Genomic DNA, 132,567 nt, shown 5'->3' with positions numbered 1-132,567 from the left:
TTTTCCGGCTCGGGTATCAGCCATAAAACAAGACTTGGCCGTTTTTTACGGCATGTAAAAAATCCTCACACATCATGTGTTTTTTTATTTGAAAAATCCTAGAGTAAAGCATGCCACACCACGTTGGTACAACAACTCTGTAGATTTTACCTTTTTTTTATTTAAAAAATCCTTGAGTATACCCCCCATCCCTTCCCACTGGGGGCCAACCTCATCATGGCTACACGACGCCTCATTCGCGTCAGGCTTTTTCCCTCTAGCCATGTTAAAGCCCTTTTATATTGATTTTGCCTTCTAAAAATCTTCGATGTGGGACTATTGGCTATCCCTAAAGCAAAGGGAGGTTTAAAACAATGGGCTTATCTTGTAGCGTGCACATATCTTTGATGTGAGACTATTCAATATAGGAATTTATTTTAAGTTGCTTTATCGATTATCCCACATTGCAAATATGAAATTTTTTATTTATTTTTTTAATTTTATTAAAATATGATTGCAAATTTATGTTACTAAATTCTATATTTCTATCAACACTAACTATTATACATTAGATTTATTTATTTGTGAGGGTTATACCTTTGTTTTTTGAATCATGTTTATTAAAATATTATAATTAATAATTATACTAATTACAATGATAAACAAATCTTATATTTTATTTATTAATTTATTTACATTATAAATTATACAATGTATTATTTTTTTTATAGTTGTAAATTAAAATTTTAAATTAGATGATATTATAAGACAAATTTCAAATTTATTCTTATTTGTATAGTAAAATGATGATAAAATAATAAAATACAAACCAATAATTCTAATTTCAATATATAATATTGTATTTAGTTAGGTTTTAATAAATGTTTGATGAGAATCTTCATACCTAGAAAGAACATCTCAATATTCATATATTGATGCAAAAAAATAGAACTTATTAATGTAGTACCCTCATTTCTTATTTGACTCCTAAAAAACAACATTTATAATGATTTTTAATAATTTTTTGAATTTTTTTAAGGCCGAATCCGGCCGATTTCCAATCCGAATGAATTTTTGGGGCGCTCGATCTATTTTTTAAACCACTATTATATACAAATACATTGATCACATCCACATCTTCTTATAAAGTGATAAAGGACCACTTCCATGTCTGCTTATGAAGTATAAAACAACGTCACAAAGAACAGAGAAAACCTCTGTTCTTTTTCCCTCTAATCTTTACATATAGCCCACTTCTTTTGTATACCCATCATCTCATGTTTCTTATCTATCCTAATATTTTCATAATCTCTAAGAACTTGCATTCAATAAGAGAAAACATAAATAAAAAACAAAGTTTTCTTCATGAGCATGGCTCACATTGATATTGTTGATTATGTACCTATTAGATTTAGAGAAGATGAAGAGCTCAGGAACAGTCTAGACCGAAACAATCTCGATCAATTCTTATTAACAAGGAATGAAACCCTAAAAGGGTTTATATACATATACAAATTGAGTATTGACCACAGTATCCGTACATAAATATACAATGACAATAAAGAACAACTAAAAATTCTATATTTTATTTTTATATACACAATATTACCCCCTTCAAGCTGATGCGGGCATGAGTAAAGCATTAGCTTGTCCACTAGAAAATCATGGTGGCTCCAAGTAATAGATTTGGTGAAAATAGCAACTATTTGCGCAGTAGAAGAAACATAAGAGAGACATAATATATCATCAAGATAACGATAATGAACATAATGACAATCTACATTAATATGTTTTGTTCGCTTATGAAAAACTGGATTAGATGTAATGTTAATTGCACTTTAGTTATCTGCATATAAATGTGTAGGATTTGAAATAGAGATACCAAACTCATTGAGAAGAGCACGAACCTAAACAATCTCACTAACAACATATGACATAGCACGATAATTAGCTTCAATGCTTGACTTGGAAACAATGTCATGTTTCTTGCTCTTCCATGATATTAATGATGACCCAAGAAACACACAATATCCTGTAGTAGAATGTCAAGTGTCTGGATCACCTGCCCAATCTGCATATGCATATGCACTGTGAGATCTAAAGAGGATGTGGAGTTAAAGAATATTTCACGAATGGAAGTACCTCGAACATAGCATAAAATTTGATGAACTGCTGATAGATGTGGTCGTCGAGGATCTGACATAAATTGGCTCGTAACATGGACAACATATACAATATATGGACGAGTCATAGTGAGATATATGAGGGAGCCGACGAGTTTGCGAGACATCGTAGGCTCAAGAAGAGGATCTCCAACATGTGCAGAAAGTTTAACATTGAGTTCCATGGGCGTATCAACCTTTGCATCATTCAATCGGACGCTGAAAACAAGATCAAGTACATACTTCTGTTGATGGATGTAAATACCACGTTTAGAGTGAACGATCTCAAGGCTAAGAAAATAAGATACTTCCCTAAGATCCTTTTATTTGAAATTCTTTTTGCAATCATAGCTTCACATCCTTAATGAAAGTGAAATCATTGCCAGAGATAAGAATATCATCAATATATAATAAAATAATACAAATTCCATGCTTTGTGGTACGAATAAACATTGAGTGATCATGTTTACTTTGAGTAAAGCCAGTTGCAAGAATGATAGCTCAAAAACGCTCAAACCACACACATGGAGCTTGTATGAGACCGTAAATTATTTTATGAAGTCGACAAACCAATGACTTATCTTGATAAACAAACTTAGGTGGTTGACACATATAAACATCCTCTGGAAGTTCACCATTCAGGAATGCATTTTTAACATCCATCTGTTATATGGGTCACTTACAAATAGATGCGAGTGCAATAAAAGTACGAATAGTTATCATCTTAACAATTGGAGTAAAAGTTTATTCATAATCGATGCTTTGGGTATCAACTAATCAGGCCTTGTGCCAATCATGAGTGTCATCAGCTCGTAACTTCACTTTATAAACTCATTTACCACCAATGACATACTTTTCTGGGAGCAATGAGACCAAATCCCAAGTGTGATTTGCCTCTAAAGCTGCAATTTCCTCATTCATAGGTATATGCCAGCATTGTAGGTTAGATGTATGAGAATAAGAAGATGGCTCATAAAACAATTGATTAATAATAGTTGCAGGAGAGCAAATATGGTATGGGCTGACCACTGGTAAGTTAAGACGATCATGTGGAATAATATTTCAAAGTGACTATCGAAGGTGAATAGGATTGGTAGAAGGATCAACAACTAGAGGTGATGCATGATCATCACTTGACAAAGACGGCTCATCAGAGTTAGTTACTGAATGTGATAATCCCTGATTTTCATGATAATAAGAATGAGGAATATTAAAACTAGGAAAAAAGGAAAACTTAGATCCATGTGTGGTTGAATTATAGTGTGGGCAGTGTTGGTGGAAAGGTATGTACTCGAAAAATGTAACGTGTCGGGATATTCTAATATGATTAATAGAATGATCAAAACAACGATATTCTTTTTGATTTGTTGGGTAACCTGCAAACATGTATTTGACAGACTTAGGTGAGAATTTATCACGGTTAGAAGGTGGTAAAAGCACAAAGCATATGCATGTGAATACACGTAAATGTGCGTAATCAGGGGTTTTTTGAAAAAGCTTTTGAAATGACGACATATTTTTCAAAATCGTTGTAGGAAGAAGATTAACAAGATAGACAGCAGTAGACATTGCTTCAGCCCAAATGTTCTTTCGGGAACGAGAGCTGATAAGAAGAGAACGAGTGGTTTCAAGAATATGATGATGTTTTTCTTCAACAACTTCATTATGTTCTGGGGTACGAGGACATGAACGTTGATAAATAATGGCATTTGTACGAAGATATGCTTGAAATTCATTGAATAGATACTCCCCCCCTCAGAATCAGACTTAAAAAATTTAATGTTTTTCTCAAATTGAATTTTTATCATATTATGGAAGTTTTTAAAAACGCTAAATACACTTGACTTGTGTTTGAGAAAATAAATCAAAGTATGTTTAGAAAAATAATCTATAAATATCACAAAATAAGAAAATCCATTAATTAAAGGAATAGAAGCAGGACCCCAAACATCAGAGTGCACTAAAGAGAAATGATGGATACTTTTATTATTGCTATGAAGAAAAGGTTAAGCTAAGTGTTTTGTCAACTTGCAACTCTCACAAACAATATTCTTATTAAATTTTCTATGAGAGAAGACAACAGGTAAAAATTCAAAGTTTAAAAGAGAATGCATTTTTTAAGAATGTAGGTGTCTAACCTACAATGCCAAAAATACCAAAGAGAATATGATTGATTATTTCATGAGGAGAAGGGGCAAGATGACAAACTGGCAAAGCTTGTGAAAGATGGGAATGAGATTCACTGAAACTAACTATGAAAAGCCGATCCTGCTTAGTTCCTTTCTCAATCACTTTCCCTATTATTAGATCTTGCACCACACAACCTTTATTAGAAAAAGAAACAATGCACTTGTTATCAATTAACTGCCCAACATATATTAAATTCAAAGGAAGGTTGGGAATATGATGAACATCTTTCAATGCTAAGAAGTTACCAAATGCACTAGGGACACTTGTATTATCAGAGTGGGTAACATGAAGTGAAGACCTATTAGCAGTAAAATAAGTCATATTTTCAGAATGAGGTTTTATCGAGGATAAATGCGAAAGTTGTCATGTGAAATGATTTGATGCTCGTGAGTCTATGATCCAAGTATTTGATAAATGATTTGAGTTACTTGAAAAACCCATGGTAGCTAAAACCTAAGCAAGTTGTTGGAGTGTAGTTGAGTCAATATAGTGAAGATCTAGCATGGATTCAGGGGTAACAGATGCGAAGGCAGAATGAGAGTGACTGGAAGTGGCATCGTCTTTACTGGTGGGACTATGAATAGAGGTGATTGCACCCTATTGAGTATGACTACGTACAGAAGGCTTCCCACGTATCTGAGGGTGTTTTCGACATTATTTATTACATACTTGAGTTCTTACAATAATTGCAAAAAATACGCTTTTTGCACTGATCGGCTATATGGTTTCTTTGTTTGCATATGTAACACTTCACTTGAACATGGTATCTTTGTTAGGGAAATTGGACGTGGCTAAGGTCACATCAGTGATATCTTGGGATGTGGATTTTTAAACCCCAAGAGAGCTTAAGCGATTTTCTTCAGCAATGAGATCTGAAAGGCAATCATCTATTGGTAGAGTGGGAGTATGATGAAGGATTGATGCTCTCATGCTTTCAAACTCCGATTGCAACCCCATAAGGAAGTGAAATAAGTGAGACCGATTTCGCGTTTTAGTAACAGCTTCAGTGGGTGCCTCTATCTCCATCGATTCCATCTCATTCTATATAACTTAAAGAGTATTAAAATAATCTTGAATTGATGAGTTCCCTTGTTGTGTCTTCATACTCTCCTGTTTAAGGGTATACAGACGGGCAATGTTTGCCTGAGAATAAATCTTTTGTAAATAATCCCACAGTGCTTTGGCACTAGATTGATACGCGAATAATCTTTTGTAAATAATTCCACAGTGCTTTGGCACTAGATTGATACGTGAGGTTGTGCCCAATTTTATGCTCAACTGAGTTCATAATCAGTAGCACAATAGAGATATCTATGGCAAGCCAATCACTACTCCCATTCTCATCCTTAGGTTGGAGAACATAAGGATTAATATAGCCCCATAACTTCCGACCCATGAGAAAACGTCTCATTTGGAAAGACCACAAGCAATAGTTTTTCCCAGTGTTTAAAAAAACGCCTAGTTGAACCGGACTCGCCTGGTTCAACTCGAAAATCGCCATAGACGGATCGAATCGGCGAAAAAAACGGGAATCGTCCGGTTCTAGAGAGAACCGGACGATTCTGTACAGTGACTCGCCGATTCACTGTACGGAATCGGAGAGTCCGTACAGTGAATCGGCGAGTCCCGTACGGAATTTTTTTTTTTTTTTTTTTATTTTTTTATTTTTTTTATGTAATCCATGATAGATTTTTTTGTAATACTTGATTGATTTTTTTGTAATCAATGATCGAATTTTTTGTTTTTTTTTTTTTGTTTTGTAACCCATGATAGAATTTTTTGTAATCCATGATTGAATTTTTTGTAATCCATGATCGAAATGTTTGTTTTTTTTTCTTGCAATCCATGATCGAATTTTTTGTTTTTTTTTTTTTTTTTGTAACCCATGATAGAATTTTTTGTAATCCATGATCGAATGTTTTGTAATACATGATCGAAATGTTTATTTTTTTTTGTAATCCATGATCGAAATGTTTGTTTTTTTTTTTGTAATCCATGATCGAATTTTTTGTTTTTTGCTTTTTTTGTAACCCATGATAGAGTTTTTGTAATCCATGATTGAATTTTTTGTAATCCATGATCGAATTGTTTTTTTCTTTTTTTGTAATCCATGATTGAATTTTTTGTTTTTTTTTGTTTGTTTTTTTTTGTAATCCATGATCGAATTTTATGTAATCCATGATCGAATTTTATGTAATCCATGATTGAATTTTTTGAAAATTTGTGATTTTTTTTTTTTAATCCATGATCGAATTTTTTTTTGTAATCCATGATAGAATTTTTTGAAAATTTGTGATTTTTTTTTTTTAATCCATGATCGAATTTTTTTTTGTAATCCATAATAGAATTTTTTGAAAATTTGTGATTTTTTTTTTTTAATCCATGATCGATTTTTTTGAAAATTTGTTTTTTTTTTTTTTTAATCCATATTATTCAAAGAGAAATGAAAGAGATGATGATTCTGAGGCCACCCTATCCCAGCCATATTATTCACATATCGAGTCCCAACAGCAACAGTGTAGGGATGAGCACGACAGTGCAGGTGAGTATGAAGGATGGACAATCTTCGGGGATTTTAGATTGGGAACACAACAAAACACTAACACTCAGGGATTTGAGAATAGTCAGATGCCTGCTAATATCGATGATTCGTTTTTAGATCGAATCAATGAATTGTTAAACGAATTCAATCAATGGCACCAGCGTGACCAAGAAGAACAATAACATTGTCTATCATTTTATTTTTAGATCATATGTTACTAATTTTATGCTTTATTGTAGTCCATGTATGTTGATATACTTATTCCATGATAATTATATGTTTATCCTTTTGTGTGATGTAAATTAAATGCTGAATGACGATTCATTCAGGGAAAGAACATATCAATATTCGCATATTCATTCAAAAACATGAAAATTCTTAATAGAGTACCCTCATTTCTTATTGAATTCCTAAAAAACAATATTTATAATGAATTTTAATAATTTTTTCGGATTTTTTTTAAGCTTTATTATGACCGATTCACCCGATTCCCGATCCGTATCGTCGATTCGTCAATCCGGAACGGTTTTTTGGAAACCCGATTTAGGTCACCAATCCATTTTTTAAACCATTGGTTTTTCCCATAAAGACGCATAGAAATAGTAGCACTCTCTGTATTATTTTTAAACTTCAAAAATGGGTTTTTTTTTTTTTTAGAAAGAAAGTTTCTCTTTAAAAATATTGGCAAAAGAAAAGCAATTATTTGGTGTAAACAATGGAATTAATTCGAGATACTACAAAGAAAAATTGGCTTTTTGACGAGATCTGCGTTGATGAGAACTTTTCTAGAGAGAGAAAATGTACTAATGGGATGGAAGATTGCTGCAAATTCCTAGGTTCAATGAAAGACTACTGTTGTGGAAGAGCTCAACAGCTTGCAAACATCAAATAAAAACTTGCAAGCACAAAGTGATTAATTGGGTAGAGTTGCAAACAGAGTTTGCAAGGCAAATTTTGCAAGCAACAGTTGTTAAAGAGATTTGCAAGGCAAAGCGTACTGGACAAATTTTGCAGCAGAGAGTTGTAATTTTTGTAGCGAAGGTTTATAAAGTTTGCAAGGCAAAGCTTTGCGGGACAACAACAGTTGTTAAAGAGATTTGCAAGGCAAAGCGTACTGGACAAATTTTGCAGCAGAGAGTTGTAATTTTTGTAGCGAAGGTTTATAAAGTTTGCAAGGCAAAGCTTTGCGGGACAAATTTTTGATGGAGACGAGCCAAACTTGGCGCTGTAAATTTCGACAAAGGATAGTGATTAAGATGTCCTCAAAGAAAATAAAATTTATCTGATTACTAATCTTTACAAAAGAAAAGGGCGATATGTGAGCAACAATAGAGAAGAGATGATCGGATCTTTTGTGGCTCTGGTACCATATTAGATTTAGAGAAGATAACGAGCTCAAGAACAGTCTAGAGAGAAACAATCTCGATCAACAAGAAATAAAACTTTAGAAGGGTTTATATACAAATATAAATTTAGCATTGACCATATTATCCCTACACAAATATACAACAATAACAACAATAATAAAAAACAACTGAAAATTATACATCTTATTTTTGTATACACAATATTAGTACCACCATTATTGTAATCAATGGTAGGCATGCCTGCAAATACATTCGGATGATCACTAAAACACATCCAACTTTATGTCGTTTGCCCCAAACTTGGAAACAATTTCTTCTTAAATTTATATATCCTGACTTGGATTTGAACCTTAATAATCAATGTTTTAAATTTCATCTTCTTAAATATGTACTTCTGATTAGGAATGGGAACTTGGGACATTATATTTGGTGCCACTACCCATTTTTACCAAATGTGGGTTTCCCAATCTTCCTTCTCCTAATATGGAGGCATGATGAGATTTGCAACCTCTCTCATGACTTGGGGGATGTGCTACTCTTGTTGAAGACGGAATATGCATTGTTAGAAATTGCCACAATGCTTGAAAATACGGCCAGGACAATCATGGAGATGCCGAGGATCCGATCTTTCCTTGTTGCAATGCCATGTGGATCCCTGCAAAATGTGGGGGAATCACTTTTAAGTGTTTGATCAAAAGTGAAATTCACAATAAAGGTTTGATGTCTACATGCATTCAGGCCCCAAAAAAAAAAAAAAAAAAAAAAAAAAAAAAAAAGAAGAGTAATAAAGTAAGAGAGAAGTATGATTGATACATAGAATAAAAGATGTGGTTTCTATAAGGTTGCAACCTTAAACAATCCCATTAAGGCGCACCTCCAAATTTTATTAATTTTGGTATAAAAAATTCTTAGGATTATCTAAAAATCTATTTTCATATCTAATTATAAAATTTTAAACTAAAAAAATGTTAAAATCAAGTAGATCTATCAATATATGAAAATCTTGAAAGTAGACTGTCTAGATAATGTGTTGCAAGACGTACTATTTCTAGGACTCAAAATATATATATTTTTTTTCATATTTATACATCTCGATGTCGAGATGATCAATTAGAGGGTTTCTCAACATTAAAACAACATTTTTTGATAGATTTTTGAGGTGCATCTGTAATTCTACATTTTAAGGTTGCAACCTTATTTAAACTTTTTCCTAGAATAAATAGTCTTTCTTTTTGCTCTCTCATTCTTCATTTCTTAGTTAATTAATCAACCTTAGCCTCTACTCCCCTTTTCTAAAAGCATTAAGAGGCATCTCCCTACCTTAGAGCAATGGAAGCTGGGAAGATAAATCCATTAGACACTGCAGTGGTAGCCCCCATGAATTGGAACATTATCCATATATTAGGTATGAAATTTGCTGCAAATTGGGCCGCACCTAACATTGCAATTGAGATCCCAATAAACCGCTTATTATCCAAGTCCAAAGGCCTAGAAGAAGGAAAGAGGAGGCCATCCACATTGATTCTCATAGCATGGAAGACCACAGGAAACACAAGCATGAGATGAAGAGCATAGCTCACTCTCACTGTATCATTAAGGAGTGAGCTAAAGGGGATTCCAAGGTTTGAATCGAAATTTGCTAAGATGTCATCCAAAGTGTTATCACCAAAGAGAAGGAAGCCAAAGAAGCTGGTGGCCACATAGACAGAAGAGCATAGAATGAGTGAGGTTCGAACAGTCGGTTGCATGTCTGAGGAGTCCTCGAGCTCGTTGTCGATGGAGTGAACTGCAACATGAACCCGTCAAGAGTATAAGAATGACATTCAAAGTCCATCTCTCTCTCTCTCTCTCTCTCTCTGTATCTGTTCGCATGTGTGTGTTGCAATTCCCATACCTGTGAAGTGACAGTTAAAGGCAGTAACAAGGACGGGGATGACTGTGAAGAGCTTCCAAATTGAGGCATGATCCGTCACATTTGGCAGCAACCTTGGCATCCCTACACTTCCTTCCAACAATTTCACAATGGCGATGCCCGCTGTTATGACCACAAATACTACAGCTAGTGCAACCGACATAGCCGATGTGAACCTCAAAGAATCTGCAAAAGCGAAAGAAGATAAAGGAAAAAGAAGTGATGCATCAGCATAAGAGATCAAAATTTACAAAATTGAGCAAAAATAAAAGAAGCAAAAATGCTGAGGTTCAACCAATTAAGTTAAATTGCAAATCAATTTTATGTGGTTTGAACCAGATTAGGCTGGTCCAATGTCTTGATCACATGACCAACAAGTCTAAAGTGAAATTGCCAACGCCAATTGAATAGGAGATATGGAGCAAATTTAGGCCCATAAAACCTAATCCAGGCCTTTGTTTTATGATCCTATATGAGCCTATTGGACCATTTTGAGGGTACAAACTTGCTAGGGTGAAACACAATTTTGGATCCCAGTGCAGCTTGGTCAGTCAATCCTAAGGCCTTACTGGGCTGAAGTTGATCCATTCTAAGAAAGTTGTTTCCTCTAATATTAGCAACTATAGTTTAACCATCACTTAAATGCAAGCCATGCAAAGTAGCGTCTAAGTTTCAAATACGAACTAACCTGAGTCAAAAATTAAATAAACATTATCAACACAAATCTAAGCCTCAAAATATTTATCAGAAGGATAAGTAAGGTCATCCACTCATATGTATCACAGATTTAGAAAATCTTACCTATGCGCTTGAATGATGCCAATGGAGCAAAGACAAGGATTGTCGTAGCCATGATAACAAAGGAGCGTCCGGTCCACCATTGTTGTCCAAACCACCCTTCTAGAATTCCAGGGTGATGAATCCCACTTGATGTTTTACCCGAAAGAACATCCCCTGTTAACATAAAATTTCCACATTAACCAAAAATTTCCATCTTGTTTATCACATAGAGTAACAAATAAGGTTTCTTAATGAGTTTGGTGGCTCAAGTGTAACATAGGAACCAACTAATCTCCTTAGCAATTCTCTCACTTTCAAGGTCCCTCTCTGTATCTTTTTTTCTTCAATGAGATTACTCAGGAGGTCACCCATCCTACTGCTACTCTTGCCCAAACATGCTTAACTTCAGGGTTCTGACTTCTTACAGCAATCAGGGCATAATCAATTGAAGGAGATCCCCACTAAGCCATAATAAGCCACCTTTATGAAAATAAACTTTTTGATGACAAACTACATGTCTCAAACTTCAAGAAAAATAAATAGAACAATTATCAGGCTATATGTCTCCCTGTCTTAGACAACACTTACCGACGATTATCGTGTACACAATCAACCCCTGAAAGTTGTTCAAGATGATGCAAATTTGTAGCATCATCCTCCCTGTCTTTCCAAAGGCATCTCCCATCACCCCACTATAAGAGAAGGCTTTTGCGGCTCGACTAAACCTCATCAACATCTCAATAGAGACCTCAGTCAAGAGAGCCATCATGAGAATCATAGCAACTCCTGGTCCTAGTCCCAAGACCTTCATAGTTGCTGGCAGGGACATGATTCCAGCTCCAACAACTGAGGTTGACAAGTTAAACACAGCTCCTGCAAATGAGGCTCCACAAATTCCATCGAACTCGGATTGATCGCTGCTGGAAGCCTTAGTAGGAAGTAAAGGGGTCTTTTCATTCACAACGCTATGGTTTTTCTTCCTAGAGTCCTTCTCCATGGTAGGAGACATGCTTCCAATGGTCATATTTGGATCAAACCCAACTTAGTTAAGAGACTGTAGGTGTAGTAGTAGTAAGAACTCACCTGCAAATTCATGTATATATAGATCAATGACATGAAAAGGATGGTAGAACTAGTGTAGGGTCTTTTTCTTTGGGTAGTTAATGCAGGGTCTTCTTTACATTGTTATTTTTATCAAGTGGAGAGAAACTAAAAGCCCCATACCAATTTTCCTGTTTTAATGCCCCATTAAACTTTTATGGTTTGTTTCATATAGAAATGGATTTCAGATCTCTCTCTCTCTCTCTCTCTCTCTCTCTCTCCATTGGGTTAGTTGGGATTCCAAAAACGAAAGTTGACATGGAGACACAGAGCTCCAAATTATTGTTTCTCTCTATCTCTTAACAGGGATCCCCTTTGGAGCAACTTACTTTCCAAGATATTCTAATGCGCCTTTTACTTGAGGGCTCCCATTAAGTATGGTGGGAAATAACAGTGTGCTCCACCCAACTCAAACACCACTTTTGTCACCCTTGAGGTGCAAGTGCATCTCAAAAAGATAAATTTAGCCCAATTTCTCTTTTGGGTCTAAGGTATTAAAAAACATCTGTTATTTTTATATATTTCATGCTCATGTCCTTTTTCCAGCCTTTTAATTTTTTTTCAATGTTCCCCTTTTTTGGAATCTTCAAGTTCCGATTGGGGATTTTTGTTATTTTTTCCCATATACTATATCCCGTATGAACTGGGAGCGGGTTCCCAATATATCAGGATCTAAATTTTTATTTAATGGGTACACATTCCATGTCAAATAGGATTGCGTTCTCATATTCATTAAGATCGTGCTTCCATCGACAACAGGATTGCACCGCCATCTAAGAATGACCACGTTCCTATTTAGTAAGAATCGAACTCTATTAAAGGAAGGATCGCATTCCGTCCATGATTTGTCCACATTCCCATCATAGAACTCCACTTGTATGAAAATTTGGCTTAAAATATAATTTATTTTATTTAAAAATTAATTTTATTTAAAAATTTTATTTTAGGAAGTTCCGAGAACGTAGGGATAAAGTTCCAGGAACGTAGGGATCTCGCTCCTAATATTCTGGGGGTGGGGATCTAATTTATTCAGGAAAGAGATTTACAATTTTAAAGAACGCGTTCCATGCGACAGTGGGATTGAGATACTTTGTGTATGGGATCGAGAATCCTATAAATAGACACCAGCTCTTTAAAAATTTAAAACGAGTTTCAGTCGAGATCCCGGTCATGGAACGCCAGAGCTGGGTTATGAAGCAAGAGTGACCACCCTAGGTGGTAGTTGTGACATCCTTGTACAAAAGATAAAAGGTGTGGTTTGTATAGAGCCTATCTTCAAATAGTGTCGAGAAATGTGGTTTCAATACTGAAAATCTTTGTGATAGCTTTCGATTGTATTTTCATCCTTATTTATAAAATTTACAGTAGATTAAGAGATCTATGAAAACTTGAAAATATTGAAAATTGACAGTCCAAAAATGCATTACAAAATACATTATTTCCAAAGTTGAAATCCATATTTTTTCTCATGTCCACGCATCTTGATGTCGAGATGATCAATTTGAAGATATTTCAGCATCAAAATACCTTCTTCTAATGAAAATTTTGAGGTAGGCTCTAATTTGATTGTTTAGAGCCTTGGCTCTATATAAACTTTTCCCAATGATAAGGGTAAATGGTCTTTTTATGGACAATCCCTTTTAAAATTTACTAAAAATAAATAAATTGTTTTTATCGGTTGATGGCATTAACCATGTTTTCTAAAGGATATAGGATCCAAAACACATCCAAAATAATATTTATTTCTAGTTCAGAATCATGAAATTGGAGTTACACGTAGTGAAGAATTGATGATCTTTCAAGTTTTGAAATGACTATTACAAAGATGCAAAGTATACAATGTTATTATTTATCTTTGGTACAAGGTAGTCACAATTAATCTTTACCATTAGATGTAAAATTAGATGGCTGCATTTATTCCATTGACCATGCTCAAACTTCAACTTAAATTTTCTTGAACTTTGTAATACATCCAAGCAATCAAATTTTACATCAGATAGTTGTAAGTAATTATGGCTTCATTGAACCAAAGGTAAATTATCTCATTGTATACAATCTCTTGAGAAAAATCTTACAACTAAACAACTTTGAATGCTCAAAATTCTATTTTGGATATAATTTTTATAGTCCCCAGATACATACGTAGAAATGCGAGCCCTCTTAAAAATCTATTTTCAAAATAAATTTTGACCGACTTTTAACGAATATACAATCACTAACATGGAGATCGTTACTGTATAATAAAAATAAAAATAAAAATACAAACTCAAATTGATATTTTTAGAAGGAAATTTTTGAGCCATTGATCTAACAAATTTTTTTTCTTGGGAGGCACCATCACTTAGCTTTAGATAGATGGTTTACACCTCGAGGGACAACGATGTAGAAATGCGTCCCTCGACGTATATACTGCTTTTCCTTGAATTTTTTAAGATTCATGGTCATGTTGATGAAGTTAATCGGCAAGTACAACCTTTTGATCCAAAATCTAATTTGAAGATGGGAGTTTGGAGGACTCTATTTATTAATAGGTATACTAGTCTAAACCCTACCCATTTATTAATAGCTCGTCTAAATACCTACCCCAAACTATAGGCCAACTTTGTTTTGGGGAGGCATTTTCCAAATGTCCACATGTATGATCGACTTTTGGGTGGGGATGGAGGGCACATGGATCTTTTTTTTTAACTTAAAAAGGGGGAATTTTTTTTTAGGAAAAAAAAAAAACGAAACTTACTTGGGTTATGGCGAGAAGTATAGGCACTCAAAATTTGAGTTTAATTTGATATATAAAAAAATATGAAATTAAAATGTTCGAAGCGGACTCTAAAACATGGGACATAAGTGTAAAATTTGAAATTTTTTAGATATTTTTAAATTTAATAGAATATATAAGGGATTATCTACAAAAAGACTGTCTATGTTTTATACATAAAAGTTATAATCATTTTCGCTCATTAAATGTCAAATTGGATGTCTTGTGGTGTCCTTTATATATGGTGGTTTACATAAGTTGACAACTTTAGTTGTAGAAATAAGGTTGCCCTAGATCTAACACTATGCTCTCTCAATAAAGTAGAATACATTTACTCCCTCAAGCAAAACCCTAACTCGGGAGATATTAGATTTTAAGTTCATAAACATCTACATCATTTCCTCAAAAATTTGGACATTTCTAGTGCAATCTTGGGATGAATTTTTTTAGGCAAATAGAGAGTGAGAATGGTTTTTTTTTTTTGTTTGAGCTCGCTCCGATTTTAGAGATAAGATCCTCAAATTTTGAGTTAGAAAGGATAAGAGTAAATTTTGTCCTAGGGAGTAAATGGGTAGTATACTCCCGTAAAATGCTAAAATCTTTTGGATCTTTTTATGTAGTGTCAAGTCTACATCGACAAATAAATGATTACCGCATCCGTATACAAACTTTTTTCCTTCATAAATGTCCCGGAAAAGAATTTCCGTGAAAAGGAAAAAGCCATCGAAGAAGACCCAAATTATTTGGTCTTCCCATCGTCAAGGAAAGGTTGAAATTAACCGCACATGGCTAATATTTCGGCTCATTTCCCCGAACTACCCAAATTTGTCCTTTACGACACGCTCCATGAAAGTGAGTAAAAAATTAGGAAGAAAATTCAGAAATTTGAATAAATATTTTGGATTTTCTTATCCTGTATTCCATGATTCGTGAAAAATTTCGCTGCCAACAAGCCGTCATAGTGGTGGCAACGGGTCGGGTCACAGAGATTTGGACTCAACCCAGCGGTCCAAGACTTGGTGGTGACAGCGGGTCGGGTTGGGATAAGGTCGGGTCAAGGAGATTTGGACTCTACCTAGACCCAGTTTGGGTCGACTGCCAGGTCCGCCCAACGCAATTGCCACTCCTACCAAGGGGAATTGTGCCAATGAAAGCAAAAAGAACTTGGGCCGAGTCCAATCGGACTCCGTCATAGTGGTGGCAACGGGTCGGGTCTAAGAGATTTGGACTCAACCCAGCAGTCCAAGACTTAGAGGTGACAGCGGGTCGGGGGTCAAGGAGTTTTGGACTCGACCTAGACCCAGTTTGGGTCGACTGCCAGGTCCGCCCAACCCAATTGCCACTCCTACCAAGGGGAAATGTGCCATTGAAAGCAAAAAGAAATTGGGCCGAGTCCATTCGGACTCTCTCGAAGTAACTCAGCTGAGTCCATTTAGACTCCTCTGAGTAAATCGGCCAATGCCGCAGCGAATTCTAGGGGCAATCATTCATGTGAAAAATGATTTAAAAGTCCTTATTTTTGCTAAAAAACCTTAACTAAATAATTTAGAAATACATTTTTACTACGCGCTCTAATTTTTTGTTCTATATTTTTTTGAATATTTCAAAGTACAATCAAATTGTGTAATAATCCATCTTTAATATATTTTTCTAGACTTTAATGGACTACTAATGATTCCTATAACTCATATTCCTTTTAACTGATCTTTCATTATTTTTAAATGGAATGGATTTGAAATCCGAATCAACTGAAACTTCTTTCTATCAGTTGAAATTTTGGGGAAATCCAAAATCTCAAATAAACGAACAAAAATGAGAAAGAACCAGGACTCAACTTCTTCAAAGATATCGATAAAAGAAGAAAATGCACCTCGGACTTGAAATCTAGAGAATGAGAGAGAGAAAGAGAGAGAGGGGTACCTGGAATTTGGACGGTTTTCCTTTTCAGCCTAGTAACCGATGTTCTCCAGCTAAGTCTTCAAACTTGAAGAGAGAGAAAGAGAGGGGAGTCTGTGAAGAGAGAGAGAGAGGGATTGAGAGAGAGCTTTGGTTTGCAGTTTCTTGCACCGACGGCTCTGTATATATAGACACATTTGAATCTGCACAGATCGGAAAAGTAAAAGGAGACCATGACTTAATCGGTCGTTTGTGTCCGCGATATGTGTCCGCGATATGTGGGTTTCCGTGAAGTTTCGGAGAAAGGGTGTTTCAGTAATTTTAGTTTTTTCTTGTTTTATGCTGCTCCTTCCCTTCTCTCTTATCCTCCTTGTTACTTACCCTCTTTTTGTCACAAGTTCCCATTACTTATCTATGGGTGAAGTTCGCATACGGATGCAGCATATATAGGTGTAGAGGTAAAGGTGCACCTTCAAATTTCATTATGGTATATAATTTTGATGTAAACTATTCTTAAGATTATCTCAAAATCTATTTTTATACCTAATTATAAAATTTTAAATTTTAAAAATGGTTAAAATCAAATAGATCTATAAACATATGAAAATCTTGAAAATGGATGGTGTAGATAATAATTTGTAAAATACATCATTTTTTAGATTTAAAATCTTTTTATTTTTTATGATCGTACATCTCGATGTTGAGATGATCAATCAAAGGGAATTTCACCATTAAAACTACATTTTCTGATGGATCTTTTAGGTCTATCCGTAGTTTTACATTATAAGGTTGCATCCTTATATAAACTTTTTCCTTTATCTGATATAGGATGAAGTTTATATAAGATTGCAACCTTCAAATGTAGAATCATATATGCACTTAAAAAGTCTACCGTAAATGTTGTTTTAATATTGAAAAGGCCCTCTAATCAATCATTTCGACATCGAGATCTATAAACACATTAATCTCGAAAATAGTGCATCTTGCAACACATTATCTAGACCATCCATTTTCAAGATTTTCATATATTTATAGATCTACTTGAGTTTTACCATTTTTGAAGTTTAAAATTTTCTAATTAGGTATGAAAATAGATTTTAAGATAATACTAAAAAAAATTTACAACAATTTTTTACAACAATATTCCATGTTATAATAAAATTTTAAGGTGCACCATAATCGGATTGTTTAAGGTTGCAACCTTATAGAAACCTCCCCCGTGTCTATATGCTTGGTGTTGTTCTACTATGACTCCCTTTCCTTATCTTTACTCTCTTTCTTATGTGCCATTGCATGCGTCAATAGCAGTGTTCGTAAAATCGGCCTAGTATTTTCAAGTCGCATGAGTTCTTTAGGCTCGGGCCTTTGTAGCCCAAGTTATCTGAGTTAAATGTCTAACTTGGGGATATTAAAAAATAATAATAATAATAATAAGGATACAAAAATTCTAAAAAAATAAGGGAATTATTTGGGATATTTTTTTTATGTTTTTTTATCATTTTGGCAAAGATTGAGAAATATCTTGGCCATAAATACTTATTTTTATATTTTATCTTTTTTTAGATATTTCAAAAATACCTACAGTCACAAGTTGATTTTTTAATATCTATTTTTGTTACTACTTTTTTAACAACATTTGGAAGTGTTTCACTTAATCTTACTTTAAACATACATTTTCTATATATTTTTTTGGATTTTTTTATATTGTAATAATTTTGTATGCTTTTTTTTGCTACTACAGTACTCAGCACTAATCGGCCAAGTTACTCGGACTCGGTCCGAGTAATTGGCTCAGGCCAAGACCGATCACTTGATCCAATTTGCACTTTCTAATCTTGATTGATTATTTGCCCCCTGGCTCCTAGTCCATTTGAGGAGACACCTGATATTTAATTAAGGTTGTTAATTCAAGTTCGAAAAAGTTTATATAATGCTACAAAAGAATTTCAAGTTTTAAAAATAATGCATCTCCGTCTATTTTCAAGATTTTGTAGTGATTATAGGTTTGTTCGTTCGGCACTATTTTAAAATTTTAAATTTCATAAATAGGATTTTGAGCATGGATTTTCACGGTACCCTAAGAATTCAGACACCGAAACTAAATCTTCTAACAAAATTTGTAAGTGTGCCTTACTTCATCCTTTCAAGTTTGTCTCCTTCCTTTAAAGAAAGACTGAGGTGACCTCATTCAAGCCCCTGACCTCATAGCAGTACAAGGTTGGCATCTTATACACTGTATATCTTTAACTTATTGTTCTAATTGTGTTAGAATAACAAGAATAATACCGTTCTCTTCTAATTTTTAAGATTTTGTAGTGTTTATAGGTTTATTCGATATGCACGATTTTAAATTTTTAAATTTCATAAATAGAATTGAGCATGGATTTTCAAGGTACCCTAAGAATTCAGACATTGAAACTAAATCTTCTAACAAAATTTGTGAGTGTGCCTTGCTTCATCCTTTCAAGTTTGTCTCCTTCCTTTAAAGAAAGACTGAGGTGACCTCATTCAAGCCACTGACCTCATAGCAGCCACAAGGTTGGCATCTTATGTACTGTATATCTGTAACTTATGGTTCTAATTGTGTTAGAATAATAAGAATAATACCTTTCACTTCTAATTTTCAAGATTTTGTAGTGTTTATAGGTTTGTTGATTTGCACCATTTTAAATTTTTAAATTTCATAAATAGAATTGAGCATGGATTTTCAAGCTACCCTAAGAATTCAGACACCAAAACTAAATCTTCTAACAAAATTTGTAAGTGTGCCTTACTTCATCCTTTCAAGTTTGCCTCCTTCCTTTAAAGAAAGACTGAGGTGACCACATTCAAGCCACTGACCATATAGCAGCTAGAAGGTTGGCATCTTATACACTGTATATCTGTAATTTATTGTTCTAATTGTGTTAGAATAATAATAACAATACCTTTCTCTCCTAATTTTCAAGAATTTGTAGTGTTTATAGGTTTGTTCGATTTGCACCATTTTAAATTTTTAAATTTCATAAATAGAATTGAGCATGGATTTTCAAGCTACCCTAAGAATTCAAACACCAAAACTAATTCTTCTAACAAAATTTGTAAGTGTGCCTTACTTCATCCTTTCAAGTTTGCCTCCTTCCTTTAAAGAAAGACTGAGGTGATCACATTCAAGCCACTGACCTCATAGCAGCCACAAGGTTGGCATCTTATACACTGTATATCTGTAATTTATTGTTCTAATTGTGTTAGAATAATAATAACAATATCTTTCTCTTCTAATTTCTTTCCTAATAATGTAGCATTTTTTTAGTATTTCTTTATTTCTTTGGAAAATAGCATTGGCCTCAATTATTACCAATAGTGGCCTTTGGTCCCGCACTGTGTTACTCTATTGTTTTTTCTTTGGAGGGTGGCTAAGAAATCAAACTTTAATGATTGTGAAGAATAAAAGAAGGCTACCTCTAGGGCATCTATTTAAATTTGTCCCAAATAAAAAATCATGTTGATACTAGATTGGGAATCCTAAATTTTATAAGCTGTTATCTTGATCATCATAATAATGAATTTGGATAGGCATTAGCATCTCAATCTCGATTTCAATTTGAATCGGCAATTTTTAAATTACACAAAAAGCATTTTATGGACTTTTGAAAAGACAATTTAATCCACAAACTTATGGGTTGCACGTCATGATTAGCTTCTAGTTCAAAGTGGTTTCACAATTTTATATAAGGGCCAAGGTGAAAATTATTATGCCCTCTATTGCTTACAATATTGATGTCAAATGTGAGATTCTAATAAAAGCTTGTCTTAATTCAATGTTTAACGATTGTATACTTATAGCAGGCATGTGCAGAGCAATGAAGGAAATAAGAATAGATATTGAAAAGTGAACGATGAGGCCGGTGGTCACAAGTAATATCGACCATAGGATGTAAAATTGAATGAGTGCATTTGTTCTATTGACCAAACTCAAATTTCAAAAGAAGTTTTTTTGAAGTTTGTGACACACCCAAGCTATCAAATTTCACATCCGATGGTTATAAGTACATATTCCCTCCTTGTAACAAAGGTATACAATCCCTAAAAAATATTACTTATTGTAGTGGTTTATATTTTGGAAAAAGTTTATATAAATACGATGTTTTAAACAAATTAGGGTACACCTCAAGAATTTTACTAGAAGAGGTTGTTTTGATGCCCAAATATCCTCAAATTGATCATCTTGGCTTCAAGATGTATAGACATGAGAAAAAAAAAAAAGATTTTAAGTTTTAGAAATAATTGGACCGTCAATTGTCAAGATTTTCAAGTTTTCATAGATCTGCTCGATCAGCATTATTTTTTAAGCTTTAAATTTTATAATTAGATATGAAACTATATTTTAAGGTTATCACAAAGATTTCATGTATTGAAACTATATTTCTCGATACTATTTGAAGGTGCACTTTACTTTGATCGTTTAGATCCTCGGCCTTATACAAACCGAACCATTGTATATTTATAACAGACACGTGCACAGAGCAAGGAAGGAAATAAGAACGTATTGGTTTTTACTTAATGCTAGGATATACTAAACACAAACCTTATAATTAGGTGTGTATGATGTAGTACCAAACCCTTTAGAAATAGGTGCCCTACATAGAGAACGATGATATAATATTATCGTACTTTTTTTTAATTAAACAAATAAAATAGCCAAACCCAAATAATTAGAATAAGGTGTGGATGATGATGAATTAATCAAATATCCTCAACTTGTACTTTTCTTTTTTCATTGGCCCTTGTGCTCTCAATTTTTTTTTTGGGCTTGCTTGAAGAGGAAGTGAGATAGTACAATATTTATAAAAAATTTCGTTACAATTGCCTTGAACATATGTTGTAAAATTGCGCACTTGTACACCTTAGTATAGCCGGGAAACAATTTTTTTTATTTTTTTTTAGAATGCACTAAATCTTTATTTTACCTTAAAGTTAAATTTTAAAAATTCTCGTGATAATACAGGGGGTTGGGGGGAGGGAATTTGTTTATGGGGGAAACTTTTGTATGGCATATGATACAAATTGGGGGCATCCTCGTTGGTTTTAATTGACCAATGGTTGAGAATAACTATGCCTTGGTAAATATGTGTATGGTAATTCTTCACCTTCCATGAAAATTAAGTGCGTACCTATGTATATGGTTTACCTTTTCATATTTTTGAAACATGAATAGTTCATGATTTTATATTATATATAATATATTGACCCCAACAAACGGAGTCTACATTCATTAGAAAGTTCATGATTTTAGTGGGGGAGTCGCATAAGGCGGCATTAAATAATGGAGAGAGAGAGCAAAAGTAGGAGAGATGATAGAAAAAAGCCAAAAGATATTATACTTTGATACGAGTATACTGGGGAGTATACTGTCTATTTACTCCCTCAGGTAAAATCCAATCTAAGAGTAACTTTAGGACCCCAAGTTTTTGGAAGTGCGACCTCTTTAACCTATAGATCAACCTCAATAGAAAATTCTTAGTTACATCCTCTATGCATTTGAGAAGTAAATGTCTCAATATTAAATAATGACTGCCCCAAGCTTTAGTAGGGCATTGTCCCTAAAAGGGCCACATCTTTATCTAACGAAATTTTTTAAAACATAATAATTAAAATTTGGATCGAGAATGCCATCTTCAGATCAAAAGGTAATTTTTTTCAAAATAAAAAAATGATTTGATGGACCTTTGTAATTTCTGCCGTTAAATCACTATTTATTTATTTATTTATTTATTCTGAATCACTGATTTAACCGATTATGATAAAAATCGGTGGCTAGACAGTGTATCCACCGATTCATTATGCAAAACACTGTGGGAAATAGATTCCAAATACAATGAATCGAAAACATCTACGAATGCAAAATCTGTTTACTCTCTCTCTCTCTCCATATTGTGTTCTTCTCTGGTTGGTTGGTTCTTGATTTAGTCTCTAGGACTTGAAATAAGATGTCAAAGGTTGGACCCCTAGATTCAAGACGCCTAATATAATTATTTAAAAAACAATCTATATTTCATAAGGGTCTCCCATGCCTCGATTCATTGTATTGTTGTTGTTTCCTCATTATTCAAACTATTTCAATCGAAACTCCACCTGCTCTGTTGATACAAAGAACATTCGGATCCCATTCCTTCAAGTTTCATAGGCCTCACGGGTCCTCATTTTTGCTTTGGGGAATCTTGTTAAGGAGTACACTAAATAAGGACACGGTCCTGAGTCCAAAAATCTATTTTTGAGATGAATTTTCGGACCCAATTTTTAAGGACAGGTAAACTTTAACATGGAGATCATGAATATGCAAAAAAAAAAAAAAAAAAAAAAAAAAATTAAAATAATAATTTTATGAAAAAAAATGTTTTGACCGTTAACTTCAACTGTTTTTAGATAGACTACCCATTTGCATCCATTTGAATAATGCAAAGGAAAAATGTAGAAATACGGAAGACGACACATGAGACAATTTTCTTTAAAATAACATGGGTCTAGAGTGACAACAAAAAGTTCGAAATTTTCAATAATACCATTGATTTTATTGAAGAATAAAAGACTATGCTAAATTTCACCAAAAATTATACTTAGGTTCACTTATCGTTTACCAGGATTAATGCTGTTTGATGCTTTGGTCTCCCTGCCAGGACTAGGGGTTGCAATGGGCTAGGATTGCCAGCCTCGCCTGGACGGCCTGGTCCTAAATAGCGAACGTCTGGGCCCGTAAATTTAGTCTAAGGGCTGGGCCTAGGCTTGAAATCTAGGCTCAAGTTTCAGGTTGGGTTGGGCCTAGGTTGGGTGGTCATAGCTTGGCTGTTCGAGCCCAACCCTCTTTTTATTTTTTCAGTATTGTTTGAAGAAAAATCTAATCTATGTTGGCCACCTACTTCCCCGGTCTAGCACGAACAATCAAAGGGGTCGATAGGTCGACTCGACCGGTTCAGGATAAGGACCAAGATTTGGACTCAATAGGTCGGTTTCGATCCATTTGACCTTATCCATATCCAGCTTCGATCTTGCCGGTTCAAATAGATATTAATAATATTAACTAGACAACATAAAATATATATTGTATTTCTTAATATTTTGTATTTGTAAACATGGACCCATTGCTATCTGGTATGTCAAGTCCAAGGTCCAATTGACTTGGACATGGCCCTGGTTTGGGCCAAGTTCAGGTCCAATCTATAACTGATAAGGCCTTGCTCCCAACCTGACCCCAGCTCATTCCCACCCCTAATGATCAACAAGGTTTGGCCGGTCCAGCTTGTCCAAGCAGCTAGGACTAGGACATACCACTGTAGGCCTAGTCCTAGCCATAGTGGGATCAGCCTTGGCTGGGACGGCAATCACCGTCGATGAGGGTGTTATGTTGAGGGGTCATGTATGACATCACACAATGGTACGTAGACAAAGCAATGGTACTATTATATATACTAGTCCAAGCCATGGTGGGACCAGCCTTGGCTCGGGTTGCTGCCACCCTCGATGAGGGTGTTATGTTGAGGGGTCATGTATGACAACACAATGGTACGTAGACAATGCAATTGTATCATAACATACAATGCAAATGGTACTTTTATATATATATATATATAATGGTATGAAGACAATGCAATTGTACTATAACATACAATGCAAAGGTATTACTATATATATATTTTTTATTTTTATTTTTTGGATAATTCAGTGGGAAAGATATGTTTCTATCCATTTTTTCAAATAGATTAGGGAGTCAATTTTTTTTTTAAAGATGTCATTAGGTGATGTCAACCCTATTGAAAACCACAGCGTAATAACTAGGTATGGGTTGCTAACCCGTTTCCTACTGCCATACATAGTGTAATAGTAAGGAATATGGATCACGCAAGAGCGATGTCTTGTGATGCTGATAACCGTGACACATGTTATTAAATTATAAGCTCATAAAAGTGAAGGGTGAAGTTGGCATACGGATGCATCCATAAGTGTAGAGATAAGGTGCAACTTCAAAGTTTATCATAGTATATAATTTTGATGTAAAATGTTCTTAGGATTATCTCAAAAGCTATTTTTATATTTAATTATAAAATTTTAAAATTTTAAAATAATTAAAATCAAGTAGATCTATAAACGTAAGAAAACCTTGAAAATAGACGGTGTAGATAATATATTGTAAAATATACTATTTATAAGACTTAAAATCTTTTTATTTTTTATGGTCATATATCTCGATATCGAGATGATCAATTAAAAAGTTTTTCAACATTAAAACTACATTTTTCGATGAAATTTTGAGGTGCATCCATACTTCTACACTATAAAGTTGCGTCCTTATATAAACTTTTTCCAAAAGTGAAAGATTGAATATGAGAGGAGATGAGGAAGCGTGAGGCATGAAATTTAAATGAGAAAGACATGAAAATGAAAGACAGGGGCAGGGGTATTCAAAAGCCTATTGATGATAATCAACTGAAAAAGGCCAAAAACACATGGCTAAACGTGAAAGAGGCCAAAAAAAAAGAAAAAGCACAAGGGTCATCTTGGGCCGAGGCGAGTTATTTGGGGGAGTTCAATTGACTTGTTCGGGTCTTATTATTCTTTGCCAAAAACATTCAAATTATTATAGAATATTTTTATATTTTTCAATATTTTTTAAATTTTTTAAATTTTTTATATACCTCGAGTTGTACACACAACTCGAGGATACCGAATTACTCGCCCGAGGTGGATTAAAGGGAAAGCTTTTTATGTTCTCCCTACAACATAGAAGTTCTATCCTCTCCCTATCATCCAGCCGTCCATTTTCTTATCAAGAGAGTCACTCACGGTTTGATCTTAGATCTCAAAGTATTTTATTTTTAGTTTTTTAATACAAATTTTTTGAATATGAAATTTGGTATGTGCCATCTTTTCATTGAGATGCACCAATAAGAAAATATTAACAATAATTTTTTGATAAAATATAATAACAAAAATACCTTTTGAAACTTTCAAAAGTATTTTGGTTATTTTATTTTATTAAAAATAGTTTTTTTATATTTTTCGTTAGTGGGAGTTTAATAGAAGAATGGACATCCAAAATTTGATGTAAAATAATTTATAAAAAAAAATTAAAAATAAAATAATACAGAAATGTGACATTGTGATTGGGACAATCTTAACCCTCCATTCATAAATGGACGGTTGGATTAAAAGGGGGATAAAACTAAAAAACATAGGGAGAACATAAAAAGTTTTCCGTGGACTAAAATACCCTACTGTTTTCCCGTGGACTAAAATACCTTACTTTTAAAACTATTTTTTCGGATAGTGACCTCCTCATAAAGAAAGGTGCCAAGCCCTTTAACATAACCCGTATCCATTTAAAATTGGGAGATGAGATAGAAAAGTGGTCGTGCACGTAAGTGTTGATGTCCACTAGGGGGATCACATGTGTTGGATGTAAAAATGACATAACTTTTTTGCACCTCAAATTCATGTCCACTAGGGGGATCACATGTGTTGGATGTAAAAATGACATAACTTTTTTGCACCTCAAATTCATGTCCACTACGGGGATTACATGTGTTGGATGTAAAAATGACATAACTTTTTTGCACCTCAAATTATCGAATAAAACAAAAAGCATATAAATGGCACAAAGATAGAAATACGCACATACAAGTAATGCATGTGATGATAAATCAGTGGACCAGGAAATAAAAATAAAAGAAAGGAACAAAGGAGTTAGGGATAAGGGTCAGATATGGCTGCTGGATTTCTTTGTCTCGGGTGGAGCAGCCACCAATAATGAAATAAATTGTCTAAAATTTACTTGCTGCCTTTGGAGTTTGTGTCGCATCTATTTTTTCTTGTTTGGACTTTGAAGAATTGTTTTTTTTTTTTTTGGTGAGTAATAGGAATTGAGTTTAAGATGCAGGTATTGTAGATCATTAAGTCCTAAGAATTGTTTCCCCACAAGCAAGGTTTAGAAAGCTCATGGAAAACCCCCAAGGCTACTTGGGCCTGGTGGATAGGGCTGGAAATAGGCTGGTTGACTTGATTAGCTTGGCCACAAGAAAAATCAAAGCTTAGTAACAAATATGGCCTTTGGGTCAGATTGGGCACCACTGCCCAAGTCCCGGACCAAGCCTAGGCTTATGCCACAGCAAGGTGCCTAATCCTTGTTTTTTCTTCTTTTTTTTTCTCAATGTCTATTAGGCCCACCTTGGCGTGGCCTCAATAGGGCCAGGCTGGGCTTGGGCCATGACCTCTTTGGCCTGATCTAGGCCCACCTTGGCGTGGCCTCAATAGGGCCAGGCTGGGCTTGGGCCATGACCTCTTTGCCCTGATCTAGGATCGCAAAACCTATTAAGTCTAGTGTAGGGGTAGCGCCAATTCAAGCCTAGCTCTTTTGATAGGGTTCAGGGCTGATTCACCTAGACTGGGGTGAGTCACCCATTATCATTCCCTTAGGTGGAAAAAATCTAAAAAAGAGTGTTTTAAGTCGTTTTTTTCGAGGTTTTTTGGGGTTAATAATTGATCCAATGCTGTTTAACTTCCAAATCGATCCCAAAACACCTTGTTTTTTTATCCAATCTAGTTTATTTAGATGAATTTGAGATTTTGACAATGTTTTTTGTCAAATTATTCAACCTTAAAAAGCTTGCGCCAATTTTTCATTGTATTTAGCAGGGTTTTAAAAATCAGATTGGGATTTTGAATCACCATTTTGAATGGAACCGAACCTACGCGGGTTAGATCATTTGGGTGCAGTACAATTTAATTTTAAAAAACAAGGGGAATTGGGTGATCCTCGGGTTCTCCAAACCGGAGTGGCTACCCACTAATTCTAATCCAATGTAGGCCATTCCGACTCGTCCCGGTGATTTTTAAAACCCTGGTGGGTGTTTAGTAAGTCCATAAGCATGACATAACACAATCCATTAGAGCATATACAAGCATTAAAACCCTGGTGGGTGTTTAGTAAGTCCATAAGCATGACATAACACAATCCATTAGAGCATATACAAGCATGTGACATTAAATTATCTATGCTTTAAAGGCACCTAAAAAGTATTGATAAGATAAATATTTACTCCGGCTAAAGAGGTTGCTTTAGGTGCTTTGCTTTGAATTGAAAGCCAAATGAAGAAAAAAATGAAGTGGTTTGGCCAGATTTGACTGAATGGTAAAGATTTGGCCAAGATGCCGGTATCATGTACATTTCATTATATTCCAAGGGCATTAAAAACATGAATAATATATTTTTAGTTTTTTTAAATTTTTTATAACTAAAAATTAAAATTAGCTAAAAAAATATAATCTATAAGAACCCAATATCATGCAAAATTCAAATAATTTGTCTCTTTTCCTCTCCATATCTCTCATTTTCTCTCTCTACTTGATATTCTCGTTTACCTAGGCGTCTCTTTTTACTTCAATAATTCGTAATTGTCGCTTTTTCTCTCCTTTCCATATCTCCCCCTTTTCTCTGTATTTGTTGGGATTCACCCCTCTTTCTCTCTCTATTTGTTGGGATTCTACCTTTTTTATCTCTCTATTTGTTGGGATTCTCCCCTCTTTCTCTCTCTATTTGTTGGGATTCTACCCTTTTTATCTCTCTATTTGTTGAGATTCTCTCCTCTTTCTCTCTCTATTTGTTGGGATTCTGCCCATTTTGGGTTTCTCTCTCTACCTTCAATATTCCTTCCCTCACTTCTCTCTTTTCTCGTCTCTCCTATCACGTTTCTCTTTCTAACTCTACTTATAATTTTGTTTATTTTTTATGTAATATAAAACATTGATTTTTATTTTTTAAAAATAAAAAATCAGAAGTCTGCCCCGTAGAAGCAGGTTCCGGTGCAAATATGAGACGATTGGATAAGATATCCAAATGACTCAGACGTTCTTTGGGATGTGCATGATAATATGGCTTTTCCGCCATATCCCATCTACTATGCTCTCGTAGGAGCATACTGTACATCGACTCCCTTTGGTAAAAACTATTTGAGATTAGTTTTCGAATCTAAAGTTTTGGGAACTGCCTAATGATTATTTTTAAAAGAAAAAATTTAAATTTTATATTTCTAACACTTAAATCTCACTCTCAAAAAATTGGATGGTCTTGATTCAGAACTGAGATTTTTTTTTTTCCCTCTCAATCACATACAAAGTGTGATTTGAATTTTTTTTTTTTTTTTGAGGTTAATCTAAGGGTTGACTGTGTATCAATGTTGGAAACCCCTTCTCAGGCCGAGTACTTTGCCCACGCCCAATCCGAGTACTCGGACCGAGTCCAAGTAACTCGGCCCATGTAGTGTTGACTACTGTAGAAAGAAAATGGGTAAAAATATTATAAAACTAAAAAGTCCAAAAACGAGAGGATATGTATGTTAAAATTAAGATTAAGCAAAACACATCAAAAAGAGGTTAAAAAAATACTAAAAAATAATAATTTAAAATCAACTTGTGACTAGTAACCCAAAAAAGATGAAAAAATATAAAAATAAGTATTATGATCAAAACACTATCCAATCTTTGCCAAAATGATAGAAACCATAAAAAAAAAAAGATCCCAAATAAATTCGTTGTTTTTTTGAATTTATTTTAAGAAAAATATCTCCATACCCCCTTATTTTAAGTTTTATATCTCAATTGATAAAAGGATTCAAAACATATCAAATTATAAGTTTTGTATCTTCTAACCCGTTAAGCCAACTTTATCCCTTTTAAACATTATTTTTTGCCTCAAATAAATATAATACATACATTCTAAACACTATCATTTCACTCTCTTCACGTGATTTTCCCTTAAATCTCTCTCCATGACTTTTCTCAAACCCTCTATCTCTCTCCGTATTTTTTTCCCACTCTTTCTCTTTATGGTTTATTTTTCTTTATATATTTGCTTGATTTCTGTAGATTTTTTCTAATGATTGGTTGGATATTATTCGCATGAATAATTAATTGTATGTAGATTGTGCCTATTTTTTGGAGCCCAAAATGAGAGATAGGGTTTCAGAAAACACGGGGTAGAGAGATAGCGAGAGACCTAGAGAGAGAAAGTTGGGGAAAATACACACAGAGAAAAGGGGTTTGGGAGAATCTCAAAAAAGATAGAGAAAGAGAGAAATTTGGGGGGAATATATCTCATAAAGAAATGAAGGGTTTAGAATGAGCATGTTTTTTTTATATTTGTTAAGGCTAAAAAAATAGTTAAAAGTGAGTAAAGTTAGTGAGGGGATTATGATACATATTTTAAATCTTTGGATCTATTGAGACATGAAAACAAAAAATAGAGGGTACAAAGATATTTCTCCTTTATTTTATCACCTCCGACTTGTCCCAAGTTGGACACCCAACTCGAGACAACTAGGGCGGAGCCTGAGTAGCTAGCCTAGTAAAAACTGCTCGGCGGATTTCACGAACATTGCTACATAAATCCCCAAATTTTGGGATTCTAAAATTGTTTATTGGTTTTACCCAAGAGAGTAAATGGACAATATGTTCTAGCTTTGGCTATTGCAAATAACTGTGTATCACTAATACAGAGTTTCCTCACCTTGGCCTCTATTTTTTTGGGTGGAGAGTAATAGAAACAAAATTCAAAAAACAAAAAGCTCAACGCTAGAATTCGACCAAAAATCTAATAGGTCGAGTTCTTCCTCTAAAAAAAATGTTTTGGGAGTTCAGAAAATTTGAACTTGATGTTTCTAACATTTGATAAGGCATGGTATATGGAAAACCAATATTTCAATCAATCATCTTTAATTGACCTTGTGATCAAGTTCAAATCAAAACTCCTATCCATAGCATCTTTTGTGTTCCACATCAAATTCTTGTGGACTGCCCTCTCAACAAAGTCAAATTCTTGTGGATTGATCAAATAGACAAATAAAGACGACTTAAAAATTTTAGGTGTCGAACATAATCTCTGGTTTGCCTGTGAGACCAAGTGTACAATTTGCTCCCATGAAGACCACCCAAACCATTTCCTTGCTCCATAGGCGTGTGGATGCAGGGGCATTTGACACGAATCCATGGAGTGGTCCAAGACCTTCATATTTTTTATGGGAGTCTAGGCGATGGACAATATCTCCTACAAAAATAAATTTTTTATGTGAGAAGTTATTTTAGAGCGCGTATATTATGGTCCCATGGGAGCATTAGTATACATCTACTTCATCGGATAGATAATTCATTTGAGAGAATTCTTTTGGTCTGAAATTTTGTTAACTGTCTGAGAATCACTATATAATTATTTTCAAAAGAAAATTCTGAAATTTGAAATTTTCAATACATAAATCTCACCTTCAAGACATGGACATCCTCAGCTCTATCTTGAGACATTATCTTTTTCAAGCCTATAGAGAGTGCGGTTCCAATTTTACTTATTTATTTATTTAAGATTAGCCTATCGGTTGAATAGGTTACATTCTCAAAATTTGAGATCCTAAAGTTAATGTAAGATCAAATTTTCCAGGAGGGAATAAATGGATAATATACTCCTGTAAAACCTGAAAAATGCATCCAAAGATTCTACTAAGGTAACCTTGGTTTTTTTTTTTTTTTTTTGAATGAGCAGATCTAGGTTTTTAAGATATCAAAATTTATTTTCTTTTAAAAAATACTCATCTGGTGTTTGTAAAGTGGATCCCAGCATATAAGAATAAAAATGTCCTCTTCCTCTTAAGCACGCATTTCATCCGAGGGAGCAAGTGCACGTTTTGCTCCCGCAAGAGCATAGTTGAGAGAGCTCATTATACATTGTAGAAACAAAGGTAAAACCAATTCTCAAAGAAAGGAAAATGAGCAAAGGTATCAAGCTCATTGCAACATTCGCTTATTTGCTTGCAAGCTAATTTGGCCTTAGGCCTAAAGCATTATTTGCTCTAAAAACGAGGTCTTATAAAGGGATGGTTACTTACAAACCGTATAAATTACTGAATTTACCCTGGGGTCCATAAGTTCAATAATTTTACCATTAGGTCCTTCTCCCCTTATTATTATTAATTTTTCCCCTAGTTCAATGTTTCAAATTTATTATTTTTAAATTTTTTAGCATTTGTTGGACTTTCGGATGTTCAATATATTCAAACCGCCCGATTTGCTACTGTTTCTTTTTATATTTTAGTTGCACGAGCTTCCGAACATCGGACTGTTTTGGAACTATTTTTTTTCCCTCTAAGTATCTAACATTCGATATTCGAAAGCTCGGACCACTAAATATAAAAGAACTATAAAAATGGAGGTCCAATGTTTGTAACATTAAACAACATGCCTATAAAGAAGGATGAACCAAAAATGTGTTGAAGTTATCAAATTGCCCTAGAAATGTTGTGGTTCGAATTTTAGACATCAGACTGCCGCATATATGTCCAAAAAAAAAAAAAAAACAGTTCGATGTTTGAAACATCGAACCAAGAGAAACATTTGAAAAAATAAATAAATAAAAATTAAACAATCAAGGGAGTTAGACCGTAAAATTGCCTTAAATTCGTTAAATTTTACCTTTCCCTACGTAAAAATCCCATATAAATTTTGTATATTTTGTAGTCAAAGTCTAGGAAGCTGGATAATTAGTATCATGGTATGCAAGAAAATATTATCAAGAAAAAAAAAAAGGTCATTTTCCACTATAAAGCGCATGTGAGGAAGAGAAAAGGAAAAGAAGCTAGTATACAAGAATAAGGAACTTATCACTGAAACCAATGGTTTAAAAAACGGATCGGTGATCCGGATAGGGTTTCTAAAAAATCGATTTGGATCGGCGAATCGACGATTCGGATCAGGAATCGAGTGAATCGGTCAGAATAAAGCTTAAAAAAAATTCGAAAAAATTATTAAAATTCATTATAAATATTGTTTTTTAGGAATTCAATAAAAAATGAGGGTACTCCATTAAGAATTTTCATGTTTTTGAATGAATATGCGAATATTGATATGTTCTTTCCCTGCATGAACCGCCATTCAGCATTTAATTTACATCACACAAAAGGATAAACATATAATTATCATGGAATAAGTATATCAACATACATGGACTACAATAAAGCATAAAATTAGTAACATATGATCTAAAAATAAAATGATAGACGACGTTATTGTTCTTCTTGGTCACGTTGGTGCCATTGATTGAATTCATTTAACAATTCATTGATTCGATCTAAAAACGAATCATCGATATTAGCAGGCGTCTGACTATTCTCAAATCCCTGAATGTTAGTGTTTTGTTGTGTTCCCAATCTAAAATCCCCGAAGATTGTCTATCCTTCATGCTCACATGCACTGTCGTGCTCAACCCTACACTGTTGCTGTTGGGACTCGATATGTGAATAATATGGCTGGGATAGGGTGGCCTCAGAATCATCATCTCTCTCATTTTCTCTTTGAATAATATGGATTAAAAAAAAAAAAAAAACAAATTTTCAAAAAAAAATCACAAATTTTCAAAAAATTCTATTATGGATTACAAAAAAAAATTTGATCATGGATTAAAAAAAAAAAATCACAAATTTTCCAAAAATTCTATCATGGATTACAAAAAAACATTCGATCATGGATTAAAAAAAAAAATCACAAATTTTCAAAAAATTCAATCATGGATTACAAAAAATTCGATCATGGATTACATAAAATTCGATCATGGATTACATAAAATTCGATCATGGATTACAAAAAAAACAAACAAAAAAAAACAAAAAATTCAATCGTGGATTACAAAAAAAGAAAAAAACAATTCGATCATGGATTACAAAAAATTCAATCATGGATTACAAAAAACTCTATCATGGGTTACAAAAAAAGCAAAAAACAAAAAATTCAATCATGGATTAAAAAAAACAAACATTTCGATCATGGATTACAAAAAAAAAACAAACATTTCGATCATGTATTACAAAACATTCAATCATGGATTACAAAAAATTCTATCATGGGTTACAAAAAAAAAAAAAAAAACAAAAAATTCGATCATGGATTACAAGAAAAAAAAGCAAACATTTCGATCATGGATTACAAAAAATTCGATCATGGATGACAAAAAATTCTATCATGGGTTACAAAAAAACAAAAAATTCGATCATGGATTACAAAAAAACAAAAACAATTTGATCATGGATTACAAAAAAATCGATCAAGTATTACAAAAAAATCTATCATGGATTACAACAAAAAAAAAAAAAAAATTTCCGTACGGGCCTCGCCGATTCACTGTTCGAACTCGTCGATTCCGTACAGTAAATCCGCGAGTCACTGTGCAGAATCGTCCGGTTCTCTCTAGAACCGGACGATTTCCGATTTTTAGCCGATACGATCCACTTTTTACGATTTCCGAGTCGAACCGGACAAGTCGGCGTTTTTTAAAACACTGACTGAAACATTTCGTTTACACCTTGGATTCATCAATGTACAATGACCAGAAAGAAAACGAAATGTCAAAGAAGCACGATAAGAATCACTCTAGATTCGCTGGTGGGTCCAAAAGTTGGACCCGGTAGGTTTGGTCTAGGTTCATATAGATCCAACCCGGTCCCAACCCGAAAATTAAATAATATGTTAATATATAATATTTAAGTAATATTTCAATAAATATAACTATATATTTTAGTTAAAATATTTAAATAATTCATGTATATATTTAACAAATTTATTAAATATGTTTAAATATATAGATATTCTGATTTTTTTGGGTCGGATCCAACTAGATCCGGTCGGGCCTAATCGGATCTGGGTCCCAATTATATTTTTAGGTCCAGGTCCTCCGGACCCGACCTGACCCTAGATGGCTGAAGCAGTGGTGAGCTTATTCTTGCAAAGATCGAGTCAATTGCTTGTTGAAGAAGGGACCCAGTCTACGATGCTGAGGATGTGATCATGTGATAGACACTTCCATCGTGCAAAATCAAGTTGGACAATTAATCCTCTATCAAGGTTCCCTTGCTTCAATCGACAACTAAGAGTTCACCAAAGGCCAGCAATGAGATTCAAAAGATCAGTAACAGACTTCATTAAATCACAGAGAGAATGTCAAGTTGACAGAAGACATCAGATTGCAACTACATTGTCAACATACAGCTTAGGGTGTGGCCAAGAAGAAGGGACCAGTCATGAAAGGCAAATGTTGAGAGAAAAGAGCAGGACTTTAGGTTTAGGTGGGGAAGATGATGTTGTGGGGATTGAAAAAGATGTGGTGGCTCTCTTAAGGTTGTTTTTGAAGGAAGAGGAGCGATGTTGCGCAGTTTTGGTGGTCGGGAATCGGATGCGTGATTTATGTCAGACTACTCTAGTCAAGAAGGTTTATAACAATGCTGGCTTAATGGGACAGTTTGATTACTGTGTATGGGTTTATGTATCTCAAAACTTATTCAACAAAAAGTCCCCTTCGCAAGATGATTGAAGTTTTGATGTCGCCTCTAAAGGTTATCGAGAACATAATCGAGCAGAGATTATAGGAGAACGTTTTTAATCATTTATCGAATAGAAGATACTCGATAGTCATGGATGATATATGGATGGAAGAAACTTCATGGATGGAAGAAACTTCATGGATGAACTCAAGCCATTGGGTTCTAGCAGACGAATCAAGTCGCGATCTTTCTTTAGAAATTGCCACAACGGAGAACTTTCTTGCTGTTTGTAGTGCCCCACGAAGGACACGGCGTAAAACCTTACATGGTAACTGTCATAGCTGTGTTCCATTGGTTTGTCAAGCTTCAGTGATCCGTCCATTGCTTGTTCTTGAGGCACATCCCCAAGGGGTCATCAGATGATAACAAGGAATTGGTTAGCTTTGTTCTTAAACTTAAACTTCTCTTGGTCGTGCATTGTCCTTGCATTGTTATTGTACCCTGGGGCACTTCGGCCATCTATGATATCTATGCTTGTGCTTGGTGGTCCATTGCCTAAATCTCTTCCAAATTTTAAGAACCCTGAAACGCTAGAGATAATCAGTCCAATCCCAAAATCGATACCAAATCGATCAGCACCAGGTGAAAAAGATGTGACTCTTCCTGATTCTGGTCAATCGGCCAAGGTTATAAGACGTCTGCAAAATTGAAGTTTATCGAATTTGAGTGATCTTCAAACACTTTCTGGTGTTGCTGGTGGAAGCTGGATACAAGTAGCCTTGGGCAACCCTACCCACCTCTCGAAGTTGGAAACGCAAAGGCTCAGAAGCAATGATAAAAATTGGTATGTGTTGTTCTTGATAAACTGAAATGGCTTCATTCTTTGCATTTAAAAACAGAGAACTACGGAAAACTCAACTTGGAACCGCTTCCTTCTACTCCAAAGCTTCTTGAGAAACTTCATCTAGAGGGGTACCTAGAGAAACCACCGAGTTGGTTTGGCAGCCTTCTTAATATCACCAAGCTGAAATTAATCAAAATCTCATTTACATCTTGAACTTTTCCCAACATTCGAGAAGTTAAAGAAATTGCCGTTTCTCATATTATAGAGTGATTCATACATGGGAAACAAATTATGTTGCTCGATTATTTTTCGGGGCTACAATCACATCGAGATGGCAGAGGAGGACAGGGAAAAGATGGCATTCACCACAACCTGTGGACCGTTCTGCTAGGTTGTCATGCCGTTCAGCTTGAAGAATGCTGGGGTATGGGTGACTTGAGGATGACATTGATGAGATCCTGGTTAATTGAAAGACTTCAGGGATAGCTTTCCATACATTGATAAGGGATGTATGGATTCTGGATTAGACCACCTGGATCCCACGAGTGAATAGAAAGCTGGATCTATATTGGATCTCACATGAATCGCCACTATCTTCTTGAGGAGAAGTTTGGTTTCAAACTCCGGCTTGAAGAGGAAGCAATGCCTTTGCTCTCTAGCCTAGGCATCATCTTTTGCAAGAGGTTAAGGATGATTCCTGAGGGTTTGAAGCACATCTCTAGCTTAAAAATGGTGAAGGTGGAGACAATGGTGAAAGATATTGGGAGTGTGATCAATATAAGGACCTTGAAAATGTTAAAAGCAGAGATATTAATTCATGGGATGCAAGTTCATCGCAACAGCACGGTCAATCCGTGCTTGAAGGAGTGTGGGCCGCAAAATAACTAGTCATCAATCCAATTTACAGGTCACTCTCGCTCCATTGCTATTGAACCCTTTGAATGGACGGCGGTCTCATCTCGTCATGCTGTTTATAATCACCATATGTATCATTTTATTTTTTTCCATAATTCCTTCTCACAAACTGGATTAATGTTTAGTACTTCCTTCAACTGGATTTGTTTGTAATGTAAGTTTTTGAGGATTGATGGCGACCACAATGTTAAAATGGAAGTTTCTTTATTGTGGTCATGCAATACTATATTGTAGATTTGTTTGTAATTAATATCTTTTTAGGTCAATTAGATTTATTAATCAATTTTTATGAGTTTATTATAAATATAAGTTATACTTTATAACATATAAAAAACAATTGAAATATTTATAAGTTATAAGTTACAAATATATATTTATAACTTATATATATATATATATATATATATATATATATATATATATATATATATATATATATATATATATATATATATATATATATATATATAGGAATACACTACGCAACGCCTATAGGCGAAAATGAACAGTGATTTCGCCTACCCTCATCACTGTCCAAAGTTCATCGCACGGTCACGATTGTCTGGTATTTTTTTTATTTTCATTTGTTTTTTACAAATTGGAATAGTCTGAAATTTGGAGCATGTATTCGTCAAAAATAGGGGAATCTTCGAAAAATATAAAAAAAGAATATTTTACATGAAATAAATTGACCAAAATACCCTCAAAAAGTTTCAGGGGTATTTTGATCAATTTTATTTTCCCAGATAGTTTTTTTATATTTTTATTAGATGCGCCTCAGTAAGATGTACATATCCTCCAAATTTTAGGTCTTTCTGATTTGTAAAATACAAATGGAAAATAAAACACTACCAGACAATCGTGACCGCACGATGAAATTAGACAGTGATAAGGGTGGGCGAAATCACTCTTCATTTTCGCCTATAGGCTTTGGGAAGGCTTTTCCATATATATATATATATATATATATATATATATATATATATATATATATATATATATATATATATATATATATATATATATATATATATATATATAACTTAAATATATATAAAAATCGATAAATAAATAACTGTATATATTATAATTTACAATAAAATAAATTTTAAATTGAATTATACATTTTTTGTTTTTAAGAACTTTTATTTTACAGTAAATAAAATTATAAAATTAATTAAGATATGAAACTTTTTTAAAAAATAATATACATTCCATAAATAAAAAGGATAGCCGAACTGCAACTTCTCCTATTTATCCTTCTTGGAGTCCATCTTTAACTTCATCGAAGTTCGGCTCATCCATGAAGTCTCATGTATTACAAAAAATAGGATCACCAACTTCATTTGGACAATCGTTAAAGATTGGTGGCGACTCCCCCAAGTACTATTTTAAACCAGGATTGGTAATCGATCGGGATTAAACTAATTTAACAGAGTTTCTATAGAATCGAGAATCATCAATTGTGCTTGGTGATTGATCAGGATTAAACCAGTTTAACAAAGTATATGTATAAGTTTTGTTCTGACTAAACCCCGCCTTCATACTTTTTGAGTTTTATTAATTTTACATAAACAATTACTTAGAGTAGTACAATGTGTGTTATTTTTATGGTGGCTCTATGGTGTGCTACCCACTCAACATGTATGAAATTTATTAAAGAATTATATGAATATAAATTTATTTGAATTGGATATATTATTTGATTATAAAATTTAGAGGGATATGTGCATTGGATTGCTTTGGAAGTTGAAAATAAAGTCTCTCCGAACCTTGCTATCTTTATTTTCCCTCTTTAAACCCATATTTCCCTTCTCTCTCTCTGAGTTTAAGTGAAATTAACTTTTACAGAATTTAGTGTAATTTCAATATTATTTTTCACAAAAGTTAGTATAATCTCAAGAGGATCTATTATTGACGTAATCTCTCTCTCTCTCATACAATGAGTGTGCATACACACGCATTTGCCAATATAATTGGAACTTAACAGATAAAAATATTAGTTCATAAAAAGTCAAATTAAATCTAAGTTTACATATAAAGTATATGCAATTAGTAAGATGATAAACAAAATTTGGTGAAAACCTCAACGTTATTGGAAGATTGTGATTTACCATCATATGAGGGTTCAAAGTTATATGATAATTAAGAGACTTGTAAGAATTCCTATCAGTCTGCGAGCTACAGTGTCTCAGGTCCTTGTAATCAAATTATTTCATGAATCATGTGGTTTAACACATAATGCTTTTTATATTTTATTTTGGGCTTACCTCCTAAATTGATCACCTAAAGTGATTGGTAGTAAATTGAAAACGTGCATGATTTTGTACATTTCTTTCAATTAAAAATAACTGTAAATTTAAATATAATTTATCAAATCACTCCTCATAGTTTATTTTAAAAATATTATTTTGAATAAATAAAATTTTTTTTCTAAAAAATAGTCTTAAAAGTTTAATATTAAATTTATAATTTAAATAAATTATAAATTTGAGCCGTTTTTTTAAATTAAGTTAGAATTGAAATTTTTTTAATAAGAAATTATAAATTTTAATGTTATTTTGTGTGAAATTTTAAATTGGAAAATTATAATTGATAAAAATAAAATTTAAATAAATTATTTATCACTATTTTTAAAAAATTTAGCTATGAAATTTACTTAATTTAAAATTTAAATATGGCTATAATGTGAATCACATATGATTGTTATATTTTTAAAAAAATTATAACATAATTTACAAATAATTGTTGAAATTTTTGTTTATAATTATGATATCAAAATAAATTAGATTTATAATAATTATTTAATTTTTTATTTATAAGTCTGATATTAAATAAATTAGATTTATTAATCAAATATTAAAGAACCTATTTTTTAAATTGTGCTCATAAAATGGAATTATTTAGTTAATAAATATTTTTCAAAAAGTTAACATTTTATATAAAAATTACAAATATTGAAATTTTTACTAAATATCTAAAAAGGATTTTGAAATATGTATACAATGTTTTTTATGGATATTGTTAAAACAATATATTTATTAAATGAGTAGTACGCAAAAAGAATATTTACTTTTAGTACAAAGAGGTTACAATCACTCTTGGTATGTGAAATCTTAAATCGAATGGTTGTAAGCATATCATTGACTAGACTCGAAGATCAAAAAAATTTTCGAACTTCGTGACACCTTCCAAGCCATCCAATTGAATATCTAATGAGTAGAAATGATTGAGACCTCGTTGTAACAATGTTAAATGGTCTCATAGTATACAATCTCTTTAATTGATGGGTGCAATTGGCATACAAATACATCCGTAGGTGTATAGGTGGTAAAGTGCACCTTCAAATTTTATCATGGTATATAATTTTGATATAAAATGTTCTTAGGAAAATCTATTTTCATATCTAATTATAAATTTTTAAAAGTTTAAAATTAAAAAATGGTTAAAATCAAGTAGATCTAAGAACATACGAAAATCTCGAAAATGGACGGTGTAGATAATATGTTGTAAAATGCACTATTTCTGAGGCTTAAAATCTTTTTATTTTTCATAGTCATACATCTCGATGTCGAGATGATCAATCAAAGGGTTTTTCAAAGTTAAAATTACCTTTTCCGATGGATTTTTTAGGGGCATCCGTAGTTCTACATTATAAGGTTGCATCATTATATAAACTTTTTCCTTAATTAATAGCCTACAAATATAATAAACTATAAAATTTAGGAAACATTTTATTATTCTAAAAGAAAAAGAATATCCATATTGGTAAAATTGAAAATTAAAAAGCAATAATTACATGTTTGAACATTTATTCTCCTTACATGTCCCCAGTGTTATGTGGCAAATGAGGGAAATGCCAAAAGTTAGTCTTGTGGCATACTCCCTCTTTGCTCCCTTGTTTAAAAGCTCTGAGAAGTATTTCTAAATTACAAATTAGGGGATCTACTTTAGAGTTATCACAGTCATCTTCATTCAAGCTTTATCCCAATTATTTGGGGCCAGTTACATGAATTATGTTTTTTGGTTTTTTTATAACATAGGCTCAGGATTCATTACAAGATGCGACAAAGTTTTACGCTGGCTGCCTACCTAATGCAACCCACTTCTTTTAATCATGCTTGGAACGTGTTAAGGGAAACTTTAAAGTCGTCACTCTTATTAGACCATAAATTTATTATAAAAATATAATGTTAGATTTGAGTTATAAATTATGGTGTTTATTGAAAGAGAATTACAAATTTTAATCTATTTTGACTTTTACTACCCCAAATAGTTGAGAAAAGGTTCTGATGATGATGAATCTATTTAAACTTTTAAGTAAAATTTCGAATTTCAAAATAGAATATAGTGAGAGAGAATTACAAATTATGAACTCTTTTAATTCTATTGAATAATTAATTTCATGCTATTATGAATATTTATATTATTATATAAAATTAATAATATAACATTAAAATGCCTATTTTATACAAAAATATTATGTATATCATATATTATTAAAGACAAGGATGATATTGTCTTTTACATCTTGGGCCCCTCCTAAACTCCACCCTACACATCTCAATTTGGAATTTTATTTATATTTAAATATTTGAGAAATTATCGCTAATATACTTTAATTTTAAGAAAATCACAAAAAAAAACCCCAACTTCCCAAAACCTCGCCCACACCTTTTTTCTCAATTTTCAGTATTTTTTGGACGAAAATACCCTTTACGATAGTCTTTCTTCCGTAATACATTGTGAACATTACGGTAATTAAAATACCGTAAAATACTGTTATAAATAGAGATAGAATTACGGTACTTTAATTACCATAATAACATAGAGTATTACGGTAATTAAAATACTGTAATACCTTAAAGTAGTATTACGGTAATTTAATTACCGTAATATTGCCAAAGCCTCATAACAAAAGATTTTCTACTATCTCGAGTCTACTATTTATTTACTCGACAAAATCCATGCTAGCTATATTTTTCAAATCTCAAATTTTTAGGATATAATCTCTACTTAATTTTTATATAGTTCTCAAAATTTTAGAATAAAAACACTCTTAAATAGGTGTTTTTAAGCGATGGAGTAGATCCACATCGTGCTCCCCTGAGAACATGGATTTTTTTAAAAGAAAGAGGGGTAGCCCTCACATTAGCTTTGATATGAAGCTTTTAAAGTTTTAGTATTAAGATTACCGTAAAGTCAAAAGTAATATGGTAATAAAAATTCCGTAAAGTTTGTACGGTATTCTTAATACAGTAATATTTTAAAAGCTTCAAACAAAATCTAATATCAAGATTACCACCCCAACTCCCTTTTCAAAAAATCCATGTTCACATGGGAGCACGATGTGTATCTACTCCCTCGTTTAAAAACACATATTTAACAGTGCTTTTGTTCGAAAATTTTGAGAACCATATAAAAATTAGATAGAGATTATATCCTAAAATTTTGAGATTTGAAAAATACAGCTATCATGGATTTTTGTCGATGGAGTAAATAAATAGTAGACTCGAAAGAGTAGAAAATATTGTTTTGAGTTGGGCAATATTATAGTAATAAAATTACCGTAATACTACTTTAAGGTATTACGGTATTTTAATTGCCGTAATACTCTATGTTATTACGGTATTTTAATTACCTTAATGATCGCAATGCATTACGGTAGAAAGACTACAGTAAAGGGTATTTTCGTCCAAAAAAAATGAAAAAATGGAAAAAAAGGTATAAGCAAGGTTTTAAGAAGTTGGTGATTTTTTTGTGATTTTCTTAAAATTAAAGTATATTAACGATAATTTCATATAGATTTTCCCATCCGCTCATCCAGGTTTTGAAACAGCAGAAAAATAGAAAAAACCATAAATCGGTCCATCTTTTCAAGATGACTTATTATTTACCATGAAAATGTTCACCAAAATTGTTGTGTGGGGTGCTGGGGTTGGAGTTGTGGAACAAATAGCGAGTGACTGTTTAATTTAGGGGGGGAGTGTAACACCGTAAAAAAGTGTTGAAGTTGGGCAATTTTCTCTACTCTCTCTCTACTGGAATATATATTTAGGGCGTGTTTGATTGATGGAATTTTGTGAGATTAGAAAACTCAAGTTCCATCAAATCAAAGCACTGTTATTTCTTTTTAAGATAAAAAAACTGGGTCGTGCTACCCAGCCCATTGCCAATCTTACTTTCTACTTCATGGAAAGAGAGAAAGTGGGAAAATGAGTAGTTATTTCTTTTCATGTATCTCATGTGATAGCCAAAATTGTGTGAGACGATCACAACATAATGCACGAGCTATTTGATGGTTTACATATAAAAGGTAAAACAATTTTATAATTTTAAACTTTTTTTAAAATTTTTTGAATATTTTTTATTTCCGAGTTGTGGATCCAACTCTAGGAAACTCAGCCTCACTATTGGCCGAAGCTGAGTTATTTGCCCGAGTCTGCATGAACTCAGGTGAGTTGCATTAGTTTATAGTATATAGTCAATAGGGGAATGATTTCATGCAGTCGTTGTATGGTAATATGGTGCAACAACGTTAAAAAACCATCTTATTGTCATTTGTTTGATCCAAATTTTAAAATATACATTCTTTTCATTCTAATGAATAATAACAAAAAAAGAAAAAATTGAAAACACAACCTAGAAAGTATTTTTTTAGCCCAATCAACATAGGCTATTCATTTTGGTGAGATGCTTAGATCTAGGCTTTAGAAAGATTTTTTCATTTTCAATTTTTTGGGACGGTACAATGTTAAAAAAGAAAGAAATGATTTTGAGTTTATAAAGCCTAAGATCTTAAAATTCACAAAATGAATGGTCTAGATTCGTTTCTTTGGGGCGGGGGGGGGGATTGATTATTGAGATGAAGAGAGTGTATATACAAAATTTAGAGACTACAAATACCACAACATGGTTTTCTAGAAGTGTCGTTGCCTTAAACTATGATACAACCATTTGCATTGGATCATTGCTCTAGTCAATATGGGAGTGATTTCAAGCAACGGTTGTATAGTAATATAATGCAACGACCTTCAAAAGTCATATTAAACCCATTTGTTTAACCCCAATTTTTAAATATATATTGTTTTCAATCTAATGAACAATAGCAAAAAAAGAAAAATTTGAAAATGCACCCCATAATATGTTTTTTGACCGCAACTAATATAGGCCGTCTATTTTAATGAGATGCTTAGATCAAGGCCTTAGAGTGATTTTTTTCTTTCTAAAATTTTTTAGATTGCTTTAGTATCATTAGATTAACAATTCTAAAAAATAAAAAATTGATTTTGAATTTGTAAAGGTGTAGATCTTGAAATTCACCAAATAGATGGTCGAGATTCATTATTGGAGGGCGCTCATTTTGACTATATCTAGGATGTAAATTGAATTTTATTTTTTTGGTATTGATTATTAAGATGAAGGGAGGGTGTGTGCAAAATTTGAGGCCATACAAAAGTATTAAATATGGTTTTCTAGAAGTATAACTGCATTATATTACTATAAAACCGTTGCATGAAATCATTTCCCTAGTCAATATTATTTATATGCATCTTAAACTAATATATGTCCGGTTAGGTTGGGTGGAGTTGACCCCGACTTGGACTAGACTCGATCAGGTAGGATCCAACCCGAACCCGACACGGGTCAAGTCAAGGTGAACTGGACCCAGACCCACCTTTTAGATCCATTATCTAAATCCACACCCAGACCCAGTTGAGTCGACACAATTGATCCATGAGTCGACTCAACTCATGCCTACCCCTTCAAATTAGTGCCGCTCTCATGTTTCTGAAAAGGGTGTGGTTTGTATGATACTAAGGCCCTAAACAACCAAAATAAGGCACATCTTTAAATAGTGTCGGAAAATGTTGTTTTAGTACTGGAAATCTTTGTGATGCCTAATAATTTATTTTCATCTCTAGTTATAAAAGTCAAATCTTAAAAAATAATATAGATGGAGCAGATCTATGAACACTTGAAAATCTAAAAAATTGACGGTCCAAAAACACAATAGAAGATGCACTATTTCCAAGACTTCAAATCCACTTTTTCTCACGTTTATACATCTTGATGTCAAGAAGATCGGTTTGAGGATTTTTGGCATTGAAACAACCTCTTCTAGTGGGTTTTTTTATGTGCGCCTTAATTTGCTTGTTCAGGGCCTCACCCTTACAAAAAAGATTTTTTTGAAACGACTTGACATTTTTAAAGTTAGAAGCAATGGTTTAAAAAATGGATCGGTGGCCCGGATCGGGCACCTCAAAAACCCATCTGGATCGGTGAATCGGTGATCCGGATCAAGAATCGGTTGAATCAGTCGGATTAAGATTTAAAAAAAATCTAAAAAAATTATTAAAATTCATTATAAATATTGTTTTTTAGGAATTCAATAAGAAATTGGGGTACTAAATTATTAATTTTTATTTTTTTCATTAATATGTGAATATTGAGATATTTTTTCTCTGTATGAACTTATTTTAACCATTAAATTACATCACATAAAATAAAAATCATGGAACTATCATGAATGAAGTATATAATCATACATGGACTACAATAAATAATGAATTTTTTATAAGAACCTTTTAGTTTTTTTTGACAAAAACCTTTAATTTTTTACAAGAAATGTTTGTTGTATTACATTTTTTTAGCAAGAACATTGTTTTGGACAAAAAATACTTCTTGTATTATTATTTTTTTATAAGATATTTTTTTTTTTGGCAATAATTTTTTATGACTTTTATACTTTTTGACAAAAACCTTTTATTTTTTTGACAACAAAAGAAATTTGACAAGAAAAATAATTGATAAGAACCTTTCATTTTTTTTTATAAGAAACTTCTAATTTATTGATAAGAAAAAAATTTAACAAAAAGAGAAATTGATAAAAAAAAACCTTTCATTTTTTTGATAAGAAAAAAATTTGACAAAAAAAAAGAAAAAAACAACACATTTCCTGTAGAGAGGGGATTCAAACCAACATCCTCTATACGAGAAAGGTATGTGATAACCGATATGGCACATGCAACTTAATGATATTAAAAGTGCAAACAAAATAATATAATTTATCAATGTTTCAAGCTAATACCTTTTCACATTATCCCACATCGAAGAAGTCCGTGTGGAAAAAATGGAAGTAAAATAAAGAGAAATTATCGCTAATATACCCATATTTTAAGGAAATTGGAAAAAAAAACTCCAACTTTCTAAAACCTCACCCACACCCTTTGTCACGAATTGTGGCTTTTTTTGGGCGAAACAACCATTTACGTTAGTCTTTGTACAAGAAAAAACATTACGGTATTAAGAATACCATAATGAGTATTATGGTATTAAGAATACCGTAATGAGTATTACGGTATTGTTAGTACCGTAATGCTCTTTAAATGCTTTACGGTTATAAGAAGACCGTAATGAAGGTGACTATCATTACGGTACTAAGAGTACCGACATGCTGTTTTTGGTGTGGAGATGTTCCATGACATCGCTGTTTGAAAGAAGTGCCCATGCGAAGGGTGTCTTTATAGAGGCATCGTAGAGAGAGAGAGTAGGGATGAGTCCTTTTGCACCAATAATTTTACATTTTCTCTACTAAACAATTGCCGCTTCGTTGCCCCAAGGTGCTGATTTCATCACTGGTCCGCAGCTAAATGTGATGGGGAGAGGAGGGAATCCCGGGAGATCGAGGCTTGCAAAGGTCGCATTAACAGCAATGGATGAGTCGGTGAAAATGGCCCAAGCTTCTGAACCTTTGTGGATTCCAAGCTTTGAAGGTGGGAGCGAGACCCTTAATTATGAGGAGTATCTGCAGGTCTTGCCCAGGTGCATTGGGCCGAGAGCTCTTGGTTTTGTGTCTGAGGTGATAAGGGAGATGGGCAATGTGATCATCAATAGCCTCGCTCTCGTCGAAACTCTCATGGATGTGGTGAGCCGGTTGAATTTGATTTTTACCCTCTTGAACTGTCTTATAATATCAGTGCCCGAGTGGGCAATGATTCCGGGAATTTGAAGAGAAAAGGTAGAATTGTGCAGTGTTTAATAGAGAAAAGGTAGAATTGTTGGTGCAAAAGGACCCATCCCTATTCTTTTTCTATGATGCCTCCATGAAGACACCCCTCGCATGGGCACTCTTTTCAAGCAGCGATATCATGGAACATCTCCACACCAAAAAGAGCATTACGGTATTAAAAGTACCGTAATGATGTTCAAATCCATTATGGTCTTTTTATGACCGCAAAGCATTTAGATACTAACAATACCGTAATGTTCATTACGGTACTCTTAATACTGTAATGCTCATTAAGGTACTAACAATACCGTAATGCTCATTACGGTACTCTTAATACCGTAATGCTTTTTACGGTATAAAGACTACCGTAAATGGTAGTTTCGTCCAAAAAAGATAAAAAATTGTGAAAAAGGGTGTGGGCGAGGTTTTGAAAAGTTGGAGTTTTTTTTTTCAATTTCCTAAAAATATGAGTATATTAGCAATAATTTCCCTAAAATAAAAAAAAAGCATACCGGTCAAAACCGTGTGGAAAAAATGGAAGAAAAATAAAGGGAAAGCATACCAAACAAATGCATTAAAAGTTCCTAGAAGACTACCATGAAGGTTCTTACAAATAAGACAATGTAGGTAGGTAGATAGATAGATAGATAAGAATTTAAAAGATTATTGGAATGGTCCAATCCCATTTAAGGTAAAAATAAATATTTTTAAGCATTCATTGAAAACCCGACTGAGTTTGAAACTCAGTTCTTTGCCGAGTTGAGTCCCTGCATAGAACTCGGGAAACCGATGGATCGAGTTTCCCGAGTCCAAACACAAATATCTAGGGTAGCAACGGGAAATACATGAGCAGAACCTTTCGTTGGAGATACAGACCCCGATCTTTTAGAAGCACATACTCCTTTGGGAGGGGCGATTGGGATGGGACATAAAGGTCTTTGTGACATAATCAATAATTATATTCATTGCAACATATAAAGAACTGGGAATCAATGCCTAAAAATAATATATGGTATTTAGATGTTTTTAATAATGATTTGTGTTCTTATCGTATGCCATATTTTTATATATATATTTTTTAGATTTTTCTGATATGTTTCCAACCTTAAATCTAACTTTTCTAAAGCCATGTTATATATTTCTCAATTTTATTGTATTTTATTTTATTTTTATTTTTTTTGATTTTTTTTATTTTTTAAGGGCCTTTTGGACCCTGTACACTATTCGTCCAAGCAATAGGCTCGGGCCAAGGCAGAGTCCGAGGCCAAAGCTGAGTTTAAAAATATCGCTTCTAAGTTTCTTTATACTTAGTTACTCTTTAGAAAATATATAAAAAATGTCTAACTAAAATATTTTAAAAATGAATTTATGGACCCTGAACATGGGTTTATAATCATTTTATTTTGCTAACCCTGAAAAATGTATCACCATTGCATTTTGGCTCAAGTCACTTAAGTGACCAGGTTTAAGGAGCTACCTGAAGCTTCAAAATTAACGCAACTTTGAATGGGATGATTTGATCACTTTAATAACTTTGTAAGATGTGTAACATTAAAAAATGGATTGTATGCTACAATACCATTCACTTTTAATACAAGGAAGTCACAATCATTTTCAACCATTAAATGACAAATCCAACAAATTAACGTGTTTTTTTATGACACATTTCAACAAATTAAAGTGCATCATAAAAGAAGGTCGTAAATTTGTACCCTGATGAACCACTCTATTTCATTTCTAATGGTCAATAATGATTGCCACCTCTTTATACCAAATATAAATAGTATTATTGTATATATCTCTTTTTAAAAAACACAAAAATCTTGAAGTGTTTTAAAATAGAAAACAAACATTACAAGAGAGATTGTGGTGAGGGGGTCACTGGAAATTCACACAAACGTTTAGTCCTGTGTGTCTGAGAGACAGAGAGAGAGAGAGAATGGCTGAGGCAGTCGTGAGCTTCTTCCTGCAGAAACTAGATGAACTGCTTATTCAAGAAGTGATTTCTCTCCATAGAGTGCGAAAACAAGTAGAAAGGTTCGAGTGCGAAAAACCGGGTCGAAGAAATACGAGAACTAGTTTACGATGCGGAGGACATACTGGATACTTTCCTCCTGCCAGTGAGGCAACAACATGGAGGTACGTTCATGACTTGTTTGTATGGTGATGGGTCCTTCAAGAAACAACTGTCCCTCCGCCATAAGGTATGCAAAGAGATAGAAGAAATCAATAACAAGCTTGAGGAGATTGCAAGCAGTCGGATTCGATATGATCTTAAAAGTAGTCGAGGAGCAGCAGAGCCAAGTGCCAAAAAATGAATGGTTGAGAGAGAAGAGGAGGACGTCACCTGTGGATGAGGAGGCTGATCTGGTGGGGATTGAGAAAGAGGCTGAATCACTTGAACGCTAATTGTCAGAAGGAGACGATCGACACACTGTGGTTTCTGTGGTGGGGATGGGGGGAGTAGGTAAGACTAACAAAGTTTATAATAGAAGTAATGTGATGGGCTCTTTTCGTCGTTGCGCCTGGGTTTATGTATCTCAAACTTATGAGGTACGAGATCTTCTACTGTTAATGGTTAAAGGTGTGATGGGAATGGAAACTGCACCTAATATGGAAAAGGAGGATGAGCAATCCTTAAGGCAACTTCTTTATGATTATTTGAGAACAAGGAGGTATTTGATCGTGTTGGATGATGTGTGGCAGATCCATTTGCCATGTGACATATGGGAGCTGCCAAGGTTGAGGCATCTGCGTCTTCTACGAGGGACGGTCGGTTGCAATGTCTTCAAAAGACATTCCTTTGGTAAAACTCCAAACACTGACTGGCATAAATGCTGGTATGTGGATAATTCAAATGTTGAGCAATTTGAGAGAGCTCAGAAAGCTACAAATAATGTACTTGGATGGGAGATAGCGTACAGTCCTTTGTGAGTCTATTGGAAGTATGAGGCACCTACGTTCTCTATGCCTGAGTTCTCACCACCTCATACTTCCGGATTTGGAAGGACTGGCATTTCCTCCTGAGCATCTCAAAAAACTTCGACTCCAGCGAGTTTTAGTGAAGTTACCGAGTTGGGTTTGTGGCCTCCAGAACCTCACCAAGCTGATTTTATCGCACTCTGAATTGAAGGAAGATGTGTTTCCAATGCTCGAACAGCTGCCGAAGCTGCGAGTTCTACATTTACTCTTTGATGCATATATTGGGAAAGAGTTAGCATGTGTTTCCATGGAAGGCTTTCCTCAACTCCAATCCTTGACACTTGACTCCCTCCCCAACTTGGAAGAATCGAAGGGGGTGGAACAGGGGGCCATGCCATGCCATGCCATGCCTCAGGAGTCTAACCATTAAATCATGTGACAAATTGAGGACTTCTCCCCAGGGCTTGCAACATATAACTACCCTCAGAGAGATGGATATACGGATCCATGCCCCATGATGTTTTTAATTTTTTAATTTCATTATTTTTTTAGGAAGTTTAAATTTGGATTTAGGGTATGTTGGGTTTTTAATTCTCTTTAAGTGAGTTCACCTATGTTCTTAGATGTAGAGAATTAAAGAGTGAGATTGTAAGTTTATTTTTTAAAAAATAAAATGTTAGGATTTGGTTAAGGTTTCTTGGAGAATGGGTTAGGCTTTATGTTGTTTTTCTTCGAGTATGTAACTATTAGATCTGATGAGAATAAGAGTTTATTTTGGATTTTATGAAGGTATTTTTTTTGAGATAGATTCCATTAAGAGGGAGTACAATAATCATCTATTTTTCTGATGGAAAAAGTTTATATAAAGATGCAACCTTATAATGTAGAACTACGGATGCACCTCAAAAATCCATTAGAAAATGTAGTTTTAATGTTGAAAAACCCTTTGATTGATCATCTCGACATCGAGATGTATGACCATTAAAAATAAAAAGATTTTAAGTCTAAAAAATAGTGTATTTTACAACATATTTTCTACACCATCCATTTTCAAGATTTTCATATTTTCATAAATCTACTTGATTTTAAGCAGTTTTAAAATTTATAATTTTATAATTAAATATAAAAATAGATTTTGAGATAATCCTAAAAACATTTTACATCAAAGTTATATAGCATGATAAAATTTGAAGGTGTACTTTACCTTTACAGCTAGGGATGCATCCGTATGCAAACTGCATCCTTTTTTGATTCATCGATTGTTTGTCCTTTCGCCTTGTATCACAAACCTCATTCCCGTAAAGGGATTTTTGTGGTGCCACTTTGAAGGGGGGCAACACATGGCTACCTTAATGACTATAGTAGGTTCTAGAGAGGCATCACTTGGTTTTTTATATTGATCTCATGACGATCAAGCTCACCACCACCACACTCTCCCCCTTCTACTTCTTCTTCCTCTCTCTCTCTCTCTCTCTCTCGTTAGAGAAGTGAAAAAAATTAGGAAGGGCTTGCCTTGGAAATTCATAGATTTTGATGGTGATGTAGAAAAACATTAATATGAATAGAGAATCACCGGTCGAGATCAAAAATCGACAGGGATTGATCACATTCCTAATCATGGGAACAAATGTGATTTTCATAGACTCAAGTGATTCTATTAGAGAACCTAGTGCGTCTCAAGGAACAAGACACCGAGATTGGCCAAATTAACAGGACATCGAGATTGGTTAAATTGCGGTTACCGACAATATTTTATTTTTTTTTTGTTTTTCAACTTTTTCATCATCATACTAATTTTTTCGCAATTAATTGGGCTCAGGCTATTTTTTCTACTTTATATTTTTTTAAGATTTTAAATATTATATAAAATTCTTTGGGATAGATTTCCCACAACAGAGAATCCGTCCAATCCCAGCCCAGTTCAACAATCCAGATTGGTCCAGTGGGTGACCAATCTTGCTTTGCGATCTAAATTTTGTGACAGTAGATTTTGATGAATCGCAGACCGGGGATGTTCCCAGAAGGGATAGGAAGACTGCACAACATCTACACGAGTATAATGCATATTATTTCCTCCCTCAAAACACCTATATAGAAAATTCTTTTATCAGAACCACTTTTCCTGGAAAAGGCCACACCAATCGTGTTTGGTTCCCTTAGAATTGCTATTTATATTGGAATTGAGATTTCTGTGGGATTTCTGAATGCTCATTTTGAGCTTAAATTTTAGAAATGTCAGTGGAGTTGAAATTTCATGAAAATAACCCATTTTTTCATAGATCCGTCACTGCCCTGCAATAAGTTAGATTGAATAAAACTTTTGATGTCGATATGCTTCTCCAAGCCTTGTGACTAAGGACCTTTCATTCTATAAATGAAAACAAAAACCTAATGGCATTAAGAACCTCTGGCATCTGCGGCTAAAGAACGAAAACATATTAAAATTTTAGTGAGGGAAACTATACTAAATTTTAGAGAGAGAAAAAATACATTAAAATTTTAAATAGAAAAACTATATCAAATTTTAAAGAGAGTACATGAAATTTTTTAGAAAGAAAAAATACATGAAATTTTTTAGATAGAGAAACTATCTCAAATTTAAAATTTCTTAAAATTCTAAAAAAGAAACTATCTCAAATTTTAAGTTTTAGAAAGAGAAAGTATCTTAAAATTTTAAAAAGAGAAACTATATCAAATTTTTTATCGAGGAACTACTTAAAAATTTTTAGAGAAAAAAATCTCAAAATTTTTAAAGTGAGAAACTATCTCAAATTTTAACTTTTACAGAGAGAAAATTATTAAAATTTTAAAGATAGGAACTTTATCAAATTTTAGATAGATAAACTACCTTAAAAATTTTAGAGAGAGAAAATCTCTCAAATTTTAAGTTTTAGATAGAGAATATATTATAACTTTAAAGAGAGAAACTATATTAATTTTAGTTAGAGAAAGTACCTGAAAATATTAGATAGAGAAACTATTTCAAAATTTTTAGATAGAGACACTATATCAAATTTTCAGTTTTAGAAAGAGAATGAATATTAAAATTTTAGAGAAAGAAACTATTTTAAAATTTTAGAGAGAGAAACTATCGAAAAATGTAAGTTTTAGAGAGAAAAAGCATTTTAGAATTTTAGAGAGAGTAACTATATCAAATTTTAAAGTGAGAAAGTACCTAAAATTTCTTAAAGAGAGAAACTATCTCAAAATTTTTAGAAAAAAACTCTCAAAATTTAAGTTTTAGATAAAGAAAGTACCTTAGAATTTTAGAGAGAGAAACTACATGAAATTTTCTAGAGAGAGAAACTATCTCAAATTTTTTATAAAGAGAAACTATCTCAAATTATAAGTTTTAGACAGAGAAAGTATCTCAAATTTTTAGAGAGAGAAACTATCTCAAAATTTTTAAAGAGAAACTATTTCAAATTTTAAGTTTTGGAAAGAGAAAGTGTCGTAAAATTTTAGAAAAAAACCATATCAAATTTTAGAGAGAAAATATCTCAACAATTTTTAGAGAGATTATCCCAACTTTTGGGCTTTAAAGAGAAAACGTATATCAAATTTTGTTACTAAACAATGGAAATGAAAATGATTGTAAAGAATCTATGAAGTTTGTACTGCATATCCATAGATTTTTTTGGATTTCAAATATCTAAAATTCCTAATTTCTTTCAAATATCTAAAATTCTTAATTTTTTCCTATCCAAACAGTCCTAACAGTTTTATCTCTCTTTGCTAAAGGGAATTATATTGTAACGAATTGAAATTGGGATTTCTAGTTCTAGCACTGCTTTTCTTTTTAAAACTTTTCTCTCTCTTTACTACAGATAAACTTGTCTTGCATCACTTGTTTTCGTTTCTTTCTTTGGATGGGTACTTGTTTCTCTCTCTTACGTGAATGGAGATTTGTTTTAGAAGGGAAGTGTTTTAAGAGTTGATAGTCATTTACAAATATTTGTGGATGTTATGATGGAGAGAGAGAGAGTTACGTATGTTGGTGTTATTATATATATATATATATATATATATAGAGAGAGAGAGTTTCTCTAGTTACTTTTGTTAGTGTTAATCTAGAGAGAGAAACACACAACTAGCTTTGGTGTTTGAAAAGGGAGGAAGACCCATTTCTTGACATTGCATGGAGGAAACAAGAGAGAGAATATACATTTCCAGGAAAAATAGGAACAAAAGAAAGACTCCGGAGCACCTAGAGCTCTTCTTCTCGAAAATATGGCAATTCTTAGCATTCCCCTTCGCCATAACAAAAAGATATTCTAGGAAATCCAAACAGTAAATTTACATTTTCCAATTTAAACCAGATGCAATTCAAACAAGATAGACCATATTCCAAGAAATGACAATTGTACTAAATACCAATTTCAGGATGTAGTTTTCCACAAGATTGAAAAACCGAAGGAACCAAACGGGCCTTAGTTTGAAATTTGGGGTACCATATAAAAATCACTAGATGAGTACTTTTAGAATAAAAAAAATAGAATTTGGACTTTTGTGGCACTTAGTTCTAGCCTTCGAAAATTGGATGGTTTCAATTCAATCTTGAGGTATTAGTTTCTTCAAGTATATAAAGAGTTTAGTTTGGAAATCTTTTTACTGATAATATTTAGTGGGTGGTAGAGATTACGTTCCCAAAATTTGAGAACCAAAATACATCTCTAGCATGTGTTTTGCCTAAGGGAGTAAATGAATAGTATATTACCTAGAGACTAGAAAATCTTTTGGCAAAAGAAGAAAAAGGCCGGGATGAGGTTTTCTTTTCTTTCCCGTAGTATGGGTTAAAAATTAGGAAAAATTACATACATATCCGTTACGGTTCGACCGAATAATTTATGTTATTACCACTTTGTGTCCGTTTTTTTATGTCAAAACGGAAATTAAAAAAAAAACGACTTTACCCTTTTTTCAGTTGATAGACAACTGAATTCAAAGTATTTTCAGTTGTTCACTGATTTTTGTTCTTGAACAAAAGAAAATTTAAAATTTTCACTTGTTGAAGAACCAAAATTTAAAAATTTTTGGTTCTTCAAGGACCGAAAAATGTTTTTTCTCCCTTATCGTGTATTTTCTCTACCTCTCTGAAGTCATAGTTATCCGATAAAATTAAAGGAGAACAATTAGTTTGAGCCCCTAAATTTAAGAGAAATCTTAGGGATTATGAGATTAGAAGATTATGAGAAATCTTGTCGTGTATTCTCTCTACGTTTTTTGAAGTCATGTTATCCGATAAAATCAGGGGGAACAACTAGTTTGAGCCCCTAGGTGAAATCTCATGGATTATAAACTTACCAAAAAAAAGACGTTGGGTGAAGGGAAGAGAGCTTCTATACTTCCCTTACAGGAAGAATTATGCTTCCCCTACCATCCAACAATCCAATTTTGATCATGAGAGTCGCTCACCGTTTGATCTTAGATCCGATGTCTCAAAGTATTTTATTTTTAGTTTTTTTTTATAAATATTATATGAATATGAAATTTGTACGTGCCATCTTCTCATTGGGGCACACCTAGAAAAAATATTAAAAATAATTTTTCGATAAAATATAATAACCAAAATACCCCTTGAAACTTTCAAGGGTATTTTGATCATTTTATTTAATTGAAAAAAAATTTATGCATTTTCGCTAGTGCGAATTTAATAGAGGATTGGATGTCCAAAATTTAGTATCAAAATAAGTTATAAAAAAAATTAAAAATAAAATAGTGTAGAGATGTGACATTGTAATTGGGGCAATCTTAGCCCTCCATTCAAAATAGAGGGTTGGATAAGGGGAAGTATATAAGTTTTATACTGTAGGGAAAGTATAGAAAGCTTGTCATTTTTACCCATATAATGTAGAGAGAGAGGTAAAGAGAGGATACAAAGACCCACAAGAGAGAAAAAAAAATCGGTTGTTGAAGAGCTGGAAATTTTAAATTTTGAGTTATTCAAAAACCGAAATTGGCAGTGTTTTCTATTATTGAACAACAAAAAATAATTTGAATTCGATTGTTCAACAATCGAAAAAGGGTAAAGTCATCTTTTTTTTAAATTTCCGTTCTGATATAAAAAAAACAGACATGATGGTAATAACAGAAATTATTTGGTAGAGTCGTAATAACATAAACTCTAATGGTTATGTATGTAATTTTCCCTAAAAATTATGTTGCATAGAAACATGAAGAGACACAGATGTGAGTGTTACAAATAATAACTCAAAGAAATATCATCTAGACACAACATGTCCATGCCATATATGGGTGTCTGCATGAATGCATATATCAATAAATACATATATTGAAATTTTTTTTAGAGTAATGATCCTATGAGACCCTCCCACACCCAGGTGTGTAGGACCCCAGAGGATCACCATTAAATTTGGCACAGATATCTAAAAAAGTCAAATCCCATACCCATATGATAACTTTTCTAGAGATCTGTACTAAATTTAATGGTGATCCTTTGGAGTTCTACATACATGGATGTGGGAGGGTCTCATAGGATCATTACTCTTTTTTTTATAGTTGACATCTGCATTTACATGTACATAATTCATATGTCATAACAATAATAAAGCACCAAAATTAAACTAGTTGTCCAAAATATGTTATTCTATGAATCATAAATTTATTTATCAATAATTTATTATAGTCCAAGTTGCATCATAACAACATGGAGAAAACCTAAAAACATATAGCTGATTATAATTTAAAGTACAATAACCTTTTGGCATGTTATTCAATGGCCCTAATATATTCATCCAAAATCATAGGATAACAATAGTCACACCCTGAGTAGATCTATATTTTTTAAAAGTGGTTCATCAAACACCATGTTCTTATTGACAATTTCAATAAGTATATCTGTATTGCCTTTATAGATGCCCGTGTGCTAATATCTGCATGGATTGAATTTATAAGAACCTTGTTTCCTTGTGAGCAATCTTAAATTGGATGAATAAATACAAGCCATAAAATAAATTCATATTAAAAACTTGCGACAATGGCAAGTACTGCACTTGTGAGCAAAAGTACTACAAATTTTAAAAACTATAAAATACAAGAATGGGCATCCAAAACTTCTAAAACTCGAGTGCTAAGACAATGCAAGTAGAATGATCTAAAGTACATTATTAAAAAACTAAGGTAGGATATGACATGCTATCCCTAAAAAAACACACTCAAAACACATTCAACAAAAAATATCTTACACGACAAAAATGAGAAGGGAAGAGGGAAACTTTGGAAAAGTGGTGAGATGAACACTCGCGGGTCCACGACTTGGAGAGGGGAAAACAAGGACTTGGAAAGGGAGAAAACCTAGAAGGTTTATTAGTAATTGAACTAAAAGCATCTCTTTATTTACAAGAATAGTGGCTTATATAAACTTTAGGTGATAAAATAAAATATGTTTTTAATTTTAAATTATATTTTAATTCCAAATACACTTTTTTTAAAGGGTGAGATTTGTATAAGGTGCACAAAATTGTATAAAGTCATACTTTATAGGAACGTTCACTTCTGATATTTAACCCCTTCAAGTAAGAAAGTAATTTGTTTAGGATAAAAATAACCTTCATACATAAAACATCATTCATTCCTATCCCTTTACTCTCTCCCAAGGCTTTCAAATTTTCAGCGTTTCTCTTTCTAAAAACTTGAAATTTGAGTTAGTTTCTCTCTAAAAGATTTAAGATAATTTCTTTATCTAAAACTTGAAATTTGAGATAGGTTTTCTCTCAAAAAATTTGAAAGAACTCTTCTCTCCAAAATTTTAAATTTCAAGATTTTAGAGAGAGAAATTCTATTGAATAACCAATGGGGTGGGCTTTAGGGAAATGATCGTCGTAAAAAATTACTTTGGTGTCATAGATGTAGAAATAAACGATATGGAGGTTAGTAGTGTGGTATCAAAAGTATTGAGCATGGCATGTCTATAAAGTGCGGTCACTTGTATGTTTTCACATTCTTTTGGAGGAACTTGCAGCGGTTTCTCTCTCTTGTTTTATGGAGATCTTGTAACACCATTGTTGCACTAAGTTGTCCTCAACAACAGCTCTAGTATGTCGACTACTACGAGAAAATCTTGTTCTAGAGATTGCTTAGTGGCAATTTTTTTTGTGATATTTCAAAAAGTTTATCTGTCGCAGGAAATTATTGGCTGAATATGTGTAATGTTAAAAATTATAATTAATTTTAAATTTATCAACTAACATTTGAAAGAAAAAGTTATTACTGGCGAACAGCCACACTATAATAGATTCATAGATTCATATCTGAGTCATGAGGCACAACATCCAAATTTATAAGGACTGCAAATTGCAATATGCATGAATTCAAATTAGATAAGAATAAAAATCCAATAGAAATGCATTTATATATATATATATATATATATATATATATATATATATATATAGGCAAACTCTTCCTAATGCGTATAGGCGAAAATGAACAGTGATTTCGTCTACCCTCATCACCATCCAAACTTCATCTCATGATTACAGTTGCTCGGTAGTGTTTCATTTTTTTATTTTTTTCTACAAATCTAAATTACTTAAAATTTGGAGCGTGCATACATCTTAGTGAGGCCCACCTAATAAAAATATGAAAAAAATAATTCGCTAAATCCACTGATTATGTATTAATGAAATTAACAAGAGACAAAGACGAGATATATTCCTAACTTTGATACAAACATATTCTGGTGACTGCTGAAACGGGCGGCACATTCTTGAAAATCCACTGATATTTCATGTAAATCTGACGTGACAGTTTTCCAATCAGTTTGGAGAAGATATTTAACATAGGAACTTCTCAGCATGTAGATGGTACTTACCTTTTAATCCCTTGAGGAGCCACTATTCTACTAGAACAAGGAGTATGCATCACTGTAAATAGCCAAGGCACTTGAGAAAATTGCGAGGACCACCATGAAGATGCCAAGTATGCTATCTTTCTTTGTCGCAATGCCATGTCGGTCCCTATAGATTATGATCAAATATGACAAAAAAAATGTTAGAAATTGATTCAGCGCAAATACCCTTCCCTCCTTTCCTTCTCTTATGTATTACAATGGTAGCATATACACACAACCATACATCGATCAACATATATTGTGAATATTTGCATACAAGAGTACAACGATATGCAGGTTATGAGCTTTAAGACAACAAAGGTTTTGTTTCAGCTCAAACCATGTGCCCATGGCATATGAAACTTTGATTAACTGAATTATAAGCATCATATAGATGCCTTAGTCGGATTTAATATTAACATATGTGCACCAGATCAGGAAAACTGAGTGGTTGTGTAATATGCCAACTATATTAAACAAAATAAAAGGGGGAGCAGAATTTTACAAGGACAGCAACATGCATATCGACTTTCAACATTGATACAAAGTGTCAGATGCTGCCCTTAAAAAATAGGAGTACCAGACTTGATGCATCTGCACAATTCCGGACAATACAAAGCTTATTTCTCTGAGTTCTAACAAAAGAGACGCACCTAACAGACACGGCGACACAAACGTCCTTAAAGATGAGCTTCTTTTGGTTAAAAATAGGAGTATCAGACTTACCATATCTTTAAATTTCAAAGATGTCTTTTTTCCGAGTTCTGACATAAGATGCACATCTAACAGTAAGACCTGCCGACACACGTCTTTAAAGATGCGCTTCATATGTTAAACAGTCCTCAGCTGCTTTTTATCAGTTTTATATACATATTGGTATATAGAAATTTTAATATTAGAAAAAATATGAAAAGAAGTAAAACTTGGAATATAAATTACTGATATTTAAAGGAAACTCATATTGTCTTGCTACATACGACAGCTGCTGGAGTGCCATCGAAGCCCGACCCACTCACATGGAATTTTTCTGGTAAGTGGGATGGATTTGTAAATTTGGGTTCAGAGAGTCCAATGTAACTGTGGGCGAGAATTGGAGGAAAGTGTGAGAAAGAGGATAGAGAGAGGCTGTATGAGATGGGGGAGAGGATGACAGAGGGAGAGAGGAAGAGGGAAGTGACCAAATGTTGATTACAAAACGGGTTTGAACATGGGGCGTCCAAACCTGCTCCTGTTTTGTATTTTTGTTTAGTGGGGGTGTTCTAACCCACTCACATGTGATTTTTCTAAATGAGAGAACTTCATGCATTTGGTATTTTTACCGACCCACATACAAATAAACAAATGTGGAGTGGTTTGGAGTTTGGATACCCAATGTCCAAATGTGTCTAACGCTTAACTTGGTAGTTCCACAACTAAATAAGCATCTCCAAGCAATATACCTCCCTAATCACTTCGAGCAGAAAAATAGTCCATGCAAATTAGGAACACATTTTTATAATGAAAGCACCCTAAAGCCATGAACCAAACAAAATCTTACTCACATATTTCTAGACTCTATGAACACACGACTGATGTTCAATTCCAACAAGTAATATTTAACATACTGATTCTTAATATATCTTCTCATCAGGGATAATTCATAATCCCATTCTATATAATTCAGAACGATAACGAAGCTTTTTAGCTACTGTTATGCTTTGTGCATGATGCTTTATATTCATGCTTTATATGCATTTCAAAAAAAATCATGGTTCCATAGCAAAGAGCACAAAAACTATTACTTTAGAGCAACTGCAGCAGGGAAGATTAACGCAATGGAAAGACCCGTAGTCGCCCCACCAAACTGAAAGACGTCCCATATGCTAGGAATGAAGGTTGCTCCAATAAAGATTAAGGCAATCAAGACCACTGTGAGGATGGTAAACCTCTTGTTATCTAAGACCAGAGGCTTAGCAGAGGGGAAGAGAAGCCCATCCAAATTCAGGCGCAACCCAAAAGCTATAATAGGAGCCACCAACATGATATGAATAGCATAGCATATTCGAACTACCTAAGTTAGGAATGAGGAATATGGCACTCATAAGTCCACATCAAAGTTGGCTAAGTCATCATCCAAAGTGGACTCCCCAAAAAGAAGGAAACAAAAGCAGCTGGTAGCGATGTACACAACCATACAAAGAACGAGAGAAGTACGCACGATAGAATGCATCTCCGATGTGTCCTGAAGTTCCTTGGTAATGCGATGAGCTGCACCAACTCAAAACCAATGGTTTTAGCATTATTATTAACTGAAGACTTGAAGACAAGTTTTAATCTCTTCCAATGATCTAAAGATGATACGTGGGCTACATATGATTGTGTCACCATGTCCTACTGATTGTGCACAAGTGACAATGCAAAACAGCTTAAATATCTAAACAAATCTCAGATCGAGAACTGAATATATGATGTCTAAGGACCAAGTATGACAAGGAAAGAGGATTTCACTGATATAACTATGACTAAAAAGTTTAAAATTTAGGCAGCTAAAAGAGAGCAGTATATTCTGAGCAAAAAACTTGAAAAGTCCATGCTGAAATAGTTCCATTAATGTAATGAAGATGCTTATGCCCACAGAAAGTGCTATTTTGTGTAACGAGGAGGAGAATGAGAATGGGAAGGGGAAGGAGATGAAAAAGGGAGGAAGAACACCCTTTCTTCTCCTTAACAACTGCTACAACATTTTCAGAATAAAGAGAAGATTGCTCAAAAACAGTCAACAAATGGCATATTTTTAAAAACGACTTAGTACCTTGTTTTTCCACAAGACCATTTTCAGAGAAAGGGACCAAATTAGCCTTGCTACATAGAGAGAGGTTTATGGTTGCATGCATGTGCATATGCACTATCAGGTAGAAAACTAGTGAGAAATTATGATTTTACACAAACCCAAAAAGAAATGTAGATAAGTAAAGCAATTTTCAGCTTTGCTCACCATTATAATGGCAAATGTAGGCCAAGAGGAGAACTGGTACAGCTGTGAAGTGCTTCAAGAATGATGTGACATCGGTCACATTTGGGAGCCATCTTGGCAATTCAACATTTCCATCAAATATTTTCATTGTAGCAATGCCTGCGGTGATGATATCAAACACTACAGCCAGAGCAACCGATAACGTCAATGTATATCTCATAGAGTCTGTGGAGATGACAGGAAAATTACTCTCTGCATTATGTACGAGTGTATTCTCCGCTGAAAACTCTCTCTCTCTCTCTAGACAAACAGACGCATGTAGCCACAGACACATACACATCGAATCTATGAAATCAAGAGTAGCCATGAAAAAACATAGTAGGCACATCAACCCAGGTGATCAAAAAACCTCAAAGCTCTGAAACATCGAGATAAAGCCAAAACCAAAAGATTTACATGAGCTCCAAAAATAAGATCATGTTAGGAAGAATATTCTACACAATAAAGGTATTATTAGATATAAATAAGGCACTGCATAATGCTATTTGACTGATTACAACTTAAGGGCCTAAGCATGTTTAATTGTCAATTTGGACCGACCAGCAAATGTGTTCAAATTACAATTCGGCCCCCCAATTCCATTGCTTTCTTATAAAGATCCAATTCCTCTCTCTCTCTCTCTCAATAAAACAGCTCTCTCTCTCTCTCTCTCTCTCTCTCTCTAAAACAGCCCTTTCACCACCACCGCGACGATTGCCACCACCTTGACCACCACCAACCACCCACATAGTAAAAACTTGCAATTCAAATTAGATCGACTAAAAATCCCTCTATACAGCCAACAATCACTGAATTGCAATTTGGTCAATTACAATTTCAAAAACATCATTTGATGAAAGTTGACAATCAAATAGTGCCTAATTGCAGCTTCCTTAATTCAAAGAATTATAGAATAGGGATGAGGCAAACTAACTTATCTATTCGTTTAAAAGATGCCAGTGGAGCTAATATAGCAAGTGATGTAACAAGTAGGACGAAAGTGCGCCCATTCCACCATTGTTCACCAAATAATCCTTCCAAAACACCAAAGTGATGTACCCCACCAGAAGATGTTCCAGAAAGCACATCGCCTAACAAAAAGGTCTCCATAAATATTCTTTTATAGGAAAAGTAAGCCTCATCAAATATTCATCTGGATAAAAGTTACAAAAAAGAAAATTCATAGCAGCATTTGATTCATTTACAGTGCAATTAGGCAGATGCAACCTTGATTCATTTAGAGAGCAATTAGGCAGATGCAATCTAACTACCATAAAGTGTTCACAAAAATCATTCCAATGCATCTTCATCACATGAGATAAAAGAACTAGTGATTTGGCAACTAAATAAAATACAAGTAAAATCCATTTACTAAAGAAATGGTTTATCCCAAAATGTACTGAACGAAATAGGATTTTTGTAAAAGGACTCAGTAACCATTTTTCAAAGAATCAAAGTGCATTCAGTTAAATGTGCATATAATTTCAAGATTAGGGTTTCTAAGATACACCACAAAAACTCAAGTACTTGTATTAGAAACTTCCTCAGTAGTTCCTAAAATTACATGAAGAAAACAGGATGCTATAAGTTTCTGGAAAATTTGAGAAACAGAAAAGATACATACCAAAAAAAGACAAATGTGCAAGTCCTAGCAGATAAGATGACTCTCATAAAAGATGATTCATCTCAGATGGACAACAGCCATTAAATCATAAATCAAGCTAGTATACTAACACATATTGCTTATGCCTATATGTATGAGTACGTGTCTGCAAGTGTGTTCTCTTTCTTGCAAGTGTGCATACGTATGCATATTTCTCTAACTGTGGATAGGCACTACTCATGCTGAAGAGTGAAGACTAGCATGTGAAGCAATAAAATGGACAAAACAACAAATATTCATCAAAATATTATTCAAAATGGGAGAAGAGAGCATACCAATAATGATCATAAATACAACAAGCGCTGCCAAATTATTAAAAACGATGCATATTTGCAAAAGCCCTCCAGTGCTTCCAAAAGAATCCTTCATCAAAGCACTGTAAGTAACTGCATTTGTAGGCTTGCTGAACTTTAACATAGTCCCTATTGTACATTCAGTTATAAAGCCCATGAATATTATCATTCCAATTCCAGGCCCGAGCCCCAAAATCTTCATTGTTGCAGCCAACCCCATGATTCCAGCTCCAACAATACTTGTTGAAAGATTGAATACCGCACCAGAAAAGGAAGCTCCATTGAACTCATCAAAGTCCACATCAACGGACTCACTATACGTTTGAGGAAGCAATGGGGCATTCTCAGCAATAATCTGCTTGTTTTTCACATTGGATTTCCTCTGCTCAACAGGAGACAAGCTTCCTACAGTCATGTTCTTCAACAAACAGTTGAAAATAATTGGATATTGGTGTGACTGTAGAATAACGTGAGCTACAATCAAATTCAATAAGCTATCCATTAGACGATGGAAAAGTATAATTCTGCATAAATGAAAACAAAAAGAAGAAGAAGGGGTCAGAAAAGAGAAAGAAGAAGAAAAGAATGAAGACCTGGATAACTTTTGAAGATGATCAACAACCTATTTTGGTTAATCTATATTTTGTCATGAAACAAATTAGAATGCTGGATGACCATAGATTCCAGATGCCAACACATCTTAAATTTTAATATTTGATTCAAATTTTTGAATCAATAAAATAAATAACAACCATCTAAATATGAGAAGGCCAAGTGACAAGTCAAGCATCAGTCTCAAGCCTATCAGGAGTACAGAGAAAGTGAAAAAAAGAAGAAAGAAGACTAACAACAAAATAAAGAATTAGGATAATTTCATGAAAAAGATCGTGCATACTGTTCAGTTCTTGTTGCTTACGAACTTGTTATTTGAATACTATGAAACGAAAATCTGTGTAAATAAAAACCATAAAGAAATGTTAGCAGTTCTCAAAAACAAAATAAAGACCATAAAGAAAGTCTATGAGACAAACCGTGAGACTACTTTGATCTGGAAACTCAAAAATCGTTCGAGCAAGTTTGAGGAGTATGAAATTGAAAGCTGAAACAGCGACCAAGTGCAATGACACAAGACAAGAAAAAATCAGGCTTTTACTGGTTTATCTTCAAAAAAAAAATAAACCTGTTCTAGAAGATGGGAAAATATCATTTAAGGGGGCCATGGTCCCTTACAAAACCATCAAGGAGGCAAAACATCCTAATTAACATTGGAGTAACATTAAAGTATTTACGTGTAATTTTCATTTCCCTCTACTGCTTCCTAAAAAAATGTCCTGAAAAAAGTCCAACGGCCTAGTTGAATGTTGGGAGCTTGAACAATAAGGGTTATTTTAGTAATTTGACCCAACTAAGATGCTTCAACCAAATGAGAGGGTACCCCTATGTGTTTTGGTGGGGTGAAATTACTAATACCCTCCCTTTAGAGGTGGAAATGGGTTAGCGGCCCAGCTCAGTCAGACTGGTCATGAATAGCCCGGATCCGTGCCACTAGGTTTAGCCTGACGACTGAACCCATGCTTGAGCTAGCCCAAACTTGATCTAGGTCGGGGCAAGATTAGCCCGGGGATCTTCGCCTGGCCTGGCATGGCCCACCTTTTTTTTGTTTTCTTTGGCACTTTATAGAAAATATTTAATATCTACTGGCCTAGCCCAACACCATTGAGGGTTGGGTCTGGGCACCTAGCAAAATAGTATGGCGTGGCCTGAGCTAAGGTTCCCTTGGCTCAGTCAAGGCCGGGCTAGGCCAGGTTCAGACCAGCTCTCTAGGGTAGCACCCTAGGTTTGGGCAAGCTATGACCTAGTCTATTATCACCCTTAATGTTTTTTGAGGAAGTGACTCACTGAACGAAAATTAAAAAGTAAACCGCTAAGGTGAAATGGGGTCTTTTTAACCACCTCCATAATTTTGCAGGGCTTTAACCCCTTAATAATCTTTCCCTTAGGAAAATCCATAAGTGGAGATCCCACCATCAGTAGTAGGTAGAATAGTCGAATCTAAAGTTCTCTGTCACATTTCCTAATCAACTAACAGAGTCAACAAATCGCTAACAAAAAGCCACAAGCATTTCATCACAAGAGTTCTGGAAAGAAAATCCAAAGTAAGATATTAAAAAAAAGACAAAAAACACCCCAAAATGGATACGTTCCAAAATTTTAAACATAAGATGGTTTAGCATCCACATGATGTGGAACGGTGCAAAAGCATCTCTCAATAGTTAATACTTTAGACAACCTAGTATCATCCAATAGCTCGAAAGAGTTTGGTATCTTATTTTTAAGTTTTAGTTTAAAAAAATGATCTTTATTTGAAATTTGGGATATAGATGTTGTTTTAGGGGATTTTGCTGAATATTTTTGTTGAAAATATATTTTACTATTTTTATTTGTTGTACTATTTAAAAATACATCCATATCTCAATATATTAAAAATAATAATAATTTTTAAATAAAAATAATATATAAACATGAAACTCTTTTGTGGCCGTTAAAATCAAAACAATGGGAAGGAGTTTGTGCACCCTTCCATAATGTGATTGGGAGACCTTTCCTTAAAACATTTGTAATACATTACAACATTAAAAGGAAAGAACACAACAAAAAGCAGCAGAATATTGAGCTGAAACCAATTGTGGTGGCCTTAAATTGGCTTGAATATCTCTTGCTTAACTAACAACAAACAGTTTGAAATTCAAGAACAGGTGAGCGACTGCTTATAAGTGAAGAACAAGTGTTTAAAAGGTAGACTAAGACTTTGTTAGGGACCGAGCCTGGTCCGTTTCAAACGAGTCTGAGTCGGACTAGGCAACTTTTTTTAAGAACAATTAAAGAAGTATGAGTTTTCAAGAGAATTGGGTGATTCCAAGGTTCTTTTGGCCCAGAATAACCCTGCTCCTGATTTGGGACAACTCAAGCTATTTCCGACTTGACCTGACCGGGAAAGAATATCGAGAGTATGAGATTCAAAGGGATATCAAGGAATCCATATAATAATTCTTTTTGACTATCAATGATAGAATCGACCTCTTTGATATATAAAAAATGATCGATTTGCAAATACGGTAAGAAATGAAATGTCCCACTATTTTTTAACACGGCCAAGTGATGGAAAATAAGTAATGTATTTCACATATCCTCCTGAGAGAGAGGGCGATTCCTTTCTCGTGATGAGTTGGCAATATCATTGCCGGGCTTTATTGCGTTAAGACCATGAGAGGTTTTTTTTTTTTTTTTTTTTGGCGTTTAGAGAGAGAGAGAGAGAGAGAGAGGAGAGAAACCCAAGGTTTGGTGAACCAACAGGCCATATCAAATAAAATAAAATAAAAAGGTGGACCTTGTAATTTATGTGAACCAACAGGCCATGTCAAAAAAAATTAAATGGTAATCAAGTCTTTCAAATTATGTCCATACATAAAGTGCATTAATTTTATATTATTTTTTTAAATCTCTTTTTTAAAGAGCAATGATCTAACACAACGGTTGTATTATAATATAATGCAACACTTCTAAAAAACCATGTGTGTGGTATTTGTATGATCTCAAATTTTACACACATTTTTTTCATCTCAATAATCAATCCCTCCCTCCCCCTTTTCTAAAAAAAATAAATTTCAAATTGAACTCTAGATATGGTCAAAATGAGTCCCCTTTAAAAATGAATCAAAACTATTCATTTTGTGAATTTTACAATATTAACCTTTATAAACTCAAAATCAATTTTTTCTTTTTTAACATTATCCATCTAATAAAAATAAACCCATTAAAAAAATTTCATCAAAAAACCTGTGCGTACCCTCTTTTCTCGCAAGGGGAAAGATGCTCTCACTAATCAGAGTACCCGACCATGTGGGCTTCCAGTGATGGCCCATGAATAAAGACATCGTGGGATGTGGGCCATAACATGATTGGAGTGATTTCAGACTCTCCTAGGTATATCGAGTCGGATGCCTGAAATTTCATCGAAAAACTCTACTCTTTTTCTCCCTGTTTTCGATCCAATTGGAGCACTACTGTTTGTGTATGTGTTTTCTGGCAAAAGGTAGTGATTCACGCCTGAAAACCGTAAATTCGCCAGAAATTAATATACTTCCTACACCAACAGCTCTGCAGGAATTCTAATTTTGCCGGCGAGATTCGTTACTTTGCCTGAATATGCCGGACCTTTCCCAAATAAACTTCCAATCCTCACGTGAGACACTTCAATTTTCACAGGAATTTTCACCGGATAAATCTCCCATGCTTGCAGGAAAAATGGTTATAAGCATTGCAACAGCTGGGAAATTAGTGATTCTCGCAGGAAAATGGCACAAAACACACCTAACAAATTTCACTACAAGAGCTTGTTTTGATGCCCAAATATCTTCATCTCGACATCAAGATTCATGGACAAAAAAAAAAAAAAAGATTTTAAGTTTTGAAAATAGCATATTTTATAATACATTTTTGGACCGTTAATTTTCAAAATTTTCAAATTTTTGTAGATTTGTCGATCTACACTATTTTTGAAATTTTAAAGTTCATAAATAAATATAAAAATATATTTTAAGGCTATCACAAAATCTCTTTAAACTTTATAAATAAATATTATAATATATTTTAAAGCTATTTCCAATATTGAAACCTCATTTCTCAGACACTATTTGAAGGTAGGCTATAATTTGATGGTTTAGAGCCTAGGCTCTATACAAACCGCACCCATAAAACAAAAATTCTTTATTCTTAACAAATTCAATCCATAAAACCCAGTTTTTTCAAACTGAAATTTTGGTAATCAATATTCTAAAAAATATTAAAATTTGAGTATAGCCTTCGAAAAATTAGACAATTTTTATTTAATCTTGAGACATTATTTTATTTCAGGTGTATAGAGGTGCAATTAAAAAATTTATTTTATTAAGTTTAATCTATGCATTAAAGAGATTATATCTCTAAAATTTAGGGTGCTAAAATTAATCTTAGGTGAGGTTTTCCGGAGGGAGAAAAATATCTTTTAGCTTCTACTATTCCAACAACTCAAAAATAATTTAGGTCCTAAAACTCCAAAAAAAAAAAAAAAAAAAAAGAGAAAAAAAGGAAGAAAAAAAAAAAAAAAAAAAAAAAAGGAAAAAACGATTATTGAAAGGGCCAAAACTTGAAGGCATGCTTTGTGAATTTTCCAGTCCCCCAAAATCACAAGGTCTCACCAGAATTCACCCCTTTTCCCGGGAAACAACTTTCCCAATACCCTCCCAATTTGGTAAAAGAATGGAGACAAATACATAATTGGGAAAGTGACAAAAAAGTAAGTAGTCAAGTTTGATGTGAGGACTCGGTTTTTATACGGCCAAGCCCGTATATATAAAGCTTTTTAATAAATCTATTTTTGAGATGAATTTTAAGATTTAATTTTTAAAAATAAGTAATCTCTAACATGGATATTATAATTATGAAAAAATAAATAAATTTAAAAAATTAAAAATAATAATTTTAATAAAAAAATATTTGAATCGCTAATTTCCATTATTTTTAGATGGAGAACCTTCTTGCCTCAATTTTTAAGATATATGCTTTACACTTTCTGTACTGCATGTATAGAAATGTGATTTAACCCGCGTAAAATAATTTTTTTTTTATTGAAAAATTCAAATAAAAAAGTATCATTCCAACTTCAATTAACGGAGAAAAAGCGTTTAGGACTCGATTGATTTGAAATATGAGGGGAATTTGCATACGGGTCCTACGTCATTGAAATTTATTGGTTTGATCATGAGGCCATACAATCTTGGTAGGAAAAGGTTTAATGCATTTATTGAAAAAGGTCGAGAAGACCGACCTTTTTCAATTAACCCTTTGATAACGCCACATTTCTCACTTGAGGAATTATGTTTGCCTTTGTTTTTAGCCATTGATATTTTCGCGCATCGCTCCTGCCCATTTTGGTTAATAATTTTTTAACCGTTTAACCGAGAATTTCAAAAAAAACATTTCTCATTTGATAATTTTAGCTAGAAAAAAGCTACCCTGTTCACAAGTTGGCCCGTTCTAGTAAGGAAAATTGTCAGGCACATTCAAGTCCGCACAAAATTGTGTGGTTCTAAATAATATAAAAAAAAATATCTTTTGAGCTTTCAAAATTTATTTATTATTATATATTAATAATCTCAGTATTAAATATTAGAAAAAATTATACATATATCCGTTATATTTTACGTTATTACGGATGTATGCAATAGTTTCCGTTATTAGATATCTGTCTGTTTTTTACCTTTCATAACGTGAATTTTAAAAAAAGATGGCTTTCGTGAATTTTAAAAAAAGATGGCTTTACTCTTTTTCGATTGTTGAACACCCGAAAATAGAATATTTTTGTATGTTGAACCACCGAAAATATCTTATTTAGGACTGCATATTCCAGCAAGCTTCCATAATATACAGTCATATTTTTGGTTGTTGAATAATCGAAAACAAGACATTTTCAGATGTTGAACAACTGAAAAATATAACTGCATATTCCAGCAAATCGAAAACAAGACATTTCGGTTATTCAACAACCGAAAATAAAAATGCAAATTCCAAACTTTTGCTTGTTTTTTGTTGTTCAAAAAACGAAAACGAGTAAAAAAAAGTCATTTTTTAAAAATTTTCGTTATGAAGTGAAAAAAAAGAAGATATTTCAGTAATAACAGAAATTATTTTGTATTTTGATAATAACGGAAACTATAACGAATATATACGTAATTTTCCTTGTGAAAACTATGAATATTTTAATATGTCCTTTTAAAAAATTAATAAATTGTTGAAAAAATATAAGAAAATGACACAATTAAAAACTCGTTGGGTATCATTTGTTTTTTGAACCACTTTTGGGACCTATTGAATGATACGCAACGAGTTTTAAAATATTGAACCATTTTTTTTAACACGAATTTTAAAATATTGAACCACTTTCTGGACCTAAGCCCATATTTAACACAAATTTTATATATTTTAAGAGAGGATTTAAATTAGTTTTTAAGCAGAGGGGGTAAGTATACATAATGATTTTGTGTCAGCATGTGCTTATTTAAAGGACTAATGAATACAAATAATTTGGCTATATCCAAACCTCCTTAGGCTATTCTTAAATAAGAAGAAAACACTAATTTGAATTTAATTTTAATTATTAAAATTAGTTAGTAATTTAGTAATAGTTTTTAGTTATTATTTTAAAGTCATATTGATTTACTAATTGAGCTTTTAACAATTTGGCCTTGTAAAAGAATGAGCACAAAGTGGCATTTTTCTATTTATCATTTCGCTTTACAAAAAGAAAAAATTTATATAAGGTTCCTTAAAATGTACAATTAAAGATGCACATAAAAAATCCATCGGAAAAATATTGTTTTAATGTTAAAAAGCCCTCTAATTGACTATCTCGACATCGAGATATAAGAAATGAAAAAGAAAAGAGATTTTGAGCCCCATAAATAGTGCATCATGCAGCATATTATCTAGACCATTCATTTTCATGATTTTCATATATTTATAGATTTACTTAATTTTAACCATTTTTGGAGTTTAAAATTTTATAATTGGATATGAAAATAGATTTTCAGATAATCCTAAGAATTTTTTAGATCAATATTACATGTTATGATAAAATTTGGAAGTGTGCCTTAATTGTATTTGTTTAAGGTTAACCACACCCTTTAAAAAATATATAAATTTAAATCTTTCAAGCCAAAAGATATTCTACTCCCTGGGGAGTAGGATGCGAATTTACTCCCTCGGGTAACATCTCATCTAGATTTAATTTTGGGATATAAACTCTTCAACTTACATACTTACTAAAAAAAAATTCTAAATGTATCCTATATGCACTTGGAAAAAATAATGTTTCAAGATTGAATAGAGGCCATCCAATTTTTAGATGGTGAGATCTATGTGTTAGAGACTCAAAATTCAAATTTTATTTTTAGAATAATCATCTAATGATTCTTAAGTGGTTCCTAAAATTCAAATTGGAAAAATCCTCCTAAGAAGGTCTATCAACCGAGGGAGTAGAAATAAACTATGCTCCCGAGGGATCATAGTATATGTACCCTTAAAACAAATATTGACAGCAAATAATGTAAAATTTCTTTTAAAAATAGATTTGTTTTGTTGTGAAATGCAAATTTATTTCAATAAGTTGCTTTCTTTATGAAATTATGAATATCAATTGGAATAACTAAGGAAAAAGTTTATATAAAGATGCAACCTTATAATGTAGAACTACGGATGCACCTAAAAAATCCATCGGTAAAGGTAGTTTTAATGTTCTTCCTTTCATTGAACATCTCGACAGCGAGATGTATGACTATGAAAAATAAAAAGATTTTAAGTCTAAAAAATAATGTATTTTACAACATATTTACACCGTCCATTTTCAAGTTTATCATATGTTTATAGATCTATTTGATTTAACCATTTTTTAAATTTAAAATTTTATAATTAGATATAAAAATAGATTTTGAGATAAACCTAAGAACATTTTACATCAAAATTATATACTATGATAAAATTTGAAAGTGCACCTTATCTGTACACCTTCGGATGCATCCGTATGCCAACTGCACCCAATAACTCATAATTCAAACGTCTTTTCGTATAAAAATTTAATCATTTTTAAAAAGAGATAAAAATATTGCCATCCTACACTATGTAAGTAGGGAAAATTTATTGTGTTTGATAATGAGAATTGAAAGATGGGAGAGCAACATCAGATGTGCTCATATGTGCGTACTTTTAGGTATTTACTTCTTCTTGTAAAAAGGTTAATTGAATTTTATTTTAATTGGGGATTACTTTAGAAAATACCAAATAAGTATAATCAACACAAAAAAGTAAATTTTTTAATGTTAAGAAAGGTTTTTACTATAAGGAGCTTAGACTTTGGAGGGAGCATAAACCCCAGGGAACATGAAAACCTAAAAGAGAAGAACCTTCCTTAAAAGCCTCGTGTGAAAAGTTAGATTGAAAAAGGTATCCCACCCGTATGATAGAAATCATATAAGTTTTTTTTGGGTTGGTTGAGAGGGAAGTCCAACATTTGATGTGCTCCTAAGGGAGTACCTTGCGCATCTATTTCATCTTATAAAATGCCTCAATTTTTTTTAAAAAAAAATCTAAAATTTTGAGATTTACTCTAACAAAACTTGTGATTAGTATCAAGAAAAAAAATACAATTAATCCGAATGAGCATATACCCTAGAGAACAATTTTTTTTTTTTTTTTTTAATGTCATTTGCCCCTTATCCAAACTTATTATCTGAACATATGAAGCAATTATTGAAAGATACTGTTGCATAGGTGGTGCATTATATATAATACATAGATAGATAGATACTATGATGCACCAATAGTGTAGCCACCTTGGACCCACTCAATATTCTAATTTTATTAACATCTAGATAAATTTTCCATGAAACTTCTCCTTTTTAATATATATGAAAAGACTTTGGCATCTTAATACTTATCTTTGTTTAATAGACCTGATGCTCCTTTCTTCCTTGAGACTTATGGTCTCACAAATGGTAAGGCTTTTAATTGAGCAGAAAGACGGATAAGGATTTATATGGCCGACTTTAATTGGAAAAATATTTTGATGATGATGATGAATGTAAAATCTAAATTGCCATATAATTGTGTACTTGTACGCTTTAATGTAGCTTGTAATTTGAGATTACACCATATTCATAGTACCCGAAAGTAAGTATATTGTGATAATGTAGGGGGAAAATTAGGTTCTGGACATTTTTTTGTATGGCATTTGGGGCATCACCTGTCACGCCCCAAGAATTCACGATACTGATATTCCTGATATGTGACAGTCAAAACATATATGCATCTCTTGATATGACAAATTTACAGTGGCGAATTCTTGCAAAGCAACAAAAAAAAGTTTAAGCACAACTACAATATCTACCAGAGTTGATCCTGACAAGCACTCAAAATAAAACCGCAGTTATCCTGAAAAAATGTTTACCATAATTTGATGAGTTTAGCTACTCAGTAAGTGATCATCATAATCCTAAAAATAATCATGGTTGAAAGATATCAATATTTTCAAAAAAGAGATCTATTAACAAAAATGCATCAACAGTTTCACTTTAAAAAATGCATAATTAAGTATAATTCGAATAATTGAAATGCGTAGAACATTTTAATGGCAATGCATAATTCAAAAGATTTCACAAAATACCCTATTGGCGTACCAAGTAGGTCACCTATATACCCCATCAGCGTCCTGATGGGTCCACTTAATCCCTATCGACGTTCCAGATAGGTCCACTTAATCCCTGCAGGTCCACTTATACCTCACCGGCGTACTAGATGAGTCCACTTAATCCCTACCAAAGTACCGAATAGGTCCACTTATACCTCACCGGCGAACCAGATGAGTCCACTTGCATACTTAAAGTATTTTTAAATCTCTTTAAACATTCAAAAGTAGCAATATCATGTACTTAGCATATCACTGAAATTATTAATATGAATTTCACTAAAACCATTAATAACAGTCAATTTCAATAACATCTCAAAAATAACTAGTCAAATATTTTGGGCTCAAATTTAGAAAGGTAGCAGTTCGTAAGAACATTTTAGCATAATTGTCAATCTAATATGTATAGAAAAACACTTATAGAAATTCAAGAATACGGAATTATCACAATTTATGAGATGTCAATTTGCAAATAAATATTTCACAGACAATGCTATAATTAATTACAAAAATATCAGTTTTCAAATAATAAGGCACATTACAATGTCTAAATATTCAAAAACAGTAGAAAGAAATCTCACAATTTTACTAAAAGCAGAAATATCACATTTATTTCTAATAATTTTACAGTATCTAAAATTTTTTAACAATAGACAAGAAAAATAAATAAATTTATATCTAAGAATTTACAGCATTTAAAATTTCTAATGTAGATAAAATATCACAATTTTACTAAAAAGATTATTTTTCAAAATAATAAGGTCGCTTGCGCATAAAATTTATCGCGCCTAAACTTCAAGACAATAAGCAGAAGTAATTATTTCATTTCATTTTTAAAAAGAACGGATTATTTTTCAAGATAATGAAGTCACTTACCTAAAATATTTGAGAGGGAGCTTCCGATAAAAATTCGGCTAGAGAGAGGAGCTCACTGTGTTTGTAAGAGGGAGAGTGAGAAAGGAGTTGTTAGGCAACGTCTTACTTTTCGTCCTATTTAATTTCTTTAAAACACCTTACTATATTATTTTATTAAGTTACACCTCATACATGAGGTGTAACAATTGTATTACACCTGAACGTTTAAAGCTCACGTCCACTAAAACACGTGGTAAAGAAAGGAAAGGTTAATCAAAAGTGGTGATGGTCCCTAAGGACCATCACTTATTAAAAGCTTTTTTTTTAAAAAATTTTTTTTAGGATTATTACATTCTTCCCCCCTTAAAGAAATTTAGTCCTCTAAATTTGTGTACCTGATTACTGAAAAAGATAGGGATATTTTTCTTTGATATCGTCTTCTCGTTCTCAAGTCGATTCCTCTCTTGAATGGTACTGCTATAATATACGAACAAAAGGAATCTCCTTGTTGCGCAACACTTGTACCCTTCTATCCAGTATAAAAAATGGCTGCTCAATGAAGGATAGGTCCTTCTTGATCAGTAAAGGTGCATATTTCAAGATATGGGATGGGTCGCGCTGATATTTTCGTAGTGATGATACATGGAAGATATTATGGACGTTTGCCAATTCGGGTGGTAAGGCTAGTCTATAAGCGACACCTTCGATTCTTTTCAGGATTTCAAATGGTCCGATGTAACGTGGGCTCAGCTTTCCTTTCTTGTCGAATCTCATAATGCCTTTTATTGGTGAGGTTTTTAGGAAAACTCAATCACCTTCATCAAATTCTAGATCTCTCCTGTGGTTATTGACATAACTCTTTTACTGACTCTGAGCTGTCTTGAGCCTTTCTCGAATTAATGCTATCTTATCTGTAGTTACCTGGACAATTTCTGGCCTCAAAAACTTTCTTTCACCAACCTCATCCCAACAGATAGGTGACCTACATTTCCTTCCATAGAGGGCTTCGTATGGTGCCATCTGAATACTAACTTGGAAGCTATTATTATAAGCAAACTCAATCAGGGGTAAATTGTCATCCCAGCTTACTGTAAAGTCAATGACACAGGCCCTCAACATATCTTCCAAGGTTTGGATGGTCATCTCTGATTGTCCATCAGTTTGGGGGTGAAAGGTAGTACTAAAGGTGAGTCTCGTCCCTATCGCTGACTGTAGCCTAGCCCAAAATTTAGAAGTAAACCGAGTATCCCTGTCCGATACAATATTGATCGGAACTCCACGCAACCGCACTATTTCTTTAATGTACAACTGAGTCAGTCGATCTAAAGTCTATGTCGTGCGAATCGACAGAAAGTGGGCAGCTTTAGTCAGCCGGTCCACAATGACCCAAATGCAATCATGTCATGAATTTGTTCTAGGCAAGCTAAAGACAAAATCCATAGAGATGTGCTCCCACTTCCACTCTAGCACGGGTAAAAGCTGCAACAACTCAGCGGGCCTTTGATGCTCAGCTTTTACTTGCTAGCATGTTAGGCACTTAGACACAACTAATGCTACCTCTTTTTTCATATTATTCCACCAAAAGATTTTCTTTAGGTCCTGATACATTTTAATACTTCCGGGATGTATTGTATAACGAGAGTGATGTGCTTCTTCCAAGATAGCTTTCCTCACACTACATATAGAGAATTCGTCTCTCTTTCTCAGCTTCACCTCTTCTACAATTGTTATAAGTTGAGGGTCTTTATTTTGTGCCGATTGAATCTGTTGGATTAATTGGGGTTCTGCCTTAATGTTGGCAATCATACTTACCACACCATTAATGGATGGAGTCGGATTCCAATCCACTATTTCCTCTAACAATCTCATTTCTTGGATCATTAGATGAGCTAAGACTCCCGTAGATTTCTACTTAGAGCGTCGGCTACAACGTTAGCTTTTCTTGAATGATAATAGAATGTACAATCATAATCTTTTAAAAAATCCGTCCATCTTATCTGCCGCATATTTAAATCTTTTTGAGAGAAGAGGTATTTCAAGCTCTTATGATCCGTGTATATTTTGAATTGCTCACCATATAGATAATGCCTCCACATTTTCAAAACGAATACTATTGCAGCCAGCTCTAAGTCATGAATTGGATATTTCTTATATTTTTTCAACTGTTTGGATGCATATGCCGCTACTTTTCCATATTGTATTAATACACAACCCAAGCTTTTATAAGAAGCATCACTATAAATCACAAATCCCCCACTCCCCTCAGGAATTGTTAAAATAAGTGTTGAAGTTAATCTAACTTTTACTTCTTGAAAACTATCCTCACATTCACTTGTCCATTCATATTTGATATTTTTCTGTGTCAATCGAGTTAATGGGGTTACGATTCGAGAAAATCCTTCTACAAATTTTTTGTAACATCTTGCCAATCCCAAAAAGCTTCGAATTTCAGTCACATTACTTAGTTGTTTCCAATTAACAACGGCTTCAACCTTTGAAGGATCAACTGATAGACCTTCCTTTGATAAGACATGTCCTAAAAATGTCACTTGTTCAAGCCAAAATTCACATTTACTAAGTTTGGCATACAATTTCTTTTCTCTAAATATTTGCAATACCATTCTTACATGCTGCTTATATTCCTTCCAATTCTTGGAATAAATTAAAATATTATCGATGAATACCATAATAAATTTATCCAAAAAGGGCTTAAAGACTCGATTCATCAAATCCATAAATGCAGTCGGTGCATTGGTTAATCCAAAAGGCATGACTAAAACTTCATAATGGTCATACCTTGTTCTGAAAGCTGTCTTGGGAATATCTTCACTTTTAATCTTAAGCTGATGGTATCCAGATCTAAGATCAATTTTTGAAAACACTAGTGATCCTTGTAATTGATCAAACAAACCATCAATTCTAGGTAATGGATACTTTTTTTTCACTGTCACTTGGTTCAACTGTCTATAATCGATATACAATCTCATGGTCCCATCTTTATTTTTAACAAACAGTACCGGAGCACCCTAAGGTGACATACTGGACCTGATAAAACCTTTATCTAATAATTCTTTCAATTGTTATTTAAGTTCTGCATGTGCCATTCTGTAAGGTGCCTTAGAAATTGGGGCTACCCCTGGCAATAATTCAATAGAGAATTCATTTTTCCTGTCAGGCGGTAATCTTGGCAATTCTTCAGGAAAAACGTCGGGAAATTCTCGGATAACCGGAGTGGTATCCAAATTTATCTCTTCCTTCATGTCTTATTTGATATAGGCAAGAGAGCCTTGACACTCATTTCGAATGAGGCGATTAGCTCGAATACAGGAGATTAAATATGATGGGGAGTCTTCTTTGATACCCTTGAAGTAAAATACTGGTTGATTCAGAATACTAAAGGTAACCATTTTCTTGTAATAATCAATACTTACATGATATGCAGAAAGTCAATTCATGCCTAAGATTACATCAAAATCTTGAATTTCTAGGAGTATTAAATCAACCAACAGTTCCTTTTCTTCTATCTTTATTACATAAGATTTGTACACTATATTGGTGTCACTTGAATTTCTCATCGGTATGGCTACCTCTAGAATGTATATAATTGTTTTGGTTTTACCTTTAAGTGGCATGAAAAGTGTGGTGACACAAATGAATGAGTAGATCCAGTATCAATCAAAACATGAGCTACCCTTTGGAAAATAATAAGAATACCTTGGATCACTGATTTTGAGGCCTGAACGTCTTGTTGGGTGATCGCAAATACTCTTCCCTTCATCTGAGGCTTTTGAGTTATCTCTCCCTGCTTTGGAAGCTGTTACATCTGTAAACTAGGATATTCTTTAATTTGGTGCCCCAATTTTCCACATTTAAAACATGCTTCAGTATTCCAATAACAAGGGCTCGATCCATGGTTTTTGCCACATTTTTTACAGGGTTCTATTGAGCTTTGAAATGGCAAGAACCTTGGCTTCTTGTTTGCCCTTTCAAGCTGTTGTCGATTAGATGGTGTGGGTCTAACCTGACTTTTTTGATTTTTTATCTTTTGGTAATCTTCGAAATCCTTTTCGACAATTTGGGCTTGATCCACTATTTCAGCATAAGTTCTCAATTTTAAGATTGATATTCTGCTTCTAATAGCTGGTCTGAGACCCCTTTCAAATTTTTTCACCTTTCTTGCCTCATTGTTAATCATATGTGGTGCAAACCTGGCCACTTCAGTAAACTTTACCTCGTACTGTGCTACTGTTCGGTTTCCTTGGATTAATTCCAGAAATTCCATTTCTTTTTTATCTCGAATAAAATCTGGGAAGTACTTTTCATTAAATGCCTCTAGAAATACTTCTCAAGTCAAAGGTTTATTTTCTATGACCAATACTCTTTTTGTCATTCGCCACCAATGTTGTGTTTCACCTTCTAACATAAAAACTGCCAAGGTCACCTTCCTATCATCAGGATATTCCATTACCTCGATTATTTTCTCCAATTGCATAATCCATCCCTCAGCTTCCAGTGGGTTTACAGCACCCTCAAAAGAAGGTGGGTTCAATTTCTTAAATTGTTCGATATTACTCCTACTATTTCTCGTAACTGACTGCCTGGGTGAATAGTTGTTTTCCATCTGATGTTGCATTAGAGTAACCATATTTTCCAAGGCTTTGTGAATTCCTTCCATATTAGCTTTAGCTATCCTGAATCTTGACTTCTTCCCGGTCTGTACACACAATAGATGTGATTTTAAGTATATTCTTTTTAAATTTTCTAAAAATCTTAAACCTATTGCTCTGATACCATAATTGTCACACCCCAAGAATTTACAATACTGATATTCCTGATATGTGACAGTCAAAACATATATACATCTCTTGATATGACAAATTTACAGTAGCGAATTCTTATAAAGTAACAAAAGAAAGTTTAAGCACAACTACAATATCTTCCAGAGTTGATCCTGATAAGCACTCAAAATGAAACCGCAGTTATTCTGAAAAAATATTTACCATAATTTGATGAGTTTGGCTACTCAGTAAGTGACCATAATAATCCTAAAAATAATCATGGTTGAAAGATATCAATATTTTCAAAAAGGAGATCTATTAACAAAAATGCATCAACAGTTTCACTTTAAAAAATACATAATTAAGTATAATTTGAATAATTGAAATGCATATAACATTTTACCGGCCGTGCATAATTCAAAAGATTTCACAAAATACCCTACTGGCATCTCAAGTAGGTCACCTATATACCCCATCAGCGTTTTGATGGGTCAACTTAATCCCTATCGACGTCCCAGATAGGTCCACTTAATCCTTACAGGTCCACTTATACCTCACCGGCATACCGGATGAGTCCACTTAATCCCTACCGGCCTACCGGATAGGTCCACTTATACCTCACCGGCGAACCGGATGAGTCCACTTGCATACTTAAAGTATTTTTAAATCTCTTTAAACATTCGAAAGCAGTAATATCATGTACTCAACATATCACTGAAATTATTAATATGAATTTCACTGAAACCATTAATAACAGTCTTTTTCAATAACATCTCAAAAATAACCAGTCAAATATTTTGGGCTCAAATTTAGAAAGGTAGCAGTTCGTAAAGATATTTTAGCATAATTGCCAATCTAATATGTATAGAAAAACTCTTATAGAAATTCAAGAATACGGAATTATCACAATTTATGAGATGTCAATTTGCAAATAAACATTTCACAGACAATGCTATAATTAATTACAAAAATATCAGTTTTCAAATAATAAGGCACATTACAATGTCTAAATATTCAAAAACAGTAGAAAGAAATCTCACAATTTTACTAAAAGCAGAAATATCACATTTATTTCTAATAATTTTACAGTATCTAAAACTTTCTAACAATAGACAAGAAAAATAAATAAATTTATATCTAAGAATTTACAGCATTTAAAATTTCTAATGTAGATAAAATATCACAATTTTACTAAAAAGATTATTTTTCAAAATAATAAGGTCGCTTGCGCATAAAATTTATCGCGCCTAAACTTCAAGACAATAAGCAGAAGTAATTATTTCATTTCATTTTTAAAAAGAACGGATTATTTTTCAAGATAATGAAGTCACTTACCTAAAATATTTGAGAGGGAGCTTCCGATAAAAATTCGGCTAGAGAGAAGAGCTCACTGTGTTTGTAAGAGGGAGAGTGAAAAAGGAGTTGTTAGGCAACGTCTTACCTTTCGTCCTATTTAATTTCTTTAAAACACCTTACTATATTATTTTATTAAGTTACAATTATATTACACCGGAAGCTCACGTCCACTAAAGGATATGGTAAAGAAAGGAAAGGTTAATCAAAAGTGGTGATGGTCCCTAAAGACCATCATGCTTATAAGGACCATCATACTTATATGGACCATCACTTTTTAAAAGTTTTTTTTTTTTTTTTGAAATTTTAGGATTATTATATCACCCCTTAGTTCTTAGTGACCAATGGCTGAGATTAGTTGTATCCCATGCATAGGGTTTATTTCACGTGATAACATTTTTTGCACGTGTGGGACGTATTAGTAGGAGATGGGCTTTAAAAACCTTACAAGTTCTCGTGAATTTTCTTTTTGAAATGAGTGAGGTTTGTATAAGTTGTCAACATTATACTATGCAAGTAAGGTGCATCTCAAAATTTTACTGAAAGATGCAGTTTTGATGCCAGAAAGCCTTGTCACCTCTAATAATGAAATATGTAGCTCCTAAAATGATGTAAATCGAGCAAATATCTAAATAATTAAAAGATTAGAAAATAGACGGTCAAGATAATGGTTTACAAGATGCATTATTTTATGATTTGAAAGCCATTTTTGTTTCATATCCATGCGTCTTAACGATAATATAATCAATTTGAGGATGTTTTAAGCATTGTAACGACCTTTTTTTGTTGAGGTGTGCCTTATTTTAACAGTAGAAGATTGACACCTTATATAAATTTTTTCCTTTTTGAATTTTACTAGAAAATACTTAATAATACCCTATAGAAAAAAGTTTATATAAGGTGAAACGCACCTCAAAAATCCTTTAGAAAAGGTTCTTCAGATGCTAGAAACCCTAAAATTGATCATCTAGACCACAAGATGTATGCATATGAAAAAAAAAAAAAAAAAGATTTCAATTAAAAATAGTGCACCTTGTAATGTATTATTTAGACCATCCATTTTAAAAAAAATTAATAATTTATAAATCTGCTAAACTTGCACCACTTTTAGAGCTTTACATTTCATAATTAGGGTGACAAAAAATTTCATGACATCACAAAGCTTTCTAGCACCAAAATTGTCTCTTATCACATAATTTTGAGGTGTGCCTTTTAAGGTTGCTGGTTATACAAATCTCACCCTTACCCAAAATCTCGCTTCTCCCTTCTTTTAAAATTGTATATAAATGATCGAAATCTCAAAACTAATCTTGATACCAGTATTTCTGATACTTTCAAATGCTCGCGCGTATAGGTGTCTGCACAACATAGAGGTGGGCATGTTTTACCATTCCTTATTTTTTAGAAAGTCTATTTTATTTGTGTAGGAGTTGTTTAAGGCGACAACGAATAATAAAGATCAAATGTAACAGTTACACCTATTAGTTCAAAATGGATAGTTGTGGTAGCTTAAGTCATAATATCATACCCTAACATACCTAGCATGGTCGATCTTATTTTTGTCTTTTAATAAATCATCTTGACTTCAAATATATTTAAGAAGGGCGCTAGGAGGTGGATGATTCTGGATGGAAATTTTGTTTCAAATTAATGCACACTAAAAAATTCACTAGAAAAGGTTGTTTCGATGCCCAAAATTTTCAAATCGATCAACTTGACCTCAAGATGTATGACCATGAGAAAAAATAAACTCCAGGTCTTGGAAATAGTACATATTGTAATACATTTTCTGGACCGTCAAGATTTTCAAGCGTTCATAGATCTACTCGATCTGCACTAATTTTGAATTTTAAAATTTCATAATTAGAGATAAAAATGAATTTTGAGGGTGTCACAAAGATTTCCAGTATTTTTTTTTACAATGTTATGTAATTTTACTAATCAAAGAAGATTACAAAGCGAGCAAATAAAAATAGAATCCGAAATAAGCAGCTCCGGTATCCCACTACCTTTATTGGCTAAGGCATCAGCTATCTCATTCCCATTTCTGTAAACATGTTGGAAGGTAACTGACATATCTTGGCTCAAATCCATAATCTCCAGCAATATTGATCTCAGCTTCCAAGGTGGTCTAGAAATCCCATTACGCCAATTCACCACATTCAACCACACAACATTCTTACAACCCCTGCTCTTTTAAAGATTTTCAAGCCTTAGACCACAGCCATTAACTCCGCTTCATTCACCATTTTGACACCATACGGACCTATAAAACATAAAATACACACCAAGATTGTTTTGCAACACACCCCCAACTCCTGCTGGTGCCGCGTTGCCTACCAAGCTACCGTCACAGGTTAGCTTAATGCTACCCAATACATGCACACTCCATCGCCCTTTATGTCACACCTTAGCCACCAATTGTGACATCAAACTCCTAACGTTAACCTACATATCCACCTTAGACACCCCAAATCTTTTCCTGGTAATAGAAAACCAACTCCATAATGTATGTTGTATTCTCTTCTTGACCCAGTCACCCTCCGTTACCGATCCCTCAAAAACTCGTCTAGGAAGTCCGTCAAAAGACATCTAATCTATGATGTTAGTATGATAAGTTCCAGTATTAAAACATCTTTTGATATTATTTGAAGGTACTCCTTGATCTATGATGTTAGTATGATAAGTTCTAGTATTAAAACATCTTTTGATATTATTTGAAGGTACTCCTTACTATGATTGTTGAGGGCCTCAGCTTTATACAAACCACACCCATTATAGAATAAGGAAATATTTTTTTTCCTTGCTATTACCATAGCTCCCATTTGTCGGCCTTTTTTATATTCAAAACAAACAGAAACAAATTATGTTAATAGCCCTGCATAAGCGAAGCAAGACAATAGCACGGATCCTGTTTAGTGGTCCATCCAAAGTGGCCCTTAAGTAGGATGTGGCTTCATTTAACATGCCACAAAACTACTATTTATACTAAGAAGAAACCAACCTTCTCATTGTATTTTATTTTTTGTTCTTTTTGGTGAGCAAGTGAGAAGAGGGTCCCTACTCTTGGTAGGCATTGAACTTAGGAAGTTGCCGTGCAAATCATCAAGCGCTAACCAATTAAGCCCAGGCTCTTTTTCTTAACCTCCCCATTTTAAAATGGAGTTGAATAATGACACAATCCTTGTAAGAAACGCAAATAATAGGACTATTTATCTTTTATATAAGAAGATCACAATCATCATTGGCCGTTAGATTTAAAATTAGATGGTTGAGGATGTGTCCAAAATAAAAGTTTTTGAATGTTGTGACATATTTTGATCTGTTGGATTTCACATCCAATGACTAAAATTGATGGTGACCTCATTATACCAAAAATAAATCTTCTCATAATTTAAAATACCTTCTTATAATATCCGTAAAAAAAAATAAAAAACCTATAGTATTAAAATAGATAAATAAATAAATAAATAAATATATATATATATATATATATATATATATATATATATATATATATATATATATATATATATATATATATATATATATATAAAAACGGAATGTTATTGGGTATGACAGAGGGAGAAGAAAAAAATCTCCACAATTTTCATATATTGGATGATCGAGGACTAAAAATTGTAAAGCTGTTATCATCTTGACCACTTGTACAAAGATTCTTAATAAAACACAACGGCAAAATAAGATTCATGTAACCGATCCCAAATGGTTGGAATAAGACTCGGATGATGATGAAGACGACAAACTCAACCTTTAACAGCCGTTTTTGCATAAATTTATAAATTGAATTTGAGTCCTTGGTCCTTTAAAATGATGTTGGCAAGAGCCACAAGCTAACACTTTTCTTTTACAAAATATGCACGGTTCTTCACATATGAAAATACATCATCATGGGGAATTATAAGTACAAACACTAAGCTGCACTACCGTTCAATCTGCCGTTGTGACAATGTTACTGGATTTCGAAAATATCAGTGGATTTCTGCAAGTTCTAAACCAACAGTTTGAAGGTAGCAGAGACGACAGGCTCGATGGCGGTTTTGTTAGGCAGATGCGAAAGACAGATAGAAGTGGAGGAACCAAGCTATGAAAATGGCAGCCGGAGCAACAGATGTGGCAGCGCCAGCGTCTGGAGGTGGGGCCTGTCCACCACCATTGTCAGAAGGTGGAGCCTCTGGGGATGGGGCGTCATGGTTGGCTGTCACTTGAACTCCCAATTTCATTCCCCCGGGGCAGTGCCCCTCGATGCTGCATACAAACCAATAGCCCCTTTCTTCCGATAGAGCAATCTGATCGGTGCCGGAGCGGTGTTGCTTCAAAACACCTGTGCTCATATTGCATGATCTGTAGGCGCCTTCGGTCACTTCCCAAGTGTTGTGCTGCCCCTTGACATAGTTGAAAACTAGAAAATCGAAAGAAAGGCATAAATTGAATTGAATCGAGTCGAAGCGAATTGAATTGAATCATAAAGAAGGGATCGGGGGAGATACCAAGAGTATCACCAACGCTGAAATTGTACTTCATAGACCATGACAAATAGTTGTAACCTGTGGTCCAACCATCTTCATCGCCCACGATGTAAACAGCCGCATCCAATTCGATTGCACGCTCGAGCAGCAGGAAAAGAAACAGCCATAGGAGCGACGAGGACGATGACGATGATGAGGATGAGAACTTCGGAATCCCAAATACCTTCCTCACATCCATCTTCTTCCCAAATGACTTTTGTGAGGTAGGTAGGTTTACTTTAATTGGTTTTGTGGGAACATAACCTACCCAAACATAAAATGCTCTAGGCCTTCCTCACAACCAAGTCAGAGGAAGTTGTTGTGTGAGGTCCTTGACCACGAATTTTTCTTGCCAACTTTTTTATTTTTTTATTTTTTATTTTGTGCCCACTAACCTTCAAGATTGTCAACGGTATTTTCCCATTGAACATTTCGAAGAGTGAATATTTTAACTTTGGATGAAGTTTCTATAAAGCCCATCTCATATAAAAATAAAATAAACTCTCACCTCAAATCTTTGTCTAGAAAGCCCTTTCGGTATAAGGGCCTTGTATAGCAAGTCTTAGCTTTGCTATGCCCCACTATAACATTTGAAGTGTATCATGCAAATATATCATTACATCATCTTCATGGGTATTGTGCTATGGCCCATCGTCTGCCATGCATAGAAAGGCTTGAAGTCCTCTTGGCACTATTACCCTGATATTACCTCCTACCCTCGGTGTTGGGGATCTTCCAAGTGTGTTAGCCCTTGCATCATGACTCAAAAATATACCCAATAATTGCCATGCATAGAAAGGCTTGATGTCTGCTTGGCACTATTAACCTGATATTACCTCCTACCCTTGATTGTGGGGACCTTCGAAGTGTGTTAGCCCTTGCATCATGACTCAAAAATATACCCAATAATTGATACATAGTTTGAGGTGGAGAAATATGAAAGCAAAGTGTTTATGAAAATCTCACAATGAACGTAAAAAAAAAAAAGAATAAAAAATATACTCAATGAAGGTCGGTAAAACGAATTTGGTGATTTTGCTATCAAAATGGAGATTGTTAGGTTTCGTGATAGTCAAATCACTACACCTATGTTTTCCTTAAAAGATTGAGGCTATTATGGTAAAAGGAAAAGGGACGTTCCTAAGGAGCGAGAAAGAAACCTATACAACGGAATCAAAAAAGACTTAATACTTGCCTCCTTTTGGGTCATCCCTTAGGGATCACGAGAAGGGATCTCCAAGAAGTAGATAGTGTCTCCAAGAGAGACATGGCCTTCTAAAGCATGAAAGATAAAGTTGATTGAACGTGGTGCTCGGTCAAGGGGTTTAGAAGGAAATATCAGTGAGATTTCTACTAATGTTTAGAGAGAGATATATCTCTCATAATCCAAAATTATCTTTATTGTGATATTGGATTTCTATTTGCTAAAGCTATAGAAATAGCACTTAGGGGTAAACCACATAAATCGTATGTAGTTGTGTAATTTTCGTATCTAACTTTATTTCTTACAATTGATTTGTGGATGAATTAATATGCTTCACATTTACTCAACTACATATATGATCTTGGGTGGGGATCCTAATATTTAGGTTTCCTAGTTCTGTGAGCAAGGGATTCCCGAGGACCCCACAAGGTAACGATACATGAGAGAGAGAGAGAGAGAGAGAGAGAGAGAGACACAGACGAGTTAGGAGAGTGAAACATGAAATCAAATAAGTACATGAACACGAAAATTTACATTTAAAACGAGAAAAATTCATCAAATGGGATTTTATGCAATAAGATCATGTACTTTTAGTAAAATCAAACTATAAGTACATGAACATGAAACTTTACATTTAAAATAAGAGAAATTCATCAAATGGGATTCTATATAATGAGATCATTTACTTTTAGTATAAGGAGGTCATCAGTACTTATAACTATCCGATGTGAAATTTAACAACTTCCGTGTGCCACAAAGTTTGACAAGAAAAAATTTAAACTTTAAGCTTGAAACCACCTAATTTCACATGTAATGTTGAGATTAATTGTGACCGTATTGTATCATAGGTGAATGGTCTCATTATATACTTATTTTTATCCAATATATTTATAATTTGAGCTATCTAACATTATACCCAAGGTATAATTTGATAAATTTTAAAATCCATTTTGATGTGTACTTTAATTCGCTATTTGAAATTTGAATAAAAGAATGATGGGCTATTTGTAATTAAAAAAACATGGGTAAGATGTTAAACAGTTCAAAACTTAAATGGGTTTGACAAAGTTCCAAAAAACGAAAGGTACATATGTTGAGGATCTTGTATTCTGAGGAAATAGATCTGCCAAGGTGGAGTCAAAAGGACGACTCCAGAAGGCCGTTAAAAGCCCGACGGCTCAAAAGGATTCGATATATATCTGTACATAAGGTGTTTTGGTAATTTGTATCTTCTATCTGAGACTCAATATATATATTGTTGTGATGGAAAGGTTTTTTTTAGGGTTAAAGAAAAAAAGCAGATCTCTTTGTAATCAGAGAGAACAGACAGGTGTGAGGAAGACAACTATTGTAACCCTATTCTCCATTGTCAGTAAAGAAGCTTTCATCTCCCCGTGGACATAGGCACGTTGCCGAACCATATATATCTTTGAGTTGTGGTTTGTTATCTTTTTCTTTTGTTTTTGTAACTTCTTGTTTTGGTGGATTGTTTTTCGTTTCTACATAATAAAGGTGAAAGATAAATTTGAGAGAAAGAGGAGGAAGGAAGCAAAAGCCGAGTTATAATCACCAAGAGAGAAGGTTACTATTGACAAGTACCCTAATAGATTCATATAAGAGTCCGAAGGCAAAAACTATGTACATTTTATAAGGAATGCACATCGTGGTGTACATGAATTCAAATTATATATGAATAAATATACATAACCGGTGTCACGCTTTCATGACCAGTAATGATGAATTTATTTAGGTATTGCGAGTGAACAAGTTCAGTGACAAAGGCCAGAGATATCCCAATTTTGATATGAACATGGACTGAAATGGGTGGCGCATTCTTGAAATCCACTGATATTGCATATAAAACTGACATATTTCTCCGATGAATTTTGCGGAGATAGTTACCATAGAAACTTCTGAGTATTTAGATGCTATTGACCTTTTAATCCCTCAAGGGCCACTGTTCTTCTTGAACAAGGCAGATGCTTCACTGTAAATAGCCAACACACTTGAGAAAATTGCAAGGACCACGATGAAGATGGCAAGTATCATATCTTTCTTTGTAGCAATGCCATGCCGATCCCTATAAAATATGATCAAATGTAACAGAAAATAAATTAGAAATTGATTCCCATCACAAATCATTTCCTCCCTCCCTCCCTCCCATCTCTCTATGTATTACAATGGTATTCAATATGTATCTTGCATATTTGCATAAGAGTACAACGATATGCAGGCTACGAGCTTTAAGACAATCAAAGGCCTTTCGTCAGCTCAAACCATGTGCCTATGGCATATGAAACTTTGATTTACAGTGTTATAAGCATCATATAGATGCCTTAATAGGTATCAGTATATTACTTATGTGCACAAGGACAGCAACAAGTGTGTCTACATTCAACTGGACACGAAGTGTCGGACACTGCCCTTTTAAAATAATAGTATCTGACTCGACATATCCATAAAATGACATACTATAAGATTCCCTGAACCATTTCAAGCTAAAATATGGTTCATGTCTACTAACAGACATGCTTTCATAAATGAAAGCATCCTGAAGCAGTTATCATTGACGTTCAATTCTAATCGGTAATTCATAATCTCATTCTATCTTTCGGAAATGTGACTAAACTTTCAATTGCCCTTATGTTTAGTGCAGACTGCCTTATATACATTTAAAAACAAAACTCATGGTTCCATAGCAAAGAGCACAAAGAATGTTACCTCAGAGCAACTGCTGCAGGGAAGATTAACCCAACACAAACACCAGCAGTGCCTCCACTAAACTGGAAGACGATCCAGATGCTAGGAATGAAGTTTGCTCCAATAAAAATGCAGACAATCATGACTGCTGTGAGGATGGTAAACCTCTTGTTATCTACGACCAAAGGCTTCGCGGAGGGGAAAAGAAACCCATCCAAATTTAGCCGTAATGCAAAGAAGATAATAGGAGCCACCAACATGACATGAATAGCATAGCAGACTCGAACCAGGTAAGTTAGGAATGAGGAATATGGGACTCCTAAGTCAACATCAAAGTTGGCTAACACATCATCCAAAATGGACTCCCCAAAAAGGAGGAAGCAAAAGAAGCTGGTAGCGATGTACACAACCATGCAAAGAATGAGAGAAGTACGCACAATAGAGGGCATCTCCGATTTGTCCTCAAGTTCCTTGGCTATAGGATGAACTGCAACAACCCAATATGAAGGTTTTAGCATCAAGAACTGAAGGCTTTAATAGAAGTTTTAATCTCTTCCAATGATTCAAAGATGATATGTGGGCCATTATAATTAATGTCACTATGTTCTACAATATTTACACAAGTGACTGCAAAACAGCTAAAATAACCAAACAAATCTAAGGGCAAGAACAACATAGAGCGTGTTAATGGAATGAGTATGGCAAGGAAATAGGATTGCACCGAAAGAACAAAAAGCATCCGAAGTTTATGCTGGGATGGTTCTGTTTCATATTAAGATCCTTATACAATGATCAATGTCATTCACACAGTTCATTAAAAAGGAGAGTAGGATGAACAACTTTGAAAATGTAAATGTTAGATTACAATCATGAATGTAACTTATTTTCAATGGAAAAGATACTCAAATGGAAAATGTTGTGATTCCAAAAATAAAGATCAGATTCTGGATATAATGAAAATATCTTTAAGAGATACCCAGAAACCGTTTGATAAATTTCCAGAAATTCCCAAATACTCCGGTTGTCGAGAATTAATTTATCTTATAACACGAATCCAGTGAACAATCCTAAATAGCACTTCTTGAGAAGCTTACTTATACCACTGCTCATTTCTCAAATATAATTGCAAAAGTAAATATTCAAGGAGAATGAGAAGGGTAAGAGGAAGGGGAAGGGAGGAAGAGTACCCTTGTTTCACCAAAACAGCCGCAAGACCATTTTGAGAACAAAAGAGAAGATTCACTCAAAAATGATTTTGTAGTGTTCTAAACAAACCCCAAAAGAAATTACAAAAAAAATTTGAGTAAAGATTTTTCCAGCTTGCTCACCATTATAATGGCAAATGTAGGCCAAGAGGACAACAGGTACAGCTGTGAAGAGCTGCAGGAATGATGCCGTATCAGTCACATTTGGTAGCCATCTTGGCATTTCAGTATTTCCATTAAATAATTTCACAGTGGCAATGCCTGCGGTGATGATAACAAACACTACAGCCAGAGCAACCGATAACGCTGATGTATATCTCAGAGAGTCTGCAAAGATGACAAGAAAATTATTCTCTACACAGGGTAAGACTTTGTATTCTTCGGTATCACTCTCTCTCTCTCTCTCTTGCATCTAATGCGCCACACAAACACACACATAAAGCAACACAAACATATATATTGATTCTATAAAATCAACCATAGCTATGAAAATATAGAATGTGCACACGACCAGGTGTTCATAAACTGTCAAAGGTGATAAAACCAAAAACCAAAGGGATTATATGACTTCCAAAAATAAGATCAGGTTGAGCAGAATATTCTACTTAAATAAAGGGATTACCAAAGATAAATGAGGCAATGTTATTTTCTAGTCACAATTGCAATTTGGACCAAAAGACAATTTGATGGACTACCATTTACAGGGGAATAAATAGCAATGGTGTCCAAATTATAATTCAGTCCCCCAGTTGCATTGGTAAAATTCAAACTCTCTCTCTCTCTCAAACAGCCCTCTCACCATCACCACCACCAATCCCACCATCTCTACCACCACAATCACACCGTCCCCACCAATTCCACCATCCATGCACACAATAAGTAATTGCAATTCAAATTAGAACGATCAAACACCCCTATACAGAAAATGACAGCACCAAAGTGCAATTTGGTCAATTACAAGTTTAGAAAAACATCATTTGATGAAATTTGACAATCAAAATGTGCTTAAATTGCAGCTTCCCTAAATTTAAGAGTAATAGACAAAGGCTGAAGCAAAATTAAATAATGTGCTTACCAACTCGTTTGAAAGATGCCAATGGAGCTAATATAGCAAGTGATGTAAAAAGTAGCACAAAAGTGCGCCCGTTCCACCAACGTTCACCAAATAGACCTTCCAAAACACCAGAGTGATGTACCCCACTTGAAGATGTTCCAGAAAGCACATCGCCTGACAAAAAGGTCCACAAATATTCACGTATAGGTAAGTAAGTCTAATAAAATATTCATCTGCATAAAAGTTACAAAAAGAAAAATGTTTAACATTTGAATCACTTAGAAGAAATTTCTGTTGATTTTTACGCAATTAGGCGGATGCATGCTAAATTGTGAACCATCTACCATAATGTGTTACAAAAATCATAGTCCAATGCATCTTTATCAAAATGAAGGAAAAAAATTGTAATTTGGCAGCTAAAATAAGCACGATAAAATCCATTTTACTAAAAAAATGAGGTTATCCCAAAATTTACTGAATGAAATGAGATAACCTTTTTTCAAGGAATCAAAGTGCGTTCAGTTCAATTTGCATACCATTCCGAAGATTTAGGTTTCTAACATAAGCCACAAAAACTCAAGTACTTGTATCAGGCATTTCCTCAGTTGAATCATAAAATTGATCAAGATAACATGATATAGGTATCTAAAAGGATTCAAAAACAGAGAGATGCATAACAAAAAGAAATCCTAGCAAATGAGTTGATTACCATAAAAGATGGTTCAGCTCAAATAGACATCAGCCATGAGTCACAAAGGCCTAAGCTAGTATACACACACAGTATGTCGTGCCCATATAAGTGTGCGTGCATATGTGTGTTCTCTTTCATGTAAGTATGGATTAGTATGTGTAATTCTCTAAGGGTGCACATACAACACACACTGAAGAGTGAAGATCAGCATTAGCATGTAAACAAAAAAGATGGACAAAACAACATCTATTCCTCAAATTATCAATGAAAATTGGAGAAGAGAGCATACCGATGATGATCATAAACACAAATAGAGACCCAAGGTTATTAATAATGATACATATATGCAGAACAATCCCTCCGGTCCTTCCAAAAGAATCCTTCAACAAACCACAGTAAGTAACTGAGTTTGAAGGCTTGCTGAACTTTAACATAGTCCCCACTGTAGATTTAGTTAAGAAACCCATGAATAATATCATTGCAATTCCTGGCCCGAGCCCCAAAATCTTCATTGCTGCAGGCAACCCCATGATTCCAGCTCCAACAATACTTGTTGAAAGATTGAATACTGCACCAGAAAAGGATGCTCCATTGAACTCACCAAGTTCCACATCCGAGTCACTATACTTTAGAGGAAGCAATGGGGCTTTCTCATCTATAATATGATTGCTTTTCCCATTGGGTCTGTTCTCCTTGACAGGAGAGAAGCTTGCCACAGTCATGTTCTTCAACAATCTGTTGAAAAATATTGGATATCAGTTTTGAGTGTAGATTAATTTGAGCTTAGAATCAAATTCAACAAAGTATCAAGGAAAAGTATAAATTATGAAAAAAAAAATGTAGAGAAGGAGATGTCATAAAGTGGAAAGAAGAAGAATAGAGTACAGACCTGACCAACTTTTGAAGATAATCAAGAATCTATTTTGCCTAAATGTAATTTGTCATGAAACTAATTAGTATGCAGGATTAGTGACGATTCCAAAAGCCAACTCAGCTTAATTTGAAAAGTTCATTCAAATTTTCAAAGGAAACGGTTTCTATGCGGCTAGCTCCCTTATTGTAGAATTGCAGGCTTGGCAATAAATACATGTTTAAAATATCATTTGATCTTAATTTTTACAGAACGTATAATCTTTAGCATGGAGATCATGAATATGAAAATAAAAAATTGAAAACTAAAAATAATAATTATATTAAAAAAACATTTGGAGCATTAGTTTTTAGAGGGACCACCTATTCGCATCCACTTTAAAATTGTTGTTTTATACCTCTGGACCTCAAATTGTAGAAATGTTGTACAGCCCGCATGAAACAATTTTCCATTTTTGAAGTCTATCGAATAATGGTGTATAGAGAAAGTGAAAAAAAAGAAGCTAAGGATAAATAAAATACTCAACCAAAAAAAAAAGAAGGGTGCACTTGGAAAGCTGTAGAGGTAAGGTGGGCCTTCAAATTTTATCATGGTATATAATTTTGATGCAAAATGTTATTAGGATTATCTCAAAATCTATTTTTATATCTAATTATAAAATTGTAAATTTAAAAAATGGTTAAAATCAAGTAGATGTATAAGCATATGAAAATCTTGAAAATGGATAGAGTAGATAATATGTCGTAAAATGCACCATTTATGAGACTTAAAATCTTTTAATTTTTCACGATCATACATCTCGACATCGAGATGATCAATCAAAGGGTTTTTTCAACATTAAAAGACCAGTAATGAACCGGGAAACCTAGAGTATTTTGATTACGGATATATATATATATATATATATATATATATATATATATATATATATATATAGAGAGAGAGAGAGAGAGAGAGAGAGAGAGAGAGAGAATTTGTTGGGTTCTGGGAAACAAATCCTTTTTGGGGCTGTAATTGGAAAGTGGAGATCTTATCAATGCGTTTTTCGGTGGCTTTCGCAAGGTCTCCAAGCGTTTTCCGGGGAAAGGTTTATATAGAGCCTAGGCTCTAAACGATGGAATTAGAGCCTACCTCAAAACCTTCACCAAAAGATGTTGTTTTGAGGCTCAAATATCTTCAAATTGATCACCTCGACCTCAAGATACCTCAACATCAAGATGTATGGACATGAGAAAAAGAATTGGATTTCAAATTTTGAGAATAATGCATCGTGATACATTTTTAGACCATCAATTTTCAAGATTTTCAAGTTTTCATTACTCGATTTATACTATTTTTTGAAGCTTTAAAAACTAGAACTAAAAATAAAAATATAATTTAAAGCTATCACAAAACTTTGGAATATTAAAACTATATTTCTCAACACTATTTGAAGGTGGGTTTGAATTTGATTGTTTAGAGACTCAACTCTATACAAACCATATCCTAACAAATTCTAATGATGCCTAAAAATATATTTTTCATGTTTATTATGAAAGTGAGAGCTCCCAAAAAAAATGGCGTAAATACAGCAAAGCTGTAAAGACTCCAAATCTTGAAAATAGACAATCTAGATAATGTGTTACAGGACATAATATTTTTAAAATTTAAATTTTTTTTCATTCTAATCCATTAAAAGGTTAAGTCACTAATAACCTTTTGAGATGTGCTTTACTTCTACACCTTACAGAAACTTTTTCCATCTATTTGGAAGGAACACCCAACTTTTTCATCTCTCTGATATAGATGTAAAAAGTTATTTTTTTTAATCACCTAGAAACGGTTTTGACTCCTTGTAGAAGGAGGGGGGGGGGTTAGGAGATGTACAACATGTGAGAAAATATATAAAACGGGGTTCGAAATGGGAGAGTCGATCAATTTTACATGGTTGATTCGCCAAGATGAACTAATAAAGCCACTGATGGGTTTTTGGTGTGCAGTCTCTTTTAAAAGCCACATTCGGAGAATATATTTGAGTGTATCCGGATGGTAGCACCACTTCTCCCTCAACTATGGGTTTTCATATTCATTTTTACCGATGCTAAAATTACTGACGGTCTCTTATCGTTCAAACAAAAATACATTCTCAAGAGCAGTCTCCTTTAGAAATCTATCTTAAAGATGGATATTAAATTCAAAATTTAAATTCAATAAGCAAAGAATCTCAGCTACAACTATTATGAACGCCAAAAGGAAAAAAAAAATTTAATTTTTAAAATAATTATAGCTTTTAGATTTTAAGTTCTTTTTTTTATCATATTCATGATCTTCAACTTTTCCGGCCTTATCCTTATTATTTTTTATAATAAAAAAAAAAAGAAAAAAAGAAAAATATAAGAACCTCAAGCTTGAGAAAACAAAATAAAATAAAAGGACCTGGTTTCTATACGGCCAAGCCCGCATATGTAGAAATGCGGGCCTCTCGATAGATCTGTTTTTTAGATGGATTTTAAGACTTAATTTTTAAGGACATGTAATCTCAAACATAGAGATCATGAATATGAAAAAATAAGTAAATTTTAAAAATTAAAAATAATAATTCTAGTAAAAAAATATTTGAACCGTTAGTTTCCATTGTTTTTAGATGGATCACCTACTTGCACATCTTTAAGATGGACGCTTTACACTTTCTAGACCGCATATATATAAATGCGGTCCAGCCCACATGAATTCCAAAATATAAAGCCATTTGTCAGAGCTCCGATAACTTGAAGTTTACCACGTAAACGAAGTTTCGAAGTAACCCTTGCAAGAATCAGCGCCCGAAATTTCGCTTCGGATTTCGTTTGTAGTACGTTAAGATTAAAATGTCACCGAAAGCGAAAATTTCAGGGGCGTTTCGGCTCAGCAATCCGTACTGGCAAGGACGCCCGACAATCAGCCGAAATATTGTCCTGTACTATCCGCTGTCCGAAAGTTAATAAAATTGAATTATCTTTTTCTTTTATTTGAGAAATTAGGGCTTTCACAAATTTTATACAGCCTCAAATACACACAGTTTTCTCACACAAAAAACCAAAATGTATGTTTATAGTGAGGACAAGGCTCAATTCTAGGGCCCGGTATACGGGTCCGCCGTGCTCGGGGCAAACAAGAGCATCAATTAGTGTGTTTGGGCTCGGCACACCGGCTTTGCCCGAGCCGAGTAACTTGGACTTGCTCGAATAATATTTGAAGTTCAAAAATAAAAAAGATAAAAAAATTTGTCGAAAAAATAAAAGTAATCAAATATAATAGAACATTAAGTAATCAAATATAATAAGAACACTAAGTAATCAAATATAAGAAGAACATTAAAGTCCTACAATGATGGAAAAAATATGTAAAGATGGAATTTGGAAAATGTGATTTACACTCAAACAATTCACAAATTTATCAAAAAGGTAAAAGAGAAAAATACAGTAAATGATAGAAAAACTCACAAAATATCATACAAATATTAAGATGATCTCTAAATATTTATGTATAATTTCGTAAAAAGCATAATATTTATTACTTTTTCTAATTTTTTACGTCACCAAATTTGTATCAAAGAATTCGACTCGGCAACGTCCGAGTAACTTTGGCCGACTCTGTCCCCCATGGCATGAAAAAGCCCAACGAAAATAAAAGGAAAGCATTCCGAAATTTGAAATTCGAAGCAAAATCTCGGCTCTGCTGAAGCTCAAAGTCTCTGAAATTGAGAGAAATACAAAATCTCTAGTAAAAACATAAAAACGAAGAAGAAGAAGAACAAAAATACAGGACCCAATACCGTCAGAGTCGTTAATGATAGAAGAAAATGCACCTCGGATTTTAAATTTTAGAGAGAGAGAGGGGGGTACCTGGAATTTGGGACACTTTCTGATCCGCACAACTATGAAAGCTTGAGGAATATTTGATTGATGTTTCGTACACGGACCTGTGTTTATAGCGCTCTGGATCAATGAGAGAGGAGAGAGAAAGATATTTAATAAACATAGCTTCGATAGTGAGAGATAGAGAGTGAAATGACTAAACTGACCCCAGTTTTTATTGGAAATAGCAGGAAGGCCATCTGTATTCGGTAGGGAGAGAGAGGACCAAGGTTTAAAAATACATATAAGTGACTCGGTGGAATCGGTGGATCGGATTGAAAGGATCGGCAGAATTAATAACTTCGTTTCAATTTTAAAAATAATAATAATTCAAGAACAAATTGTTCATCCTTTTTTTTCGCTTGACTCAATGATGAACTAGTGAAGAATTTGTCCGACTCGGTGAAGAATCGGCGGTTCTGCAAAAAAATCGGTGATTCTACTATTTAGAACCACCGAATCCCCTTTTTTGGCTTAATTCTGGATCGCCAAATTTCGGATTGGGTCACTGATTTTTTAAACCTTGGGCGGACAAAGAGTCCTTGACCGGTTCTTACTTTGTCTCTTCACTTTTTCCCCTCTCTCTCTGTTCTTATAAGAAAAAATTTATATAAAGTTACAACCTTGTACAGATGAAGTAAAATGCACTTCAAAAATCCTACACTAGAGAGCGTTTCGGCATCGGAGAACCATCCAATTGATCATCTCGGTTTTGAGATGAATATGAAGAAAAAAAAAAATTTTAAGTTCAAAAAATAGTGCATATTATAACAAATTATCTGAACCGTCTATTTTCAAGATTTTCAAGTGTTTTTTGATCAAATCGATCTATATTATTTTTAAACTTTAAAATTTTATAACTAGGATAAAAAGATATTGTAAAGCAATCATAAGGTTTTCGATGCTCAAACGACATATCTGATTAAATTTTATAGGTCTGCCTTACTTCTACTGAATAAAGAGTCAACCTTATACAAACCTCACATGCTGTTATTGTTAAAAAAACTAATTTTCATTTTCATTCCTTCTCTCTTCTTAATAGGCGGTTTACCTAAACCGACTCAGTGCTCTGTGAATTGAAGTTGATGCGGTCATTCCATAGCCAACCATGTGACAGGCATCGGTGAATTGAAGTTGATGTGGTCATTCCATAGCCAACCATGTGACAGGCCATATGTCCCATCGTAACCCATGTGGATGGGCCGTTAGTGTGAGTATTATATAGATAGAATGGGTGTGTTGGGCGTATGTGAAAACATAATGGTTGGTATGTTAGATGAAGTGTGTTGTTAAGATAGTGAGTTAGAAGAAAAAACAGATAATTGCAGTGAGGTCCTGCATATTAGATTCCTCTATTGTACTGCAATCTTGTTTTCTATTATAAAGCAATAGTGAAAGTTTCGATGATTCAATACAAGCTTCCTATCTTCTTTTTTTTGTGGCGGAGCTTTTTTATTCTATATTTTGAATTTTTTGTCGCAACAAATTTCTATAAGTTATATGGCCACTTGTGAAGTTTAGTCTCTCTCTTTCTAATGGTGTGTTTGTTTTTCTGAAAGTACTTTTCCAGATTTTGATAAAGTTCAGAAAATAATTTTTCAACAAGAGTTCTCATCCATTTGTTAAAAAACTTAAAGATTAAGTTCCAGAGAGGTAGGAACTTAATCTTTTTGAACTTTTTTTGTCGATCACTATTTATTATCTATAATATAAATACGTTATATTTATATTATATAATATAATATTATAAATATTATATAATATTTATATTAATATATTATATATTATATATTACATATAATATATTGGGTAATGATTTTATGCAACAGTTGTATCATACTATAATGCAACCACACTTTTAGAAAACCATATTTGTAGTATTTGTAACTCAAAATTTTGCATACATAGTCTCTTCAACTCAATAATCAATCTTAAAAAAGGAAAAAAAAAATTGCACTCTATATATAATCAAAATGAGTCCCCTCCACTAATGAATCTAGACCATCAATTTGATGAATTTCAAGATTTAAGCCTTTATGAATTCAAAATCAATTTATTATTTTTTAATATTGTTAATCTAATGATAATAAAATTATCTAAAAATTAGAAAAAAAAAAAAAAATTGTTCTAAAGCTTAGATCTAAAACATCTCACCAAAATGGACGACCTATGTTAATTGGGGGCTAAAAAAAGACTTTCTAGGTTTTTTCAAAATTTTCTTTTATGTGATTGTTGCATAAAAGAATGAAAATAGTGTATATTTTAAAATTTGGATCAACCAAATGGCCCTAACATGGTTTTTAATGTTGTTGCATCATATTACTATACAACTGTACATGAAATCACTGTCCTAATATATTATATATAATATTTAATATAATATAATATATATTTTATATATTATATAATATATATTATATTAAATAAAAATTATATATAATATAATAAATAATAATATAAATATTATATACATATATTATACTATATATTATATATAATATATAATATTACGTTGTAAATAATATATTTATTATATTAAATACATCTTATCTATAATATATAAATATCTTATCTTATATTATAATAAATATTATATGTTATATATAATACAAATATACATTAATAAAATATATTATATTATGTTATATATTTATATTTATATTTATATGGTTAATATGTATATGTTATTAAACACAGTACTTATAACTTTCTTAACAATTCAGCACGTTATCACAGTACCTAGAACTTATTTAAACATTCGAAAACAAAATATTCAACTTTTCAAAAGATTTAAAAATATTTAACTTTCTAGAAGATAAATTTCAAAAAAAAAAAATGTACCTTAAGAGAGAACACAAGCAAAAGGCTTGTTTGATAAGCGTGAAAATACTTTTCAAGTACACAAAAACTTGGGTATGGGAGTTCTTTTTCTTTTTCTTTTTTTTGGCCCCATGCATTTTTTTCACACCAATTCAAAGTGATTTGACATGAAAAAACTCTTATACCAAATTAGAGGGTTTTTTTTAGGTGAACATACAGAAGTATTTTTACATGTACCACATGGGTGAGGTTTGTGTAAGGTGTGAACCTTATACTATTGAGTGAAGGGGCACCTCAAAACTACGCTGAAAATACATTTTTGGTGACCCTTGTGATGATATAATAATCCATTGTTGCCTCCAATTATGAAATTTAAAGTTCCATAAATGGTGAAGATCAAGTAGATCTATAAAATTTTGAAAATATTTAAAATGGACAGTGTAGATAATGTATTAGAAGATTAACTATTTTGAAGACTAAAAATCCTCTTTTTTTCATATCTATAAATATTGAGATTGAGATGATCGATTTGAAGCTTTTCTAGAAAAAGAACAACTTAGTGAATTTCTTAAGGGCACCTTACTCATTCAGTATCACCTTATACAAAAGTTTTCCATACCAAACGTGTCCAAAACGTTTTACTAACCAAGCCGAGCTATGGGGTGTAACTTGGGTCATTTTAAAAAAAAAAAATATAAAACTAGATAAAAATTTAGAATCAATGCTTAAAAATCATAGATGTAATTCGGTTTTTTTGCACTGAGTTGTGAGTTTTTCTTGTCATATGGTGTATTTCTATATTATCATCTTTTTAGAATTTTTGTAAAATTACAAATCAATTTTTAAATTTTTTTGGACTTGATGTCGTTTCCTTTTTTATTTGAATTTCATAGTTTTTACTTTATTTTACACAATCTTTTTATTTTTATTTTTATTTTTATTTTTAGGACCTTTTGGGTCATGCACTCTACTCGGCCAAATCCATTAGAACTCATCTATCGCCTCTTTACCAAGGCCGAGTCCGAGGGTGAAGAGTTACTGGACTTGATAACCCAATTCGAGGTACCTTTATCGAAAGTTGGGGAATCAATCTAGAAGATTCTTCGAGGTGCTATTTTATGGGAAGTGTGGCTTGAGAGAAATCGTAGAACTTTTGAAAGAAAAGGCAATAACTTTGACAATGATCTAAACACCATCAAAATCTCCCTTTGGTCGTGGTTATCTAAAGGGGTTTATCAAAGACGATGTTATGATTAACCTTTCCAACCTATTCTTTGTGGATGTGCCTAAGTCTAGACCTTGCACCAGATGGAAGCCACCAGATTAGAGAATGATAAAGCTGAACTTTGATGGAAGTTCGTTAGGCAACCCAAACCTTGCGGGATACAGAGGAGCCATCCGCGACTGGTAAGGAAATGTTTTACTCGCTTATGCAGGTCCATGTGGAGTTTCTTCAGCAAATCATGCTGAGCTCTTTGTGATTCTTCATGGTTTGAAACTTTTAGTGACCAGAAATATTGTGGAAGGTGTGATTGTAGAGGGGGACTCACTGAATGTGATTAATTGGTGCAAGAACGAATAACGCTTTCCTGGAGACTCTTGATCGGATACAAATATTTGAGTTCATGTCTTCCTTAACCCTATTTTTGGCTCATATGTATAGAGAGACAAATGAATTGGCTGACACTCTGGCTAAAAGAGGCGTAGGTCTTGACAGGCCACTGCCTTCTAACAATATCCTCGCTATTCTGTAATCTCTTTTATAATTAAGAAATTCTGAACTTTGTCAAAAAAAAAAATTTAAATATACATGCCATCACATATATCTTGAATTATCTATCTTTTTTCTCGCACATATTCGTGACCTTCTGAAATTGATTATTTGCTCCTTTTGTTCTCTTGACTCCTGGTCCATGTGAGTGTCCTCTCGAGAGGTCCAAGTTTAAGTTTCATTTATTTATTTATTTTTGACAAAAGAAAATATTTACGTAATATTGGAATGAAATTCAAATTTCATCTTGTGACACCCGGTTACCCTGCCAATGTAATTTTCAATCTATTCGCAGGTAAACATGAGTTAAGCTACCCACTTTTAGTGATCAATTTAATTGGCTTCTTCATTTAAACTTCACATTGACGTTGTATCGACTTTTTAAAGTCAAGATAGTTTATTAAAAATTCATAATTAAAGGTCATTAAAAGTATATGAGACAAAAGTGGACCCATAGTGTCAAATTTTTTTCTCGACATTCTTGCTAATTTAGGGTAATAATACTAAAAACATTTATAGCATTCCAAAAGTATATATACAATATTTTATTGAGTGGAGGCCGTTGGGCTACTGTATATGTTATCATTGCAAAGTATATTCTCCTCATATATGATTTGCGGAAAAACGACAAGGAGGTCATTTCATATTTCCTTTTCTGGCAGCCGAGGCTCTAAACAATCAAAATAAAATACAACTTTAAAAGAGAAATATGATTTTAATATTAGAAATCTTTGTGATAATATTAGAATATATTTTCTTCTCCGATTAAAAAATATTGTAGATCGAGCAGATCTATGAAAACTTGAAAATCTTGAAAATTGACGGACTAAAAACGTATTACAGCATGCACTATTTTCAACACTTAAAATTCTTTTTTTTTTTTATGTTCATGTTTGATGTCGAGATGATCAATTTAAGGATATTTAAGATCAAAACAACCTCTTCTAGTGAAAATTTTCAGGTGTGCTCTATATTATTGTTTAGAGCATCACACTTTAATAAATTCTTTTCCTTTAGATAAAGTTCTTGCATATCTATTGTATTTTTTTTTTTTTCTCGAAATAATAAAAAGAAAGAAAGATTCGAAGTGACACTTGAGGCCAATGTAATTTTGTTAGATACTTTTCTTGTCATTGGCCTTCATTACCACTAATGATGGTGGCCTTAGTGGCAAGGCAAGCACTTTGTCACTTTTTTTACTTCTAAATATCATTGTTCCAATATGTGCCCTCATATGTTATTTTTTAAGGATAAGAAAAGAGAAGGATCGTAGTCCTTGGATGCACCTATTTTAGTGTGTCCAACTTTACAAATCAATTTTAGAGATGGATTAATGTTCTAAGACTTCACATATCTATATCTCTACACTCACCAAGATTCTCATCATCGCCAAAACTGTATTTTAATTAATTGGAGTCGGCTATAGTCGGGATCATGAATCTAAAAAGAAAAACTTGATTCGAGCCTTAAAAATGGTCCATCATGCAATTCTTTCTGGCCATTCATTTCAACTCTTAAAAAACCAATAGATTCACTATTTTTGGAGCTCCAAATTCGTGGATCTCGGGTGAAAATGGATTGGGGTGGTTAAAAATGAAATTTGGATCCTAAAAACCAACACGAGTCGGCGGATTCACCAAACCTCTCTCCATAAAAGAGATATATTTATTGGGTGGTAAAAAGGCAGAGGAACCATACACACTAGGGTACAACACATTATATTAATTATACTCATTTCCTTTTCAAAGGAAAACAAAGGCAGTCTAAACAGAAAGAGGGGTATGTGAGGGGTGTTAGAGATAGAGAACATTGGAATGAGGCAGATTAGGATATGATAAGGTGAAGATGAGTTGGATTGAAAGTGAAGGTTGAAAGAGAAAATTTAGGAGAGGAGTTCGCGTGTGTCAACATGAAAATGAATATTTTAGTACTAGCATTAAAAAAAGGGTGTAGTTTATATAGAGCCTAGGCTTGAAACAATCAAATTAGAGCCTACCTTCAAATATTGTCGAGAAATGTGGTTTCAATTCTGAAAATCTGTGATAGCCTTAAAAAATATTTTCATCTTTATTTATAAAGTTTAAAGCTTCAAAAATAGTGTAGATCGATAGATCTATGAAAACTTGAAAATTGACGGTCAAAAAAATGTGTTATAAAATACACTATTTTCAAAACTTGAAATCCATTTTTTTTCATGTCTATGATCAATTTGATGATATTTGGGCATCAAAACAACTTTTTCCAATAAAATTTTTGAGGTGGGCTCAAATTTAATTGTTTAGAGCCTCGGCTCTATATAAACTTTTTCCTTAAAAAAATGAAAAATGATCATGTAAGCCCTCCAACTTAGAATAATTCAAAGAATGAACACAAATGTGGCTTGTTATAATTATTTTCTCATAAAAAGTGGGAGTTCGAGAGACCCCAAGTGTTGATCCAAGTATAAATAAATAAATAAATAAATATACACTGGGAAAATATTTAGCATAATTAGTCTGTCGTTCTCAACGTCCAGATATTGCCCTCTCCTTCAATATGGACTGCTGGGAGTATAATATATTCTCTTGAGTGTAAACCCTTCGAATTACAAATTTTTTATCCAGAAATGTTATCATTTTAATTAGATTTCGCAGCATGGCAAGGAGAGACAAAAAAGAAATGGGGATGGGAATAAATTCAGGGGAGGTGTGTAGTGGAGACTATGAGAGATTCTACACTCTTTTTATTTTAATTTTTGGGAAATTTATCAAAATACACCTTCTTCTTTTTTTTATGAATTTTATCTCAGTATAGGCTTACCTGTATGATCAAAATACCAGTTAATTTTCCAGTATTTAACATTATGCCCTTTTTCCATTGCTCCAATCCAAATCATGTGTATTTTGTTGAATGTTTCAAAATTAGATCAAAACATAAAGGTCAAATATTAACAAGAAAAAGACATATACCTCCTCTCCAAAATTGTAATCGTGAGTAGCCCCAAGGCACTAAAAAAACGCCCTTGGAACCCCCAAGTTAAACAAAAAAAAAATATTTAACCCCTCTCTCCTTTCCATTTCTATTCACCAAATTACAGAATTTACCTATCTTTTTTCTTTAATCACCTTGTTATCTAGATCCTTAAGAAAGCTTTCCTTCTCTCTCTCTCTTTCTCACCTATGGATCTTTTCCTCTTTTGTTTTTTTTCTTTTTTGAGCGTTAATGGTCTTTTTCCTTCCTTTCTCTCTAGCAACCTTCCCTGAATACTTCTATCTCTCTCATCTTGTTAACCTTACATGAAGTTAAAAAGAGATATCGCAAATTTTATTTATATAACGAAGTTATTAGAAAAAATAAGAAAGGTGAATACAGAAATTTGGGCAATAGAAAAAAAGTAAAGAGGGGGTTAAACATTTTTTTCTCGTAAGTAAGTCAGGTAATTCATAGGCTTTTTATCGGACGGAAGGATTATTTGATATAATAATTTTAGACAGGGGTATACGTCTGTTTTCCAATGGCCAATATATTAAATACATTTTAAAAAAATTCTCTAAATCTTTAAATAAATAACCTATTCTCTCTCACACACAACTATGTTTTGAAACACGTTTCTTGTACGAGTCAGTTAATGAGGTTATACGCCACATCATGGCAGCACGCCATGCTTATTGCTTCTTGTTCAAAGTTGGGTTCACAATGTTTTTTAAAAAAGGCCCTTGGAGAAAATTATTCAATTTATTTGGCCCTCTAATGCTTATAAATTATAATATTGATGAAAACATGCCACTCTTTAAGAGGTTGTCCTAATTCATTGCTTGATTGTCATAGAACGCACATTTAAAACCCAGAAAAAAAAAAAAAAAAAAATATTATACTATGATGTACTAAATAATATACCACTCTTTGAGCTTGTCCTAATTCATTGTCATAGCACGCACATTTAAAACCCGAAAAATAAAAAAAATTATTCATTATACTATGATGTACGAAATAATATACCCACCTTGGACCCACCCCAATAAATATATTTTTTTTTTGGACATAGTCCAAACTTTTATTAGATAAATGTTCATATAGTGCTAACATCTAGATAAAGGTTCCATGGTATTTCCCCTTTTAATTTAGACACAAAAGAGCCTTCGAGTATTATATCTTCGGCAAATTCTTTGAGATAAAAGAGGTGAATTATTTAACATTTTATTTGTTTTTTATTTAATTTTAGGATGCCGTTTGCATAAGGTTGTGACCTTAAACGATCCAAAATAAGGTGCACTAATATATTTTACAATAAAAATTCTTTATATATTTTGTTTATTACCCTCATGCTCCTATCTTCCTGAATTATACAAAAAGATGCCGTCCCGTTGGATAGCATCAAATGGAGGGCCGAGATTTTGTCTCTTTATTCAAAAGAGATAAAAAAAGAGAGATAATCATGGACAATACTTGGAACTTGGAAAGTACTATTGAAGGGTAGTGATCTAATATAACGGTTGTATAATAATATGATGCAGTAACTTTCAAAAACTATGTTAAGGCCATTTGTTTGATCCAAAATTTAAAATGTACACTCTTTTTATTGTAACGAACAATCACAAAAAAATAAAATTTAAAAACGGAACCTAAAAAGTATTTTTTTAACCCAATTAACATAGGCCGTCCATTTTGATAATATGCTTCGATCTAGGACTTAGAAGGATTTTTTATTTTTAAATTTTTTAGATGGCTTTATTATTATTAGATGACCAATGTTAGGAAAGAAAAAAAATAATTTTGAATTTGTAAAGGCTAAGATCTAGAAATTCACCAAATGAATGGTCTAGATTCATTGTTGGACGGGACTCATTTTGACCATATCTAGGGTTCAAATTGATTGTTTTTTTTTTGGATTGATTATTAAGATGATACAACCATGAAATCACTACCCCTACTATTGAATTAAATAAAGAATTTTCTATGGGTGCGGTTTGTATAGAGGCTAGGGTCTAAACAATCAAATTAGAGCCTACCTTCAAATAGTGTGGAGAAATGAGGTTTCAATACTGAATTTTTTTTTGATAGCCTTAAAATATATTTTCATCTTTATTTATAAATTTTAAAGCTTCAAAAATAGTGTAGATCGAGAGATCTATGAAAACTTGAAAATCTTGAAAATTGACGGTCCAAAAATGTGTTACAAAATACACTATTTCTAAAACTTGAAATCCATTTTTTTCTCATGTCCATGTATCTTGATGTTGAGATATCAATTTGAGGATATTTGGGCATCAAACAACCTCTTCTAGTGAAATTTTTGAGGTAGGCTCTAATTTGATTGTTTAGAGCCTCGGCTCTATATAAACTTTTCCCTCTTAGATCTATTCCAGATACAGAAATTAAAAGTTGGTTATTTGTATTAGTCGTTATTTGTATTTGGGAAGTATGCAATGATTCACGGCCGTTATACCGTTACATAACCACCATTCTATAGTGTGTTATTGAATAAAACAAGCGTAATTTATTTGATGGACCTACACACCACACTGGACATCGTCATGCCAATACATGAAATAGTTACCATTAAGTTGATTAAAATCTGGTCAGTTTAGCCATTAAATAGATTTCTAGCATGTCATTCTCCAGTGGTTCTGAACCAGGAGGTGCACCAATTTCATATAAAAATTCATGGTTTTTGAACTTCGTATAAATAATGACCTGGTTTAACTTGAGAATCGTTCAATTCAGACCGGGAGAATTAAGAATCAGCCCCTATTAAGTTCGGGTAGGTTTAGGTTTCTTAAATACTGCTTCTAAAAGAAAAGGTTAACTAGAAGGGTAAATGCAGTCTCTTAGAGCTAGTTTGGATAGTCCGCGACATTCATCCCTCTAGTATTATAGAATGAGCATGTATGCTATGCTCCATGTGCTAACATGTCGTTACTTAGAAGCATAGTTTACTTATACTCACTCTGTCAGAAAACTTACTAGGGAGAATTATTATAAATAAATGAATTAAAAAACTTGAGTTTTTTAACACTTAAATTTCACCATCTAAAAATTAGATGACAGTCTCTATTCAAACTCTAAATATTAATTTTTCAAGTGCATAAAGGGTACAATTAGGATTTTTTTTTATTGAGGTTAATCGATAGGTTGAAAGGTTACATCCCCAAACTTTTGAGGTCTCTAGGTGGGGTTTCACCTGATGGAGTAAATAGGCATCTAAACCCATGGAAGTAGAATAAATTATTATATTTTGGAAAATTTATCAAAGTTCACCTAACTTTTCAACTATTTAACATTTAACACCTTTTTAACTATTCCATCTCATGATCATGTATATTTTATGGGTATTTTGAAAATTTTAGTAGTTTTTTAAGCGTACACATTCAGACGATGACACATCCTAAATTTCATATTCATATAATTTGTAGAAAAAAATTAAAATTAAAATGTTATGAGATATGGAATCAAAGATCAAACGATCCGTGACTCGTTTTGCTGCTTTGACTTCTCCATTACCCTATAGGTAGTGGGTGGACATTACCATTGCTCCATCGCTATAGAGTCTCTCTCTATTTAAAAAATAAAAAGGAAGACAATGATTAACATCAAAAAAACAAATGGACAGAATCTCCCACGACTCATTCCATTGCATAATTGAGGCAGCCAGAAAATTAATAATCATTTAAATCAATTATCTACTTGTTATGTTGATAAAAGAAACATTTGGACCCCATTTATTTAAGTAAAGTATCCCATCCACTTGATGTGGCCGGTGGAAGTGCGCACAAGCACCGTTCTAATTGTTGGGATCTCATATAGCCATATCCTACGGCCAAAAATTAGTCTTGTATTTTATTTTGGAATGTAGGTGTACATGTAACTAAATAAAAATGACTAAAATTTTTTAAATAAAAAATGACCAAAATACTTTTAAATTTATTTTGATTAGTATTTTTTATTCAAAATATTTTTTACTACTTTTATTCAATCTTATTTAAAAATTAAACATAAAATAAAAATTTCAGATTAATATAATTTTTTTTAAAAAAAAAAGAAAAAAAGGAGATTCAATATTGGCCCTTCGATGAGCATGGTTCAATCTGAACCATCAAAAGGTGCATGTGGACCTTTTGAGTGTCCACATGCTATGGACGCAATACCAACCCGATTGATATTCAATGTAATGGAATATTTATTAAAATTAAGATAAAATAATATGAGTTTAGAGTGGATAATCTTTTGGTAGCTTCTAAAAATATGGTTGATTTAAGAATATAATAATATATTACCCAAAAATGTAATCCATGTATGCCTTCATATTTCAAATATATCAGTTTGGGTGAGGAAGGTCAAGGTTCGAACTTCTTAGGCTTATTCCAAAATATCCAACAAGCTTAAAATATATTGGTTGAGGAAGGTCAAGGGTTAAAACTTCTGAGATATATTCCAATAAATCCAACATTCTTAAAATTCCTTTTTTGTGATCCGTTTTATTTTTTGTTGGCATTAATTTTTTAAAGATTAATGAGAGTATTTATTATTATTATTATTATTATTATAGAAATTCAGTAATTTTATTATAGAGAAACTAAAAAGAAATTACAGAATCAGGGACATCTGTTAAAAAAATACCACTTTTGATAAGAAAATCCACCAACACATTCGCCTCTCGATAAACATGACCAAAGGAGAAATTAAAAGCCCTAAATAAGTCCAAAATTTGCAACAGAAAGGGGAGCATGAAGATGGTTAGGCCTCTATCTTAGAGGAGGGGTCGCGTAAGGAAGCATGTGATAGTTATGGAGTACAACGCATAAAATGCAATTGAGAATGGACTAACATACGAGAGCCAAATACCATGACTGGATTAACATACGAGAGCCAAATACCATATTCACCTTAAGTTTCAAGAAGATTCAAATTCTCTCGAGTAACTTTTGAGCCATCTATCTCATTTTTTTTTGTTTTTTTTTTTTCGGTACTTTTGTTTTCTTTGAGACTCATAGTTAATGTGTCCCACAACCAAAATATTTTATGAGGAGGGGTTAATTGTCGATCCGTTAATGTGTCCCACAACCAAAATATTTTCTGGAGGAGGGGTTAATTGTTGATCCGGCAAAGGCTCAAGAGATGAGACAATAAAGGATAGCTTCTAAAAAAAAAGACTAGAGATGAGACAATGAAAGATAGCTTCCAAAACAAAAAGACTAGTCCAATCTATGATGTACATGAAAATACAACACATACCCATCGTATTATGAATCACGCAAGAGTGGTGTCATATGATGTTGATAACCATGCAAGAGCCGTGTCAATCCCAACTTCCATTTTTATTGTTCAATTATCCAAAAAAAAAATGACTCTAGCAAAGTGTTTGATTTTGGATATAAAATACATCCTAGAGTCACTATAGATAAAATTCCCCCTTATATTCATCTTTTCTCAACTCAAAAAATAGTGGGGAGGTGAAGTTAAGGAAAAAAGTTCTTATAAGGTTACGGCTTTGTCATACTTTAAAGCCAGGCATGACTTAAAAATCTACCAAAAAAGATTGTTTTGATATTCCGAAGCCTTCTAAATGCTCGTCTCGAACTTGAGATGCATGGAGAAAAGAAATAAAAGAAGGGGGTGGTTTCTACGAGGTTGCAACCTTAAACAATCCAATTAAGGTGCATCTTTAAATTTTATCATGACATGTAATTTTAATATAAAAAATTCTTAAAATTATCTGAAAATTTATTTTTATATCTTATTATAAAGTTTTAAATTTGAAAATTGGTTAAAATCAAGTAGATCTATAAACATATGAAAATCTTAAAAATAGACGGTTGTCTCAATGTTGAAATTAGACGGTTGTCTAGAGAGAGATATAGAGAGAGAGGAGTTAGGAAGAATGATGCGTAGGGCAGTTCGATGTTGCTAATGTGAAACTGGCTCAGATATACAACCGTTTGATTTTTGGTTTATCGTACCTCTAGAGGGCAAATAATAATAATAAATAATAGGACAAAAGTATACAATTGAGAAAATATAAATAATGTATAATTCTAGGTTTGTTTTCCAATCAAAACACCCATTTTCCTAAATTATGAGGTTCTCTAGGAAAATATCCCACAATAAACATTTTTAAGAAATTTAATTCACTCCACACTTTATTTTTGACTTTGACCCAAAAAATGTTTTTAAGAAATGAGAGAGTTTATATAAGGTTGCAACCTTCTACTATTAAAATAGGGTACACCTCGAAAATCCTCTAAACCAGAGTGTTCTGATTATGAAGAATCCTCCAATAGATCATCTTGACCTCGAGATTTGTGGTTATGAAGAAAAATAAGAATTTCAAGTCTTAAAACTAGTGTATCTTGTAACAAATTGTTTGAACCGCCTATTTTTAAGATTCAAATGTTAATAGTTCTGCTAGTTTTAAAAATTTTAATTTCATAAGCAACGATAAAAATATATTTTCAAATTATCATAAGATATCGATACCAAAACTATTTCTTCAAACAAATTTTAGAGGTGCATTTGGCTTCTACATACAAGGAGGAACCCTTATACATCACTCTTTAAGAAATTAGTTCCCTCAAACACTTTATTTTTACTTTGGCCCTGCACCTTTATAGGGGTTTTTTTTGGAGGGGCAATGGACCTATTTATCCCTTTAAAAAACAAATTATACAATAAGACCATTTATTTTTAGTTCAACTAGTTACATTATTTTAACTATTGGATGTGAAATTAGATGGTTGTATTTATTCTTTTGATCAAGCTCAAACTTCAAAAAAAAAAAAATTTAAAACTTTGCGACGCACCTAAGCGAAATTAGATGGTTGTAGTTAGTCCTTTTACCAAGTTCAAACTTCAAAAAAAAAATTCTTAAACTTTACCATAAGATAGTTGTAAGTAACTAGACCACATTGCATCAAATGGTCGCATTGTATACAATATATTTTTAAGGAGAATTGTTTCATGCGGGTTGGACCGCATTTCTATATATAACATATAGAAAGTGTAAAGCATCCATCTTAAAGATGGATGCAAGTAGGTGTTCCATCTACAAACACTAGAAACTAACGGTCCAAATTTTTTTTTACTAGAAATATTGTTTTTAGTTTTTAAAATTTATTTATTTTTTCACGATCTCCATGTTAGAAATTGTATGTCCTTAAAAATTAAGAAAAATTACTTGCATATCCGTTATACTTTGCGTTATTATGGATGTACCAAATAGTTTTCGTTGTTACATACATGTCTGTTTTTTACCATTTATAATGTAATTTTTTTAAAAAGATGATTTTACCCTTTTTCGAATGTTGAATGTCCAAAAATAGGCCGGAAGTGTTACATTCACATTCTCATTTTTGGGTGTTGAACATCCAAATTGAAGGGTTTTTTGGATGTTCAACATCTGAAAATAGCCCGAAAGTTAAACGTTCACATTCACATTTCGCAGTCACATTTTCGGATGTTTTCGAAAGTTGGACATCCGAAAATATCACATTTTAGGATGTTCAACACTTGAAAATGGGAATATGAAGTTTTGGCCTATTTTTGGATGTTCAACATCCGAAAAAGTACAAAAGGGTATGTATGTGATTTTCAGATGTTCAACATCTGAAAAAGGGTATATATGTAATTTTTGGATGGTCAACATCTAAAAAATAGTAAAGTTGTCTTTTTTAAAAATTAAGTTATAAAAAGTAAAAAACGGAGATACATATAACAACGAAAACTATTTGTTACATCCGTAATAACGTAAAATACAATGGATATATATGTAATTTTGCTTAAAATTAAATATTAAAATCCATAACAAATATAAATTTATCAAGAGGCCCGCATTTCTACGTAGAATAGATTTATCAAGAGGCCCGCATTTCTACGTATGCCGGTTTGGCGGCACAGAAACCGGATCCTATTTTTTAAAACAATTTCAAGGCTTTCTTTTCCCGGTCTCACATTTTTGGCCTGGTTTCTTATGCCACTTTCCTTTCTCTCTCTAAAAGTGAAGTTCTTCCTCCTCTTCATCTCGAAATCCACAAAGCGAGAAAGAGAGAGGAGAGAGATGGGGTAGTTTGTTGCTTAAACCATAAAACAGGGGAAATCATCGTGTTTCAGGCATCAAACAGGGGAAATCATCATGGTTCAGGCATCAAACAGGGGAAATCATCATGGTTCAGGCATAAACAACATAGAAGAAAACATTAAGATATCAAGACAACATAATTTATAGAGAGAGAGAGATAAGCAACATAGAAGAAAACATTAAGATATCAATACAACATAATTTATAGAGAGAAAGAGATAAGCAACATAGAAGAAAACATTAAGATATCAAGACAACAAAAATTGTAGAGAGAGAGAGAGATGAGGTGGTTTCTTGCTTAGTCCATAAAACAGAGGAAACCATCATGGTTTAGGCATAAACAATATGAGAAGAAAACACAGAAATCAAGATAAAAACAAAATTTAAAATCAAGATACAAACGTAAAACAAAAGTGAGCTTAATATAAGTCAAAAGCCCCAAAGCAAACTTAATATTGCAGAAACCATAACCAGATCCAAAAATTGACAAAATGCAGAAATCGACCCTTCTGAATTGACCAAATCCCCAAAATATAATTACCAACTTTTATTCCATCTAAAGGAAAAATAAAAGGACACGGCAGGTAGAAACGAGTCTCCTCTTAAAAATCTATTTTTTGAGAAGGATTTTTTAACCCAATTTTTAAAGATAAATAATCTCTGATGTGGAGATCATTAATATGAAAAGATTTAGCCTAGCTATGGCCTCTTTATATGAAAAGTAAATGGTCTCATTGCATGCATCATCTTCAAAATAGTCTACTTGGCATGAAAAATTGCTGCCTCAAGATTGAATAGGAACCATTCGATTTTTAACGGGTGATACTTAAATGTTAGAAAACTCAAAATTCAAATTGCTTCTTTTTAAACATAATCATCTAGTGATATTAGGTTGTTCCGAAAGATTTTGCATAAAAAAATCTTCCCAACTTCATCTTCTGCCCAAGGGAGTAAATGTATAGTGTACTCCCGTGGAAGCAAGCGATAAATGAAAACTCAGGGCATTTTTTTTTGGGTGGGGTTCCACAAGTTTGCAACATTAAATAGGGTGCACATCCAAATTTTGTCACAAAGTGCAATTTTGGTGTCAAGATGGCATGAAAATCTATCTTCATCTTTAATTCTGAAATTTTAAACTATAAATGTGGTTTAAATCAAGCAGATATATTAAATGTGTGAAAATCTTGAAATGGGCGGTCCAGATATTGTGCTGCAAATTGTGCTATTTTGGGACTTAAAACTCCTTTTTACCTGCATATCCAAACATCTCGATGTGGGAATGATCAATTAGATATTTTTTAAACATTAAAAAATCATTTTTTGAAGGATTTTTGAGAAGCGTATAAACTTTTTGTATTTGTTAAAAAAAATGTTATATATGTGGTGGAACACATTCCCACATTTGCATTCCCCCGAGCATAAACCTTCCATTCCAAAGATGGATGTTAATAGTGGCCCCTCAAAAGAAAATTTAAAATCAATGGTCTATGGAAAAAGTTTATACAAGGTTTCAACCTGTAGCATTACATAAGCACTTCATAAATCTATTGGAAAAAGTTGTTTTAATGTTGAAAAAACTTCTAATTGATCATCTAGACATTGAGATGTACTAATATGGCAAAAATAAAAATTTGAGTCCCAAAAATAGTACATCTTACAATACATTATCTAGACCGGCCATTTTCAAAATTTTCATATGTTTATTGATATACTTGATTTTAACTATTTTTGGAGTTTAAATTTTATAATTAGATATAAAAATAGATTTTGAAATAATCTTAATAATTTTTTTATCAACATGTTATGATAAAATTTGGAAGTCCATTTTAATTGGATTGTTTAATGTTACAACCTTATAAAAACCGCACCCATAATCTAAATATTTAATTAAAAAAATCATGTAAAACTATTTTTTTACATCAGTCACAATGGTCGTGAAAAAGGCCAAAAATATTCATACGTAAGATCATGCATCAGCCTTGGTTTATTGGGAAACGTATCAATGATTTAAAAATGGAAAAAAAAATAAAAATAAAATATCAATAAAAACACTATTTTTTTAGGGCTCAACATTCCTTTTTATCCGTATTCATGATGGCATTTAGACGTAATATTTTGTATCTAAAATCCATTTCCAAGATAAACTTGGGGATGGAGCTATAAAAGGCGCCACCTTGATTCCCTAACCCTCGCTAAAGAAACAATTTGTTAATTGGAAAAAAAAAAGGTATTCTACAAAAAAAAAAAAAATAAATTATGTAAGATAATTAAAAAAGTTTCATCCTAAGTTCAAAATTTTATTATTTTTATATTCATAATCATCATAGTTGAGATTATTGACCCTAGAACTTCTGGATCGAAAATCCGTACAACTTTTAGATTTAAATCCATATTCAAGATGGGTTTTAGAGTGGGACGCTTATAAACAAGGGAAAATTATATAAATACTCAGGCAGGACGAACCATTTAACATTATATCAGTAATGTTTCATTTAATTTCAAAATACCCAAAAGAACACATATGATCATGAATCGAAATATCGAAAGTGTTTACTAAATATTGCATCTTCTCATGGGTATCTTGATAAAGTTTCCTATATGCAAATATGTTGGCTGACATATCAAATCCAATACTCTATAGAAATAGAAGGATACCCACGTAACTACGTGATATATATTTGCAATACATTTTTTTTAGTAAAAGTATTTTTTTTTAATTATGAGGGTTAGGATAGATATTTTTATAAAAAAGTAATGATATTTATTAGTTGTTAAAAAACAATCATTATTGTTCTATATGGATGATGTCGCAATAATGTTATCATTGAATATACATAATAAATGTTATTCTTTCTATCAAGACTTTCAATTTTACTTTTGTGTAATCACCTAAAATACCTCTCGACAAAAAAATTACTCTAAGGTGGAGTAAAGGTAATGAGTGTCTAAAAATGTTGAGTATATTAAATAAAGGGAAAAGTTTATATAGAGCTGAGGCTCTTGACAATCAAATATCTTCAAATTGATCATCTCAACATTAATATGCATGGACATGAGAAAAAATTTGATTGTAAGTTTTGGAAATAATTTATTTTGTAATGCATTTTTTAACCATCAATTTTCAAGATTTTCAAGTTTTCATAAATATATCTATCTATACTATTTTTAAAGCTTTAAACTTCATAAATAAATATCAAAATAGATTTTAAAATTATCACAAAGATTTCCAATACTGCAACCACACTTCTCGACACTATTTGAAGGTAGGCTCTAATTTGATTGTTTAGAGCCTAGGCTCTATATAAACCGCACCGTTCAATAAATACTTATATGTTTGATTACCCTAACATAACTCATATATATATATATATATAGATAAGAAAATGTTGGTGTAAACCCACTAGCATACAGCTACATATGAACCAAACATTACGAGTCGATTAAACAGACATGACCTTATTTCGTATTTTAATTTAAACTTTTTTTCCTACAAATCTAAATTACATGAAATTTTAGGTATTATTATTCCCATCAACACGCACCTAATAAAAAAATACCCTTAAAATTGACCAAAATACCCTTAAAATACACGAGCATACTCAACGTGTATTTTTAGGTATTATAAATTGACCAAAATACCCTTAAAAAGTTTCAGAGATATTTCGGTCAATTTAGTTTTTAAGAAATATTTTTTGATATTTTTTATTGGATTATCCTATTTTTATATAATAGACTCCCAAAATTTCACGTGATTTAGATTAATATATTAAAAAAAAATTCAGATTTAGATATGAAATACAATTGTATTGACCCAAATTCTATCTGAGCCGTTGGGTTCATATATAGCTATACACTAGTGGTTCATATATAGCTATACACTAGTGGCCTACGTCAGTAATTTTCATATATATAATTATAACATGAGAAAAAAATAAAATTTAAGTTTTGGAAATAGTGCATCTTGTAATGCATTTTTGGACTGTCAATTTTCAAGATTTTCAAGTTTTCATAGATCTGTTTGATCTACACAATTTTCAAGCTTAAAATTTTATAATCAAAGATGAAAATATATTTTAAGGCTATCACAAAGATTTTCAGTATTGAAACCGCATATCTCAACACTATTTGAAGATGCGCTTTACTTTGATTGTTTAGCGCCTGTCTCTCTCTATCTCTCTCTCTCCCTATATATATATATATATATATATATATATATATATATATATATATATATGGAAAATGCTAGGGTGAGCCCACTAGCTCATAGAAAAAAATGATCCCAACAAGCCAAATTGAATCTGGGCCGATCTGACGATCACGGATATCTGGTAGTGTTTAAATTTTAATTTTTTTTCTACAAATCCAAATCACTTGAAATTTGGAGCGTGAATACATAACAAATAGATGAATCTTTGAAAAATATCAAAAAAATATTTTATATGAAATAAATTGATCAAAATACCCTTGAAATATTTCAGGGATATTTTGCTCAATTTATTTTTGTAAATTCTTTTTTTGTATATTTATTAGTTGCATCTTGATAAGAAGAACATACGACTAAAATTTCAAGTGATTTGAATTTATAAACAAAAAATTAAAATTCAAACACTACCAGACATCAGTGATCGTCAGATCGGCCGAGATTCAATCTGGACCGTTGATTCAATCTGGGCCGTTGGGCTCATTTTTTCCTGAGAGCTAGTGGGCTCACCCAAAATTTTTCATATATATATATATATATATATATATATATATATAGAGAGAGAGAGAGAGAGAGAGAGAGAGAAAGAGATAGAGAGAGAGAGCAATGATCCAATGCAATGGTTATATCATAGTATAATGCAACGATACTTCTAGAAAACCATGTTTGTGGTATTTGTATGACCCCAAATTTTACACACACACTCTCTTCATCTTAATAATCAATCCCTTAAAAAAAAAATTCAATTTGAACTCTAGATATGATCAAAATGAGTCCAATCAAAAAACGAATTTAGACCATTCATTTTGTGAATTTCAATATCTTAGCCTTTATAAACTCAAAATCATGTTTTTATTTTTTTAACATTGTTCACCTAATGATAATAAAGACATCCAAAAATTGAAAATGAAAAAAATCCTTTTAAGGCCTATCTACGCACCTCACCAAAATGAATGGCCTATGTTAATTGTATTAAAAAAATACTTTCTAGGTTGTGTTTTCAATTTTTTTTCCTTTTTTGTGATTTTTTATTAGAATGAAAAGATTGTATATTTTAAATTTTGGATTAAACAAATGGCCATAGGATAGTTTTTGAAGGTTGTTGCATCATATTACTATACAATGGTTGCATGAAATCATTGCATATATATGTTAGTGATTTCATGCCACGATTGTATAGTAATATAATGCAACAACCTTCAAAAACCATGTTAGGGCCATTTGTTTGATCTAAATTTTGAAATAAACACTCTTTCCATTCTAATGAACAATCACAAAAAAGAAAAATTGGAAACTGAATCTAGAAAGTATTTTTTTAGCCCAATTAACACAAGTCATCCATTTTGATAAGATGTTTAGATCTAGGTCTTAGAAGGATTTTTTATTTTTCAATTTTTTAAAATGGCTTTATTATCATTAGATGAACAATATTAAAAAATGAAAAAATGATTTTACGTTTGTAAAGGCTAAGATCTCGAAATTTACCAAATGAATGGTCTAGATTTGTTGATGGAGGTAACTCATTTTAACCATATCTAGGGTTTACATTGAACTTTTTTTTTGTGTGCAAAATTTTAAGTCATACAAATACCACAAATATGGTTTTCTAGAGGTGTGTTTGCATCATACTATGATAACACCGTTGCATGAAATCATTGTCCGTATATATATATATATATATATATATATATATATATATATATATATATATATTTTCTTGCTGGAACCATTGGTTTTCTAATTCTTTTTTTATTTATTTCTAAATCATCTTGTATTATTGGTTTATTATTTTGAAATTTTATTTCAATATTACCATCTTGATGTTCAATTATTTGATTGAGAATATTATTCATGGGTACTTCTTTTGGTTGGTTTTCATTTTGAATTGACCATGATTGGGGTAGAATAATATCTGACCAAGTAATAGTTTTGGGAATAATAGTATTTGATTTTTCTATATTAGTTTGAAATAAGATAGTTTGATCCTTCTTATCTGTTTGCATAATATTAGGACAAAGAGTATTCATAACTTTGTAATAGATATGATATACTATGGCTAGGTTTTGAGATCTAGGAGTCATATGGAATCCATGGGTCTTAAGGTTCATTGTTAATATATCTAGGATATTCGGGTCTGTTAATGAAACAAAAAAATTTGGAAAACAATTAAAATAAATGGGTCCACTACAAAGGCTGGATTCAACCATGCCTAGGAGTGAGTCCGAAAACTTATTGTGCCTCGTATCTCTTAGGCATACGAGTACTGAAGTGTTTAAACCTAAGCGAGTTAAAGGTTTTATAGCTATTTGTATTAATCCAATATGTAAATACTTCTAATTATTTTCTTTATGTTTTTCCATTATTTTTCTAGATAACAGTTGGAAGTCTTCCTAATGTTGAGTTACTGATAGACTTTCTTCCACTGTTTTTATTGCATATCCTAGTTTTAAATTGAATGTTCCTCTTTGATAAATATCTGAGATAGGTACCTTGGGAATATTCCAATTTTATGTATGTTTTTCAACATCATTTATTACTATTTCCTCCTTGTTTTTTACTCTTAGAGTTTGACCAGTTTGGGTTACTGTTTTACCTTTTAGATTCTTAATTAAATTTGCCATCTGTAGATTGCGGATAATGACAATCTGGACTATCAAGGGTCCAGCGTTTTTCCCTAAGCGGCTCTCCTGGCCTTGGCGGGTACTTTGCCTAGACGTCTTTCGTCTTTAGCCTTAACTCTAGGACGAACTTTCTTAGATGTAAATTTAGTTAGGTTTCTACGATAATGCAGTGGTAATATTTCACTGTGTGGCTTTGATACCAAACGGTTCAACGTGTATTTTTATAATAGATAAGCAAAGAGCAAACTCAACGTGTATTTTTATAATAGATAAGCAAAGAGCATACTATTATAATGTATTAATAAACTGCATTTGGTGGTTTGTATTCTTTCTGTAATCTAATGCAGTTTAAAATTGTGTTCAATATTAAACTAGGTAATCACACACACACTTCGTGGTTTGTTATCGATATATCAGTTATTCCTTTCATCTTCATAGTCTTATTTTGCTTAAATTACTACCGTATTTTGCAAGAATTAATACATTATAATAGTATGCTCTTTGCTTATCTATTATAAAAATACACGTTGAGTATGCTCTTTGCTTATCTATCATAAACATACACGTTGAACATCACTGTAGATTTGGGGCCGTTTTGGTATCAGAGCCACGCAGTGAAATATTACCACTGCATTATCGTAGAATCCTAACTAAATTTACATCTAAAAAAGTTGGTCCGAGAGTTAAGGCAAGAGACGAAAAACGTCTAGGCAAAGTACTCGCCAAGGCTAGGAGAGCCGCTTAAGGGAAAACGCTGGACCCTTGATCATCCAGATTGTCATTATCCGCAACCTACAGATGGCAAATTTAATTAGGAATCTAAAAGGTAAAACAGTAACCCAAACTGGTCAAACTCTAAGAGTAAAAAACAAGGAGGAAATAATAATAAATGATGTTGAAAAATATATACAAAATTGGAATATTCTCAAGGTACCTGTATCAGATATTTATCAAATTCAATTTAAAACTAGGATATGCAATAAAAACAGTGGAAGAAAGTCTATCAGTAACTCCACATCAGGAAGACTTCCAACTGTTGTATAGAAAAATAATGGAAAAACATAAAGAAAATAATTATAAGTATTTACATATTGGATTAATACAAATAGCTATAAAACCTTTAACTCGTTTAGGTTTAAACACTTCAGTGCTCGTATGCCTAAGAGATACGAGGCACAATAAGTTTTCGGACTCACTCCTAGGCATGGTTGAATCCAGCTTTTGTAGTGGACCCATTTATTTTAATTGTTTTCCAAATTTTTCTGTTTCATTAACAGACCCGAATATCCTAGATATATTAACAATAAACCTTAAGACCCATGGATTCCATATGACTCCTGGATCTCAAAACCTAACCATAGTATATCGTATCTATTACAAAGTTATGCTTACTCTTTGTCATAATATTATGCAAACAGATAAGAAGGATCAAACTATCTTATTTCAAACTAATATAGAAAAATCAAATACTATTATTCCCAAAACTATTACTTGGTCAGATATTATTCTACCCCAATCATGGTCAATTCAAAATGAAAACCAACCAAAAGAAGTACCCATGAATAATATTCCCAATCAAATAATTGAACATCAAGATGGTAATATTGAAATAAAATTTTAAAATAATAAACCAATAATACAAGATGATTTAGAAATAAATAAAAAAAGAATTAGAAAACCAATGGTTCCAGCAAGAAAATCTTGTCATACCACTCCAGAAATCATCATCCTTCCTCCTCAATCAATACCTACAGGATCTTCAGATTTACAATTACAAGGAATAAAAAGAACAACAGATCATGTAGTTATACCCACTTATACATCTGAACCCGACATAGCTGACTTTCAGATATTAACTCTACAAGAAGAACATATGGAAATAGATAAATACTAAGTAAAATACTAAGTAAAATCCAAAAAGAAAAACGTAGATATTGAATATCTAAAAAATGATTATTTAGCTCAAGAAAACCAAGGCATTAGAGAATGGTATCTCAAAGCCTTTCAACCTAGATTAATAGAACTATTCCATAAAAAATACAATAAATTCCTAAAGAAAGAAAAACAAACGAAAGGATTTTTTATATGGTTACAAGAAATTTGTGCTCAACATAACATTCAAATTCCTCAGTTTAATATTCAAACAATAAAAGAAAAAACTTATATAAGCACAGATGGAACTACTACTGCTAGTACTCATCCTCTTGAGAAAAGCATAATACTCAAGGGTGTAAAAACTCCACCTTTAAAAAGTGAACCACCACAATCCTTATATGAAATCATTGCAACACCTTATAAGGTTGTACTCAAGGATATGGGAAAAAAGCATGAATTAATACCTCATATTGTATAACAAAACAATTATACAAATTTATACATGCAATCCTTAGGAAAACAGGCAGAACGCATAGAAAGATTAGTCACTCCTCAACCTAAGAGAGTAACTCCTCCTATTCCTAATGCTGTTTTGTTTAAACCTCTTCCGGAACTCAATAAAACTAAATTTCATATTGGGAAGATAGCAAAACATTGATGGATCAGTTAATACCCAAACTAGCTCAATTAGATATAAAAGGAATCCCTTCACCAAAGTTGAACCTCCCTGTATCTATAACCAATATTCCAGAATCATCTGATAAAGGTAAACAAAAGATCCTTGAGCATGATACTTTAGTACTTCAAGAAGAAGAACCAACCATAGTAGATAATCTGCATAGTAGAGAACTTGCTTTTATGGAAACAACAACCAATGATCTCAATAGAATAGCATATGGTAAAACATGGAAACCAATTACAGCCTTACCATATTATAAAAGACTTACACCTGTTGATGTCCAATTAGAAGAAGATGTCATACAACAGGCAGTATCCTATTCCGGCAGATCTATTGTAAATTGGACTATTAATGGTTTATCTGATTTAAAAATATTAGATGTGATGAGACATATGACTATGTTTGCATCAGCCAATACAATGGCTGGCAATCCTGATCAAGAGCTTGCAAAGCAATAGTGAATGGATTTACAGGCTGGCTACGAGGCTAGTGGGATTTTTATGTTGATGATGAAACAAAAAATAGAATCCTAACCAATACCAGACAATGGACAGCCAGAAATGAACAAAATCAAAAAATCATATATACAAAAAGTGATGTTGTAAATACTTTAATATATACTATCACCCTACACTTTGTAGGTAGTACATCTTTATTAGCAGCAAGATCAGAAGATTTGATGTCAAACCTACGATGTCCTACCCTATCTCATTATAAATGGTATAAAGACGTATTATTTTCAAGATTATTGATAAGAGAAGATTGCCAACTTGATCATTGGAAGGAAAAGTTTATAGCTGGTCTTCCTTACTTATTTGCAGAAAAAGTTAAAGAAAGACTTAGAAAGAAACATAATTGAGTTATCATATATTCTGCTTATACATTAAGAGAATTATCAACAGAAATATGCGTTGAAGGATTAGCATTATGCACAAACATAAAACTTAAACGCCAACTCGATAAACAACAAATTACTAAACGAAAATAGCTTGGTGATTTTTGCGAACAGTTTCGTTATCATATAGATAGAAAAAATAAACCGGAAAAACTATATAAGAAAAAGAAAAAATATCATACAGACAAATATAGGTCAGATAAAAAGTATAAAAAATCTAAAAAACAAAAGTTTATAAAAAAGTTCTCCCACGACTAGCGCATAAAAAAAGAATACCAATATATTATAAGTGTGGAAAACTTGGTCACTATAAACACCAATGTAAAGTAAAAAAGAAAATAGATGCTTTACAATTAGATGAGTCATTAAAAACAAAAATATATACTATTATCAATTATGATAGTACATCCTCTTCAAGTACAAATTCCAATGAATCTTTAATAGGAAATATACAAGAAGATGATTTTGAATGGACAGATTCTTCTGAATCCTCTTTAGCTTCCTCTGAACGATCTTCTCATCTCATGAAAGACTCCAATTGTGAGTGTCCCATCCTGATGCATAATCTTCATACCCTAACACAAGAAGATAATTTGATTTTAGATCTTATAGAAAAAATTACAAATACCGATGAAAAAAGATCTATTATTATTAAATTTATTAATATAACAAAAACCAAATCAAAACCACCTCTTATAGTTAAACCACCAGATGAATATAATTTTGCCGCTATTATGAAAAGGGTCAGTGAACAACATCTCACTGTCCAAAAAGAACCTTCTATTTCTGAATTAAAACAAGAGATAAATGAAGTAAAGAAAGAAGTACACCAGTTAAAAAATAGAATAAAAATCTTAGAATTACAAAATCTATCTAATAATAATTCTGATACAGATGAAATAGAATTCAACCATCTGGTTACAACATATAGTACTGACAAACCAGTGGATACTCCAGAAACTTCAGAAACTAAACCACTTCTGATAAACGAAAGTCCTCCTTCTGTTAACCTCGTAGATAAAATTATGATACAAAAATGGTTTGTACAAGTAACCATTATAGTAGCAGAAGATTATAAATTTCAAACATCAGCTTTAATAGACTCAGGAGCTGATTTAAACTGTATAAATGGAGGACTTGTACCAACTAAGTATTTTGATAAAACAACTCAAATATTAAACACTGCAGATGGCAGTAGACTCTTTATCAATTATAAATTATCCAATGCTTCTGTTTGTAATAATCAACAGTGTATCCAAATACCAGTTATCATGGTAAAAGGACTAAGCCAGACAGTTATCATCGGAGTCCCATTCCTTACATTGTTATATCCTTTATCCATAGATCATACAAGAATAACATCCACTTACCAGAATGTCCCTATACACTTTGAATTTATTCATAAACCAAAAATGAAAGAAATCAATAATGTTAAAAGCCAATGATTATTTAGCTCAAGAAAACCAAGGCATAAGAGAATGGTATCTCAAAGCCTTTCAACCTAGATTAATAGAACTATTCCAAAAAATACAATAAATTCCTAAAGAAAAAAAAACAAACGAAAGGATTTTTTATATGGTTACAAGAAATTAGTGCTCAACATAACATTCAAATTCCTCAGTTTAATATTCAAACAATAGAAGAAAAAATTTATATAAGCACAGATGGAACTACTACTGCTAGTACTCATCCTCCCGAGAAAAACATAATACTCAAGGGTGTAAAAACTCCACCTTTAAAAGGTGAACCACCACAATCCTTATATAAAATCATTGCAACACCTTATAAGGTTGTACCCAAGGATATGAGAAAAAAGCATGAATTAATACTTCATATTGTATAACAAAACAATTATACAAATTTATACATGCAATCCTTAGGAAAACAGGCAGAACGCATAGAAAGATTAGTCATCCCTCAACCTAAGGGAGTAACTCCTCCTATTCTTAAAGCTGTTTTGTTTAAACCTCTTCCGAAACTCAATAAAACTAAATTTCATATTGGGGAAGATAACAAAACATTGATGGATCAGTTAATATCTAAACTAGCTCAATTAGATATAAAAAGAATCCCTTCACCAAAGTTGAACCTCCCTGTATCTATAACCAATATTCGAGAATCATCTGATAAAGGTAAACAAAAGATCCCTGAGCATGATACTTTTGTACTTCAGGAAGAAGAACCAACCATAGTAGATAATCTGCATAATAGAGAACTTGCTTTTATGGAAACAACAACCAATGATCTCAATAGAATAGCATATGGTAAAATATGGAAACCAATTACAGCTTTACTATATTATAAAAGACGATGTCATACAACAGGCAGTATATATATATATATATATATATATATAATGAGGCAATTTATCTTTATTACAAATAGGTCACAATTGCTAATAGCCATCATATATCAAATTGAATAGCTTAGGGTATGTCACAAAGTTCCAAAAAATTTAGAATTTGAGTCTAGTGATTAACATACTTACTACCATCCGATTCGAAATCTGACATATATGGGTATGATTTAATATCGTCATAATAATATGGTGTGAACTTCTGCAGTATTTCGCTCATAGCTTATCACCATCCACAGTTTGTCAAATGGTCCTAATTATTAGCAGTAATTTAATTTTCATAATCTTTGACAAAATGAAATGAAGCTCAAATGTGTGGGTGTCTGCTCCTCAGCAGGCGTGCCTAAATAAAATATAAAAATTAATTTAAATAATAAAAATAACAAAATTTTCCCTATTAGTATTTTAGGGATATTTTGTTATTTATTTTTTTAAAATTATTTTTTACTTCTATGTAATACGGTTAGATGTGCACATGCTCCATATTTCAGATAAATCAGATTTGTAAAAAAACATTGAAATTCAAATAGTATCGGGCAATCATGACCATCTAGATAGCGATGAGACATGAATGAAATATTGTAAACTCATATGTAAGAACCTACTTAGGAAAAAAAATTTATTTTGAAATTTTGGAAACCACGTATGAAATGGATAAATAATTATTTACATACACACAAAAAGCATAGAATGTTGGGTGTACCTGAAGGAGTCAATGAACAGTATTCTCCAACGTTAGCATAAAATCATTTTTAATATATAGATTTTTTTTTTTTTTTTTTTTCTTGATAATTAAGTTGGAGTGGGATCCAACTCAATTATATGTTATTGCAACCCACCATCCCTAGCCTTGAGCCCACTCATAAGCTGTATAGAATAATTGATGATGGAGTGCTCGCAGTATAAGCACGTGAATGAGTGGGTACAAACAAAGGCATGGCTCATTAAATGATACAAAGACAAAATGATGAACATATGATTCTGATGGAGCAGTATACAATCGAGAAGTAGGTACTCTACCTCTCCCAAAGTTTATCAATAATAGAAAGAAATTGTCCCCAATGCAACAGTGCAGCAGTGAACTTTGGTGTTTATCTCTTGCCAAAAGATTAAATACTCATGTGAGAGTATACCGCCTATTTACTCCCTTGGGTAAAACCCAATTTATATTTTTTTAATGTAACCTCTTCAACCAGTAGACTAATTTAAAAAATGTATCGTGCAATACATTATTTTCAAATTTTGAAATCTATTTTTTTCTCATGGACATGCATCTTGATGTCGAGATGATCAATTTGAGGATATTTAAGCATCAAAGCAATCCCTTCTAGTAAAATTTTTGAAGTAGCCTCTAATTTGATTGTTTAGATCCTCGGCTCTATATAAACTTTTGCCAAAAAATTATGATCTTTGAGAAAAATAGATGTGGCATGATTTAAAAATGGAAAAAAAATACATAGAATACCAATAAAAATACTATTTAGGGCTCAAGATTCCTTTTTTATATACACAAAAAAAAAAAGAATGTTTGGTTTTAACAAAGGGAGCCAATGAACAGTATACTCCAAAGTCTGCATAAAATCTTTTCGTTATATAGAATTTTTTTTTTGGAAAATTGCAACCCTCAAAATGGACTTTTTATGCACTTTACTCTCCACCCATTTTAATAGCAACTTTCCACAAAAAATCATGTTTCCTAGCAAATACCCCCTATACAAGAAGTAATTTTTTTTACGAAAATACCCTTCCCTCATGTAGCGAATCATTTTCGGATCCCAATAAAAGGAAACGCCAGACTGCTCACTTCAAACGCCAGATCGCTACTTCAAAACAGCCCCTTCGAAATGCCGGACCGCCATATCAAAACGTCGGACTGCTCTTTCAAAATGCCGGACCACCATATCTAAACGCTGACTGCCCCTTCAAAATGAGGGACCGCGACTTCAAAACCCCGGACCACCTAATCCAGCAAAAAATAATCACCGGACCGCCACCATCAAACACCGGACCAACCATTCCAGCAAAACTAATCGTCGGACCCCCTGTTCAAAATGCATGCCGTACTACCCTCTCCAATAAAAATAAAAATAATTTGTTATGCGAGGGACCGGTATTTTTATTCCAAAAAAAAAGAACATTTGTAAAGGGTATTTGCTAAGAAAAGTTGGATGGAGGTAAATGCATAAAAAAAAATCCATTTTGGAGGGGTTTTTACTATTTTCCTTTTTTTTTTTGCGGATAGGAATGGGATTCCCTAGGTGTGACAATAATGGAACACAATTATATGATGGCAGCCCACCATCACTAGCCTTGAGCCCACTCCTAGGCTATACAGAATAATAGTGTTTAACTGTTCGTAGTATGCATAGTGAATGAGAGGTTACAAACAAAGGTATGGCTTATTAAATGGTACAAAGACAAAATGATAAACATGAGGAATGTATGTTTCTGATGGAGCAGTAAACAATAGAGGAAAGGAACAAGGGAAGAATGGTACTCTGCATCTCCTAAAGCTTATCAATAGTAGAAAGAAATTGTCCCCTATGCAATAGTGAGTTTGGTGTTCATCGCTGCCAAAAGATTTTATACTCATGTGGGCGTATACTTCCTATTTGCTCCCTTAGATAAAACCTAATATATATTTTTTAATGTAACCTCTTCAACTAGTAGAGAGAGAGAGAAAAGAAAAAAAAAAGAAAAAAAAGAAAAAGAAAAAAACTGAATTGAGCTCTCACCAAAATCATAACTTTTGACACTATTTGAAGTTGTGCCTTATTTTGATTGTTTAGGGCCTCATTTTTTTACAAACCACACCCCTCTCCCCTCTCTCACTTTCGACTTTCACTTTCTTTATTTTCTTTCCTTTTTTCTTTTTGATAATTTTTGTTCTTTCACTTTCATGTAACCATTTTAATGTAATCTTTGACCTTTTGCGTTTTTCATACTTATTATGTAATTTGGGATTGTATATTATGAGACTATTTACTTTTGTTACAAGTACCTCTAGTCATCCAATTTCAAATTAGACAGCTTGAATTATGTTACCAAATTCAAGAAATTTGTCTTTGAAATTTGAACTCAATCAATAACACATAACTGCCCAATTTGAAGTCCTACTAAACAAGATTGATTGTGATGTCTTGTACTAAAAGTAAATGAGCTCTTTGTATTCTTTCCCACGTAATTTCATGTATCCCTATTCCTAACTCTTTCTCTGATTCCTCATCATTCTCACCGTTTGTCGTAAAAGGACGAATTGGCAGCCTCTTCTAGTGAATTTTTGAGGTGCCCCTTAATTTGATTGTCCCAGGGAGAGAGAATAGGCAAGTGGGCGAAAAAAAACCCACTGTCATAATGCAAACATGGAAGGAAACATGTCATAAGTGAAAAAGGCAAAATTCCGCACAAACAATTGAAGCAAACATGGAAGGAAAAGTAATTGGTGAGTAACCCAAGTTATGCATGACTGCTGCCCGACGTTTTTTTGATGCACTGCAATAATTAATGGGAAAAGTTTATATAGAGCCTAGGCTCTAAACAATCAAATTAGTACCTATATTAAAAATTTCACTAGAAGAGGTTATTTTGATGCTCAAATATCTTGAAATTGATCATCTTAACATTAAAATGCATGGACTTGAAAAAAATAGATTTTAAGTTTTGGAAAACGCCCGGCGGCTGTCTAAGTCATAGCAATGGGTTACTTCCAATTGGTGAGTAACCCGAGTGTCTTAGACTGCTGCGCCATTATGAAAAGTAATATGGAGTACTTCCAATAATTTAGTGATTTGAGAGTAAAGGTAGCAATGGGCCGGGCCAGCCTTGCTCTATCCAATCAAGCCACCAGTAATCATAAGAATTTTTGTCATAACCGATTCTCCTTTCTTTCCAGCCACACACCAAAAAAGCTTGAAGAAACAATCAATCAATCTCTCTCTCACTCTCTCATACAGATCTCGGCCCAAACAGTCTCTATTCGATACAAATTAGGTCACTAACACATCCCTCACGATGTTCGTTGTGGGGACGAATGGGAAATAAGGGAGATATCCAGGATGGATCATTTTTCCTAGATAGGCAATGTACACCATCCTTGCTTTGGATAACTTTTCTATAGATTGTATTGCCAACGTAACAGACCAAAGGTTAAAATTTTATTGTTGTCAAAGCTTTTTTCCAACTAATAGGGGTCGGCTACATAAATCCTGATCCGTCATTCTGCTAGATTGTACTGGATCACACCCCTAATGACGTCATAAGTCCATATCTTTTCTCACTACTTCCAAACGTATCCTTTTGAGTCTACCTACCTTTTTCCCCTTTTTGAGCCTTCCACTTAAACTAACTCACACCTCCTAACGAGTATTGTACTGGATCTACGCTACACATGATCAACCCACTGAAGTTTACTCTCTCTCATCTTATCGCCTACTGATGCCACGCTTAAATTTTCTCAAATGTATTCATTTCTAATTCTATCCCTTTTTGTCTTTGCACTATTCATTTTTTTAACATGCACGGATACTACCTCAACCTCATGTTAAGTGTGTCTAACATACTGAAGCCTTTATTGAAAAATAAAAACTCTCATCTAGTACTGATTTGTGTCTTCTAAATGCAACACCAAGTTGAATCCATATGGAAGTGGTCAGTTTGATGAATCTCCAAAAACAGAAACGTATAAAAGCATGTGGGTAGATATCTAATGTTCTTCCAAAAGCTAGAAATTCCAGATTTAGGGAGCGATAGTAGTAGGACTCTAAATTTATTGGTGTCTTGAATTGCCTAAGTTCTTGCAAAGATGTCCTGAATTCGAAGATCTGGCATCTCCTCCTAAGCATCTTGTGTGACTTAAACTAGAGGGCCCTTTAGTGAACTAATGAAGCTATCAAACTCGTTTAGCCACCTTTAAAACCTCAACAACTTGACTTTATTTCAGTCTCAATTCAGCTGTGCCCAGTTCCCGTGCTTCAAGATTTGCAAAATCTTCATACTAATTTACTCTTTGATGTGTGTAAAGGATGTAGGGTGTGTCCTCAAAGGCATTCCTAAACTCCAATACTTGAGACTAAACTCCATGCATAGATTGAGAGAATGGAGGAGAGCAGAGTAAGTGGAAGGCTCAAAAAGGATACGGAGTAAATCCAAATGACATGGTTGGAAGTAGTGAGAAACGATATAAAGATTTATGGCCTCACTGAATGTATGGCTCTTAATAGAGCAGAATGACAGACTAAGATTCGTATAGCCAACCGTATTTAGTTGGGAAAATGTTTTGACGACGATGATGGAAAAGAGTGGAGCAAGGAGCCATGACATGCCTTGAGAGTTTAGCCATTAGTTCATGCAACAAATTGAAAATGCTTCCTCAAAGCCTACAAAAAATATCTTCTCTTCAGGAGTTGGAAATCAGAAGCATTCCTTAATATTTTAAAGAAAGTGAAAGACAACATTGCTGAAAGCCATTGCAAGATCCATGTCATTCTTTTTTAGGAGGAAGCACCCTTTCTATTTATTTGTAATAGGATGATTACCTTTGCCAATAGTTAAAACTTTTCAAGTACATGATAGTAGTATATGCCCTCTCTCTCCAGTATGGTGGAGATCATGTAGCAACATCCATGCACTAAGTTATCCTCAACCACAGTCCTATTAGCTTGTTTCACACAACAATGACAAAACCTTGTCCTAGGAATTGCCTGTTTTCAAAAGTTTATCTATCACAGGAAATTATTGGTAAAATATACGCCAAGGTAAAAATATATATCAAAAGGTCGAGAAACTGTTTTCTATATTTTTTAAATTTAAATTTATCTAATCATATTTAAGACAACAATTATAAAAAATATCCCTTTATTTTGAAAAATACCTCTTTTTGAATTTACAGCCATACTATTTTCCACTTATTTTTTTAAACCCCAAATTGCCCTTCACTGACTTAATAGATATGCAATGGTCCTAAGCACCCACTTGGGTACTACCTAGTGGGTACGTGGGGCTTTCCATCACGGACCTAATAGGTATGTGATTGTCCCAAGCACCCACTGGGGTTCTTCAAGCACACAAATGGGTGCTTAAGCACCATCATGGACCTAATAGGTTTCTGACAGGGTATTTTGGGTAGAAAGAATAGAATGTGAAAAAAATAGCTATAAGCCTAAAATTGAAGAAATATGGGCATTTTTCAAATTATTGAAACCTATTGAAAATAGGGTGTAATTTCTATAAAGTTCCAACCTTAAACAATCCAATTAAAGTGCACCTTCAAATTTTATCATAACATTTATTTTTTGTGTAAAATAGTTTTAAGATTATTTAAAAATCTAATTTCATATCTAATTATAAAACTTTCAATTCTAAAAATAGTTAAAAACGAGTAGATTTATAAACATTTGAAAATCTTGAAAATGGACGGTCTCAAAATCTTTTTTTTTCCATGTTCATACATCTCGATGTCGAGATGATCAATTAGAGGGTTTTCAACATTAAAACAACCTTTTCTTATGGATTTTTGAGGTGCATATGTAATTCTACATTTTAAGGTTGCAACCTTATATAAACTTTGCAAATACCCATCCAATGCAATAGATTCATACCAGAGTCACGAGGCACAACAATCCCAACTTAAAAGGATCACATATTGTAATGTGCAAAACTTCAAATTACATAAGAATAAATATACATGAGTGTCAGTTCAGCGGCCAGTAATTATCAAAATTTAATTACATAAAGAAAGTGAACAAGTTCAGTGACAAAAAAGAGGCATATCACCGGGCTTTGATATGAACATAGACTAGTACCAATTGAATGGGTGGCACATTCTTGAAAACCGATGATATTTTATATATTCTGACATGATAGTTGTCTAATAAATATGGCAAGTGATCTTTATAATAGAAACTTTTCAGTATGTAGATGCTACTTACCCTTTAAGCCCTTAAGGAGCCATTGTTCTTCTTGAACATGGAGTTTGCATCACTGTAAATAGCCACTGTACTTGAGAAAACCGCAAGGACCACCATGAAGATGCCAAGTATCTTATCTTTCTTTGTTGCAATGCCATGTTGATCCCTATAGAAAATGAAGAAAAGAAATTAGAAATTGCTCCGGCATACACATGCATCACTCCCCCACTCCCATCTCTCTATGTATTAAAATGGTGTATACATGGATCCATAAACTGATAAATATGTTTTTGCATAACTGCTTAAAGGAGTACAAGGATATGCAGGCAACAAGCTTTAAGACAACAAAGGCCTTGCTTCAAGCTCAAACCACTTGCCTACGGCATATGAAACTCTGACTTTCGGAGTTATAAGCATATGAAATGCCTTAGTAGGTCTCAAATATATTACATATAAAACGCACAAAACCAGAGTAAGTGAGAAGCTGTGCACGATGCAAATTACACA

The 132,567-nt window shown here is 32.9% G+C and overlaps 4 protein-coding genes and 1 pseudogene across 38 annotated transcripts in view; all 5 read right to left on the bottom strand.

Moving 5' to 3' along the window:
* Window positions 1–8,326: 8,326 nt before the first annotated feature.
* LOC18433967 (amino acid transporter AVT6A) lies at window positions 8,327–16,843 on the bottom strand. Its single transcript, XM_006844043.4, has 6 exons — window positions 16,709–16,843; window positions 11,521–12,015; window positions 10,954–11,106; window positions 10,135–10,338; window positions 9,561–10,026; window positions 8,327–8,895 (listed from the first exon to the last, which is right to left on the bottom strand). The coding sequence occupies exons 2-6, from the start codon at window positions 11,954–11,956 to the stop codon at window positions 8,754–8,756; spliced, it is 1,401 nt and encodes a 466-aa protein (XP_006844106.2). The 5' UTR covers window positions 11,957–12,015; window positions 16,709–16,843; the 3' UTR covers window positions 8,327–8,753.
* A 41,579-nt stretch (window positions 16,844–58,422) lies between these two features.
* Window positions 58,423–64,100, bottom strand: LOC18433972 (amino acid transporter AVT6A-like; annotated as a pseudogene). The gene is made up of 5 exons (XR_016042128.1): window positions 63,479–64,100; window positions 62,475–62,631; window positions 61,523–61,716; window positions 60,330–60,795; window positions 58,423–58,675 (listed from the first exon to the last, which is right to left on the bottom strand). The product of XR_016042128.1 is annotated as an amino acid transporter AVT6A-like (transcript).
* A 20,425-nt stretch (window positions 64,101–84,525) lies between these two features.
* Window positions 84,526–86,017, bottom strand: LOC18433973 (mavicyanin). Its single transcript, XM_006844049.4, has 2 exons — window positions 85,270–86,017; window positions 84,526–85,181 (listed from the first exon to the last, which is right to left on the bottom strand). The coding sequence occupies exons 1-2, from the start codon at window positions 85,484–85,486 to the stop codon at window positions 84,823–84,825; spliced, it is 576 nt and encodes a 191-aa protein (XP_006844112.1). The 5' UTR covers window positions 85,487–86,017; the 3' UTR covers window positions 84,526–84,822.
* Window positions 86,018–88,077: 2,060 nt separating this feature from the next.
* Window positions 88,078–96,934, bottom strand: LOC18433974 (amino acid transporter AVT6A). 2 transcript variants are annotated; one of them, XM_088848971.1, is made up of 7 exons: window positions 96,876–96,934; window positions 96,548–96,724; window positions 92,431–92,876; window positions 91,472–91,624; window positions 90,520–90,723; window positions 89,213–89,678; window positions 88,078–88,571 (listed from the first exon to the last, which is right to left on the bottom strand). In XM_088848971.1, the coding sequence occupies exons 3-7, from the start codon at window positions 92,861–92,863 to the stop codon at window positions 88,439–88,441; spliced, it is 1,389 nt and encodes a 462-aa protein (XP_088705097.1). In that variant the 5' UTR covers window positions 92,864–92,876; window positions 96,548–96,724; window positions 96,876–96,934; the 3' UTR covers window positions 88,078–88,438. The 2 variants fall into 2 exon arrangements, with proteins under 2 accessions (XP_088705097.1, XP_006844113.1); XM_006844050.4 differs by lacking the exon at window positions 96,548–96,724.
* A 26,225-nt stretch (window positions 96,935–123,159) lies between these two features.
* Window positions 123,160–132,567, bottom strand: part of LOC18433975 (amino acid transporter AVT6A) — a 16,302-nt gene continuing 6,894 nt past the window's right edge. For 21 of the 33 annotated variants that reach the window (XM_088848944.1, XM_088848958.1, XM_088848940.1 and 18 more), the window contains one exon: window positions 131,796–132,226. In XM_088848944.1, coding sequence (XP_088705070.1) covers window positions 132,085–132,226 — 142 coding nt within the window. In that variant the 3' untranslated portion in view covers window positions 131,796–132,084. Of the gene's footprint in view, window positions 123,375–124,980; window positions 125,000–131,795; window positions 132,227–132,567 lie in introns of those variants that run through there. The other 12 variants (XM_088848948.1, XM_088848946.1, XM_088848968.1 and 9 more) reach the window with 4 other exon arrangements.

This window comes from Amborella trichopoda, chromosome 10 (assembly GCF_054954075.1).
Source record: "Amborella trichopoda isolate Santa Cruz 75 chromosome 10, AtrichopodaSantaCruz75HAP2 v2.0, whole genome shotgun sequence".
NCBI lineage: Eukaryota > Viridiplantae > Streptophyta > Magnoliopsida > Amborellales > Amborellaceae > Amborella > Amborella trichopoda.
This window is presented reverse-complemented; position numbering and strand designations above follow the sequence as displayed.

Bases quoted from the DNA above. Each gene is read 5' to 3' on its own strand.
- LOC18433967 (XM_006844043.4), bottom strand. From the start codon at position 11,956: ATGACCATTGGAAGCATGTCTCCTACCATGGAGAAGGACTCTAGGAAG. The intron at 11,107-11,520 runs GTAAGTGTTGTC...TTATGTTAACAG, and splicing joins TGTGTACACGATAATCGTCG to GGGATGTTCTTTCGGGTAAA. The intron at 10,339-10,953 runs GTAAGATTTTCT...TCGCTTTTGCAG, and splicing joins GGCATCATTCAAGCGCATAG to ATTCTTTGAGGTTCACATCG.
- LOC18433973 (XM_006844049.4), bottom strand. From the start codon at position 85,486: ATGGATGTGAGGAAGGTATTTGGGATTCCGAAGTTCTCATCCTCATCA. The intron at 85,182-85,269 runs GTATCTCCCCCG...TCGATTTTCTAG, and splicing joins CAGCGTTGGTGATACTCTTG to TTTTCAACTATGTCAAGGGG.
- LOC18433974 (XM_088848971.1), bottom strand. From the start codon at position 92,863: ATGACTGTGGCAAGCTTCTCTCCTGTCAAGGAGAACAGACCCAATGGG. The intron at 90,724-91,471 runs GTAAGCACATTA...TCATCTTTGCAG, and splicing joins GGCATCTTTCAAACGAGTTG to ACTCTCTGAGATATACATCA. The intron at 88,572-89,212 runs GTAACATTCTTT...CATATTTTATAG, and splicing joins CCTGCAGCAGTTGCTCTGAG to GGATCGGCATGGCATTGCTA.